At 33.7% G+C, this 144179-nt stretch overlaps 3 non-coding genes and 1 pseudogene across 3 annotated transcripts; 2 read left to right on the forward strand and 2 right to left on the reverse strand.

The window, feature by feature from the left end:
• The first annotated feature begins 18415 nt into the window (after positions 1 to 18415).
• LOC121231240 (small nucleolar RNA R71) lies at positions 18416 to 18521 on the forward strand. The gene has a single exon (XR_005929305.1). It is a non-coding gene; the product is annotated as a small nucleolar RNA R71 (small nucleolar RNA).
• A 15205-nt stretch (positions 18522 to 33726) lies between these two features.
• LOC107963063 (protein argonaute 4A-like) lies at positions 33727 to 34441 on the reverse strand (annotated as a pseudogene).
• Positions 34442 to 42125: 7684 nt separating this feature from the next.
• Positions 42126 to 42232, reverse strand: LOC121231049 (small nucleolar RNA R71). The gene has a single exon (XR_005929118.1). It is a non-coding gene; the product is annotated as a small nucleolar RNA R71 (small nucleolar RNA).
• Positions 42233 to 59182: 16950 nt separating this feature from the next.
• Positions 59183 to 59289, forward strand: LOC121231490 (small nucleolar RNA R71). Its single transcript, XR_005929548.1, has one exon. It is a non-coding gene; the product is annotated as a small nucleolar RNA R71 (small nucleolar RNA).
• Positions 59290 to 144179: the final 84890 nt, after the last annotated feature.

Raw genomic sequence — 144179 nt, forward strand, 5'->3', positions numbered from 1 at the left:
ATGGGTTTTCACCCTCCAATATTATGCTGGCACAAACATCCTTCGGAATCAAGCCCGATTCTTAGTACTGGCTGAAAAGCCCTTCGAGACCAAGCTCGGATTAGACCACTGGCTCGAAGGCCCTTCGGAACTAAGTCCGGTTATGACACTGGCTCTAAAGCCCTTCGAAACTAAGTTCGGTTATTAGCACTGGCTCAAAAGCCCTTCGAGACCAAGCTCGGATTTAGACCCCGATTAGCATTCACACATATATGCATATGTATATATCATATCACATCTGGATATCATTCCTGATACTCGAATACAATTACAGCATGTTTACTAACCATACATCGTTCGATTCATTAATCCTAAACAAATAACATGATCCCGTTTCGTTAATCTACAAGATTTCCATAACTATTTGGCTACAAGTAAATACCTTACTTATTTATTTTATCATGTAATTCAAGTAGAATCGTCAGGTCACAAGTTAATTATTATGCTCATAGACAAATAATTGCCTTATTAAATCATAAGCTAAATTTCATTACTCAAAGACTTACCTCGGATGTTGTCGAATGATTTCAACGGCTATTCGATCACTTTTTCCTTTCCTTTATCAGATTTAGTTCCCCTTTGCTCTTGAGCTTAATTTAACAAATAAAATGATTTAATCATTTTGAACATCAAAGAGAAATTCAAGTTACTTAACCCTTATTTTTAATAATGAAACCAACTATATACCTAATTATATTAGACATTAGAGTCATCACATGGGTACAAAACATAGCCTAAAAATTCTTTAGCATAAATACCTATAATAACATCCAAATCATTAATTATTTTAACACACGCATAACACATAAAGTTAACTAAAGCTACATTCACTTATAAGGTAGTATCCCTAATGGGCTCATACCATGACTATACCTAACTGGATTCAAGTAGGGAATTTAGTACAATCACACATTTTCACTAATGTATAATTCTAGCATGCTTTAATATCTTATATACCTCATTCGGCCCTAACCGCTCAACTTAGCTTATACATACGATTTCCATCTCAAAATTAAAGGTAGCAAACTGCAATTAGGTTACCATAATGCCCATCAATGAACGAATCACTCAATCACATCTATAACCGACTTTCTATCTTGTTCATATTAAGGTCATAATTCATTTTAAAAAAAATAATCTCTAATCTTTCATACTTTCATAGCCAATATCAACTATTAATGCCGAATGCTTAAGCACAACTAAACTAAAAATTTACCCAACATCGTTTTAATTTGCCATTTCCTACTCTTCAAATTATCAAATACAAGGTGATTTACATCTATATATATTAAACCAAACTTGCTAGCACACAAACTTCCTTAACCGAATGTTATAAACCCAAGCCACACATATTGTTCATCAAGGCCCTTCAATGACCACATTCGGCACCTCCTTAAGAACAAACCAATTTCAACCTTCAAGAAAGAAAAAAAATATATGTACTAAGAGCTTCAAACTACTTGGTCGAATATCAAACCTCCAAACAACCAAAACTTAATCCATGGAATGAATAGAACTTGAACTAACCACCTTATTTATACATAAATTTCCAAGAATTTCAAAGTACTTACCTCTTCCTAATCATCATCCAAGCCGAACATGAAGCAAGAGAACTCCTTTTCTTCTTCCTCCCTCAAGTTACGGCAAAATGGAGGGGCAAGGATGAAACAACTTTGGTTTCTCCTCCCACTCCCCTCATATTTTATTATTCTTAATTCATGAACTCATTTTATAATCTAAAAATGTTAATAGAAAAATACATATTATCATTAATAACCCATACCATGGCCGGCCACTATCCATACTTTGGCTAATTTGACATGCAAGTACACTTTTTTTTACATCATGCACTATTAGCTCACTTTTACATTAGTCAACACACTTTACAATTGTCTCACATAAGTCCCTACTAATAAATTTCACATATACTGACCAAATTAAAGTATGAAACTTCCACACATTCATATTCACATATAATAAGCATCGAATATGACTGTTAATTATTTTTTATGAATCGGTTTCGTGGTCCCGAAACCACTTTCCGACTAGGGTCAATTTAGGGCTGTCACAGGTAAGGATGCAAATGATTATGGGTTTAGGCTTGTGATGCATAAAAAAATGTATTTTTACCATGATGGTGGAAATGATTTGTAAATGTGTTATAAACTTAGTATCATCACTTTACACTAAAACAGTTTTAGACAGCAGCAGTAGTCTGACTTTGAAAATCCACCAAAAATTGTGGAAATTGAGTTCGAGGTTGAATAAAATATGAAATTAAATATTTTTTAGTCTAGCTTCACATAGAGGAAACGGTGTAAACAAAAGAATTTCATATTATGAGATATTTGGATTTTTGTGAGACAATGTTAGAGTGATTTCGGGCTCCCCTGTCTTAACTTTGGAAAATCATTAAAAATTGTATGAAAATAATTATCGGTTAGAATTTGTATGAATAAAATTATTAATGAGTCTATTTTCAAGAGAAACATACGCTATTTTCAAGAGAAACATACAGGAACATCATCCAAATAACGTACTAAGAGATAATTAATTTTTAGTAAAGAAAGGTTGAAGCTATCAAACAACAGAATAGGGGTAAATTTGAAGAATAAACTGTATTTATTGGCTAATCCATAAATTATGAAAATTTTATGGTAGAAATATATATGAGTCTAGTTTCAAATGATTTTAACAGATCTTAATTTATAATTTTGTAGCTCAAGATATTAATAATTTAGACATTATGATGCGAGTAAACAGCTTGACATGAACATAAGTAAAAAGTGCAATTATGATTGTTTTACCTTGAGATCATGATGTGAGAATTGGTAGAAGCATGTTAATAAATTGCTTATTATTTTCATACGGACTTAATAAGCTATATAGCTTACCCCCTCATTTTCATTTCTTTAGTGTTGCCAGGTTAGCTCGGGGTTGGAAATCGTCGAAGGCAACATTACACTTTCAAATCATCAATTTTGGGGTATCGATAAACCTTAAGTGTTTTCAAGTGAGTGGCATGTATAGAGACTTAGTCCTTTGTGTTATGTTTTTATTGGTTTGGCCAAATGTATTGGCTTATAATGATTCAAGTGTATATAGCCATGAGATGTGGCTTATATTGGTTATGAGTTTGTAAACCTATTTATCCATGTGCAATGTGGTAACACCTTGAGATCATGTGCTTATATGTACCGAGATCTTGTGTGATGTGGTTATACTTGTTTGCTTTAATTAAGTTGAAGTTTATTAGTATGATGATAACCGTGGAATAAAAGTATAAGTGGTATTATAATAGACAATGCCAAATGAGTATGAGAAACACAAGTATGATGACATGCAAATGTTATGTTTGTAACTTAATTGAGGATGTTTAATCTTTAATTGGGTACCATATTCTATGCCTTTGATATTGTATAAGTGTGTGAGGGATTAAGGTTGACCAAGGCTTGGAAAATAGCCTAAGTGTTGGTCACACGGACAGAGACATAGCCCTGTGGAAGACACGGCCTAGCACACGAGCGTGTGTCTTGGCCGTGTGACCTTAAAATATTGTTGATGTCATAAACAGAGAGTTACATGGGCTGAGGACACGGGCGTGTCCGAGCCACACGGGCATGTGTGACCACACGGCTTACCCACACAAGCATGTGACTCTCCAAAACTAGAAAATTTTCTAAGTGTTGTAAAAAGTTCGTAAGTTCTCAGTTTAGTCCCGAACCACCCCCGATGTATGTTTTGGGCCTCGTAAGCCCGTATAAGGGACATTATGAATATGAATGAATGTTTTTAATTTGAACAAAAATTTTTTTATGGCCTGGTTTTACATAATTGTGTACGTTTAAGTCCGGTAATGCCTTATACCCTGTCTCGGCCTTGGAGTCGAGTAAGGGGTGTTACAAGAATATTGTTTAATACCATTGCTAATTTAACCCATTTTTATACTTAGTAGATTAAACATGCACCAATTAGATATTTTTCCATTAATTACAATTTCAATTCGATTAATAATTAATTCATTTGTTATCTTACAATTATAATGCAAGCATAACATATGCATGATTTTATCTAATTGAACAAATTACCAAGGTCTATAACAACACAAACATGATTTTAACAATTTAAGTGAACAAAATGTAATCAATCTAACACAAACAAGATTGAAGTCATCTTAATTAAACTAGGAGCATCAAAACAATAAAAATTCATGTTTATGATCACAAAATAATATGAAAAGATTAATAGAATGATACTAGAAGACAAATCTTGGTGATTCTCTGAAGCCAGACTAGTGTGCTTCTCTTCCTCTTTGCTTGTTCTGTCAATCAAAGGCCTTCAATATGCTTTATTTCTACTACTTCAAGAGGCTTGCTAGCTCTTTCTCTAGATGGGAAATCAATAAACGAAGGAAAGAAATATGGAAAGGCATAAGAGAGTGAATGAGAGAAGTGAAAAGTGAATAAAGATATGAGTGAGGGATGAGAAATGAAGAGGTGAAAGGGGTATTTATACATGGAGATGACAACTTGAATTGGCTAAAAATAGTAGCCAATCCCACTTCTCATGGTTGACCCTTGATAGTAGGGAGAGAGGTTGAGATGACTTTGGAAAATTTAGCTTAATGCCACAAGTGAGAATACACAAAAAGAGAAGGGTTTGGAACGGGTTTTAGGAGAAAGTTAAGGGCTATTTTGAAAATATTATAATCATATTAATTAGCTGATTTGGGAAGCAATTGGGTCGGCATTGGGCTGCTCTTCCCTTGGTGGATCAATCCCCTTCAATTTAATAAATCTGGCCTCTTTCTCTACATTAGACTAGGATTAAATTCAACACAATTTTTGTTGGATTAAAAATAATTTTTCAATGGGTCCAAGGAGTTTGGGGCATCCATGGCTGAAAAATTATCAGCCTTCCTTATGTGCCAAATGCTTTGAAAGATGCTTTGAAAATTTGATCTTCTCAAGGTGACTATTGAGTTTATTTTTCAACTTTTGTGCAAAATTGTCGAAAATTGGCCAAATTATGCAAATTTAGTATAAAAATAACTAAAATTCAAAATGTTTCATAAATAAAGTTCAATTTAATTATTTTATAATAAAAGTATAAAATTCAACAAAAATTACTTAGAAGCTGCATGAATTAGTGCTCAAAAGGTGCTGAAAAAGTCTATATATTTTAGTGTTTCCACACCCCCAAACTTAATTCATTGCTCGTCCCGAGTAATACAAAAATTACAAAAGAACCTTAAGAAAATCATCTTTGAAAAATTTCTTCAAAAATCATGTCTTCCCACAATTATGCTCAAGAATAAAAATTCTGAAATTATGCAACTTAAGTATACATAATGTTCAAATTATTCTCAATTATTATCATGACATCAAGAATAAACTAAATGCTTTTTTAATAAATATATGCTAAATTCTTACCAATTAACTTTTATTCCCTTATTTAAGATTAAATTGCAATCCCTAAGTTTAATTATGCCTTCAAAAGTTGAGTTCAGCAATCTCTCTCCACTAATGTAGTCGGCACAGATCAATAGGTCTTTTAAATAGGTTGTAACATGGCTTGGCTAAGGGTAGGTAAAACATAGATAATTTTAAGCTAAAAACCCTATACTTAGCTTGCATCGGACCTTCGAAATAAATACCTTCAAATTCACCAATTGTTTTTGAACTTGAGTACACATGCTCCTTGTACATATATATATTTTAGCAAATATGCTCTTTTTTTAGGCTCGAGCATATTACTACATGTACTACAATATTTTTGAGCATTTGATACTTCTTTTCAATGCCCCAAACTTATTTTAAGAGAATATTCTGGATAGACTGAGTCTAGTGTTTGGGACAATTTAGAGATAAATATTAAAGAATGGATGGCTTATGTACGCAAGGTTCCAATAAAATCAAGGCATATAGTCTCGAAGTCAGGTTTCAAGGGATAAATGTTCATTAAGGTTCACTTGAAAGGCTCTAATGGTCCAAACAACGTTTGCCTAAATTATTTCCAAAATTCCATGCTTCCTAGGATTTCACCTCAAGAAATTACTAAATCAATTCTAGAGACTTAAACTTACATGCATGCTTAGCTTTTCTAAGGAATTAAAACTTTCATGGTTTGATTTATATATTTTATTAAGATTAATATTTATGTCATAATTCAACTAACATAACAATTATTGAGATAGTAGAACTTTATTTATACTAAAGTTTAGCATAATCAACAAAAAATAATTTTTTGAGCAAAATATAACTTAATCATAATTTGATAGGAAAAATAAATTCTTGAAAAAAAATCAATTTTTGGCCCCCCTACTCAAGATGAACAATGTCCCCATTGTTAAAAACGATAGACAGAAAGGACAAAAATATAGAAGTGAATAGATATTGTTCACCAGGTAGGATGCCAGGAAAATGAGGTGAGTCAAGTTTGACTGCTTAAATACCAAGCTTTTCTTAGACAAATCCAATACTAGACATGTAAATATTTATTTACACATTTCTTATTTTGCAATTTGTTTAATTTATTAATGATTTTATTATGCGAGAAATAGAAATATCCTAAAAGAAATTAAAACTAAAAACTAAAAAAATCCTAGCAAAATAAAGTAAAGACAAAATCCCCCCATTTTTATTTATTTGTAGACTCCTCAAAATCCAATCTATCTTTTGCTTCATCGTTCTTATTTTTGCTTGAATTGCCTCATTCCTTCCTCGAAATTGGAGTCCATGGTTTGAGCATAAAGTCTGGAAATTTAGGCACGAAAGCAAACGAGCTATGAAATATTTTCTTAAAAGCGTCTCTGAATGAATCATACCATATTTTTTAGTATCTCCAAAAAGCTTATTGTTACAATTGCATGTGCTGTAGAATGTCTGTTATATTTGACTATTCACTTTTTGGATTGGTACTCGATGAAGGAACTTGAAGTTTCGGAGTTTCCTTCTTTGTTTTAGGAATTGTTTTAGTGGGTTCTACCACGTCAAGAATTTCAACTGACTCTGTTGGTTCTGATTCTACAGGAACATAAGCGTTTTCAGCTTCATCAACTTGTTCTGATTGCTGTTGAAAGATAACATCGCCTACTACTCTAGCAAAGTCCCAATCAGTAATTGTCCATTAATTATACCCTACCATCTTTACAGTTGGACAGACACGAGCTTTCATGCATAGTTTCATTATGGTATAAGGAAAATATGCTGAGCCAGAGTGTCTTACAGTACAGTCTCAAATTTCCTTTATGATAATCTTTCCCACATTGATAGTCTTTGCTGTCATAATAGAATATAACAAAACCATTCTTTCCACAGAAATTGTGGTACCTTGTAAGATAGGCATTAGGCTAAAGCTTACGAAATAAAACCATTCCTTTGCTAACAGAGTCAAATTTTCTCTGTGACAAGTATGACTTTGTACCTCAACACAGTCCGTTTAGACCTAGGAAATGTAAGTGTTCGTAGAATTTATTGCAACATCTATTTTTTTGACATTTTTCATTATAAATAAACAATCGTTCTCTTCAAAGTTAGGTAAGTTAAAGAGATCATTAATAGTTTTAGAATTAAAAGTTACCTTAACTCCTCGTACAATTACTTCTGTTGCAGTAAAAGATGCCAGATTTGCATAAAATTCTTGAACTAACTTAGGATATGGAGTCGATTTCTTGTTAGAAAACACTTCCCAATTCAATGCTTTGGCAATTTTTGAATGCTCGCCATGAAGTGAGTGTGGTTACTTTATCTCAAAGTAAAGCCTTTTTTCAGAAGTATTTGTTGTTTCTTGAAGATCCTTTCATATCTCACTTTTGCTCCTTCAAAATGAAACTTTTCTTGTAATTCTTCGATTTAGATAGAGGCTCGAGTTCTTTTACGAGGCATGATTCAACCTGAAATTGACAAAAGATGGAGACAAGTAATAATTTCCCAAAATTTAATTAGAAAAAGAAAATATTATCAATTCATATAATATTGAAAAGTTAAATTTTAATTTTAATTAAAAATTTTGGAACACGAATTGTTACCACCTTTGTTGTTACCGAAAGGAAACAAAAATATCAACTATAAGATGCAGAAAAATTTGAGGTGTCGGGCTTGGGGATTGGGGTGATGACGATTGGTGGTTAAAAGGGATAAGGGCTGGTGATGGTGCGGTGTAGGTTTGAAGGGAGGTAATTGGGGTGGTGGGTTAAGGAGTTGAAGGTTGTGACAGCTTGGGGTGTGAAAAGCAAGAACGTGCGGCTGTTGCTGAAGATGGCTAAGGGCGTGCGGCGCTAGGTGCAGCAGGGTGTTTGGTGTTGTTCGGTTAGAGGAAGGGTGCGACGATGAAGGGTGTTAGGGCCGATGGTGGAGAGGTAACTGTATTCAAAGTGCAAGTAGGAGGGTGTTTAACTCAAACTCTTAAGTAAAATAATATTAAAATATTACTACTGCTAATGCTATACAAAGTTAATAACAATTAATATATAATATATAATATATAATATATTATTTGTCATTATCTTATTTATTAAAAATAAAAACTAAAAAAAATTATTTTAGCTGTTTAAACTATTGACAGAAAACAAAACTAATTATTGAAACAATTCAATTAAATTCTTGTGCTGAAAAATAATTTCAAATGAAAACAAAATATTAACACTTTTATTCAGCAAATTAAAACTTATTTTGTTACTTAGAAAATATTTTCTCAGAAAATTATGTGAAAATCAATTCTCAAGAAAGATTGGAGTGGTTATAAGCAGTCCTGCTTAAATTCCAATCTTCTAGACATAATTTATTTTTAACATAATAATCAAGAAAATATAACCTAAGTCATTTATTTGAAAAGAAGAATGAAAAAAAAAATAAAAATATGATAAAATGAGTGAGGTTTTATTTCGCTCAATTATATCACCCAAGTAATGTGTAAAAAATAAAATAAATAAAGAGCACACAAATTTTACGTGGAAACCCTTGTGGGAAAAAACCACGGGCAGAGGAGAAGAAAATTCACTATGTCGAAAAATTTAAATTTCAATACAAGAGGAATAGACTATGTCTATTTATAGGCTTGTAAAGCCATATTCTAGTAGGATTGAAACACCTTATCCTAATCAATATAAAATAGATGAAGTTAATAAGGTTTAAAAACCTTATTCTAAAATAAAATAAAAGAAGTCTAGCTCTATATAGATTTTACTTTTATTTTATTTTCCATCGTATTTTATTTAAATAAGAATTTGGGTCACTTAATTCTAACAATCTCCACCTTGACACAAATTCTCAATGAACAAGTTCTTCATCGCAAACTTTCAATAAACAAGTTCTCCACCTCTTCCATAAAACCCCTTAAGGGTTTAACTTCAACAATGAACACCAACCAAGTCTAAGCAATGCTCAAACTTGGTTATAGGAAGTGACTTAGTCATCATATCTGCAGGATTTTCATGAGTACTAATTTTGCTCACAACAATATCACCACGAGCAATAATATCACGAACAAAATGATACCGAACATCAATGTGTTTTGTTATCTCATGAAACATTTGATCTTTTGTAAGAAAGATGGCACTCTGACTGTCACAAAATACCGTGCTGATTTGAAAGTCTTCATTGAGTTCACTAAAGAGTCCTTTCAACCAAATAGCTTCTTTACAAGCCTCAGTAATCGCCATATACTCAGCTTTAGTGGTAGACAAAGCGACTGTAGACTGCAAAGTGGCTTTCCAACTGATTGCACAACCTCCGATTGTAAAGACATAACCTGTGAGAGATCTTCTTTTATCAAGGTCTCCAGAAAAATCAGCATCAACATACCCTATGACTCCATCTCTAGTTCTTCCAAACTATAAGCAAACATCAGTAGTACCTCGTAAGTATCTTAGAATCACTGAACTGCTTTCCAGTGTTCTTTACCGGGATTCGCCATGTATCTGCTAACTGCACTGACTGCATATGATAAATCTAGACGTGAACAAACCATAGCATACATGAGAGATCCCACTGCACTAGAGTATGGAACATGTGACATGTATTCAATCTCATCATCTGATTGTGGAGACAAAACTGATGAAAGTCTGAAATGGGCTGCTAAAGGAGTACTAACAGGCTTAGCACTCTGCATATTGAACTTGCAAAGAACTTTCTCAATGTACCATTTCTGACGTAGGTACAATTTACTTGTTTTTCTATTTCTGAGAATCTCCATTCCAAGTATCTTCTTTGCTGGTCCTAAATCTTTCATCTCAAATTCTTTACTTAGTTGGGTTTTGACATTTCTTATCTCTCCTTTATCTTTTGCTGCTATCAACATGTCATCAACATAAAGAAGTAGATACACAAAAGAACCATCACTGTTTTTCTTAAAGTAAACACAACTGTCAAAACTACTTCTTTTGAAATCATGAGAAGTCATAAAGGAATCAAACCTCTTGTACCACTGTCTTGGTGACTGTTTCAAACCGTAAAGGGACTTTTTCAGCAAGCAAACATAGTCCTCTTTTTCTGAGACTATAAAACCCTCTGGTTGTTGCATGTAAATATCCTCCTCAAGTTCTCCATGCAGAAATACAGTTTTTACATCTAACTGCTCAAGCTCCAAATCATGCATGGCCATAATACCAAGCAAAGCTCGAATCGAACTATGCTTAACAACTAGAGAGAACACATCTGTGAAGTCCACTCTTGGAATTTGACTGTAACCCTTTGCAACAAGCCTTACTTTATATCTGGGTTCTTTAACTCCTGGAGTCCTTTCTTTCTTTTTAAACACCCATTTATAACGAACAACCTTTTTACCTTTAGGAAGTTTCGCAAGGTCCCATGTTCTGTTTTTGTGGAGTGATTCCATCTTTTCTTGCATAGTAAACATCCACTTTTCTGAGTCTTCACAGCTAACCGCATCAGAATAATTAGATGGCTATTGATTCGCATCTATATCTACAGCTACATTTAAAGCATAGAAACTAAATCAGCCTCGACATACTTCTTTGGAGGTTTAATTTCTGTTCTAGTTCTATTTTTGGCGATAGAGTATTGTGGTGAAGAAGAAACTCTATTCTCAATTTTTGTTCTGGCTTGAGGAGTTGACTCTGTATTAATCTGATGCTCCACCTGCTTTTGATTTTCTTTATTGGAAAAGTTTTTAAGAGATAAGTTAGGTAGCATAGCAGTTTCATCAAAAACAACATCTCTGCTAATCACAACTTTTCTATTTTCAGGACACCATAACTTATACCCTTTTACACCAGCTTTATAACTAAGAAAAAAACGCTTTTAATGGATCTCGGTTCCAATTTTCCATTATCAACATGAGCATACGCAGGACACCCAAAAATCTTTAAATCAGAATACTTAGCAGGATTACCAGACCATACCTCTTGTGGAGTCTTTTTCTCAATGGCAACAGATGGAGATCGGTTGATTAAAAAACATGCAGTAGAGGCTACTTCTGCCCAAAATGACTTCGATAAGTTGGCATTTGACAACATAAATCGAACCTTCTCCATGATCGTTCTGTTCATTCATTTTGCAACGCCGTTTTGCTGTGGAGTATGACGAACTGTCAAGTGTCTCATGATCCCTTCTGACTTGCACAATCTATTAAACTCATCAGAACAGAACTCTAAGCCATTATCTGTGCGGAGGTATTTTATCTATTTTCTTGTCTGTTTTTCAATCATAATTTTCCAAGACTTAAATGCGGAAAACACATCGCTTTTTTGCTTCAGGAAGAACGCCCAAACTTTTCTGGAAAAATTATCAATAAAGGTTAGCATATAATTAGCTCCACCTCTCGAAGCACTCTGGATGGCCCCCACAGATCAGAATGAATATACTCTAATATTCCTTCGTGTTATGGATTCCTCTAGTGAATCGAACTCTCTTTTGCTTCCCAAAAACACAGTGCTCACAGAAATTTAGTTTGCAAATTCCTTGCCCATCAAGAAGTCCTCTTTTACTCAATTCTACCATGCCATTCTCACTCATATGCCCTAGGCGCATATGCCAAAGTTTAGTAATATCATCATCTGACAAGGAAGAGGAAGCGACAGTTGCATCACCAGTAACAGTAGAACCCTGCAAAACATATAACTTGGAAGTTTTTCTTTGCCCTTTCATCACAACAAGGGAACCTTTGGAAATCTTTAAAATCCCACTTTCAGCTGTATATCTGTACCCTTTTGAATCAAGAGTACTCAACGAAATTAAATTTCTTTTTAATTCTGGAACATGTCGTACCTCACTAAGTGTTCTGAAAACTCCATCAAACATCTTAACTTTAACTGTTCCAACACCTATGATTTTACACGAAGCATTATTTCCCATCAAAACAACACCTTCAGATACTATTTCGTAAGTTGTAAACCAATCCCGATTGGGACTCATATGGAAGGTGCAACCTGAATCAAGTATCCATTCCTCGCTTACTATAGAATCATTGATAGAAGCAACTAGAAGTTCACCATCGCTGTAATCTTCTACAACATCAGCTTCACCGGAATTTTCTGGTTATTTTCCCTTTTGATTCGCAGCCTCCCTTTTAATCTTATTTTGTAGCTTATAGCACTCAGATTTAATGTGCCATTTCTTCTTGCAGAAGTTACAAGTTTTACCTCTGTTTGAAGACTTCGATCTACCTTTAGATTTACCACGAGGATTCCGTTCCTATGTCCTACCACGATCATTATCAGCATTCCGATCTTGTCTCCCACGAACAATGAGACCCTCTCCCTGAGAGTCGGGTTTAACCATAAGATGCTTCATCTTATCATACGCGGTTAAAGAATCATAAACCTCATCAACTGTGAGAGACTCGCAGCTATATAAAATCGTGTCTCTAAAGGTTGAATAAGACGGGGGCAACGAACAAAGTAGAATCAACCCTAGATCTTCCTTATCATACTGAACCTCCATGGCCTCCAAGTTTGAGAGAATTTCTTTAAACACTATTAAGTGTTCGTGTACAGACACACCTTCCTTCAAACGATGAGCATAAAGACGCTGCTTCATATGCAACTTGCTTGTTAGAGTTTTCGACATACATATTTGTTCTAGCCTCTTCCATAATGCAGCGGCAGTCTTCTCTTTCATCACATCCTGCAAAATTTCTTTGGACAAATACAGATGTAATTGTGTTAACGTTTTTTGATCCTTACGCTTCTTCTCTTCATCTGTTAATGTCGAAGGCATCTTATCTATCCCTAGCAGGGCATCATCCAGATCTATCTGTGCAAGAACTGCTTGCATCTTAATTTGCCACAACGCAAATCTGGTGTTGCGATCCAACAGCGAAATTTCATACTTCAAAGACGCCATTACCGTGATCGAGATGAATAACCCAGAAGCTCGGATACCAATTTGTAAAAAATAAAATAAAATAAAATAAATAAAGAGCACACAAATTTTACGTGGAAACCCTTTCGGGAAAAAACCACGGGCAGAGGAGAAGAAAATTCAATATGTCAAAAAAGTTGAATTTCAATACAAGAGGAATAGACTATGTCTATTTATAGGCTTGTAAAGCCATATTCTAGTAGGATTGAAACACCTTATCCTAATCAATATAAAATAGATGAAGTTTAATAAGGTTTAAAAACCTTATTCTAAAATAAAATAAAAGAAGTCTAGTTCTATATGGATTTTACTTTTATTTTATTTTCCATCGTATTTTATTTAAATAAGAATTTGAGTCACTTAATTCTAACATAATGTTTCAAACATTGAACGTTAACTCTAAAATTACCTTTCTTGCGGTGAAGTTCAACAACCCCGTATGTAAAGACTTGATGAATAGTGAATGGACTGAACCAACAAGATTTTAACTTACTTGGAAAGAACTTTAATCTGGAATTGAACAACAAAACTTGCTGACCTGCTTCAAATTCTTGGAATCGTATGTGCTTGTCATACCATCTTTTTAATCTATCTTTGAACAATTTGGCATTTTCATATGAGAACATTCAGAATTCTTCTAACTCATTAAGCTAAAGCATCCTTTTCTCTTTAGCAAGCTTGAGATCTAAATTAAGCTACTTGAGATCCCAGTAATCTTTATGCTTTAACTCCAAAGGTAAATGACAGGCTTTCCTAAAAAACAACCAATAGGGAGACATCCCTAAGGGTATTTTGTATGTTGTCTTGTAGGCCCATAAAGCATCATCTAGTCTTTTGAACCAGTATCATCAGTTTGGACAAACTACCTTCTCGAGTATACCTCTTATTTCATTATTCGCCAATTCAACCGGCCCATTTGTTTTGGGATGGTAAGCTGTGGCAATTTTGTGTTTCACTCCATGTTTATCGAGCAACCATTTCAAACCCCTCATCACTGATGATAGCTTTAAGAGTTCCAAACCTTATGAACACATGTTTTTGTAAAAAACATCATCACTAGTTTGGCGTCGTTCGTTGAATATGCCTCGGCCTTAATCCATTTAGACACATAATCTACTGCTACTAGTATGTACCTGTTACCATAAGAAAGAGGAAAAGGACGAAAAAAGTCAATACCCTAAACATCAAATAATTTTACCTCAATAATGTTTGTTTGTGACATCTTGTTTTTGTTAGATATATTTCCAGCCCTCTGGCATTGATCACAACTCTGTACATAAGCATATGCGTCTTTGAATAAAGTTGGCCAAAAGATCTAGCTTGCAATAATTTGGTCGCAGTACGTGAACCTTCGAAGTGTCCCTCACTTGGATATGAATGAAAATGATATAGAATATCATTTACCTCATTTTCTTCCACGCATCTCCTAATTATTTGATTCGACTATTGTTAAATGGGTACGACTATTCCCAAAAGTAGTACTTTATGTCATGAAGGGACTTCTTTCTTTATTGGTACGACTTATTGAGCAGCATCACACCACAAACTAAATAGTTAGCATAATAAAAAAACCAAGGGGTTTTATGGACGTGATTTACCTTAAGTATGTGCTCATCTGAAAATTTTTCGTTAATGGGAACAAGAAGAGAAGTCTCTCCTTGTTGCTAAAATATGGATAAGTGTATGCTACTTGGTTTTCTACCCCCTTTCAATCTTGAATTTCAAGGTCGAACTCCTAAAGTAGAAGTACCCTCTAGATCAGTCTCGGCTTGGAAACTTTCTTCGCAAGTAAGGATTTGATTTCTGAATGATCCATTAAAACAATAACCTTGGTACCTACAAGATAAGATAGAAACTTGTCAAAATAAAAAACAATGGCAAGTAACTCTTTTACCGTATAATTCAGTTGAGCTCCCATCAAAGTCTGACTTGCATAGTAGATATGATGAAAAACTTTATTCCTTATTTGGCCCATTACAGCTCCTATCGCGAAGTCACTTGCATCACACATCAATTCTAATGGAAATTCATAATATAGTGTGACTATAATTGGTGCGGGAACCAATCGATTCTTCAAATCATCAAAAGCCTTCAAGCATTCTTCATCAAATGAATGTTGTATCCTTCTCCAATAATTTGCGTAAAGGTTTAGCAATTTTGGAGAAGTCTTTAATGAATATTTGGTAGAACTCGACAAGTCCCAAAAATTTCCTAACACCTTTTACAGATGTTGGAAGTGGGAGTTTCTTAATAACATCTATTTTTGCTTTACCTATTTCAATCTCTTGTCTCGTTATTCGGTGTCCCAAAATAATATCTTCTTGTGCCACGGAATGACACATTTCCCAATTGAGCACAAGGTTTGTTTCTTTACACCGCCTTAGTACCTTGGCTAGATTGTCTAAGCAATCATTGTAAGTGTCTTTGAACATTGTAAATTCATCCATAAAAACTTCCAAAAACTTCTCAACCATGTCAACAAAAATTTCCATCATGCATATTTGAAATGTAGCAGGTGCATTACATAAACCAAAGGGCATACATCTAGAAGCAAACGTACCATACGAGCATGTGAATGTTATGTTAAGTTGATCTTTTGGTGCTACCATGATTTGGTTGTATCTTGAGTATTCGTCGAGAAAATAGTAATAGCCTCACCCTACAAGTTTAACTAGTATTTGATCCAAGAACAATAAATGAAAGTGGTCTTTCCGAGTTGCTTTGTTCAATTTCTGATAATCTATATAGATTCTCCAACCCTTGACCATCTTGGTTGGCACCAACTCATTGTTATCATTCTCCATGACCATAATGCCTCTTTTATTTGCACGTACTAGACCAGACTTACGCCTGAACTATTTGAGATGGGGTAAATTATACCTTTATCTAACCACTTAATAATTTTTTTTCACTATATCTTTCATAATAGGGTTTAGTCTTCATTCTCCACCAATTTTTCCTTTTTTTCCATCCTCTAAAATGATCTTGTGCATGCATAAGGATGGACTAATACGTTGGATATCAACTATGGTCCATCCAATAGCCTTTTTAAATTGTCTCAAATTTAGCATGAGTTTCTCTTCCTGCTCTTTAGTTACCTTAGCTGAAATAATCACAGGAAAAATAGAGATGTCACCTAAATAAACAAATTTTAAATGTGAAGGAAGTACCTTAAGTTCTAATTTAGGCGGCTCTTTGATCAATGCTTTTGGTTAAACATAATCCTGGTTCTCTAATTCCAAAGATTCAAAGCAGGATTGAGGAATAAAAACCTTTGGGTTAGCTTCAAGCAAAGCTAAGTGCTCTTCCCTTTCTTCTTCACTTAGAGGATTTGACATTAAGATTTGTTCTAATGGGTTCTTAACAAAATTGAGTTCCCATTCTACGGATAACTCCTCTAACTCTGATACTACAGAACACACATCAATTGTGTCAGGAAATCTCATAGATTTAAAAACATTAAATGTTACCTAGTCGTCCTGAATACGCATGGTAAGCTCACCTTTATGTACATCAATTAAGGTCCTTTCGGTTGCTAGGAAAGGCCTTACTAGAATGATTGGCACCTCCTTGTTTGCTTCAAAATCTAGAACAAAAAAGTCAACTTAAAAAATGAATTTATCTACACGTACCAATACATCATCGATTTTTCCTTTCGGATGTGCTAAGGATTTATCTGCTAACTGAAGAATAATTGTAAGTCTAACTTCACCTATCCCAATTTTTTGAATATGGACATGGGTATCAAGTTGATGTTCACACCCAAATCACACAATACCTTACCACAATAAGATGCTCCAATGTTGCAAGGTATGGTAAAACATCCAGTGTCCTTCATCTTAATGGGTAGTTTATCTTGCAGGAATGCGTTGAACTTTTTCGTGAAAGCTACCATATCAAATTCTCCAAGTATCTTCTTTTTAGGTAGGATATCCTTCATTAACTTGACGTAATTCGACATTTGTTCAAGAGCTTCTACCAACAAGATGTTGATATGAAGTTGCTTGAGTACATCTAAGAACTTTTTGAACTGGACTTCCTACTTTTGTTTCTGAAGCCTTTGAGGGTAAGGTGGTGGAGGATTTTTTTACTTGAACTAGGCAACTCGTTTACTGTGACAGTTTTGCTTTTATCAGAATTGTCTGGTTTAGAAGTTACCTTATCAAAATTTACAGATTCTGGTTCTAGTGAAGATGGATTTTCAATACTTGATTGAACTTCTACTTTATTTCAAGCGTCAGCTGGCACATTTTCAAATTCGACAGTATTGGGCTCTAACGTTTTTCCACTCGTTAAATTTAATGCTTTACAATGTTCCCACCCTAAATTTCTTAGATTTTCCATATCACTAGACAAAGTGCCTTGTGGTCGGTTCCAGTAGTAAGCTGGAACATTTGATTCTCTAGGTTTTTCAACGAGGCTGCTTAGCTTTGGATTAAGGCATAATTTCTTGCCATGTAAGCCTTCAGTAGGTTTTCCAAGCCATTTGAAGGTTTAGCTTGAGTTGGTTTTTGAACTTGTTGGCTAAATCCAGAAGGTTAGGTTGATCTGGGTTGTCTGTAAGTGTTACTGGGTCCAACCCTTTAGTTACTCCAAGAAAAATTCAAGTAGTTTCACCAAGATGGGTTATAAAAATTGGATTGTGGTCCCATCCTACCTCTATTTTGGCTCTAACTACTTATGTAATATACAAATTCTGGGTTTGATGGACAATATACGAACAAATTCCCTTCCCCACAATCTACATAGGTTATATGTTCAAATTGACTTGATAGCTGAGCTGTAACATTGTTAAACCTATTAGTAGAAAATTTTTTAAGCATTGAGGATATCGATTCGATGCCTAAGCTGCAAGTGAAATGAGGGAATCCATTCATATTGAAGCTGCTCGATTGGTTGACCACTGGTAATTATTGTTGACAATTCTCTCCATAATTTCATAAGCCTCATTATAAGACTTAGAAAGGAGAGCATCACTGGCAAAAACGTCTACTACCATTCTCGTGTGAGCATTTAGACCATTATAGAATGTCTCCAACTGAATGCAATGCAAGATTCTATGGTGAGAGTATTTGCATAACATTTCTATAAATCTTTCCCACGCCTCATACAAGGATCGTCATCCATCTGTTGTAAGATAGTGATTTTATTTCGTAATTTAAAATTCTTGCTAGTTTGGAAATATTTCATAAGGAATCGTTTTGCCAACTCTTGCCATGTTTTTATGGAATTTGGTAGCAATGAGTTCAACCAGGCTCGAGCTCTATCCCTTAAAAAATATGGGAACAAATTTAATCTTAGTGCATCTTTGGGTACTCCGGCTAACTTGAAGGAATCACTCATCTCCATAAACACCTTGTGGTGAAGGTGAGGATATTCAATAGGCATTCCACTAAACTAGCCCACACTCTAAAGAATCTGAAACATAACAGGCTTTAGCTCGAATTGTTGTGCCTCGATCTTAGGCCTTCTAATTCCCTGATTAAGCTAATGAAAAATTGGTATGGCATACTGTCTTAAGGCTCTATCCCTATCATCAACAACAATGATGGGATTTTGAGCATGATTTACTCCATTTCCTCCATTCTGGTTTTCAAGGTTCATCTCTTTGGTCCTTCTTTGAACTATTTATCTTCTCCTTTGTCTACAAGTCCTTCCACTTTCAGGATCTATGGGGAGTAATTCAATGATTTGATAAATACTCATAAACATCTAAAATAATCACATAAAATAATTAAATTAAAGTTTTACAAAAAAAATAGACCAAAAATGCAAAATTAACAATTTCACAAGTAATGTCTTTTAAAATAGTCACCGACAACGACGCCAAAAACTTGGAACGATAGAAATGTACAAGTGTAGACTAGTAATAAATTGAAAATAATATCGATTTAGTGTTCCCACAGAGACTGTACAAGCAAGTATTTACGAAATATAATTTTAAGCAAATTGGTAGAGGAAAATAAATTGATTTGAAAGAGGTGATCTAAAAACTAAAAATTAACTAAGTAATGAAATGAAAGAAAAAGTAATATTCTAGTGCACGATTTCTAAAAAAAGTTTTAATTAATATGACATAAGTGTGTTAGACTAATTTCATTCTTTAAATTAGAATTATTAAAACTATATTCATGTTGTTACGAATAATTTCATGGCAACTTGGTTTTTTGTTAACTATTGTACATACATACTTATTAAATTAATCAATCTTTCAAATATACTCCTATGTTGGATTATAAATAAGTATAAGACAGAGTGAAGTAACAATATATTCCTATACTGAAACAATTTAATCACAAAAATCTTACAAGTTATGTAATGCAAGAATATTGTTTAATACTATTGCTAATTTAACCTACTTTTACACTTAGTAGATTAAACATGCACCAATTAGATATTTTTTCCATTAATTACAATTTTAATTCGAATAATAATTAATTCATTTATTACCTTACAATTATAAGGCAAGCATAACATAGGCATGATTTTATCTAATTGAACAAATTACCAAGGCTTATAACAACACAAATATTGTTTTAACAATTTAAGTGAACAAAATGCAATCAATATAAAAAAAATAAGATTTAAGTCTTCTTTATTAAATTAGCAGCATCAAAACAATAAGCATTCATATTTATGATGTAACAGTTCGGTTTTAGCTAAATCAGAACAGTGGTTTCGAAACCACAAATACGAGGTCATAAAATTATTTTAATATTATTTTTTTGTGTTTATAGCATGTGAATATATATGTGTGAAAATTTCGTGAGCTAATTTTATTGTTTAATAGCTCAATTTGAGAAAAAGAACTTAATCGCGTAAAATGCAAAAGTTGCATTCCACTTGTTAAAAGTGCTTAATTGCCATGGCTTATTAAATGACAGGTCCTTATGTTGTAACTAGACCACGGATAGTGGAGATGGACATAAATGGCCTTGAATTATGTGAATTATAATGTTTTAACTAAAGGTTAAAAATTGTAAAATGGTTACTAATGTTAATATTAACTAAAACAAAGTGAAAATAAACCATATTATCATCATTCATAGCTGAAAATCATCAAAAAGAAATAGGGTTTGAGCTTTCATCTATTCAGCTAGCTTGTTCTTTGATTAAGGTATGTATTTTGCTCAGTTTTTGATGATTTCTATGTTTTTGTGATCGTTGCTTTGAGTATTAGCTAGCCCATACCTCAATTTCTGAAATTGTTGATGATTTTGTGAAGTGGAATTGTTGAATTTATGAGCTTTATGATGTTTAATAATAGTTTATGAAGGTTTAATGATAGATATACAAGTTTTGTTAAATGATTTTTGACAAAAATGTCAATTAGGGATTATATTGAGAAAATGTGAAAATATGTGGTTAAATGTGTGAATAAATGATAAATATGGGCTGATATATACACTAGGAGAACTCAGCTAGCATGTATTTGAAAGAACTTGTGTAATATTGTGTAAGAAATGTGAAAGTTTAGGGCTAAAGTGTAAAAATGCCCAAATATGTGTTTGTGGATGAAATTGAATGAATAGGTGATTAAAAAGGTTAATTTTGAATGTATATAGATCAAGAAAAAAAGAAATCGGACTTAGATTGAGGTAAGAACAGAGTACTCGATTAATCGGCTAGTTCCGTTATTCCTACGATCGAGATAAGTTCATATACAAATAAATGTCTTTAAATTGAATTATGTGTATTTACTTGTCATTGAAATGTTATAAATGTGGAACGAGTAAATACGAGCAAGAAACGATGAAGTTTTGATAGCCAAAAGTCCCATACGAACCTTAGGAATAGTATAAGATACGAATGTCATGACATTAGGTTATCGAGTTGTGATTACATGTAAGACCATGCCTGGGACATTGGCATTGTATTGAGATTACATGTAAGACCATGTCAGGGACATTGGCATCGTATTATGATTTCATGTAAGACCCTATCTGGGATAATGGCATCGACATGTGATAACATGTAAGACCATATCTGGGATATGGCATTGTACGAGCTTATGTGATTTTTGAGTATTCTTAACGATTCTAAATGGTTCAATGGGCAAAGTCAAGTTGAGAAATAATATGTGAATGAGCTAAGTGACTCAGGTACATACAAGATTCATACGAGTATTGAGAAGTGAAGTAAATGATGAATTTGATTAAGATATTGGATGTGTGTTCAATGAGAAAAGTTTGTGAATTTGCTTGTGATTAGTTATGTTTAGCATATTTGAATTGATATGCAAAGGTTCATACGATGGCTTTATTTGTATATGGCTTACTGAGCTTTTAAAGCTTACTTGTGTGTTCTTTCCATGTTTTATAGATTATCGAAGCTAGCTCGGACATCTGGGATTATCGGGAACCATCTTCACACTACCGACTACTTGTTGGTATTTTTGGATGCTTGAAAATACGGTATGTGACATGTATAAGCTAGTGAATTGACGATATGTTTTGAGATTTGATATAGCCATGAGACTTGGCTAGCTTTTGTTGAAAATTTTGGTATGTATTTGGTCATTTAAGTTGACTTGAATTATGTGTTTGATAAATGATATATGTGATGTATACAATGTCTTATGTGTTGGCATGTTTGCCATGGTTGTTGATATGTCTAAGTGGTTGCTCATTTGGTTAGTTATTAGTTGATGTACTAATGCTTGAAGAATGGTATATTTTGGTATGATTTGTGGATGATGAATTGGTATGATTTAGAAGCATGATTTGGTTGATAGAAAGGTGAAAAAGTACATTTAGGAGTTATGTAAGTTGTGAAGAATTTGGCATAATGGTTTATTATGTTTTGAATAAGGAATTGAGTAATTGAAATGGTTGATGATCGTTAGCATGATATGTGTGTGAATTGGCATGTTTTGGCTGCCTATATACGTATTGAAATGATACCATTTTGAGGGCTAGGCGTGTAAGAGAAAAGGGTGGCAACTTGGCTTTGCAAATGGCCTATTTTTGTCCACACGGGCAGAGACACGGGCGTGCGTCTCAGCCGTGTGTGACACACGGTCATGTTACACGGCCATGTGTCCCCTAGGGTACCCTTTCGAATTAAGGCAATATACCCTATAGTTTTGACACAGGCTAGACACACAGTCGTGTCTATTAGCCGTGTATGACACACGGGTTGGCACATAGGCGTGTGGCCGACCATGTGACTCAAGTCAGTAACCCCTCCAGTTTTCCTATGGCCATGGCACAAGGGTGTGTCTTCGGCCGTTTGGTGCAAGTTAGTATGTATGCCCTGTTTTCACACGGCCTATGACATAGGCGTGTCTTGTGGTCGTGTGAGGCACACGGCTTGTTCACACGGGCTTATGACCTTGAAATCAAAGAAAATTTTCTAAGTTTCCTAAAGTTTTTAAATGTTATCAGTTTAGTCTCGAACCACTTCTAAGCATGTTTGAAGGTCTTGTAGAGCCTTATAAGGTACATTGTGAATGATTTGAAGGGGTTTTGATTATGAATTTATAAATGTATGTGAATAAGGTGTATAATTTGGTAATGCTTCGTAACCCTATTTTGGCATCAGATACGGGTTAGGGGTGTTACATATGATGAAAAGATTAAGAGAATGAAACTAGAAGACAAATCTCGGTGATTCTCCGAAACCAATATAGTGTGCTTCTCTTCCTCTCTGCTTGTTTTTTCGATCAAAAGCCTTCAAGATGCTTGATTGATACTGCTTCAAAAGGCTTTCTAGCTCTTTCTCAAGAGGGGAAATCAGCAATGGAAAGAAAGAAAAATGGAAAGGCAAATGTGAGTGAAGAGGGGAACTGATTGGTGAATGAAGAGATGAGTGAGGTATGATAAATGAGGAGGTGAAGGGGGTATTTATACTTGGAGATGACAGCTTGAATTGGCTAAAAATGGTAGCCAATCCCCTTTTTCATGTTTAACCCTTGATAGTAGGGAGAGGGGTTGAGTGACTCTGGTAAATTTAGCTTAATGCCACAAGTGAGAATGCACAAAAAAGGAGGGTTAGGAATGGGATTTGGGAGAAAGTTAAGGACTATTTTGAAAATATTATAATGAGCTTAATTAGCTAATTTGTACAGAAATTGGGTCGGCATTGGGCTGTTCCTTCCTTGATGGATCAATCCCCTTCAATTTAATAAATCTGGACCCATTTCTTTACACCAAACTAGGAGTAAATTCAATCCAATTTTTGTTGGATCAAAAATAAATTTTCAATAGGTCCAAGGAGTTGATTTGGGGCTTCCATGACTAAAAAATTATCAGCCTTCCTCATGTACCAAATGCTATGAAATTTTTCGAAAATTCAATCTTCTCAAGGTAACTACCGAGCTGATTTTTCACCTTTTGTGCAAAGTTGTCGAAAATTGGCCAAATTATGCAAATTTAGTATAAAAATAAGTAAAATTTAAAAATTTTCATAAATTAAGTTCAATTTAATTATTTTATAATAAAAGTATAAAATTTGACCAAAAATACTTAGAAACTGCATGAATTAGTGCTTAAAAGGTGCTGAAAAGTCTATATATTTTAGTGGTTCCTGTGAAACAAAAAAAATGTGGTTAAAAAAGTTGTTGTTCATAGGGTAGGGGGTCATGACCAATTGGTCATTTTGGCGACAAGCATCAGGTTAGTTCTTAGCTTACCTGGTACCTTTATATATGATACTGGTCTCCCCTCTCACATGCACACACAATTCAATATTTAAGTGAAGTAGAGTGAAAAAGAAAGTTGGCTATCTCACATACACACAATTTAGTATTGAGTGAAGTAGAGTGATGTAACACCCTTAACCCGTATCTGTCGCCGGACTAGGGTTAAAGGCATTACCGGACAAATCAGATCATTTTACTAAAAATTCAATAACATCATCCACAACATAGTCAAACATCATTATAGAGTCCCTTATATAGGTCAATGAGACCTAAAACATCTTTAGAAAGGGGTTGAGACTAAACCAAGCTCACACAAAATTTTTCAAAAATTAAATATTTTTCAAAGTTACAGAGGTCACACGCCCGTGTGAACAGGCCATGTGCCTCACACGGCTTTAGACACACCCATGTGTCTAGGGTATGTCAAAACAGGGCATACATACTGACTTAATCACACGGCCACAAGACATGCCCATGTGCCTTGGCCATGGTCGAGACTGACTTAAAATCGTAAGGTACCCTAGGGGACACACGGCCGTGCAGCATAACCGTGTGTCGTACATGGCTGAGACACACACCCGTGTCTCTACCCATGTGGAAAAAAATAGGTCATTTGAAAAACCAATTTGCCACCCAATTTGGGTCAAACCTACAAGCATCAAACCAAGCACATTTGCACTAAAATTTCAGCCAATTTCCATACCAAAACATACATCATTGATGCCATATCATTATCAACCAACTTCATGCTTAATATTCATACCAAATTATGCCAAAACATAAAAAAAAATTCATATTTAAACATTTGTTTCATAAACTCATTTTACATCATTCAAACACATGTTATAAACTTATCAATATCTCAAATTTGCACATACCAAAACTTACCAAAATTGACCATTTCATTTGGTCATTCAAAACGCATCATAATGATCATATTGCATCACATATTTCATACCAAGAACTCATTCATATACACAACCATAATCAAGCCAAATCACATGGCTAGATATAAACATCACAAAACATAATCAAAGTACTTCTAGCCAATACATGCCATACTTCAATATATACATTTTCAAAAAGTACCAAAATATATTTCGATAGTGTGGTGATGATCCTCGACGATCCCTGAGCTTCCGATAGCTTTGATATCTATAAAACAGTTGAAAAACACATAGAGTAAGCTTTCAAAAGCTTAGTAAGCCATATACAAATAAACTTAACAATATAAACGTATAAGCATCATAATATATATGTATAATCTTTAACCACATGCTATCACAAAACACATAGCTCAAATACATTTCACATATTCTTCATTCATTTGCTCATAATGCATATTTTCCTATACTTTTGTCACATATACTCAGTTGAACATAAATATACATATACTTACCTTTCAAGATCAAATATGATATACAACTTGTAAACTAAAAAATATATAGGATTTTTCCTATATAAATTATCACATTTTTACTTAAATTTGTTGTTAAAACCAAGTAATTGTTAAATAAATTAATGAAATATGTGAAAATATGAAAACATGACATAGAAATTATTAAAATGTGATTTTATGTTTTATTATATATATTATATAGTTTTCATGCATAAAATGGCTTATTTTATATTAAATTGAGCATATTGTATTTTTATGACACAAAGTGGGCCATGCATGATTAAATTAAATAATAAAATATAAAATTATATTTAATAATTCATTTTAAAATATTTCATTAATAATTTGAGTTTTAATTAATTTAATTAAGTTGGTAAAATTTAATTCTTTTGTCCTCTAACTTATTGATTTATTTTTGGACAGGTCTGAGAGCTTTAATTTGATTACAAAACCGTCCAAATGGAGAGCCAAGTCAACCCAAAATTCGGCTAAATATGGAGGTTCATAAACCATCTTTTGGTTTAATTACATAAGGTCCTTGAAGAGTTGAAGAAATCAGAGATTTGCCCGAAGATTTGCTGGTGACTGAGTCTTAGTCCCGAGTTGTTGTGGCACTCAAATTGACCAAGAATCAAGCAAAATCAGCCACATTTCCTCAATTCATGGCCAGCCATCCTTGGAAGGAGTTTTGACAGATGGACACTCCTATTTTTAGCAAACTAGCTCCCATGCCTCACCTATAAATAAGAGCCCCTTTCTCACTTTTTCAATCATCCCTCATTCATTCATCATTCTCTCCTCTCTCAACTCTCTTAGCCCTCACGCCTATCATCATATTTGCATAAAGATTTCTAGCAAGTTAGCCTCTTAAAGAGCCCTCAGTCGGCCACCTTGGAGAGCCATCAGCAAAGGAGCAAAGTAAAGGAACGAAAGAGCCCTCGTCAGTCAGAGTTTTGGGTGACAGCCACTTTGATTTGGGTTTAATCTTTCTTTTCTTTAACTTAATTCAAGAATGTTTGCTATGTGTTATTTGTTCTTGTTTACAACAATGATAGCTTAATTTTATTTCAGCTAGGATGATTGCTTTGATTTAATAGTAATTATTTGATTCATGCTTATAATATTTGTGCCTTAATCGATCATTTTTTCAATTAAAATCAAGTCTGTATTTCGTTCATACGTGATTAAAATGCACCTGAATTAGCTGAGCAATCCTAACCAGACAACGGCTAATGGACGCATAATTGAAATGTGCGTGCGCAATTTAGATCCTAACCCGACTAAATTACAGGTTGTATAGCATCTCTAACCAGGCTCTGTTATCTGCATAGTTTTTAGATTTGTGTGATGAAACTGTTTCGAACCTAACACGTTCCTGTTACCTCGCATGAATACTAAGAAACCCTTTGTAAATAAGGATCAGTAAAATGCGTATTTACTAAGTGAAGGTTTCCGAAAGGACCTAACATGGTTTCCAAACTCATGAAAGATCGAGTTGCCATGGAATGTTTTTCCGAATATTGATAAGCATGTTGATAATAATTTGAGTTTAATTAAATTAATTGTCCTAGCTTATTTATGTTATAATTGTTGCTTATTGTGTTAATTCTGCTAAAGTCTATCTCATTCATATAGTTTGCATACTTAGGATAAATTGCATTAGGGATCATTGCATTTAGTTTCGTATACTTAATTTTTCATCACTTCTCAATTATATTGTTTTTATTTTTCAAAATTTAATACACTTTTACAAATTAAGTGACTTAGCACAAATACAATCCCTGTGGAGACGATAACTCGATACTTACTTATTACTTGATAACGACTGTGTACACTTGCACAAACCCAAGCATTACACAACTTCAAATGTACCTGAATCGAATACACATGTCATATTATCCTTCATTTCTCGGAATGTCTGTTGAACCATTCGGAATCATGAGGATATGTGGATAACTCGGAAAGCTCGTACAATGCCAACATCCTAGACGTGGTCTTACATGTAATCAAATATCGATGCCAATGTCCCAGATGCGGTCTTACACGTAAATCATGAGTCGATGCCAACATCCCAGACGTGGTCTTACATGATAACACATATCGGATCCTATGTCATAACATATGTATCCTAACTATTCCTAAGGTTCGTATGAGGCTTTTCAGACGTTGAAACTTTGTCGATACTTTCTCAGATGTCTCAAATTCAATGTATAAAGCCATTCATCATTTTTCAATAACATATAAGCATAAATAAACCATTTCAAATACATTTATTTGTATATAGACTTACCTCGTACGGATTCGAATAAATAGGATCGGCTACTCGACGACTTTCAACTTTCCCCGATCTAATTCCATTTTCTTTTGTTCTTGATCTATATAAATTCAAATTTAACTCTTTTATTCACCAAATCATTCAAATCAATCCACAAACACATTTAGGGTATTTTACAAATTAGCCCTCAGATTTTCATATTTTGACAATTTAGTCCCTATTTCACAAAATCACAAAATTACAAAATACACAAAATTTTCATATACCCATGTTAGGTCGAATTCTCATAGAATTCATATAAGCCCATATGTTTCATTTATTTCACATTTTAGTCCCTCAAAATCTCATTTTCACAATTTAATCCATTTTACTCAAATTCATCAAAAATTCAAAGACAAAATATATCAACCCAACATATATCATTAATTTACTAACATCAAATTTCATAAAACTCATCGTTTCATCAATTACATAACTCAAAATCATCAACAAAATCCAAACATTGAGATATGGGCTTGATAGTATACAAAGCAACGATCACAAAAACGTAGAAATTATCGAAAACGGATCAAAACACATACCTTAATCAAGCAAAACCTTAGCCGAACCCTAAACTATTTTTATTATTCTTTTACTTAGTATTTTTGGAACCATATATGAAAATGATAAAAAAATATGACTTTTGTTTTAATTATAATTCATTTTATAATCAAATACCATTTTTAACCTTAATAACTAAACATATAATTCATATTCATTAAGGCCATTTATGACCACTCATGCTTTCAATGGTTTAATTGCATCATAAAGACCTCTCTTTTAATAAGACAAATAAATTAAGCACTTTAACAAATAGGAAATAACTTTTACATTTTATGCAATTAGGTCATTTTATCAAATTGAGCACACAAACGATTAAATTTTTATATGAAACTTTCATACATGCTAATTCACATTTTATAAGCACGAAAATAATATTAAAATATTTTTTGACTCGAATTTATGGTCCCGAAACCACTATTCCGACTAGGGTCTAAACCGGACTGTTACAAGTGAAAAAAAAGTTGGTTGTGTATTTTGGAGTTTTAGGAGGAAAAATTTGTTCGTGTTGGAGTTTTAAGGGAGATATTGTGATAGTTTTAAGGTAGATTTTTATTGTTTGTAATAATAATTTGTATGTTGTATGTTTTAATTTATTATTAATCTTTAGATTTAAAATTTAAGATTATATTTTTGTTTGTAAAAAAATTGTTTGTATTGGAGTTTTAGAGATAGATTATGATAATTTTAAGGTTTTTTTTAGTTTGTATAATAATAATTATATTATATGTTTATATTTCTTTTTAATATTTAGATTTGATGTTTTAGAATATATTTTTGTTTGTAAATTTTTTTTTGTTTGTGTTGGAGTTTTGGAGAGAAAAAAGGTTGACTTGTCTTATTTGTATTGGAGTTTTTTTTTGTTTATTATTATTTATATTTTACTAGATTAGTTATGCTTATTGTCGAGACCATTTTTTTAAATCGAGTTTTGGAAAATGGGAATCGACTTTAATAAAAACGAAAACGGGAGCCGCCACCAATCTTTTTAGGTGTGATTGGATCACCTTATAAAATGTTTTGTTTTAAAACATTAATTTTGGTCTACGAAAGTCGAGAAAACGGATTCGGGAGTCGGTTACGTACGAGGAAGGGCTAGCACCCTCGTAACGCCCAAAAATTGGTACCTAATTGATTATCAAGTGTCTTTAATGTCGGAAATTTGAAAGTTTTAAGATGCAAACTTCTTTTAATTAGAATGTCTCAATTTTGAAAATTAAGGCTCACTTATTTCAAACGAGTCAAAACATCACATCTAGTAAGTTAGGACGCGACATTTTAAAACCTTCGAAACTAAGCTCGTCTTTCGAAAATTTCTATCTCGAAACAACAAAACGCCATATCCAGTAAGTTAGGACACTATGTTTTGAAATCTCGAAATAATTGTTTAAGTTTTCAAAATCACTTAGAAGGGTGCTTGACTATTTGAATTCAACGAGAAAAGTCGCAACCCAGTAAGTTAGGGCACTACCTTTCTCGAAGTTTCCAAACATCAAGCATTGCCTTTTATTTTTTTAAAAAAAAAACCTTGGAATATTATTTTAAATGACATTTTAGGATCACATATTAATGCATCATGAAGTTTTAGGATCACATATTAATGCATCATGAAGCATAGATGTACAAAATATTCTAACATTTCCATACAAACATAAATAATATCATTAAGACAAAACTAAATAACATGAACATACGTTTAATGAAAAAATCATACTAGGGTAAATATAAGATAATAAACAAATAAAAACATGAGTAAACTAAAAGAAAAATATAATACATGCAAAAATTATACAACAATATATATCATAAAATAGCACATAAAAGAAAAAATTAAACATAGCATATAAAAAAATGAAACTATACACAAATAAGATAAATGACATACACTAAAAAATGAATAAATAGAAAATTTACAAATTATAAAAATATAATGCAATAGTTCAAAATACATGAAATGATAATATAATATATATACATGCATAGAAAATATATATTTGAAAACTATATAAAAAGGTTAAATATTATAATATATAAAATACATAATCAAATGTATAAAAGATAGGAATAAATATACATATTTGAAAAATGAAGAAATTAAAATAAAAAAAGGGTTGAAAAACTAAGATAGACGAAGAATAAAATAAGAACAAACCACAGAGAGTAAGAACGCAAGAGGGAGAGAAATTTGAGTGAATGCTCTCAAGAATTCTTATTGCTTCCCAAAACTCAAGTGATTTACAATGAAGGGAGAGGCCTCTATTTATAGTTGAGCCTCCCCAAATCCAACGGTACAAATCAATTACATCAACGGTTAAGATTAAAGGATATCTACAAATTAAATCTCTAAGATTACAAAATCATATCTTCTAAGATTGCATATCATATCTAAGATTGCAATCATATCTAAGATTGTATCATATCTAAGATTGCATATCACATCTAAGATTGTATATCATTGAAGATTATATTTCCATATGAGTCAAGCTTGTAGATGGACCTTAAATCTTTTCAAGTAATGGGCCATTCGGATCGGGCCAAATTATATTTGTAATTATAGACTGAACTTGGACTTTTTTTTTGGGTTTATTATTTTTGTTTTTGGACTTATTTCTGGGCCCGGGCAAAATTGAGTGTCTACAGCTGCCCCTCTTTGGTCATTGCTGTGTAACAGGAATAGAGCAAAGACTATAAAAGGACCAATTTTGCCCAGGCTCACCGATTATTGAGTTCTTGATCCTTGATCTTCTTTAAATGGCCTTTTGATGGCTTCGATCTGCTTCACTACAACTCAGGAAGGCGATATCTGCTATCTTTGATCTGCTCCCCGTCTAATACAGAGACGCCAAATCTGTTATCTTCGATCTGCTCCCCATCTAATACAGAGACGCCAAATTTGCTTCTTCAATCTGCTCCCCGTCTAATACAGAGATGCCAAATCTGTTATCTCTGATTTGCTCCCCGTCTAATACAAAGATGCCAAACCTGTCATCTTGGATCTGCTTCGATGTAAACACATGACGGTCAGATCTGCTATGTCTTCGATCTGCTACCCGTCTAATACAGAGATGCCAAATCATCTTGAATCTGCTTCAGCGTAAACACGTGAAAGCCAAATCTACTGTGTCTTCGATTTGCTCCTTGTGAACACAAGGATGCCAAATCATCTTGGATCTGCTTCAGTAAAATCATCTAAAGGTTAGATCTGCTATGTATCTGCTCTCCGTCGAAATGAAGATGCCAGATCTGTTATTTTCGATCTGCTCTCTGACAATACAGAGACGCCAAATCATTTTAGATTTGCTTCAACGTAAACACGTGAAAGCCAAATCAGCTATGTCTTCGATCTGCTCCCTGCCAATATAGAGACGCCAAATCATCTTAGATTTGCTTCAACGTAAACACATGAAAACCAAATCAGCTATGTCCTTGATCTGCTCCCTGCCAATACAAAGACGCCAAATCATCTTAGATTTTCTTCAACGTAAACACGTGAAAGCCAAATCAGCTATGTCTTCGATCTGCTCCTTGCCAATATAGAGACGTCAAATCATCTTAGATTTGCTTCAACGTAAAAACGTGAAAGCCAAATTAGCTATGTCTTTGATTTGCTCCCTGCCAATATAGAGATGCCAAATCATCTTAGATTTGCTTCAACGTAAACACATGAAAGCCAAATCAGCTAAGTCCTCGATCTGCTCCCTGCCAATACAGAGATGCCAAATCTACTGTCTTCGATCTGCTCTCTGCCACTACAGAGATGCCAAATCTATTATCTTCGATCTGCTCTCTGCCAATACAGAGATGCCAAATCTGTTATCTTCGATCTGCTCTCTGACAATACAGAGACGCCAAATCATCTTGGATTTGCTTCAGTGTAAATACCTAAAGGTCAGATCTGCTATGCTTTAGCTATTACCCTACTGCTTAGGGGGTTAAGGCGCACCAATCTTCATTGTCCCTTGAAGCACACAACCTGTATAATGTGTATGAATTCATGCCTATTGATTAGGATGCTTATGATTAAAATGGGTCAAATGCTCCTAATTAAACCTGTTATAATGCAAAATGTTTATGAATACGACCCCTATTCAGACATCACTACTCATTCTTTCATCCAAGCTCATCCTTATTTCTCTCGAAATATCATTCTTTACTCAGCCCATGGGTTTGTACCATTCTTCAAATGCTATGACCCATCAAAGATATTTGTAAGATAATCCTCTCTTAGGATCGAATCGTTTGATTTGTCCAATCATCATTTTGGACCAAAGAAAGAATTCATTCGAGTTCTTTCGAATCTCACCTACGTGAATTCCTTGAACAATTTTTCTATTTTAGTTTCTTGTATTTTCTAGAAACTTACAGAGTAATGATTAAAACTTCATTTGTGAAAATTGTTTAGTTCATCTATCATTGTTGTAATGCAACATACTTTAAGAATATTGGAAGATGAATTTAATCTTGAGAATAATTAGATTTGAATAAATTTGTCAAAAATACAAAGGAAATTAATTTGAAAGCCTATCTTTGAGAAGAAAAAGAATCTAAAGGTAGCAAACAGGACAAAAGTTAGATGCCCTAGATATCGTCGCTTGAGCGTTTATATGCCAGCTACATGAAGACTTTCTTGAATTCAACATGTGTTTAAAAGATCCAAAGTACTTTGTTGATGCCCCGATATGCAACGTGCTTCACTCTTTGTTAAATCAGTATAGCAAGATTACCGTGTGCTCTTCAAAATTTGAGCTGCCCTTTCGGGTTTTCAGCTCAAAACCCCTTTGGTCACAAGGCGCCCTTTGCGGGTTTTCACCTTGGCCTCTCCATTTTTTCTTTTTTTTTCTCTTTTTCTTTTCTTTTTTCCTTTTTTTTTGAAATAGAAGTCCCAAAGTGCCCTTTTCGTGTTTTCACCTTGGCTTCTCTTTCTCCTTCAGATAAAGTACTCATTGACCAAGTCCGAATTGACTGGATCAGATAAATTCTTCCTATCCATTTCTTGTCAAAATCAGTGCACCTCTAGAGAAAGCTCTCTTCACAACATATGGCCTTTCCCAATTCGGCATCCTTTTGCATGGGAAGGATCTCTTTTAGCACAAGGTTTCTTTTATGAAATTCTTTTGGATGAACCTTCTTTGTCATAAGTCTGTGTCATCCATTCTTGGTACATTTGATTAGGATGAATACTTTCAAGTTAAGTTTACTAGAGGTATTCAATTCTTGACTCCATCAAAGCTTAGAGGAAAAATCTTGATTCATAAACCCATGAGAAAGGGATTGCCCTAGCAGCAGTCCTGGCTATTGTTTGTCAAACCCTACAAAAAGATGGTTCAATGATTCTCATCAGACAAGAATGAAGTTGCTGACTTTATCCTTCAACCTGAAAAGCTGAGGTACAGAGATTACTCCTAGAGTATACATCCCACCATGACTCGATGATGTTTCTGAAGCATCCCTAATTTTCATAAATTGCCCCCAACTGTGAAGCTTCCAAATGAGCGTAGTAAATAGGAGCCACAACAAATATGGCTGTGGTGCTCCTTTGATACATATAGTGTAGAGAATGAACAAACTCTTGCAGATCATCAGCCAAAAACCTAGCCTGGTCTAAGAGAACATGATAGTGGGTCTGCCTCGTGATTCCAATCATTCCAGCATGGGTGCCAAGGTAAAAATCATTGTTCTTTGGATGGCATACTTTGTTGTCAATGACAGTACCATGTAGCACATTGTCAGGAGATCCCTGCTGAAAAAAAAAACTTGGTATGATGGTTTTTCGTACAACAATAACCACAATCTTTAGGGTTCCACTTCTCGTCAAGGAACTTGCAAGCCTCAATAACTTGATCAAAACTTGATTAAATTGAGACTCACTAACCCCATCCCTGAAAATAATGATTTGATCAGGTTTCCTCTTCCCTGAACTTGTATAGAAGTCTAAGAGAGCTTCCTTCATGATACCGTCATCCACTTTGTCAGAAACTGGTTTTGAAGAAAGAATCTATCATTTTAAGCTTCTGAGACTGTGTACGGCCTGATGCCCCATAGCTGAAAATCAATGGCCACCGCCTGGAGCTAACCATTACAGCTATTGATAGCACATCAGACTGCTCAGGAAAGCCAAACAATGCATCCATTCCAAGGATGATGGTTGGAACCTTTGAAACAACTGGAATTGAAGGTGTTTTCCCCAGCGTAAGCATAGAGAGTAGGCGGTAGTTTCTTATGCCAATTTTTACCAGCCTCGGTCATCTTCTGTAATTTGTTTTTTCTTCTTTTTCTTTTCTTTTGGCAACCTTTGTTGTACTGTGGTATGGCGCATTATATTTTAAAAGACTGCAAACTTTTAGCATTGTGCAGTTATATATAATCTTTTTTTTTGAAATGGATGACTTTTGACTTTGTAATATTGTCATATGAAGCTATCTCCCCCTCTTAATGGAGTGGTTGAGGTCCACAAAGATGAGTCATTGTCAGCTTGAAACTTTTGACGAGCTCGGGCCCATAACATACATGCCCCATAAGTCTTGACTCCTTTAAATTTGGCATTCATTGTACAATTGATGCGATCCCTTTCCATGGTGGACCAACAGTGCCCCAAAACCTCATGTTTATCCTGGCAATTGCAAATCCTCCTGCATGCGTCTTTGGACCACATTTTTGAATTCCCATAATAGTCTCAACAAGGTCTTGTTTTGTCTCCTCAGCTAATTCCAATTTTGCAATCTTTCCTTCCTCTAAGGCTATATTTCCTACCACCACTTCATGGGGTAAAAACCATTTTGAACAAATTCAGAAACAAGTTACAATTTCTGTCACCTTCAAAGTACTGATATTCCTCTAAACACATATCGCACTCAAAAGGAACTCTGAATCTATAGTATCATTGCCCGTGTCATTGATATCTAGGGATCTATGATAGGCACACAAAAGAATATACAAGGAATAAATGAATTCAAGTGTATTCAAGAATGACTATTTACATGAAATGAAAATTTATAAATAATGTCAAAGGTCAAAAGAATCAGAATGAAAGAATATTTACTCGGATAAATAATAAAATTATGTTTTATTGAAAATAAAAATGTCTGAACATGAGCCCACTTCTCAAAAGAAATCTCATTACTCTTAGGCTTTAGAGCAACAAGAGTGTTCTGAATATTATCTGTAAAATTCCTAAAGATTACAAGAAGTTCTTCTGCAGTCCAATTGTTTAAAGAACTTCCCCGTTCGTAAGGGCGAATGCCCTCAAGGTTTCTTTGTTCAGTCCTTTCCTCATGTATGACATTGATGGGATGATTTTCATTTCCAAACACCCCCTTCTTCGGGTAAGCTATCCCTCCTGACACAAAAGTCGGGGATATGTAAAGGAACATCGTTAATTTCCATTCAACTTCTTTTTCACTCAGCTATGACCCTTTTCTCTCTCTCTCTCTCTTTTTCTTTCTCTTTTTGATAACTTTAACTAATTAGGGTCTTTTTATAATTTTGAATGCAAATGATGCAATGAAATGCTATAAGATGCAAATGAAAGTAAAAGGTATCGATCTCGATTCAATCTCATTTAGAAAACTTTATTTAAAAAAAGAATATCTTTACATATAAATGGATTACAAATACGCTTTCGCCTTAATGCCCAAAGTTTTAACTCTATCTAATAAAAGGGCTAACTCTCAACCTACATCTGACGATGACTCATGCATCATACTCAATACGTCAACTCGTACTGCCAAGTCTCGAACGTGTTCAGTTACCTCTCGGATCTGAATTAGGGCTTCTCCAATAAGGTAATCTCTATCTCTGACTTGTTCTTTAGACTGGCGCAGTTCTCCCCTTAAATGATCCTCTCGTGCCTCAAGCTGCTCGATAAAAAGCTTACTATCTTGCAATGCTGATTCCAACTCCTTAACTTTGCCTTTTAGCTTCTTTACCTCTACTGTGGAATCACGAGTTCGTTGCAGATGAAGGGATCGCCCAAGCTCAGTCACCCTAATTTTTAACCCTTGATTTTCTTTCTCTAAGGTCAAATTCCATAATTGCACCTCTTGGAACTTCTTCTCCCAATATTCGGCTTTGGACTTTTCCCCTCGGACCTCTTTCTGCAACTGATCTGTAGACCCTCCTATTACCGCTTTCTTCAAGGATACTTGTGCCCTTTTGTAGTGCTCCTTTAAATCATCTCGATCTTCCTCTATCTTTCTCTTTTCCTTTTTTACCTTCTCGACCTCCATCTTTTGCACATCGACGTCTAGGCTCATGTATATCTTTTCTTCCTCGAGCTTTGCTATCCTCTTCTCGAGCTCCAAGTTCTTTCTCTCAAACTCTTGCTTCATAATTTTTAACTCTGAGGGCGTCACTTGCAAATATTCCTCTATCGGTCGAGCTCCTTCCACGCTTGGCTTAGGGATGTTATCATTAATCCTTCTACCTCTCCACTCGACGTACTCCGAAGTCGTAGCAGAGCTAATAACTACTTCCTTTAATCGACAAGTCTTATTCTGAGCACTAGAGATCTCACTGACCTTCCTCTTGTAGTCAGCTCCTCTATACATGAACTCACTCTGAACTAAACCGTAAGTTACCGGTATGAACTGTCTCAATCCATGTTGCCTCAGCATAAGCAAAGGGGCATAACCAATGGCACCCCAAATTCCCAACAGAGGGACCCAATCAAAACTACTGTATCAGTAAAGAATCTCACCAGGAATCATCCATGGAGCCCTCCACTCTACGTCCTTTGACTGCAGATTCTGAAGTAGCGCTATCCAAATTTTTTCAAGAACATCAACTTTCTTTGTTGAAGCTGCTATGTCTTTTAACGGGGAGTAATCCTCGAAGAAGACCCGACAAACCACCCTATCTATCAAACGGAAGTGACTGTAGAACAAAGCTAAAAGTAACTGAGCACAACCAACAAACCTGCCCGCACTGGCCCTCCTACATGCATTCAAGGACCTGAATGTCTCTGCCAAAATCGCAGGAACAGGAGTGACCCACTTGCTAAGTTGATGGAAGAGATCCGTGGTCGCCTCATCCACATATCCTAAGGCCTTGGGGAAAACCATCAATCCGTATAAGCTTAAGGCAAAAATGTCTACCCTTTTCGCCTCATCTGGATGTGTCTGGATCAGATCTTTCAAAGCTCCCCACGGAATGCACTTACTCTCACCCTTTTCCTTAATTCTAGCCATGATCCACTACTCGCTCATCCCCGTAATGGTCATCAACTTCTTACCAAAGGTTGGGACACAAGCAGCTCGAGAATAAATCCTATCACACTGAAATATAGGACACTGAAGTAAGGCTGTGTATTCCTCCACAGTAGGCACTAAATCTACCTCCCCAAAGGTAAAACAACTGTATGCTGGGTTCCAAAACTGAGCGAGAGCTTGAAACAAGTTCTCATCAACCTGAATATCAAACAAATAGGGCAAATCTCCGTACTTACCGTAGAATGATTGCTTGGTCTCATTGCCCCATTGATCCCAAATCGCCTTAAGCTCCTACAGATTATTCTGTGTGACACTGATGCGAGTGTAGTCTGATAACTCTGACATATATCCCACAGTTATGCTATCCCCTTTTCCTAGCTGAGTTTGCTCAGACCATCTATGGACGTTAGCGTTGCCCTCCACTCTATCAAGAAGTCCGTTCTCCATAATAAAACTTTCTAACTTAGAAACTGACCATGAATCAATACCTTTTAAGTGCAAAATGACATGCAATGAAAAAAAGAAACAATCAGTATCACATAATATTAATAAACTCAAGAATGATATGTGAAGGTAATATCTAAAGTATAATTCTAACTAAGTTGAGCTCTTACGGTTTTTCTATATGAGGTTTTAGTTCTAAAGTTGAGGTACCTGAACCAGCAGATTCCTCGATTCTCACCCATTATAGGCTCATTTGAATCGAGTTCAGTTTAGGGGAATACATTTCCCTATGGCTACACGGAGATGAAAATCTCACGAAAACATAGGTACGGATGTATCCCGAAAGTGATCCACTATCCTGCACGGAGGCGAAAACCTCACGAAGGTGTAGTTTCTCACTCCCACTTAAGGGTGTGACCACAACGGTCATACAAATGCAATGCATATCAGAATATATAACATATGCAATAATACAAACACGTGTAATACAAAGAGGATTGAATTTTAAAATTTTTCAAATTTTCAACATTAAGAAAAAAGGTAATCAATTATACGGCTTAACTCTCTTATTAGTCCCCAGTGGAGTCGCCAAGCTGTCGAGACCATTTTTTTAAATCGAGTTTTGGAAAATGGGAATTGACTTTAATAAAAATGAAAACGGGAGTCGCCACCAATCTTTTTAGGTGTGATTGGATCACCTTATAAAATGTTTTGTTTTAAAACATTAATTTTGGTCTACGAAAGTCGAGAAAACGGATTCGGGAGTCGGTTACGTATGAGGAAGGGTTAACACCCTCGTAACGCCCAAAAATTGGTACCTAATTGATTATCAAGTGTATTTAATGTCGGAAATTGAAAGTATTAAGATGCAAACCTCTTTTAATTAGAATGTCTCAATTTTGAAAATTAAGGCTCACTTATTTCAAACGAGTCAAAACATCACATCTAGTAAGTTAGGATGCAACATTTTAAAACCTTCGAAACTAAGCTCGTTTTTCGAAAATTTCTATCTCAAAACAACAAAACACCATATCCAGTAAGTTAGGACACTATGTTTTGAAATCTCAAAATAATTGTTTAAGTTTTGAAAACTCAAAATCACTTAGAAGGGTGCTTGACTATTTGAATTCAACGAGAAAAGACGCAACCCAGTAAGTTAGGGCACTACCTTTCTCGAAGTTTCCAAACATCAAGCATTGCCTTTTATTTTTTTTAAAAAAAAAACCTTGGAATATTATTTTAAATGACATTTTAGGATCACATATTAATGCATCATGAAGTTTTAGGATCACATATTAATGCATCATGAAGCATAGATGTACAAAATATTCTAACATTTCCATACAAACATAAATAATATCATTAAGACAAAACTAAATAACATGAACATACGTTTAATGAAAAAAATCATACTAGGGTAAATATAAGATAATAAACAAATAAAAACATGAGTAAACTAAAAGAAAAACATAATACATACAAAAATTATACAATAATATATATCATAAAATAGCACATAAAAGAAAAAATTAAACATAGCATATAAAAAAAATGAAAATATGCACAAATAAGATAAATGACATACACTAAAAAATGAATAAATAGAAAATTTACAAATTATAAAAATATAATGCAATAGTTCAAAATACATGAAATGATAATATAATATATATACATGCATAGAAAATATATATTTGAAAACTATATAAAAAGGTTAAATATTATAATATATAAAATACATAATCAAATGTATAAAAGATAGGAATAAATATACATATTTGAAAAATGAAGAAATTAAAATAAAAAAAGGGTTGAAAAACTAAGATAGACGAAGAATAAAATAAGAACAAACCACAGAGAGTAAGAACGCAAGAGGGGGAGAAATTTGAGTGAATGCTCTCAAGAATTCTTATTGCTTCCCAAAACTCAAGTGATTTACAATGAAGGGAGAGGCCTCTATTTATAGTTGAGCCTCCCCAAATCCAACGGTACAGATCAATTACATCAACGGTTAAGATTAAAGGATATCTACAAATTAAATCTCTAAGATTACAAAATCATATCTTCTAAGATTGCATATCATATCTAAGATTGCAATCATATCTAAGATTGTATCATATCTAAGATTGCATATCACATCTAAGATTGCATATCATTGAACATTATATTTCCATATGAGTCAAGCTTGTAGATGGACCTTAAATCTTTTCAAGTAATGGGCCATTTCGATCGGGGCAAATTACATTTGTAATTATAGACTGAACTTGGACTTTGTTTTTTTTTGGGTTTATTATTTTTGTTTTTGGACTTATTTCTGGGCCCGGGCAAAATTGAGTGTCTACACTTATATCTATATATTTAATAAGATACTTAAATTTCAACTGCAAACATATGGGTTAAGGTAATTTATTTTAATAATTTTTTGTTTAGTTTGTCGTTAATATTATTATGTGGATATTTTATTTAAATAAAAAAAAATTATTTACAAATATGAGTTATGGTAAATATTATTATGTGGAAGCATTTATGTTTTAAAATGGTATGTTTATTTAATTTTGTTTGTGCAGATATCGAAATGGGTTCATTAATTAGAGCAAGTGATCACACTGCCATGATGATTAATGTTTCAGTAAAAAAATTGGTACTTCCTATTCACGGGTATTTTATAAATTTGCACGTCATTAATTTTTTAATTAACATATTTAACTAATATGGTAATTTGTTATGGATAGGGTGAGTATCACATCTTAAGAGCACATGTTCACAGTATGAGCTACCGACCAGATGAACGTATTTTCCCCTATTTGGATGTCGGGGGATTTGGAATGACGACATTAATTAGAATGTTTGAGCTTAGGGCTGACTTGATATCCACATTGGTTGAGCGGTGGCACCTGGAGACCTACATATTTCATTTGCCATGTGGGGAGTGGACCATCATCTTAGAAGATGTTCATTGTAACTCGAGCTTTCAACTGGTGATGTTGCGGTCATGGGTTCAAGTAAAGTGATCAAACTTGTGTTACTTTGGTATTAGTTGCTTGGATGAACGTTGGGTGGTGGTGTTGCTAAGTTTACCAATTTGAAATTTTCCTGGTTAAAACAAAAATTTGAAACTTTACCTAGTGCCTTTGAGTGGGAGAAGATGTGTGCTACTTAGACGTATTTACTGGAGCTGATAAGGGGGTACTAATGTTGGATAGATGTAATAATAAAGTCCACCTGATGTAGTTGCCTCTATTGACTGATTTTCAAGCTGCCTGTTCATATAGTTAGGGTTCAATAGTATTGTATAATGAGTTGTTTGTTTTTTTTTCTATTATTTAATTTAGTGAAGCTTATTTTATGAATTTTATCTCTTTCATTAGTTGTCGTAATATAGAATTTAATTATTGCTATTTAGACTTATTATTGTGGAAGTAGATTTTGGGTTTAATTTGTCCTCCCTTGGGTACGATCCTGAGAATACTTCCCCGTGTTCTATTGTAACACTTACTATATTATAATTTGACTCGTATACTTGTGGACATTGCTTACTTAATTTTATATATTTTGGTGTGGTATTTTCTAGTGAAATGTTCGCATGTTTAGCAGCGGTCAAGTTATTGGCACCGGTGCCGGGGAGGTTTTGGCATTAAATCGAAATTTTATTTTATACAATTAACAAGATAAATAGGAAAGTTAAAATTTATATATACAAATTATTTTCTATTTTAATTGCTAGCTTTGATTTTTCTTAGGGTTTAGTGCATGACTCGAAGTGGAAGCATCCAAATCGAGCCGTACCTTGGTCAAGAGCAACTCCTAAGGCGTAACCATCAAGTAAGGAAATACAATCCAGCAGCGACAATTGATTTACCTTGAGAGAATCTATTGTTTAATGATCCACCTGAACAACAAGATCAACAATCAACACCAATAATTTTGAGATAAAGATGGCTACAATTTAGAACACATTGCAGTTCAAGGGAAATATGATTGATGATCCAAATCAACATTTGTAGTGGTTCCTTTAACAATGTGACACCTTCAAGTATAACGAAGTAATTGATGATGTTGTTCGTCTTTGGTTATTTCCATCCCTATTATTCGATAATGCGGCTGAATGGTTAGATCCATTGGAACTTGGCTCAATAACAACATGGGATGAACTAGCAAAAAAATTTCTTCATAACTTTTTCCTAAAAGCCGAACCATTCAACTCAGATGCGATATCACCAATTTTAAACAATTCAAAGGTGAATCATTGTACGAAGCATAAGAATGATTCAAATAAATGATACAAAAGTGCCTTTACCATGGATTGCAAGATTTTCTCCAGATTCAAGTTTTTTACAACGGTGTGGGCAGTAACATAAAGGCCAACATCAATGGAGCGGCTGAAGGATCTCTTATGCCCACACATATGAGAGAGCATATCAGATCATAAATGATATGGTAATGAACTCGTACATGTGGTCAAATAAGAGATTCTAGTACAAACCAAAACCTCTAACTGTGAAAACAATCAATGAAGAAGATAAATATTAACAAATTTTGGAGAAGCTGAACCGGTTGGATACAACTATCAAATTTACAAGAATAGATCCATACATGGAGAACCAATAGGAGGATGTTAGCTATATCAGTAATATGGGTAGAAATTCCTATTCAAATACATATAATCCCAGTTGGAAGGATCATCCGAATCTCAAGTGGAGAGGTAATCAAGGAAGAGAAAATCATGTGTAGAATAGACTGAACCCTCCATACTAACCACCAAATGTGCAAAGAACTCAAGAAAGATCCATGGGACATGACCATACTGCATATGGTCAACGATTTGATTGAATCGAAGGGGAGATGCAAGCCATGTGTGTAGATATGAACGACATGAAGGAAAAAATACTCCAAATGATGACTTTATTACAAAATCAAATCGGCCAAGGCACCCCAAGTAATGCGAAGAACAACCATTGGAGAGATGGGAAAGAACATGTGAATGCAACCGCCCTGCGATCAGGTAAGAAACCTGACAACCCAAGTGCACCCATACATGAAGAGGAGAAATTACTTGAAGCTATTGATAAGCTTTTGAAAGAAATTGAGAATGAAAAACCGATAAAAGAAATAGTGGAAATGGTAGCTGAACCAGTAATATCAAAATCAAGCATGAAAAATGTACCATTCCTATTTAGGTTAGACGACAAAAAAGAAGAAGGGATGAAGTTGATTTTGGAGGTTTTCTTAATTTGTTTAAATCCATCAACCTTAGTTTGCCACTCTTGGAACTCATAGATAAAATTCCTAAATATGCCAAGTACTCATGATAAGACATAAAAAATTAAAAAAGGGTGAAGAAATTGATATTGATGCCTCATGTAGTGCCATTATTGTTAAAAACATACCCCCTAAATTAAAAAAACCAGAGAGTTTTACAATCCTAGTAGAGATAAGGGATAAGCATTTGAGCAAAGCAATTTGTGACTTAGGTGGTAGCATTAACTTGATGCCTCTATCGATCTACCAAAAACTCAAATTAGGTTAGTTAAAAAATACTTCGATAACACTACAGTTAGCCGATAGATCTCTAGTATGCACAAAACAAGACAAATGGAAAGATCCCAATTGGAATGAACTCTATTGGATGGATGAAGATGATTGACAAAGGTTGTATAGGTCGATGGTAAAACTTGACAAATTACCAGACGACTCTGGTAACAATACATAATTAAAACATCAAAAATTAAATTACAATTATACATTTTGTAAATTATTTTTCATTTTTAGGATTTTTTTAATCGTTTGATTTAGTAGGCACAAGTTTTAGGAAACAAGATACGAAGCACGAAGTTGTCCAAGGTAACTACCGACAACTAGAGGACTCCAAAATGAATTGAAAGAAGAAATTTAGCTGGTTCAAGGTCATGTTGCAACACATGCACTCCTATTTTGTGATACACAACTTCGAAATAGGGAAATTAGAGATATTAGAGTCGTGTTGCTACGCACAACCCATGTGTTGTGATACAAAAAATTGAACTAGCCAGATTGGGGTAATACAACATTGTGTTGCGACACACCTTCCCTGTGTCACGACACACCAACTAAATTAGACAACTTTCATTTTTTTTTTCAGACTAAACAAAATCTTTCAAGATTTTACAAAGATCACATGGCAAAGTTTCCCTAAAAACCCTTATAAATTCCCCTTGATTAGCAGCTAATGTCCCAAGCCATCCTGAAACACCAATGTAACGCCCCTCGCCCGTTCCGATCATCAGAACCAAGCAATAGAATGTTACTAACAAAATATTACCTAATACAAACAATTTATAATTTATAATTTAATTCAAATTAATATTAATAAATAAATAATAAGTTTATACATAATTCACTAATTTACATATCATACAAACATAACAATTAGGAAACAATAGCCTAGGCATGAAATGGGTTTAAAAAGTAAAATCTCAAAGTTTTAAGTTGGTATCAATGATTCATAGTTGGTATCGATACTGTATTGGTACCTTATGAAAAGTAGATTCCAAATTTTGATTCTATTTATTACCACAAAACATAAGTATTGATATTTATTAGGTGGTATCAATATTTTATGAAAAAGTATTGATACTCAAGTAAAAAATAGATTCCATTTTATCATTCTGTTTATTTTAAAATTGTTCATACGGGAAGGTATCAATACTAGATGCTAAAATATTGATACATAATTTCAAAGTGGTAAAATTTCAACATTAAAAGGGTCATTTCATGCCAAATTTACCTATCCAACAAAAGACAATAATATCACCTATTTAAACACTTAATGTCTAACCAATGTGTCTTCATTGACACCATAATTCAATATTCAAATCAATTTCACATTTCACACCAACAAATGGCATTCAAATTCATATATTCATACATAATACATATAACAAACTTACCAAATTTCAAATGCCATAATGAGACTATCAAATGGCTAAAGACAAGTTCATATAGACATGTATATCCCAAAACTATAAACACATATACAAGTACTTATCTATCACATGAAATCATTATTCAAATTATACACATAACATACCTGTTAAGTTCATACTAACATATATAAACACACAACTTATATATGTTTCCAACCAAAACACAAAATGTCCATTAAAATACAAAATGAGTTTTATAGCTTAAAATACTTCTTAAGTGCATGCCAAGAACCAAAATAAAAACATCACCAAGAAGTTGAGTCTGAAATTATCTTTAGATGCTGAGTCAACGTACCAATTCGAAAATTACCTAACCTGTACATGAATTTAAAAGGTATACTGAGTATTACTCAATTGAATTTTTATAATTCTAACACTACTAGAAAAATATTATGCCTTCAAATATTCAATGTAAGACAAAAAGATACTATGTAATTATCAACTCAAATGTTCAACTTCATAAGATACTTTTTTTTATATGTATTTTACTAATGTTAATACATAGCAAATTCTATTCATACACATCCATTTCATAAGTGAATTTCCAATACACATTTCATTTCATATTACTTGCCATTTCAAATCGATACTCAATTTTATCATTTACTTCACCTATTAACACGACTCGGACTAGAATGAATACGTGGATCCAACCAACACACCAGTTTGGCACCCAGTGCCTCATCGGATGAATCCAAAGAAAATAATGGTACCCAGTGCTATAAATAAAATTGACACCCAGTGTTTCATTGGTTAAACCAAAGAAAACTGACACCTAGTGCCACATCGACTCGTGGTCGAGGTAACCCTAAACTCTTCCTATCCTATGGCATGCCAATTATACCCGACCCTGCCCGAACAATTAATAGGGTAATAATGTTTCCAATTCAATTTTTGATCTCATTTCATATCAAATCCAATATTACATTCATTATATAAAATTCTTACAACTATGCAATTTAACACCTTGTAGTTCTTAACCATTCAATCAACTCATTCCAATTCAATTTCACATCTCAATAATAACATTTCAAAGGACCAACTTACCTTATAAATGTATGCTTACCAATTAAAGCAATGTATAAAAGCAACATTTTAAATAGTTTGGATTATAGAAACACAAACTGTAAACTCTGAGTTATTCGTCGACAACCTTGTCTTTTCTCTTCTTTTATGAGGAATCCGGGTCGACGTTAGCTACGAAATAAAACAAACAACACATTCCATCAATACACAACCAATTCCAAATTCAATTGTCAAATTATGCAACTTTTGTATTTTATTCAATTTAATTCTAAAATTTGGACTAGCTTAACTTTCACATTTAACCCCCAATTTATATACCAATGTTACTCTAGGCCAAATTTATATCTCTATTTGTCAATTCTACCCTTAAATTTTGAAATGTTCAGAATTTAGTCCCTAATGCTCAAAATCAACAATTAACTTTATAATTTAATCCTTATCCACTTCTAACTTAAAAATCTATCAAAATAACATCACATTAATTATTCACTAATGATAAGACTTACAATCTCTAGGCATACTAAAAATTATAACATGGGTCGGATATTTCTAAGTACCGGATTCCGAAACATAAAAATTACAAGAAAAGAGACTAAATTTACTAACCAATTGAAACTTGAATGCTTAAAACCCCTCAAGGTCATTTGTTGTTTCTTTTCTTCTCCCCCCATGCATGAACAAAAATGGGAAAAGAATGTGTTTTCATTCTTTTAATCCCACTAACTTGTCACTATCATGACTATATATATTTATTTATTTAGTCTTACATATTCAACTCTAATTATAATTTCTTTAATAATTAAAGTTTTGATCCTTTTATAAATTAATCCTTGAGCTCTACTTAAACATTATTTCGTCGAAATTACTTAACCAAAATTCAATTCACTTCATAAGTAATTCCGTAAATATTTAATAAAAATATTTACGAGTCCGATTTTTTAAAATGAGGTCTCAAAACTACATTTTCAAATACCACTGACTTTTGGGTCGTTACAACCAAAATAACTCCTTAGTCAATTTTTTCGTACAATTGTTTGTGTGTTTTCATTCTTGAAAACATGCAAAACCACTTTCTCGATGGTAAATCCTTTTCTAACAAATTCGTTCAAATCAAAGAAAAAGAAGGAGATTTTGAGAGTTATCTCTAGGAGATCAAAAGAAAAACACCTCTTTAAGAAAAAGGTTTTGAATCCTTATTCGCGCTAAACGACGATACTCGAGAAAGAGTTCGTTACCATAGATGGGAAAATATTTGTAAACTCCCAATCGAATATGCTAGCATCCTAATTGTTCAAGAGTTCTATGTGATATGTTGTGAACTAACTAAAAATTTGACTAAGGCAAGTGCACCTATGAATTAATAGTATAGCTACGGTGAGTAAAAATATCGTTCTAACGAAGACTAAAAGTACTAGTAATTAGCGTATTTTTATTATTTAACCGATAAATTTGAGTGATCAATTAAAAACTAAAATTAACGAGACTAACTAACTACGAATGTGACAAAGAACAAATCAGGAAAATAATTGAGTAATAACCAAGAAGCAGAACAATACCCAAGAAAGAATTCACCTAGATTTCATCTGCCACTATCAATCTAAATTATGCAAATTCTTTATTTAGTATCTTAATCCATAGAAATCCCTAAATTATGCTAATAACTTCTTCAAGAGTGTGAGCAACTGACTATAAGTTGATTAATTGAAATTTGTTTCTAATTAAAACCCCCCATTATCACATTAACTCAATATATAGATTCCCATGTTAGATTTGATTCTAATCCAGTAGATTTATGTCATCCTATTTCGAGGATTGCATGTAACTCTTTTCAATTACGCAAGATCTACTCTTAAATAGGGTCTATTCCTTCTCTGATTTAAGCACATCAAACATGGATCAATAATATAGAAATATCAAACCAAGAATTAAGAACACGTAATTGAGAACAAGATCTAAGTATTTATTGAGTAAAATAAAAATCAAACGACAAAATCCATCATAGGGTTCATCTCCTCAAGTATTTAGAAAATTAGTTCATGCTTGAAAATAAAAGCATCCAAAACACAGTGTAACTGAAAGAAAAAAAACACTCATGATAATCTCCTAGGAAATCAACTGTGAATCTTCAATCTTGAGAAAATCTGCTTCAAAATCGGCTTCAATGATGTTTTTCGAGTTGTTTTCTGCAATAGTCTATGACGATCCACTCCTATCTTCTTATTTTTTTTCATATATACGTCTTAGAATGCTGAAAAGCCTAAAAACATGATTTCCTACAGTTTAGGGTGCAAATTTGTGAAATCGAGTCGACTTATCACATGGCCGTGTAGCAGGCTATTTGGCTCATATGGTAGTGTAGCTAGGCCATGTGGCTCTTGTAATTTTTGGTTTTCAGTCATTTTTTCGCTCTTTTTTCTCCCAAATGCTTTCCTAATTATAAAAAAAAAAGAATTTAAAAGATTAGGATTATAAAATGCATTAAGAATGAGATTAAAACATGTTACTTTTATCACTTATCAAATATCCCCACACTTAAGTGTTTTCTTGTCCTTAAGCAAAATCCTCAACCCATATTCTAGTTAACTTCCCTTAATTTATTTTTCTTACCGATAATGTTTTAGGATAATTTATAGATTGAATAATCACCCTATCACTAACATTGAATAATCACCCTATCACTAACATTGAATAATCACCCAAAAATGCACTAAGAGTGAGATTAAAACATGTTACTTTTATCACTTATCAAGTATCCCCACACTTAAGCATTTTCTTATCCTCAAGCAAAATTCTCAACCCATATTCAAGTTAACTTCCCTTAATTTATTTTTCTCACCGATAATGTCTTAGGATAATTTATAGATAATCATGAGTTAAAAATTCAACTAAAATGACACTAAAGAATACAAGCATTCAAGTAGAAATTTTCAAGACATAAGAACAAAGGCATCTCCCCTATCTAAAAAATTACCTAAAATTCAAACTCAACAATAATAAACACCCTCACAAGGATCACTCAAAGCACTTAAATTATTTAATGCTCAAGTAATATGCACTCAACAGTTGAACAAGAAATGTTATTACTAAATGCTTGATGGAAAATCAAATCTGCACCACTATAGAATAAGATGACATAACAATCAAGAGGTCTTTACAAGGTTGTAATGAGGCTTAGGTTAAGGGTATGATAAATGTCAGAAAAGTTTGTTACAATTGAGAGTCGAGTTGATAAGTTACCAAACTAGAAGAAAATCAATTACTAAATTAAAAGAATTTACATCAATAAGAAATAAACAATGAAACCGAGCTTTCAACAGAATATGAATCTAGCGATTCAAGCTCAATCAATTTTTTTTTCAGTTTTTTGAGATTAAAGTAAAATTTAGCAATGAAGATAATGAAACATAGTCAGGCAACTAACCAAATCAAATCTCGACAAAAAGGGAGTCAACATAGATGTGGGTTATAGGTTAATATTAACGAGTTACAAAATGAGTTAGGAAAAAAAATTTACTAAGGGTTAATTTAACATGTAAGTTGTTTAAAGATTAAGTGGGTTAAACCCTAAGTGCCTCTATCATCTCAGTATATCAAATCACTAATGTGGTCTCGACATGTATAACTGAAACAAGTTCTAAAATAAATAAAAAAATCAAGTTGACATACTCACAACCAAAAATAAAAATGAGCATGAAATAATAAATATGCTTTATAGGTTCAAATGCTCACAAAAAAAATATGGTTTTGATGTCAAACTTGCAAATTTAAAATTTCAAAATAATTTTTTAGTTCAGGGTGACAATCTAAAATAATAATTTTTGAAAAACAACTTATCATGCTTGACTCTCTCATATCTTAAAGTATAAATCGAACAATACACAAAAACCCACAAATTATTCCAAAACAGAATCAATAAAAACTCTAAATTGAAAAAGTTAGCTTCAATGATAGGTGTGAGAAAATTTCTTAAACACAAACAATAATTCAAAGACTTCATCGCATAAGCGTATAAACATCCTCCCCACACTTAAGATGTACATTGCCTTTAATATACAAACAAAATAAGTAAAATATCATAAGGGAATGAGAAAACTGAAACTGCCTTGAATTTGGATGAATTCGTTGAAATAGTGAAATCTAGAATTGTAAGTGATTCAAAATGAAGTACATGTTTCCAAGCAAACTAATAAGAAAATAGACAAAAATAAATAAGTTAAAGAGATAAAAAATTAGAAAAAACAACAGAAAAAATAAAAAAATAACAATGCATAGTAAAATAGAATAAAACATATTAAGTCTAAAAGATAAAATAAAAACAACTAACAAATAAAATAAAAGTACAATTGAAAATAAAAATTAAAAAAAACCAGAAAATTGAAGAAAATCAGTAATCGGGATCACAAGGTGCATGATCAGGTGGGTAAATACGGAAATGCTGGTAAATTTGTTGTAGATATGCCCCAACGCTTTCGATCCGTGTTGACTGCTGCTGTTGAAGGCGGTAGATATCGTTGAGTGTGAATGACTGTGCAGTAGTAGAGCGACTCGGCAGTGGAGAGGGTCAAGCCAGGTTCACAGAGTGAGGGGATCATCATCCGGGATCTCCTCGTGCTCATCATAAGGATCGAGATGGAAAAGTGTAAACCGGTGGGGACCCTTTCGGTGTTAGTGCTGGATTATCCTCATATGACTCATAATAGATAATCTCTGCAGGACCATTTGCCCGACTAAAGTGAATGAAGATATTCACTCTAGGATGTCGAAGAGTTCAAAGTACTTCACCAGTCGAGTCATGTAAGGACCTATACAAAGAGGGCCCTTCCTACTCCGATCAGACTGGTGGAGACAATAAAGAGCCACGAAGTAAAGAACATCAATAGGGTGGCGTGCCTCTATACTCTAAAAGAAATAAGCGTTAGACATACCAAAAATGCCTGTGCTCTCCCTCTGACCGATCAATGTGTGCATCAAAATTGCATGAATATATCGCAGGGTGTGAGGTAGATAAGTCACCTTAAACTGGCTTGGGTTGTACAGTGCTACAGTCTCGACGATCTAGGACCAACAGAGTGGAGCTGGTTTATAGACATGCTTGGGTTAGGTCGGGAACTCTTGGGTACTCATAAACTCCTCGGAATAAAGTCCAAGGGCAGCTTCGAAGCCCAAGACGCTCAAATAACATGTTGTACCCCAGAGTCTAAAAGAGACAGTGCATGGCTCATCCCATCGTGACATAGCCTACTGCAGAAAGAATGTCGAATAGAGCTTTAGTGTGAGTTCTGTATATGTAGGCTCCACGATAGTGAAAAACCGATCCCACGGAGCTGTATCGACTAGAGCCCGAACTCTGCTAGCTAAATGGACCAACTGCAATGCTTTCCAGTCGATGCAATGGCTTAAACCCAAGGGTCACTCCTTTAAATGCTGATGCTGGTCCTCATGTGGACCCGGAGTTGATGTCCACAAAACCAACTAAAAATTTGACAAATACAAGTGCACCAATCAATTAATAGTATAGCTATGATAAGCAAAGATATACCATTCCCCAAAGGACTAAAAGTACTAGTAATTACCATCTTTCTATGATTTAACCGGCAAATTAGAGAGATTGAGTAAAACTATGATTAACTAAAATTATTAACTAAAGAACACAACAAAGAACAAATTAGGAAAATAAACGATTAACAACGAAGAAGCAAGACAATACCCAAGAAAGAATCTACCTAGACTTCATCTGTCATTGTCAATCTATATTACGCAATTTCTTCACTTAGTACCTCGATCCGTAGAAATCCCTAAATTATGCTAATATCTCTTTCAAAAGTAAGAGCAACTAACTCTAGATTGATTAATTGAAATTTCTTTCTAATTAAAACCTCTATTATCGTATTAACTCAATTTGTGGACCCCTATTAGATTTAACTCTAATATGGTAGATTTATGTCGTCCTAGTTCTAGGATTTCATGCAACTCCACTCAATTATACTAGATCTACTCTTAAACATGGACTTTTCCTCCTTTGATTTAAGCACATCAAACATGGATAAATAATCTGGAAATATTAAATCAAGAATTAAACACACAAAATTGAGAAAAAGATCCAAGTATTTATTGCGTAAAAATAGAAATAAAAAGATATAATTCATCATAGGGTTCATCTCCCCTGAGTATTTAGACAATATATCCACAAGAAACAAAGAAATTTATAATAAACTTCAAAGAAATCAAAAGAGAATCTTCAATCTTGGTGGAATCTGCTTTAGAGTCGTCTTCAATAGTATTTTTCGAGTTGTTTTCTTGAATATTCTCTAGCAACTTTCTTCTCTCTTCTTATCTTTGTCATATATAGGTCTTAGAATGCCCAAAAAACCTAAAAATTGCATTTTTTTTGTGTGTTTGGAGTGCAAATCGCGAAATCCATATGGTTTGGCACACGGTCGTATGGTAGCTTGTGTGACTCATATGGTCGTGTGTCCAGCTGGTGTGGAATGGCCCAGCCTGTGTGGCTCTTGAAACTTACTTCGATTTTTCGATTTTCACTCAATTTTCACTTCTTTTGCTCCCAAATTCTCTCCTAAGTATAGAAACATGAATTGATCGAATTAGGAATCAAATTCACCATTTTACCTCAAATAATCATCCAAAAAACGCATTAAGAATGGAATTAAAACATGTTAATTTTGGCATTTATCGGATATCTCCACACTTAAACATTTACTAGTCCTCAAGCAAAATCCTCAACCCACAATCAAATTAACTTTTCTCAATTTTTCATTTTCATCAATAATGTCTCAAGATAATTCGCAAACAATCATGCATTGGAAATTCAACTAGAGAGAACACTAAAGATTCAAGCAATCCAAGCTTTAATTTTTAAAGCACAAAAATGTAGGTGTCTCCCATTATCTAAATAATTACCTTAAATTCAAAATCAAAAAGAATTGACATCCTCACAAAGATTCACTCAAGCACTCAAAGTGTTTAAGGTTCATGAAATATACACTCAAAAGTCAAACGAGAACTATCATTACCATATGCTTGCTTGAAAATCAAATCTCCACCACTATAACATGAAATGATTCACCAATCAAGAGGTCTTTAAAATGTTGTAATGGAGTATAGGTTAAGGGTATGGAAAATGGCAGTAAAGTTGGTTACAATCAAGAATCGAGTTGATAAATTGCCAAACTAGAAAAAAATCAAATGTTGAATTAAAATAATTAACATCAACAAGAAATAATAAATAAAAATGAGCTTTTTAACACAATATGAAACATACTATTCAAGCTTAATCAAATTTTTTTCCTCTTTTTTTTCAATTTTTTTCTTTCTTCATTTCTCTTTTTTTTATTTTGTTTTGGAAACAGAAATTAAAATTCAGCAATTAAAAAACATGAAAGATAGTTAGGCAACTAACCAAATCAAATCTCGACAAAAAGAGAGTCAATAAAAAGGATAATTTTACAACATACATATGGGGTATGGGTTAAATTAACAGGTTAGAAAAATGTGTTAGGATCAATGGGGTTTACTAACGGTTAAGTCAGTAGGTAAGCTTTTTACAGGTTAAGTGGGTTAAATCCTAAGTGCCTCGATGATCTTAGTATATCAAATTAATAATCTGGTCTCGACATGCATAATCGAAGCAAGTTCTAGAATATCAAATCAAGTTGACATACTCTCAACCAAAAATAAAATGAGCACGAATAAATATATGCTTTATAGGCTCAAAAGCTCACAAAAATAATTGTTTCGATGTCAAACTTGCAAATTTAAAATATGAAGATAATACTTCAATTCAGGGAGACAACCTAGAACATTTATTTATGAAAAACAACTTATCATGCTTGACTCTCTTGTGACTTAAAGTATAAATCAATCAATGTACAAATATCCACAAATAAATCCAAAACAACATCAATAAAAATTCCAAATAGAAAAAAATTCACTCTAATGGAAGGTATGAGAATATTATTTAAACACAACAAATAATTTAGGGATTTTATCACAAATAAATAAACAACCTCCCCACACATAAGATGTACATTGTCCTCAATGTACAAACATATATAAACAAAATAAGCACAATATCAAAAAAGAGAGAGAACTAAAACTACCCTAAATGTGGATGAAATTTTCGAAATAGTGAAAACCGGAACTGTGGGAATATTTAAATGTAGTGCATATTTCTGAGCAAACTAATAAGAAAAATAAATAAGAATATAAAGATATTACAAACTTGAATAGAAACAATCATCAAAATAAAAAATAACAACTTAGTTCAAAAATAAAATAAAATAAAGCAGTCATACTAATAAAAATAAAACAACTAACAAAACACAAAAACAAAACAAAAATAAAATAAAAATAAAAGTACAATTGGAAATAAAAATAAATAAAGTAGAAAAACAAAGTAGATTAGTGATCGTTGTTGTGAGAGGCATCGAGATTGTGCGGTGTATAATCAAAATGAGAGATATGGAGGTGCTAGCGAATCTGATGCAAAGCCATGTCGATGCTATCGAAACGCTTAAAGTATCATTTCTTAAATCGGTAGAATCGCTCGAAGAGGTCCTCGAGTGTAACAGCAGGAGCAATGGTAATGCGACTCGGAGGCGGAGAACGAGGTAAGTCTGCATGGTGAGGAGGATCATCGTCAGGAAACTCCTTATTCTCATCCTGAGGGTTGAAATGAGATAATATGTATCGACGTGGACCCATTCCACATTGTCGCTCGCTCATCCTCATGTGACTCATAATCGATAATCCTTGCAGGATCATCTGTCCAACTAGTGTAAAGGAGGACGTCTGCTCTGAAGTTTCAAGGAGGCCAAAATACCTCACTACGTGAGTCATATAACGGCCCAAATAGATAGTAGCTTTCCTATTGTGGTCAGACTGGTGGCGAACAGATAGGGCAATGAAGTAGGCAAGATGGAAGGGTCGTTGCATTACCATGCTCTAAAGAAAGTAAGCATCATATGTACCTATGACACTGGTGCTCTCCCTCGACTGATCAAAGTGTGCGCCAAGATGGCATGGATGTAGCTCAGTGTCGGAGGTAGAGAAGTAACCTTCGATTGACTTGGGTTGTATTGTGTCGCAGTCATAGCAATGTCAGTCCAACAGAGAGAAGGTAACTGATGGATGTGTCGGTATAATGTGGGGAACCCTTCGGCACTCATGAACTCCTCAAAATATAAGCCAACTGTGGCTCTAAAACCCGGGACACTCAGATAACGCGTAGTATAGATGAGTCTGAAGGAAACAGTGCGTGACTCATCCCACTGCAACATAACTTGTTGTAGAGAAAATGTCTAACAAAAATCCATTGTGAGTTCAAAATAAGTTGGCTTGATAATGGTGAAAAATTGGTCCCATGGAGCTGTATCAATCAGTGCTCACACTCTATCAACTAAGTGGATCACCTTTAATGCCTTCCAGTCTATGCAACGACCTAAACCCAAGGATCACTTCCTAAGGTGCTGATATTGGTCCTCATGTGGACTCGAAAATGATTGGAGAGATGGGTGTCTCGCAATTAGATGAGGTGTAAAAGACAAAGTCACCCCCGGTGTCTTCCGCTTTTTCAAAGCGGGGATGACAACCTTAGTCTTACCTCTGGTATTAGTCTTAATGTACCTGAAAGAACATATAAAAACCGCATAATGCAACATCAGTACAAATGAAATAACATATAGACAAATCAACATGAAAAAAATAGAACACAACAACAACCAATCCAACCAATGACGAAAGCTAAATCACATTACCAAAATTAAAGTCTATTATTAATATCAACTAGAACTAATACTAATTAGAATCAAATGGAGATAAGATAACTAACAACTTAAAACTAACAATTATAATACTAAGTAATATAATGTAAGAACAAACATCGTACTAATAGTAAAAAATAATAAAATAAATAAATAAAATAAAAAACTAACTAAAAGACTATAATATAATATATATATATAAACTACTTCTACTCATAGTACTGATAACAATAAATAAATAAAAAACTAAAAGTAATAATAATAACAATAATTGAACAATAATAATAATAAACAAAAAGGAAAAGGAAGGGCCAAATGGTGGGGGTTTGTGGAGGTTTATGGTGGTGGCGTACGTTGCGGAGGTATTGGTCGACAGAAGAAAATAGTAGACAATGGTGTAAAAAAAAGAGGAAGGGGAAGGAGGGTGGAGGTGCGGCGAATAGTGGATGAACGAGGGAAAATTTAGGGAAAGGGACGAGGGAGGTTTGGCGAGATTAGATCTAGAAAGCAGACAATGATGGTAGGCTACGCGAGCAAGGGAGATAGGGAGGAGTACGTGCAAGAGTGGGTGTTGAACAGCGGTGCAAATGATGGAACAATGAAGGAAATGATGGAGGGATGGGTCGACGAAAGGAAAGAGGAGAGGAGATGGAGGGGTACGGTTTCGAAGGTGGACCGGAGTTTAAAAGTGGGTGGCTAGTGATCGAGGGAGAGGCACTATTGGTTGATGCAGGCTTAGGCAATGCAAGGAACAGAGGGAGAAAAGAGAGAAAGGGGATCAAAGAAAGGTAGAGGGTTGTTGGCATGGGTGGATTGATGGAGAAAACAGCGGTGTACGGTGGAGTTGCATAGTAGACGAATCAGCGAGGAGAGTTACTGTTGTTGTGTGGGGAGGGCTGTAGTTGCATGGTCATCTGACTGATGAGGCGAGTTGCAGAACGAGGTTTAGGGTTTTAGGAAGGGAACGAATGATGTGTAAGGACAAAAGTAAAAAAAATGTAAAAGAATGAAATTCTAAAATTTAATAAAGGGCATGTTCGTGTGTTGGCCTGTGTTGGGCCACACAGCCGTGCCACACACCTATGTGGGCACTCTCAGGTTGTGTGAAACTTCAAAATTTAAGAAAATGTAGCCCCAGGGCTGACACAGCTTGAGACACACTCATGTGCGAGGCCGTGTGGGGAACGTGGTCTCAACACGCTCGTGTGATAGGCCGTGTGTCTCACATGGTTGTGTCTATAGCCCGTGTTACTCACTGTTTTAAAATAAAATAAAATAAAAAAACTCATTCCAGTATACACACAGCCTGAGACATGCCTGTGTGTCTAGGCTGTGTGACCTCCTTTTTATTTTCAATTTTTTTTTAATTTTTTTGAATTTTTTTCATTTAAAAAAAATGAAAGTAAAATAAATAAATAAATAAAAAACACTTGGGTTGCCTCCCAAGAAGCACTTATTTAGAGTCTAAGCTCGACTTCCCTTTATAAGCTCACAGTTAAGGCAGATTTTAAAGCCGAAGCTCCTATCTCTCGTTATCAGTATTACCACCAAAATAAAGTTTGAGGCAATGACTATTTATCTTGAATATGTCATTGTCAAGGTGTGTTACCTCAATGCTTCCGTATGTAAATATGTTTTTTACAACACATGGGTCGAATCCTCTTAACTTAAACTCTGAAGGAAAATTTTATGGATCCAATTTGTCTAATAGCACTTTGTCACCAACTTTGAATTGGTTCATTATCTTTACATGCACATCATGGCATTGCTTTGTTACTTCATTTTTCTTTCTTGATTTCTCATCAACCTTCATTCACCATCCGTCTAGGTTGTCGAGCTGCACCATTCGCTATTCACTTGTCCCTCGAGTTTTATCACTTCGAATAATATGGTTCCAACAAATTTTCATAAGGGATTTCCTGGAAAGAATGTTGAGCCACATAATTACCAACATTAATAGAACAATTAGTATCATCTCGCTCACGAGAGACTCTCATAAAATTACGTGTTTGAAGAGTAATCTTCTCATCACCTACATGAAGCACAAGTTCACCATTAGCCACATCGATAATAGTTCTAATATTGGCTAAAAAGGGTCGACCTAAAATCATAGGGACCTAAATATCCTTATTCATGTCCAATACAACAAAATCAACAAGGAATATAAATTTATCTACTTTTACAAGTACGTTCTCAATAATACCCTATGATATATGATTGATCTATTAGCTAACTGAGTACTCATCCTAGTAGGTTTTGGTTCCCCAAGATCAAGTTGTTTGAACATTTTATAAGGCATAACATTTATGCTAGCCCCTAAATCAGCCAAAGCTTTTTCAAAATTTAAACTACCAATGAGAAAGGAATAGTAAAACTTCCTAGATCTCTAAGTTTTTTAAGTAGTTTATTTTGGAGAATAGTCGAATAAACTGCATTGAGCTCCACAATTGACAAGTCGTCTAACTTGTTATTTGTTAATAGCTCCTTTAAAAATTTGACATACTTTGACATCTTTGGAAGGGCTTCAACAAAAGGTAAGTTAATATGCAATTTTTTTAGAAGTTCAAGAAATTTACCAACTTGTTCTTTTTTGCAGTCTCTCTTCAATGTTGTTGGATATGAAATTCGATGTTTGTATTCTCTAATTACCGACTTATGCTCTTTCTTACCTTCTTCAGCCTCATCACTTTTCAAAATAACTTCTAGATTCGGCTTCTGTTCATGCTCAACTAACCCTTCCACACTTTGAACAATGATTACGTGGACTTGCTCCTTTGGGTTAGTTTTAGTGTTGCTAGGTAAGCTACCTTGTGGTATTTCTAAAACAAGTTTGGCAAACTATCCAATTTGATTTTTAAGCCCATGACCGATGCTTGCTGATTTTTCATTATTGTTTCGGTGTTTTGAAATTAAGTTTTTGACATCAAAATAAATTTAGCCAACATCTCCTCAAGGTTCAGTTTCTTCTCTTGTAGATAAGGTTACTGAAAACTCGAAGGGGCTTGTGACCTTAATTTTCTTGACCACCTCAAGAGAAATTTGGATGGTTCCTCCAACCTATATTATAGTTTTTAGTATAGGGGTTATATTGAGGTTTAGAATTTTTACCTATAAAATTGACTTGCTCATGCTCCATGATAGAATTGAAAGGTAAACATTCTAAATTGATCATCCCCGCTCCATTCGTATCATATTGCATTACTAGGTTCACCTACATAGAAAAATTGAAACCATCAATTTTCTTATTTAGTGCTTCCACTTGACTTGACAACATAGCAACTGCATCTAGATTAAAAATCCCGGCTGCTTTCATTATTTTTGTTCTCATGACTTGCCACTAATAGTTATCCAGTGCTATTTTCTAAATAAAATCTTGAGCTGCCTCGGGTGTTTTATTATTCAGTGTTCCACCAGCTACTGCATCAATTAATGACCTAGTTGAGGGATTCAAACCGTTGAAGAAGGTTTGAACTTGTAACCACAAAGGTAACCCATGATGAGGGCACATTCTCAAAAGATATTTAAATCTCTCACATGCATCATATAATGTCTCCAAATTAATTTGAGCAAAATAAGAGATATCATTCATCAATTTAGCTATTTTAGTCAATGGGAAGTACTTTAAAAGAAACTTCTCAGTCATTTGATCTGAAGTAGTGATAGAACCTCGTGGCAATGAATTTAACCACTGTTTTACCTTACTCCTCAAAGAGAATGGGAACAACCGTAAACGTATGGTGTCATTAGCAGCGCCATTAATCTTAATTGTGTCACAAATCTCTAGAAAGTTAGCTAAATGAGTATTTAGATCTTCATCTTGCAAACCATCAAACTGAACATATTGTTGTACCATTTGAATTGTATTTGGCTTCAGCACAAAATTATTTGCAGTAATGGTAGGTCTCACAATACTAGATTCAGCCCCAATCAGAGTGGGCTTAGCATAGTAAAACACAGTACATGAGCAAGAGGAGTAGGAAGCTACTAATTATTTAGATTATCACCCATCTCCACAGTAATATTATTTTCCTCTTTATCGTCTACTATATTCTGTTGATTTTTCCTTGCTTCTCTAGCCTCTCTATGATTTCTAGAAGTAGCCTTGACAATCTCACTATCAAAAAGTAATAGATCCAGCGGGCTTCCTCTAGTTATAGAAGAACCTGCCATAAGCAAACAAATGAAAAATTAGAATGTAAAAACTAAATGAAAAACAAAAAATATTAAAATAAAAAAATGGCTAAATTAATAGAAATAAAATTTTCCTAATATTTTAGTCCCCGGCAAAGGCGCCAAAAACTTGATGTCCATGAAACCACCTAAAAAATTGACAAAGGCAAGTGCACTTATCAATTAATAGTATAGCTATAGTGAGTAAAGATATCATTCCCAGGAGGACTAAAAGTACTAGTAATTACCGTCTTTCTATTATTTAACCGACAAATTAGAGAGATTGAGTAAAACTAAAATTAACTAAACTTATTAACTAAAGAACATGACAAAGAACAAATCAAGAAAATAAATGATTAACAACGAAGAAGCAAGACAATACCCAGGAAAGAATCCACCTAGACTTCATTTGTCATTATCAACCTATATTACACAATTTCTTCACTTAGTATCTCGATCCGTAGAAATCCCTAAATTATGCTAATATCTCTTTCAAGAGTAAGAGCAACTGACTCTAAGTTGATTAATTAAATTTTTTTTAATTAAAACACCTATTATCACATTAACTCGATCGATGGATCCCCCTATTAGATTTGACTCTAATATGGTAGATTTAAATCGTCTAATTTCTAGGATTGCATACAACTCCACTTAATTATGCTAGATTTACTCTTAAACAGGGACTTTTCCTCCACTGATTTAAGCATATTAAACATGGATAAATAATCTAGAAATATTAAACCAAGAATTAAACAAAAAAAATTGAGAACAAGATCCAAGTATTTATTGCGTAAAAATAGAAATCAAAAGATAAAATTCATCAAAGGGTTCATCTTCACTAGGTATTTAGAAAATTAGTTCTTAATCATAAATAAAAAAATCTCAAAGATAGTATATTCACAAGAAATAAATAAATTCATAATAAACTTTAAAGAAATCAAAAGAAGATCTTCAATCTTTGTGGAAATCTACATCAGAGTAGGCTTCAATGGTGTTTTTCAAGTTGTTTTCTTGAATATTTCATGAAGACTTTCTCCTTTCTTCTTATCTTTGTCATATATAGGTCTTAGAATGCCTGAAAACCCTAAAAATTGCATTTTTTATGCGTGTTTAGAGTGCAAATCATGAAATCCACACATTTTGGCACATGGTTGTATGGCAGCTCGTGTGGTTATACAGCCGTGTGTCCAAACCGTGTGGAATGGCTCAGCCCGTGTGGCTCTTGAAACTTACTTCAGTTTTTCAATTTTCACTCCTTTTGCTTTCAAATGCTCTCGTAAGTATAAAAACATGAATTTAACAGACTAGGAGTATCAAATTCACCATTTTACATCAAATAATCATCTGAAAATGCATTAAGAATGGAATTAAAACAAGTTACTTTTGGCATTTATCAAGAGGAAATTGGAGACATGAATGTCTTGCGATTGTAGTTGGGGCTGAGGACGAGGTGGCACCTGGTGTCTTTCGCCTTTTATAGGGGGGGACGACGACCTTAGTTTTACCTCTAGTGTTTTTCATTATGTACATGAAAGAACAGACAAAAATCAAATAACTCAACAACTTTACAAATTAAATAACAAATAATCAAATTGATATAAGGACCTAAATGCTTCAATTCACTTCCCAATGAACACCAATTCACTAAATATGCTAAAACTAGTATAGAAAAAATCTAATCCTAAAACTAAGAGTAAGACTAAAACTAATGAGCCAAAAACATCTCAACTAAACTAATAGTAGAATAATAAGAAACTAATATTAATAATAAACAAAATAATAATAATAAAATCATTATAATAATATAATAAAAATTAATAAAAAATAAAATAAAAAGTAAATAAGGTGGGCAAATAGTGGGGGTTGGTAGACGACGGTGACGGAGCGACGAAGGGACGGTCGGTGGTGTCGAGGCAAAATACTAAAACAACTGACGAGAAACAGTGGCTACGATAAGGACGAACAAGTGAGGAAGGAATGGGAGTGGGTGTTCTTCAATGAAAAAAAAGGAGAGAAAAAGGAAGGGGAAAAAATAGGGTTGGTGGTGGCGTGTAGGTTGGGGATAGGTCGATGGAGGAGAAGATCTAAGGGAACGGTGACTGAAAAGGGGAGGTTGAATGGGGGAAAGAAGAAAGTTGATGGGCGCAGTTGTTTGTGATCATCATGGTTGGTGTAACTAAGAGTGGTGGTGTGTGGTGGCGACGAGGGAAAAGGGAAGCAAACAGGGATGAGGGGAGGAAAGAATGATGACAAGAAGTGGAGAACGATGGTGAAGGGTTGGATGAAGCTTAAGGATGTGAAAGACGGCCAGGAAAAGACAAAAGTGAGACATAAATTTTGAAACCCTAGATTTGAATAGAAGGCACGATTGTGTATATGGCTCGTGTTAGGCCACACGACCGTGTCTGGACACCATGTAAAGCCCCTTAGCCTATGTGTAATTCGAAACATAAAAAAATAAGCTTCAGTATCCACACGGCCTTGGATATGCCCATGTGTCCAGGCCATATGGTCTCTTTTAAACTATGTGATCCTTTCGTTCACTTCTCCCATGGCCGTGTACATGGGCGTGTGAGTCACAAGGCCGTGTAACTCTCTGTGACCATGTGAGTTAAAATAAAATTGGAAAAAATTGGCTTCAGTATTCACACAATCTAGGAAACGTCTGTGTGTCTCACATGGTCGTGTTGTCAGGTTGTGTAGTGCTTCCAAGACCGTGTGGACCCTTTTATTATTATTTGATTTTTTTAATAACATACTTGGCATGCCTCAAAATTAAAAAAAATAAAAATCAACACACGAGTTGCCTCCTGAGAAGCTCTTATTTAGAGTCTAAGCACGACTTTCCTTTTCACGCATATGGTTAACTCGAATATTAGAGTCGTAGCTCCTCTCTTTCATTATTAATATCACCACCAAGATAAGATTTGAGTCAATGAAGATTTACCTTGAATGTGTCGTATTCAGGTTGTGTTACTTCTATTGTACCGTATGGGAAAACGTTCTATACCGCAAATGGGTTCGACCTTTTTGACTTAAGCTTTACAGGGAACATTCGTGGATCTAACTTGTCTAGCAGCACTTTGTCTCTAACTTTGAATTGATTTTTCCTTTTTACTTACACACCATGGCTTTGCTTTGTTGTTCCTTCAAACATTCTCAGTTTCTCATAAGCCTTTGGTCACCATTCATCTAATTCATCAAGTTGAACCATTAGTTCTCCACTCATCTATTGATTTTTATCACATTGAAAAGTATGCGGTTTTAACATATATTCGTGAGTGATTTCCTACAAATAATGTTCAGTCATACGATTACTAACATTATTAGAATAACGAGTATCATCTCACTTGTTAGAAACTCTCACAAATTCACTTGCTTGAAAAGTAACCTCTTCATCACCTACCCTCAACACATGTTCACCATTACGTACATCAATAACAATTCTAGCAGTGGCTAAAAAGGGTCAACGTAAGATCATAGGTACCCAATATCCTCATCCATGTCTAATATAAATAAATCAACATGGAATATTAAATTATCTACTTTAACAAGTACATCATCAATAATACTCTTAGGATATTTAATTGATATATCAGCTAATTGAATACTCATCCTAGTGGGTTTTGGTTCCCCGAGACCAAGTTGTTTGAACATTTTATAAGGCTTAAGATTTATACTAGCACCCAAATCAGCCAAAACTTTTTCTACATTTAAGCTACCAATAAAATAAGGAATAGTAAAACTTACTGGATCTTTAAGCTTGGTGGGTAGTTTATTTTTAAGAATGACAGAACAATCCTTATTGAGCTCTACAATTGACAAGTCATCTAACTTCCTTTTATTTGTTAACAGTTCCTTTAAAAATTTTGTATATTTTGGCATTTGCGAAAGGGTTTCAACAAAGGGTAAGTTAATATGAAATTTTTTCAAAAGTTCAAGAAATTTACCATATTGTTCATTCATGTGATCTTGCTTTACTTTTGCCGGATATGGAATTTGTGGTTTGTATTATCTGGCGACTGACTTATGCTCTTTCTTTCTTTCCTCAATCCCATCATTTTTCTCAACAACTTCCAGATTCATCTTCTTTTCAAGCTTGACTAACCTTTCCACGCTTTGAACAATGATTGCATGGACTTGTTCCTTTGTGTTGGTTTCAGTGTTACTAGGTAAGCTACCATTCTCTCTAAAACCAACTTATCAAGTTGTCCAATTTGATTTTTAAGCCCTTTAATCGGTGCTTGTTGATTTTTTTAGAGCTATATCAGTGTTCTGAAATCTAGTTTCAAACATTGAAATAAATTTAGTTAACATCTCCTCCAGGTTTGGTTTCTTTTCTTGCTGATAAGGTTGTTGAAAACCCGGAAGAGGTTGTGTATTTTGATTACCTTGATGACCTAAGAGAAATTTGGATGATTCCAACATCCTAGATTATAATTATTGCTATAGGGGTTGTTTTGAGGTTTGAAATTGTTACCCATAGAGTTGACTTGCTCATGCTCTATGCTAGAACCGAAGGGTAAACATCCTGGATTGATTATCCCCACTCTAGCCGCAACACATTGCATTAATGGATTCATCTATTTATTTCAACTCAAACCATCAATCTTTTTACTTAGCACTTCCACCTAACTTGCCAACATAGCAACTGCGTCCACATTAAAAACACCAACTACCTTGATCAGTTTTGTTTCATGACTTGCCACTGATAGTTTTTCAATATCATCTCCTCAATAAATTCTTAGGCTTCGTCAGGTGACTTATTATTTAATATTCCACCAGCTGCTGCATCAATTATCTTCCTAGCCGAGAGATTCAAACCATTGTAAAAAGTTTAAACTTTTAACCACAAAGGAAACTCATGATTAGGGCACCTTTTTAAAATATCCAAATCTCTCTCATGCATCATCTAATGTCTCAAGCTCCATTTAGGCAAAAGAAGAGATGTCATTCTTCACCTTTTCTATTTTGGATGGTGGAAAATATTTCAATAGGAAGTTCTTAGTCATCTAAGCCTAAGTCATGATAAAGCCCCAGGGAAGTGAATTCAACCACTGTTTTGTCTTACTCCTCAAAGAAAATGGGAACAACTGTTAGTGTATGGCATCATCAATAACGCAATTAATCTTAAATGTGTCACAAATCACTGGAAAGTTAGCCTAATAAGCATTCAAATCTTTATCTTGCAACCCATAAAACTGAACATATTGCTATACCATATAAATTGTGTTCGATTTAATCTCAGAATTGTTTACAGCAATAGTCAGTTTGACGATACTTGATTCAGCCCCAATCAGAATGGCCTTCCCATAATCATACATAGTACGAAGAGCAGGAGGTGCAAGATGCTACTAATTATTTTGATTATCATCCATCGCTGTAGTAATATCATTTTCTTCTTAATCATTTATTAAAACCTATTGACCTTCCATTGTTTCTCTAACCGCTTTACGATTTCTACAAGTAGTTCTTTATATCTCACTGTCAAAAAATATTGGTTCGAACAACTTGCCTCTAGTCATAAACTAAAAGAACATGTAAGAATCAAACAAAAAAATTAAATATAAAAGTTAAATTAAAAAAATTAAAATTAAAATAACTAAATTAATAGAAATAAAGTTTTCCTAATATTTTGGTCCCCCGAAAAAGGCGCCAAAAACTTGATGCGTAGTGAACTAATTAAGAATTTGACTAAGGTAGCGCACCTATCAATTAATAGTATAGCTATGGTGAGAAAAAATATCACTCCCATGAGAACTAAAAGTACTAGTAATTACTGTCTTTCTATTATTTAACTAATAAATCCGAGTGATCAATTAAAAACTAACATTAACTAAATTAATTAAATATGAAAGTGACAAATAACAAATCAAGAAAATAATTGAGTAATAATCAAGAAGTGAAACAATACCAAGGAAATAATTCACCTAGATTTCATTTTTCACTATCAATCTAAATTACGAAAATTCTTTACTTATTATCTTGATCTGTAGAAATCCATAAATTATGCTAATATCTCTTTCGAGAGTAAAAGCAATTGACTCTAGGTTAATTAATTGAAATTTATTTCTAATTAAAACCCTTATTATCACATTAACTCAATCTATGGATTCTCTTATTAGATTTGAATCTAATTCAGTAGATTTATTTTGTCCTATTTCTAGGATTGCATGCAAGTCCACTCAATTACGCAAGATCTACTCAGGGTCTATTCCTCCTATGATTTAAGTACATCAAACCAAGAATTAAGCACACATAATTTAGAGCAAGATCTAAGTATATATTGCATAAAATAAAAATCAAACGACAGAATCCATCATTGAGTTCATCTCCCTAAGTATTTAGAAAATTAGTTCATGCTTGAAAATAAAACCATCCAAAACAAGCTGTGTGAACCCAAAATTTACCTAAAATAAAGCTATTTCAAAACCATTTCATGCATGACTTTTCAAACCATTTAAGCACACATTAAAGGGTTCAAACACCATTCAAACTTGCATAGACATACCATTTCAAGCATCCTAAATCACTTAACCTATATGCCATTTAAAGGCACCATAATGTGCATACAAACCTAGTCCATATAGGTACTAAATATACCACATAAAAATATTTCCTAGCCATTCAAAACATACCATAAGAGCCTTATTCACAAGCCTTAACAAGTGACCAAAATGACATAACTTAACAAGCATTACAAATCCATCAACCAAACATAATCTTCAAAGCAATACATACCAAATCACCATTACATAACATCCTATACATGCCACTATAAACTTTGGAGAAAATTCTCAAAAACTACCGAATTGATTGTTCGATAGTATGATAGATCTTGAAAAGTTTCCAAACCGATTATGCTTTCGAAAATCTATAAAATAAGGAAAGAAACTACATAAGAAATGAGCGCTTAGTAAGCTTCATATAAACTTAAACACAACTTACCATTTCATGTGCATAAAGTATATAACATAAGTGTAATATCAACTAAAACCATAAGCTTGGCATAAGCCTATACAACATCATCAAATTCACCAGTTAGAATTCTTGTACATGGTTCAAATGAATTCATCCATAACAAGTAAATTTATACATGTAATCACATCATTTAGTTCATAAATCATTTTCATAAGTTCATGATATACTCCATTTGAACACTTTCCATTTTGTTCCTTTTCATACCCATTGAGCCATCTAGAATTACATCGGATACTCGGGAAAGCTCACACGAAGTGTGCATTTACATATAATTGTAACATTTCCTTTACATCATTGCTCATACATGCTATGAGATGGGTCTGCTCACACGAGCTGTGGGCTAGAATGTAAGCTACACGGTGCTGCTCACGTGAGCTGTGGAGAATCTAAAACAAATGCAGGACCTCAGCCATCAGTAGGACATTCAAGACAAGCACTCGAAACATGAAAACCCTACTGACATGTTATTTGTATCCTAAGAATTCTTAAGGTTCAACCGGGACTAGATATTCGTCAATTCATCATAGTATTGTTACATTGATATATTGATTGATTTACATTAAAACAACACAATAAGCATTCAATTTAAACAACATTAAATCAAATATAGTTTATATGAACTTACCTCAATAACTAAGGGTGTAGAAGTTAGATCCAATTAATCTGAAGTTTTAGCTTTTCTTCGATCTATGTCCAAACGTGGTTTTTCTTGATCTAAATAGGTAATTTCAATCAATTAAGTACTTTTAGAATTCAATTTAATCCATATTTCATATTTATGCAAATTTACCAATTTGCCCCTAACATTTTAATATTTCACAATTTAGTCCTTAACCTTATAACTTCAAATCTAACCATTTTAATCTAAATCCATGTTAATGAAATATGCAAGGACCTTGAAAAAACCTATATTTATCATCATTTCACAATAAAACCCTAGAATTTATACTTTTAACAAATAAATCCCTATTTGCAATTTCATCAAAAATCACTTAACAAAACATTTTTTTTCAACAAAGATTCATAATCTATCAACTAACATCAAAATCTATTCAAAAACATCCATGGCATAACCCTAAAAAATTAACAGTTTTACAAATTAACCCTCGGGCTAGCTAGATTAAGCTAAAACAATCTCAAAAACATAAAAATCATTCAAAACGGGACTCGGAATCACTCACATGCAAGAAACAAGCTTGACTGAACCTTTAAAGTGTAAAAATGGCTTCTTCTTTCCTTAATTTCAACGGAGAAAACCCTTAAGGAAGATGATACCAAATTTTACCTTATTTTATTTTACATTAATTTATTAAATTACTATTTTAACCTTAGTTATTGACTTCAAAATCAACCAAATCGTGTCCATAATTGTCCAATAAATTTAAGGATGATATAATTACCATTTAAGTCCATTAGATTTCCTTTCCATAGTCTTTTATTCCTTTTAACTAATAGAACTAAACTTTTACACCTTTTATGATTTAGTCCTTTTTATTTAATTAACTATGTAAACTTTAAATTTTCTTAAAAAAATTTTAATACGACCCCAATATAATCCCATAAACATTAAATAATAATAAAATACTAACTTACTTGTCAGAATTGTGGTCCTGTAACTATTATTTTCGACACCACTGAAAACGGGTTGTTACGCACATGTGTGATTTTAGGTAAAGTTTATTCCTATAAATTGTATGTAATTGATTGTAATCTGTGTTAAATTGATTTGAATCATGGAAATACCACTGAGTTTTATCGCTCAGTGTATGGTTTGTTTCTGTGCGTAGGTTTAGATATATCTCGAGGTCCTTAGTAGTGACTCCAACATCCAGCCAGAGACCCCTAACTCAGTAATGCTTGTATAGCCTCTTTTTGTTCGTTATATGACATGTATCTAGGTTGAATCAGTTCTTAATATAATAGGTGATCATGTGAATTTTATGGTCGGAATTAAAAATATTGAATTGATCGTATGATTATCTATATGAAATTGATAATGTTACAAGATTTGGTTATGTATAACTTATGGTAATGTATCTAATTACCTATATATATATATGCCAATTAGTTCTATGAAGAGGATTGATGAAATGATTGTGAATTTGAATGGATTGGTTGAAATGGATAAAGACTTATATGTATAAATGGTACTTTAGCTATAATGGAATTCATTTTATATGTAGGTTTTTTTGAAATTATATTTTGCAAATGAATTTGAGGTGCTATAGGTGATTGCCAACAAGTACCAAAACTTGACCATTTGAAAAATAGTATGTCACATCGCGACTAAACCAAATTGCCATGCCACAATGGGACGCCGAGTATTGATCGTTGTGACGAGGCTAACTCAGTATGTTGCGTTGCGATGAGGAACCCCCTAACGTCACAGCATCATCCTAGTGTTTTGATTTTTTTACAATTTGGTCATAATTCAACCTTGGCTTAGCTTTAGAGCTTTCGTAAGATCATTTAATGTTAGAGTATACTCAAAGACCAATCATGAGATGATTGTAATTACAAACTCGTGTTACCTTGTTATTAATATAAGACATTACCATTATTATTTCAATTTCTTTTTCTATGTGTATAAAAATCGATTAATAATAAAGTCTAGAGAATAATATGATTATTCTTAAAAATTTCTTAGTTAAGTATTATTGTGGGTTTGGACAGTGAAAATGCATTGAGACTAATGTGTAGTTGATTGATGAAAAAGTGTTGTCATTGACATAGGGATGTCAAAATCAACACACGAGTATGAGTTAGAGAACAACATATTGGACTGATCTGCTGTGAGTGTGTTTATTGGATTATTATGTATAGTCACAACATTGGGCATTACAAGAACCTATAAGGTCACACCCTATGGTTAAAACGAACAGACTTTACAAAAATACATTGGGTATATGCCCTCCTACATACATCTTTGGTGAACTGTATTGCCTGATGGATAGTATTATTTGGCGGACTGCATCGTCTGATGGATAGTATCGTCTGACGGATTGCCTAGCAGACAGTATCACCTAGCGAATATGATTCACAACTACTTTTCAGAGTTAATATTTATGGAAGTCTATATTCTTTTGGAAAGAATATAAAGTTTTAATACCTTCCATGATTTCTCTAAAAGTAAAAAGGGAGTTATTTTGTTTTATTATAGGTGATTAATAAAAGGAAAAAGATTCCAACAAATATGTGTGGGGGAAGTAAGAAAACTCAAGAGGTCTAGCAGCTAATTTTGAATTCTCTGAAAAAAAAAGTTCAAAGAGTTTTGTTGTTCGTTATTAATTGTATGAACTATGTAGAGGTCGAAACGATTCTATTGCAGCTTGGAATCGACACCTCGAAGTAAATCAGATATTGATGGCGTAGCTAGGAGGCTGGCAGGAGCCCCAGCCCCCCTAATATGGAAAAAGTTTCATTTAGGCCCTTTAAATTTTTTAAAATTTTAAATTAGTAAAGGTAAAATTGCACTTTGCCCCCCTAAAAATGATAAAATTTTGATTTATTACTTTAAAAATTATAAAGATATAGGCTATTCAAATGGTGGAAATGCATTTTTACTATTGTAAAAATTAAATTTTAATTTCAGCCCCCTAAAAAAATTTTCTGCCTTCACCCTTGTCAGATATCTAAAGGTATATCTTACAATTCTGTTTCAACTCGATTGGTTCCTCTTACATGGACCTTTAGTTGGTGATCGCCAGAATAATTTTTTCACTACGTCATGGGGTGCACTGACGATCCAACAAATCCTAGATACATTCATAGATTAATTCACTTGGAATATTCATAGTGTGACTTACTTAAATTCTACCTAAATGAATAACTGTGTGTAACATATATACTTTGATGAGTTGAAAACCTATGTGTCTCAAAGTAATAAGCTAAAAATTGATACCTTTAGCATATGACTTATGCATGGTATAACTTCATTTACAATAATAGAATTATAGTTCTATAAGGGTAAATGGAATTGTATATCATGGATCATTTATCTTTGACAAATGATTAATTGTTACTGGTATAATCATTTTTGTTATAATAAATATAATGATGACTATTAGTTAAATGTGATCAAATTTTAAAGTATTACAAATATCTTATAAAAATAAAAAAATATGACTAAATCGATGAACTAAATTCATGTACTTTCTCATGATTTGTCTAGCAATCCAATTTGTTTTTAGAAAAGCATATAGTTGGTCTGTTATAATTATTTCTTGTCTTCATGCTTCCGCAAGTAATGGTACCTAAATGCCAATTATACACGTTTTCTGAATGTAAGTTTTAGCGGTAGCATTTATTATAATTTGGCGAAAGAAGTTAGGCTATTTCTAGACTGCTGTCGATAGCAGCCATGTTTTAATTAGTCAAACCCAAGACTTAAAAGCATAAATATCCAGACGATCGAGAATAAGATTATGGTAGCAAGTTTCCAGTTTAGCTTCTCTTTCCAATCAGTTTGCTCAACTTATTGGCCACTTGCCACTAGACACGGCAGCGACCGACCACTTGCTTACCAGTCCAAGAAATAGAACCGTTGAATTTGACTCGAAACAGACCAAATAAATCCCCCCCCCCGGGCTAAATAACACAATAAATTAAACTTCCACTTCCATATCATATTCAGCAAGATGCTCCCAATAATCTTGGTTTTCATGGCTTTCCTCGTTGTCATCAGTTGCCGCCGTGTTTACGTCAAATGGTTTGGAAATAGATGTGACTTTGATTGCGTGGTCTGTCTAAGCAAGGTCTCCAAGGGAGAAAAACGCTGGTCATTACCGATATGTCACCATAATTTTCATGTTCACTGCATTGATGCCTGGCTCAAAGTTCGTCCAAATTGTCCACTTTGCAGGATTAACGTAGCCCCTCGACAAGACTTTTTCATTTCTTCTAGCTTGCTTTCTGATTTTGCTAAAACACTCGGAAAATGGATTGAAAACCCACTTTCTTTTGAGCTTACATCTGCAGTTTGTGAGAGTTTAGTCTATATTTAATGACAAAGCTGGGTTAGCCTAGCCTGCAAATCATGATTGTTCTTTTATGCATATTTAGGTTCTTCTTAAAGAGGAGGGCAATACCCCCAATTGTATTATATTGTTTTCCTCATCATTTGCTTTTGTTTGAAACATGGTAGCCTGAGATATGATTCAATTGATGAGAAAGTAAAACAATCCAATATATTGTTGACTTCGTTTTGTTGCTTCGAAAAATCTATCATGTTTGATTACTTGCAAACAGGAATCCTCTGCCCCAAGCGCTTCCCCCCTGCCCCCTCGTGTATATATATATATATTGGTTTAAATATGTCAAAAGTCTCTGTACTCTTTTCAAATTTAAAATTCAGTCTTTATAGTTAAATTTTGATACATAGAGCCCTTGTACTTTTTTGGTTAAAAATCTTGTTCCCTCCATTTAATTTTACTGTTAAAGTTAACAATGCCAAAATTAAAATAACTTTTTTAGCCCTCAAAATTTATTGCTTTTGTCAATTTTTATGTACTTTTAAAGTATAATGACCAAATTGACAAAAGCTATAAATGATAAGGGATAAAAAAGTTACTTTACCTTTGACACCGTTAACTTTAATGGAAAAATTATACGGTGGGACCAACATTTTTAAATAAAAAAAGAACAAGAACTTAATGTCTCAAAAATAAAGTATAGGGACTAATAAATTTCTAAAGAATATAGAGATTTTTGGCATATTTAAACCATTTTTCATTTTATATCTTATAAACTTTAATTAAAATTAAAATTTATCTTCTCAATTTTATATTAATTATAAAAGAACTAAAATTTATAAGAAATAAAAATAACAAAATGTGTTAATAAATGAGAAATAAATAAAAATTAAACCAACTCTTCATGTATATATATACACAAATTTATAGGAAAAATATATTTTAATGTGATTTTGTGGGTACTACTCTTTTGGAACTCGTGTCTATTATTAATAATGATTGTGCTAATAAGAAGATAGGATGCTAGGACCAAGTGTATGGAATAAGCCTGATGGCTCAGGTTTTAGTGACCCTCTCCTTATTTGCTTTTTTTGTTTTTTTTTTATAATTATTGTATGTTGTGTTTTCCTTTTAAAAAAAAAGTCTACAACATTAAACTAAATATTAAGTCTTTTATTAATAAAAAAAACTCATATCAATGGAAAAGATTGCTTTTTGGGATATAATGAATTTATTAACATTGAAATAAAAATATTTATAATTTAAAAAAACATCAATATAATCAAAATCAAACTAATTTAAGTTCACTTAATCTGAACCGATTCAAATACAAGAAAATTCATAATTTAAAAAATTGAGTTCAAGAAAAACATGAGTTCAAGAAAGCATGAACATGAGAATATTCAAGTTCGAGCTGATCCAAGCTTAAAATAATCCAAATTCAAAGACAACCAAATCCAAACCTACAATAAATATTTTTTTTATTACTCTTGACACTAAAATAGAGCATATAACCCTTTTCAACAAAAGCTTGCCTCAATATTAACTATTTTAACTTTTTAAATATTTCATAGTATTTTTCCTCAACTTATGTAACACCTCATTACCTAACTTGATCTCCAAGTCTGAATTACAAGGTACCATATTTATTGCCGAAGCAACTACAATTAATAATATTAAATCTAACATTATTATACATTTACATATAAACAAATCATGTGTATTAAATAGTACATAATCATTTTTGGGTCTTATACGAGCTTACAAAAGCTCCTTTGCTAACCTGAGGTCGAAATGGATCAAATTGTAAAGATTAAAAAATTTCAAGTTGATGTCGCGAATTTAGGGTTTTCTCTTCGCGGCGTGACTCTCTGAGTTAGGTTCGTCGTGACCTTGAGGCTATGTCGTCGCAACATGAACCTTGAGCTATTTCTTGCTGCAACACCAAGGGTACATCGTTGCGACATGACAAACTATTACCTCAAAATTTAGTTTGTTACAAGTTTGTATGACTTGCAATTACACATACATACTCCCATACAACTAAATCATTAACATACCAAATGGAATCAAGTCAAAATATACCAAATTTTTAATTCACGATAACATCAATTACCAACTCTAACTTCAACCATCTACAATCCAAAAACCAACCAAAAATCCTAGGTACATGCCAAATTCAATTCAAAAGGTACATTACAAACTTTGTGGAGCTAGAGAATCAATTTTTGGATGTTGGGCACGGAGAAAACAAACTGTACGTTGAGCAATAGTGCTCAATGATACATTTACAATTTAATATATATATGACATAAACATTAGCATTAACTTCAAGCTAAAAGATGCAATTTGCACATAACATATTGTATCAATACCAAAATAACATATCCAATTTACCATAAATATAATCAATTCCAACTTACCTATCAATATTCAACCATATTTCAATTATCAAACTTTTCATCATCAATCCAAGTACATAAGTATACATATAATGGATACTAAATCATCCTACTCCAATTACATATATAAACACTTCAATTAACTTACAAATAGCCAACTATTCACAAGTAATATCAATTCAATGTTATTCAACATCAAGCATACAATTATAAGTCTTTTCCACATACCACTTACAACATGCCATTAAGTTTCACGACATATAATTTATTATTGATATTACATTTTCAACTCATTTTTGGATTCTACTGACTTATTTTGTATTTGTTTTGGCCCCCAAGGCTCAATTTCATCAAGTTTACATACTCAGTCGTATGTTTTCAACATTACATTTACATTTGAACATAATTGTTTCCAATGGTATCAAAATTAGAACCTGACTGGGACTCTAAAGGATACTTAGATCGTTCAACCAACACACCAAACTGGCACTGAACTGCATCATTGGATAAAGAGGTAAGGTAACTGGCATGTAAAGTGCATACTAGTGTACAAAATGTATCCTGGCGCACAAAGCGCATACTAGCACAGAAAGTGCATATTGATGCATAGAGGACATATTTGGCACACGAGGTGCATCCTGGCTCATAATCTCATACAGAACTCAATCATATGACATGTCAACTATATCTGACACAGTCAAACAACTAATAAGGTACCATAATCAACTCATTTACAATTAAGTACAATTTTCATTTATCAATTATACTCACAATCACAATCCAATCAATTAACGTATCACATAAGCTTCATGTAATTTGATACATTTTCATCAAATCTTATAGCACACATCATATTTCTTGCAATTCATACTATTTTACAACTTATTTAATTTAGTCCCTCATTTCGGCAAATCTATAATCAAGCTCAATTCAATAGCTTTTATTATCACAAATTACTCACCTAATATTTATAAATTTAGTTATCATGAAGATGCAACCAATTAAAACAACCTTAAATCGCAAATGTACAAACCGTGGTCTCACGTCACTTGTCAACAACTCTCTCTTTTCCTTTCCCTTTCGAATGTTCCGCGTCAACGTTAGCTACGTATAGTCACAAAGCATATCACATTATCAAATTTCAGCCAAATTAGAATCAAATACCAAATTAAACATATTTGTCAATTTATCAATTTATTCCTTAAAATCGAGACAAGCATAACTTTCAATTTAAGGATTCATATTAACATTTGGTTTCACCAAAATTCATTAAGGACCTTCTATTTTCTATTCCAATCAATATTTCATAATATTTTTTTAATTTTATTCAATTTCGTCCTTAATTAACGAAACTAACAACTAAGCTTTACAATTAAGTTATTTTCTTAAATTAACTTAATTTCTAATAATTTCACACCAATTTCATTCAATTCTCAATAATTAAAACTTCAAAAAAATTTAACAGTTTTACAAATAGTACATGAACTAGCTAAATCAAGCTCCCATGATTCAAGTTTCATAAAAATCAAAGAAAAATAACTAAGTACTTACTTGAAATCAAAGCTGAAAGTTTAAAACCCTTAGCAATGGCATTTTCTTCTTCCTTTTTCTCTTATGGCCAGTTGAAGAAGATAAACTATCATCTCTCCTTCAACTAGCTTCTTATATATATATATAGGTAATTAAGTTTTAATTAATCCAAATTAGCTTTTAATTAATCATTTCTTATAATTATAACTTTAATTAATTACTTTAATCACCAATTATTATTAATTCTTCTGCCTCATATTTATAGAGTTTATCAACAGGAGGCTTACCAGTTCTAATAAATTTCGTACTTTGAGGCATATCAGGAACCGATTGAGAAACAGGAGGGGGTGGAGGTTGTTGTATAGCCAGATTTGTTCTTACATATTATGTAAACCATTCATTCAGCATTTTGAAGAAGGCTTCTTTTGCCTCTCCTCCCCGTCCCTCAGATACGGGCCTTCTACTACTCAAGGTTGCTCTTTGTACTAAAGCTTGAGCATTACTTTCAGCTTTTTCTGAATCAACTCGATTGGATGACATTACTATATAAAAAAACATGTTTTAAAATGTTCAGGAGATATCACACTATCACAGGTTATATAATGGTATGAATAGCTAGGTTGTACATACTACGTTAGTTCGAGAATCGACTAAATTGTGGCTCTGATACCAATAAATGTAACACCCGTAACCCATATCTATCACTGAAATAGGGTTTTAGAGTATTACCAAAATTTACAGATTAAAATACAGACAATTCATATAATTTATACAATCATATCAAGAATTAATCATAAAGTCCCTTATAAGAGCTCTCGAGGCCCAAAACATTCATTAGAAACAAGTCGGGACTAAACTGGGTAATTAGAGAATTTTTTAGAAATCTTAAAATTTTTTTAAAGTGCAAGGTACACATGCCCTTGTGGCCAGGCCATATGGCTCACACGGTCGTGTCCCAGCCTGTGTCCCATACCCGTGTAACTCTCTGACTTAGGTCACACGACCAAGTCACACGCCCGTGTGCTAGGCCGTGTGAACATAATAACTTGCATTAAATAGGTGCGGAGGTCACACGGCCAAGCCACATGCCCGTGTGCCAGGCTGTGTGATCAATTGTGAGCATTCTGTTTTGACATTTTCAAGATGCAGGGGACACAAGGCCAAAACACACACCCATGTGCTAGGACGTGTGTCACACACAGCTGAGACATATGCCCGTGTCTCTGCCCGTGTGGACGAAATAAGGTTATTTCTAAGCCAAATTTCTCACCCAATTTTGGCATCCACCTATCACAATAAATTTCACATTTACAAACCATATCAAAGTACTCAAAATATGCCAAAATCATGTATTAAACATGACATATTACCACATTCAACCAATGTGCCTTTACGCACCTCAATTGACAATTTATTTTCATGTCTACCTAATACTCGTATGCATATTCAATCTCCATTTCGCTTTCATTCATTCATCCACACACAAACCCAATTTATGATACCACTTACATATATATATACACATCAAAATGTATCTAACACTAGCCATTCAAATGGCTAATCTCAATAAAACATTTACTTTCCAACATTGGCCAATTAACCTATACATGCCATTATAACCAAAATTAGTTTTATATTTGTACCAAAATGGGCCGATGGATAGTGTGATGTGTCTCAGACCAGCTTCCAACCTTAACGAGCTTTCGAGTACTATAAAACAGAAGAAAATAATTAGAATAAGCTTTAGAGCTTAATAAGTTCGTATAACAAAAAATTATCTTACCATTCATTTACAAATAAGGTAAGTACACAAAATACATCCAAAGCAATTTGGCCAATAATCTAAACACATATCCTCATCAAACAAGTTAGTCATGTATTTCATATGAATTTCAAGAAACATGAATGAGCTTATTAAATATCAAATCCCCATGCTCATAAATTTCCCACATCTTGTATTCACATATATCAATTCCACGTATCTCAAGGTTATACGAGAAATGATTCATTTAGTACTTATATTTTTCTCATGTCTGGATTTTTCCCTTTGAATCATTGAAAATATCAATGGATACACAGGAAGTACACACAAAGTGTAAAAAACTATAATCCGTCAATTCATATACATGAATGCCCATGCAAACATGTAAACGGGAAGCTCTTTCAAGCCATAAAATGGGAAACTCATGTGAGCCATGTAATGGGAAGCTCCATAGAGCCATTAACGGAAAGCTCATAATAGCCAATAACGGGAAGGTTCAAGCGAGCCAATATTAGGAAGCTCCAAAGAGCAATTAATCGGGAAGCCCAGAAGAGCCATATAACTGGACGCTCATAAAAGCTGCGATGTGTCCACAACATATGTAGGATCACAACCAATCGGGATGCTCCAAAGAGCTATTAACGGGAAGCTTGTAAGAACCATATAATGGGAAGCTTATGAGAGCTAATTATGGGATGCTCTTTTGAGCTGTTGTATGTCTGCAACACATGTAGGACCATAACTAATTCGGGAAACTTGTATCCATCGAATTTCATTTATTCAAACGGAACTTAATATTTGTCGGGCATTGTCGGATATGTGATCAATTTCATATATATGGCATTTACAAAATTCACATATACAACATTCAATTCAAATATATAATTATACAAAATTTATTTACACAAACTTACCTCGACAAATGTTCGTGTATTTGTAATCTACTAATCTGATACCTTCTCTTTTCCTCGTTCTAACTCCGTATTTGGTCTATTCGGATCTATATAAATGAATTTAACATCAATTCATATTCAATTCATTTCAATTCACATCTTTGGCAAAATTACCATTTTTCCTTATACTTTTATTTAATTACTATTTCATCCCTGGGCTCTAAAAATGAAATTCACGCAATTTAATCCTTATTCCAAGCCTAGCCAATTTTCACATATGACTATATTAGCCCATTTATTTAATAAAATTCAAAATTTTTCCATGAATTTTACATCTTTTCAATTGTGTCCCTAAACCACAATTTCATCAAAATTCACTTTACAAAAGTTTTTTATTTATCAACCTTCCATTTTCTACCATAAAACTTCATAATTCTTGCATATTTATCCATGGTAAAACCCTAGTACTTTGATAACTTTACAATTAATCCCCGAGATAGGTAAATTAAACTATTACGATCTCGAAAATATAAAAATGACTAAAAACGAGACAATGATACATACCTATTTGAGTCAAATAAGTTTTCTAGAGCTCAAATTCTCATGGCTTGGGTTTCCATGTTTTTAATTTGGGAAAGATGACGATAAATGATGATATATTAGATTTTTATTATTTATCATCTTTAATTATTTCGTCTTTCCAATTTCATTCTTTTCTTTATTTAATTTTTCATGAATGAATCATCATACTTATCTACTATCTCCTATTAATAGTCTATTTGCCATATAATGATCTCCAATGTTGAATTCCATAGTTATTGGATCCTTTTAGCTGCTAAAATTCAACTTTTGCATGTTATGCAATTTGGTCTTTTTATCAATTAGACATGTAATAGGTAAAATTTTCTTAACAAAATTTTTATACAATATTTCAATCATAATGCAGAACATGAAATAATATTAAAATAATTTTCTTTCCGGACTTAGATTTGTGGTCCTGAAACCACTGATTCGATTTCACTAAAAATGGGTTGTTACAGCTTGATTCATTTACGTAGATTAATTAAATTGGAGCACATTACTTCATTTCACATTAATTATAAACATAAATGTGAAACTTGTGTTGAGATAAAATTAACAAAGTCTTCATTTCAAACTGTTGAAAGAAGCATAGAACCACTTAATCTAATACATAATGATGTTTGTGACTTAAAGTTTGTGCAAACAAGATGAGGGCATAAATATTTTATTACCTTCAATGATGGTAGTACAAAATATTGCTACGTCTATTTGCTAAAGAGCAAAGATGAAGCTATAGAAAAATTTATTCTTTATAAGCAGAATGTTGAAAACCAACTTAATAAAAAGATTAAGATGGTGAGAAGTGATCATGGTGGCAAATATGTTGAACCATTCGGTGAATACTGTGCATAACATGGTATTATTCATGAAGAAACACCACCATACTCTCCTCAATCAAATGGAGTAGTCGAGTGGAAAAATCAGACTTCAAAGGAAATGATGAACGCATTGCTAAGAAGCTCTGGGTTAACACAAAACATGTGGGGGGAAGCTATTCTATCTGCTAATTACCTTTTAATAAGGTTCCCCATCAAGAAAAGGGACAAAACACTATATGAGTTATGGAAAGGTAGAAAACCTTCCTACAACCACTTGAAAGTGTGGGGGTGTCTTGCAAAGGTAATGGTTCCATTACAAAGCAAATGAAAATAAGTCCTAAAGCGATGGATTGTATTTTTATTGGCTATGTAGATCATGGCAATGCATATAAGGTTCTTGTTTATGAATCGAAAAATCCTAACATTCATAAGAATACCATATTGGAATCAAAAAATGTTTCGTTCTTTGAAAATATCTTCCCTTGTAAAGCTAGAAAAGTTTATTCAAGTTCAACAAAATGAACTTCAGAGACTATAGATGAAAATAGTCTTAATAAGGCTGAAACTGAGATAGAGCCAATGAGGAGTAAACGAGCAAGGGTAGAAAAGCCTCTTGAATCATATTTTCTAACCTTCATGCTAGAGGCTGAACCTCAAATATATAATGATGCTATACGATCATTCGAAAGCATCTCATGAAAACTATTAAAAGTGAAATTGATTCCATCATGTAAAATCATATATGAGAATTAGTGGATCTTCCTCTGGGAATTAAACTACTAAATTCTAAATAGATTTTCAAATAGAAAATGAAAGTAGATGGAACAATTGATAAGTACAAGGTTAGATTGGTTATCAAAGGTTATAGACAAAAGGAAGGCCTTGACTACTTTGATACTTTTTCTCTAGTATCTAAAATAACTTCCATAAGGATGATACTTGCAATTGTCGCTTTGAAGGATCTAGAAGTACATCAAATGGATGTTAAAACAACTTTCCTAAATGGAGATCTTGATGAAGAAATTTACATGAAACAACTTGCAACCTGAGGGTTATATAGTTCTAGGACAAGAAAGGAAAATTTGTAAATTGATGAAGTCTTTATATGGACTTAAACAAGCACCAAAACAATGGCATAAAAAGTTTGATAATGTCATGATGACAAATGGCTTGAAGATTAATTGGTGTGACAAATATGTGTATGTCAAAACTACCGATGCTGGATATTTAATCCTATGCTTATATGTTGATAACATACTCATTGTTGGAAGTAACAATGAAATGGTAAAAAGTACCAAAGGCATGTTAAATTCAAGATTTGACATGTAATACATGGGACTGGCTTATGTAATTTTGGGTATCCAAATTAAAAGGTCATCTAAAGGTCTCATATTGGCTCAGTCACACTATGTGGACAAGATTCTTGGGGAATTTAGTAAGGATGATTCTGGTATAGCCATAACTTCAATAGATATAAGCCAACATCTGTCCAAAAATAGAGGTGAAAGCATTAACCAAGTGGAATATGCCAGGGTTATAGGCAGTCTAATATACCTTATGAGTTACACTAGACCAGATATAGCTTTCACCGTGAGTAGTTTAAGCAGATTCACAAGCAATCTAGGGGAAAACCATTAGAAAGCAATTGTGAGAATACTGAGATATCTCAGATATACTTGGGATTATGAATTACATTATTCCAGTGATCTTGCTATTTTAGAAGGATTCTCCGATGCCAGTTGGATATCTGATATTCAAGATACCAAAGGCACAAGTGGATATGTCTTTACATTGGGAGGATGAACTGTGTTATGTAATTCCTCAAGACAAACGATTATAACCAGATTCACAATGGAATCTAAGTTTGTAGCTCTAGAAAAATCTAGAGAAGAGGCAGAATGACTTCAAAATTTCTTGGAGGATATTCTTAACTGGCCAAAACCTGTGCCCACAATAGGCATATATTGTGATAACCAATCAACAATTGGTAGAGTACATAATATAATGTATAATGGTAAGTCGAGACGTAAGCGTCGTTTACACAATATTATTAGAAAACTAATATCAAATGGAGTTATTTCTATTGATTTTGTAAAATCAAAAGATAACATTGTGGATCCACTACCTAAAGGCTTGAATCGAGATGTAACATCCCAAAATATTAAAGATTTTAATTGCGAGATTCTACAGTAATTAGAATTAGGTATCTGTAATTCAGTTTTCTGCAATTGAGTTTGAAGTCTGGAGTTCGAGTCGCATCATTAAAATTTTGTTGTTTTTGAGATCAACCCATAAGCACACGTTTTCCACTTAAGTTCGATTCAGTGTGAAAGTTTGACAAGAATGAGCCTGATGGTTTACTGGTTAAGCATCAGTCTGTATTTTGTCTAGTTTTGAATTCGAATCCCATCGTATGCGTTAGCCATACATTTTTGTCAAGTGTTGGGAGTTTGTTTGGAAGTTAGAAATTAATTGATGATAGTTTCCTTCTTTCTTTTATTTCTTTTCTCTTTTTTTCCTTATTATTTTTGGCTTTCCTGTTTCGATAGTTTTCTTTTTTTCAGTTGATTGTGTGTTAATTAGAAGGGGTGAGAGAATATAGATTAACAGGAATTCTATTGTTAGTCACTATTTTGGAGGTCGGCGGTAAGTATCTGCAAGCAAATTCGTGATTGTTACTATTTCTTCTCCTTATTCATTGTTAGGATGGAATACTGTTGTGAGTTTAGAATTTCTATTTAATGGTTGTGTTTCACCTAACAGGCGAAGCTTTTAACACCAAAGAGTAGCAACAAGACAATCTCTATGATTTTTACTGAAGTTTTGGTAAGTTTGGAATGTTTAAAGGTTTTATGTCTAAATTTTTGACGTGGGAATTAAGCGAGTAATCGGGAAGTCCTGTTGGTTAATTGGATAAATTTTGTTATTGAATACTTGTTTTAGGTTTTGAGGATTCCTAGAATCGTTTTTTCTTTAAAATTAGTTAGGTGTGTGTCAGAAACTCTACTTTTCAAGTTTCAGATCTCCAAAAATGGTGACTGTCGACGCCACACGGGCGTAACTCATTGTTTACTGAATTAAGGCTACACGTGCATGTGATTAGGCTGTGTGTGACAATTTTAGTGCAGGGTTCACATGGCCAGGGATACGGACGTGTGCCCAGGTCGTGTAACTCACTGTTTGAGGTGTAAAAACCACACGGCCAGGGACACGGGTGTGTGCCTAGGCCATGAAACTCACTATTCATCATATAAAATCATACGGCCAGGGACACGGGCGTGTGCCCAAGTCATGTAACTCATTGTTTATAGTATAAAACCACACAGCTAAGGACACGGGCGTGTGACCAGGCCGTGTGACTCACTATTTGTGCTTAAAATCCAGACGGCCAAGGCACATGGGTGTGTGCCCAGGCTGTGTGGCACTATGATTGGGTCTCAGAACTATTTTTGGGGCTGAGATGGTTACTTAATTTTGTTATTGGTTTCTTCGATATACGAATGACTGAATTTGCTTACATGACACTGATCTGTGGATCACAAATTTGAATGTGCACTGTGATACTACTCTGTTATCGAACTACTTTATTAATTATGTAACGCCCTAATTTTCGGGAATTCTGTGAATGTTGGAATAGGTTTAATTATGTTAGTGGGCCTCTAGAAGGCCCAAGCTTAAGATAGAACCTGGCAATTTTAGTTAATTTTTGTTCCATAAGAAAAAAGGGGTGAAATTATGAAATAGGACCTATGTGAAAATGTTTGAAAATGCTATAGGCTAAATTGAAGTGGCCAAATAAATAGGAGTGCAAAATAGGAGGATTTGCATGACAAACCTCCCATTTTACATGAAGTGGCCGGCCATCATATTGTTGAAGACAATATGTGCACTTGATATCCATAATTTATGGTACAAATTGATAAAAAAATTGATAATGGGTTAGATAAATGTTCCATGATGGGCATGATAAGCATTATGAGCATTTTTTTTATTGACATTATGGCATAGGTATGGCACAAATAATATAGGTTATTTTGTGTCATAAAATGTTGGGTAATAAAATAACAAAAGGATGAAAAGAACAAAGTTTTGTCCATCTTTGTTCATCATAGCCGAAAGTTAGAGAAGAGAAAGGAGAGGAGAAAGCTCTTGAGTATTCAGTCACTAGGAGGAGGAAAATTGAAGGTAAGTTCTTGGTACCTTGCTTCTATTTTGAGGTTCATGAGTTCTTCTTGATTCTACCTTAACTCTTGAAGCATATTTTGGTTTTTAGTTGTGTTGTGAGCATTTAGTCATGAATTAAAATCAAGGAAATGGTTGTTGTTTCATGTTCTTTTGATGAAAAATGAAAGATAGGTGAAGTTGAGCCAAACAAATGAGCATGCATGTGCCTTAGATACTAAAGGGAAAAATCGGCTAACATGTTGTGCTTTAAAATGATGAAATGGAGATTATACTTAAGTAAAATCATAGATATGTGATGATTGATTGGTGATATACATGTTTAAATAACATGCATGCAAGTTATGTGTGAAAGAGTGATTTGGTAATAAATCTGCTTGGGACAGCAGTAGTAACCTGACTTTGGAAAATCACCATAAATTGTGAGAGATGAGTTAGAAGGTGAATAAATTATGTAATTAAAGCTTAATGAGTCTAGTTTCAAATGAAATAAACGATAACATATTTTGAATTCTGTACAATGAGAAATTTGACTCGTAATGAAGAGTGGTCAGATTAGTCAAACAGTGAAACATGGGAAACTTTAAGAAAAATCTGGTATTGATTGGCCAAACAAAAAATTCTGAAAATTTTATGGATAGAAGATATATGAGTCTATTTTCAGGTAAAATTAACAGCACTTGATTTGGAGTTTTTTAACTCCAGTTATAAATGATTTAGTGACTGTTGCTTAGGAAGGCAGCTTGCAGTGAAATTATGATTATGTGGTAAACATTGACAAAAATTTGTTAATGAGTTGCTTATTGATTTCTTATAAGCTTACTATGACCTGTAGGTGTGGTTGGCCGAATATTGTAAGGGGTTAATATGTAGTTCGTATTTGAATAGTTAGATTAACGTGTTAGTAATCCAATTGTAGGCAGTTCGTGTGTGGATCTCGTCAGCATATCGTCGCAAACAGGTGTGTAACTAACACCCTCTTATAGACTAGATCGGAAAAATCTGAAAAGCCAGTATTTTGAGATCTTGCGAGTGTGCTAATGCTCATGAGATTAATTGTTTGATGTATATGGTAAATTAAAGTGATAAGACTGCAGAGTGCGCGATTCCATGCATTTCAATGTTTTTGGGCTTAATGGGCCAAAAACGGGATAATGGGCCAACAGGCCCAAGTTGGTAAGAAAACGCGGTAAGTGTTTCTGATCATACGTAAATGGCTATGTTATGTATGGAAACCTTAAGAATAGTGAAATTACTTGAACACCCCTATGTATGTAAAATTATCGTTTTACCCTTAGGGTTATTTTTTTCTGAAAAGCATGATGTTCTGTTTCTGTATACGTATGCCATGACATATTATTTCTGTTACATGGGGACATGGGTTATATTATGGAGGAAACGTCCTGGTGGCTATGCCACAAATATCTGATCTGGTGGCTCTGCCACATATATCTGTTCTGGTGGCTCTGCCACCATTATCTGTATCTGGTGACTCTGTCACATTATCTGTTCTGACAGCCATGCTGCAAATTCTGTGGTGTATAGTGGTTGGGTGGGTCGAGTTGTCTCCCCACACGGTGTAAGGTTGGTACGGGGGTGTATACGGTTGGATATGGTTGGGTTTCTGCATAAACATGTAATATATGTTCTGTTCTGTTATGGGCCTATGGGCTTTATTCTGAATTCTGTTATGGGCTAAGGCCAACTTATTCTATTTCTGTGGTTTGAGCTGATATAGGCTATGGTTGGGTTAATTTACACACTGAGTTTCCCCAAACTCACCCCTTTTATTTTCATCCACGCAGGTAATCCCCAACCATAGTGGGCTTGAAGCTGTGAGGGAATTCGGAGTGGCCACCCGTTCTAAAAGTTTGATTTTCTTCTGGTGAACTGGACATCCTTTTATTTACGTTTGAAGTTTTGGGTTTTTAAATGTAATAAGGCCGCTTAATTATTTTTTATGGTTTTAATATGTATTACTAAGATAGGTATTACTTATTTTAACTGTTGAAATTGGATAGCTTTAGGGCGCATTTTCAAAAACAACAATTGATTTTAAAATAACACGACAACAAGCAAAGCTTCCGCAATGAAAGTATTTTCCAAAATTAATCACTTTTCCTAAAAATGACTTAATCAAATCGTTTTCCTAGAAATATCCATGACGTTAAGGTGTGGCAATGGCGGTATGCATGTCTAGGATTGGATCCGAAGGGAGCTTGGTACTTAAGCAGTCCGATGGACTCACAACCTCTTTTCCGGTTTCCTACCTAGTGCACAGCTTCCATTCACTTTAACCTATAATGAAATTATCTTTTAAAAGACTAAGTAAGTTTTTCTGGATCAACAATATAAAATGTTTTGAACGCTTCGATGTGGCATGTCGGATCCGGTCATAACGTCTGGGCCGGGTTTGGGGTGTTATAAATTATGTAATGTATTGGTATGACTGAACATGTTATATAGAATATCGTATTCTGCATTAACATGTGGTGGGAGGTTTTGAAGAAGATGAGAGTCTATACTAAAATCATGGCTATGCCACAATAAATATCATTCTGATTCTGGCACTTGGCGCTTGTCGCTTATTGAACTAGTAGCTAAACTGCGTTTCTGTGAAAGTGTCATTGAACAGTATAAAGGTGTGCAGGGATGGATGGGAAATAAATGTCCATAGTGGGATGGCTGAAGTTAATGTGTAGCGGATGGAATAGGGACATTGCATTCGAATCTGATCTGAACTATTTCTAAACTGGAATAATATATATAAAAAAATCTCTACTCTAAACTTAGTATGAACACATCTCCATGTTAAACTAAATCTCTAAACTGGAAATTCTCTATAAGTTATCAATGTTGCATTACATTCTTTTTGATGCACTGAGTTCATAACTCACTCTATTATTGTTTAAATTTCAGGTGGTAATCAGAATCTACTGTTAAACGATGTTCTTAGTATAACTACTACTAGTAAGAGTATTTGTCTTATGATGTTATGAATTTAGGAGAACAATGTGTTTAAATTACCGTTTTGTTGAATACTACTTGACTATCGGTATACTTCGGTTGCTTTATGGTTTTTTGATCTATGAAATGCATGATGTAACCCACAAACTTGGTCTGGACATCTAGGTCGGGTTTAGAATGTTACATTTAGTGGTATTAGAGCCAAGTTTAACAATATTCGGACTGTGTTTGGGCTCTTAATGTGTGAGAAACGTAGTTAGTAATAACTAGCATCCAAACTATTATGAAAACACTGAAACTTTCATGAGTGACCGAGCCTCCGGCACCGACCCAATAAGTATTTCTATTCTGTTGTAAAGATTACAATACCTAACTATTATTGGTAAACTATTTTTTGTAAATTGGTAAAATCATCTTGTTGTATGTGTGAACTGATTTGTATACTTTGAAATTCGTTCAGCTAGATCATTATGAGTTCGTGTGGTAGTCGTGGACGTAGTATGTGAGGGCGTCGAGGACGCCGAGGAGGAGCTCGAGTAGAGTCATCTTCTATGGGTAGCATGCCTAATTTGGAGACCAGCGAGACAGTTGGTACTCTTACTACAAAGACAAAGTCTTAGACTTCTACGGCTGGAGATGATGCACTGTCCCGAGCAATGATACGGGCACTTGAGAGGGTTACTAGGACTCATTCGGGATCAGGAGGTCGATGGTCGATTATTGAACGACTCTGGTCAAATGTATCTAAACTGTTTAGGGGCGTCATAGGAGCCGTTCCTATTGTTACTGAGTATTGGCTCGAGGCTACCAAGCATATCATGGCAGGCCTTGACTACGCTCCTACGTAAAAATTAAGGGGTGTTGTATCTCTACTCCAAGATGAAGCTTACCAATGGTGGCTAACCATCGAGCCAGGTGCTCAGCCGGGACAAATAGACTGGGATTATTTTAAGAATGCCTTTTGGGGTAAGTATGTGGGGGCGAGCTATGTTGAGGCTCGTTGATGTGATTTTATGATCCTAGTTCAGAGCGACTGATCTGTGGCTAAATTTGAAGCTAAGTTTTTACGACTGAGTAGATATGCACGAACTTTAGTAGTGTCTGGTGATGAAAAGTATGTACAATTTGAGGAGGGTTTGAGATATGATTTGCGAGTTTTGATAGCTCCTCAGAGGAAGCAGGTTTTTATGATTTTAGTCGATAAAGCGAAAATAGTAGAGGAAGTGAAGCGCATTGAGCGCGAGCGTAATGACCATGAGAAGGACCAGCATAAGGTTAAGAGGGATTCAGGTCCCTCCGATTCTATTCAGCGCCTTAAAAACGGGTGAGGTTTGATGCCTCCGAGGTTGAGACATCAGTGATAGTGACTGATATTCAACAGTGTAGTGACTGCGAGAAGCACCATCCAGGCAAGTGCTAAAGGAAACTTGGAGCGTGCCTCCATTGTGGTTCGATGGAGCACCGAGTTAGGGATTTCCCCTGTCGATCTGATTCAATGTTAGTTGTGGTACAGACTCCAGTTCTGAATTCTGTTCGGCCTCCGTGAAAGGCACAACACCCATTCTGTAGTCGTGGTACTGGTAGGGTGGTAACGGATCTAGGAGAGGTCAGAGAGCACCGACTAGAGGTGCGGGTTAGGCTAAGGCTCGTCAGCCGGTACTGGTTTATGCAGCGAGACGCCGTGAAGAGAGTGATGATGCTAATGTCATTACAGGTACCTTCTTTATTCATTCTGCCCTATATTATGCTCTCATTGATATAGGCTCTACACATTTATACATTGCTAGTGTTGTTTCTGCAAATCTGGGTTTAACTGCTGAGAATACTACTAGAGTGTTTTTCGTAATTAGTCCATTAGGTCAGTCAATTCGGTTTGATAGAGTATACAGGCGAGTACCTCTAGAACTTTAGGGTTAGGTATTTTTGAATGATCTAATAGAATTACCCTTTAATAAGTTTGACTTAATTTTGGGAATGGATTGGCTCGTTGAGTATTGGGTCATCCTAAACTATGCAGCCAAGAAGGTTACCCTGAAATCAATTAAGAATGATGAAGTGGTAATGATTAGGGAGTGTCGAGATTATCTCTCTAACGCGATCTCCACTTTGGTAGCAAATGAATCCTTAGTACAGCAATTGCAACATGTTGGCTCAGACGAGAATTCTAATTTTAGTTTGAATAGTGATAATTTAATATACTCCAAAGGTCAGATTTGTGTACCCAATGATAAATAATTAAGGCACTTGATTCTGTAGGTGGCACACAATAGCCCCTATGCTATGCATTCTAGTGGGAACAAGATGTATCGGGATCTCCAAGAACTTTACTGGTGGCCCGAACTGAAACAAGAGGTAGCCACTTTTGTGTCCCACTGTTTGATGTGTCAAAAGGTTAAGGCTAAACATTAGTTTCCCTCTGGACTGCTTCAGCCGGTTAAGATTCCATAGTGGAAATGGGAGCGGGTAACAATGGATTTCATTATAGGGTTGCCTTTAACTCTTCTAAAAAAGATTCAGTTTGGGTCATAGTTGATCAATTGACCAAATCAGCTCATTTCATTCCGATCTGAATGGATTATTCCTTGCAGAAGTTAGCTAAACTGTACATCGCCGAGATTGTGAGGCTACACGGAATTCCTCTCTCGATCATTTCCGATAGAGATCTGCAATTTACGTCTCGATTCTGGAAGAAAATTCATGAGGTTTTAGGTATTTGACTTAATTTTAGTACTGTGTATCACCCTCAGACCGAAGGACAATCGGAATGGGTTATTCAGATCCTAGAGGATATGCTTTAGGTTTATGTGATAGACTTCAGGGGTAGTTGGGAGGAGTATCTACCATTAGAGAAGTTTGCTTACAACAATAGCTTTCAGTCTAGTATTCGGATGGCACCTTACGAAGCTTTATATGGTCATAAGTGCCGTACTCCATTATGTTGGACGGAGTTGAGCGAACATTGTATACTGGGTCTTGAGTTGGTTTCTAAAACCGAGAGCACTATGAAAGTAATTCAAGAACGATTGAAAGCCGCATCTGATCAAAAAAAAGTAGTATGCAGATTTAAAAAGGAAGGATATTGAGTTTTCGGTAGGTGATCAAGTGTTTCTAAAGGTATTACCTTGGAAAAGGGTCCTCGAATTTGGATGCAAGGGCAAGTTAAGCCCGAGATTTATAGGGCCTTACCGTATCTTAAGGCAAGTTGGACCCGTTGCATACTAGTTAGAGTTATCGTCGGAGCTGGATCGGATTCATGATGTATTTCATGTCTCTATGTTGAGACGGTACTGATTGGATCTGTCACATATATTTACTATTGACGAGGTTGAGTTACAACCGGACTTGACATTCGAGGAAAGCTTGTTCAAATCTTGGAACGTGATATTAAGAAACTATGGAAGAAAATTATTCCTCTTGTGAAAATTCTATAGCAGAATCAAAGTACTAAGGAAGCCACGTAGGAACCGGAGGAATCAATACGACGACTATATCTACATCTGTTTGACTCAGGTAATTTTGAGCCTAAAATTTCTTCTAGGGGGCGAGAGTTGTAACGCCCCAAAATTTTCAAGACTTTAATTGCGAGATTCTACAGTAAGTAGAATTATTTCTTGTTCTATGTTCTGCAATTGAGTTTAAGGTCTAGAGTTCGAGTCGCATTATTAAAATTTTGTTGTTTTTGAGATCAACCCATAAGCACACATTTCCCACTTAAGTTTGATTCAGTGTGAAAGTTTGACAAAAATGAACCTGCTGGTTCACTGGTTAAGCATTTGTCTGTATTCTGTCTAGTTCTGAGTTCAAATCTCATCGTATTCATTAGGAATACATTATTGTCAAGTGTTGGGAATCCGTTTGGAAGTTAGGAATTAATTGACGATAGTTTCCTTGTTTCTTTTATTTTTTTCCGCTCTCTTTTTCCTTATTCTTTTTGGCTTTGCTATTTTGATAGTTTTATTTTTTTCGGTTGATTGTGTGTTAATCGGAATGGGTGAGAGAGTACAGATTAACTAGACTTCTATTGTTAGTCACTGTTTTGAGGGTCGTCGGTAAGTATCTGTGAGCAAATTCATGATTGTTACTTTTTTTTTTGCCTTATTCATTGTTAGGATGGAATATCATTGAGAGTTTGGAATTTCTACTTAATGGTTGTGTTTTATCTAACAGGTGAAGCTTTTAACACCAAAAAGTAGCAACAAAGCAGTCTTTGTGATTGTTACAGAAGTTTCAGTAACTTTGGAATGTTTGAAGGTTTTATGTCGAAACTTTCAACGTAGGAATTAAGCAAGTAATCGAGAAGTCCTGTTGGTTAATTAGCTAAATTGTGTTATTGAATACTTGTTTTAGGGATCGCCAAAAATGGTGACTTCGACGCCACACGGACGTGGGACAGGCCGTGCAAACGGCTATGTAACTTACTGTTTACTGAATTAAGGTGACACGGGCGTGTGATTAGGCCGTGTGTGGCCATTTTAGCGTAGGTTTTACACGGCCAGGGACACGGGCATGTGCCTAGGCTGTGTAACTCACTGTTTGAGGTGTAAAAAGCACACGGCCAGGGATAGGGGTATGTGCCCAGGCTGTGTAACTCACTATTTATCTTATAAAATCACACGGCCAGGGACATGGGTGTGTGCCCAAGCTATGTAACTCACTGTTCATAGTATAAAACCACACGGCCAGGGACACGAGCATGTGCCCAGGCGATGTGATTCACTGTTTGTGCTTAAAATCCACACGGCCAAGGCACATGGGCGTGTGCCCAGGTCGTGTGGCACTATGATTGGGTCTGAGAACTGTTTTTGAGGTTGAGATGGTTACTTAAATTTGGTGTTGGTTCTTCGATATACATATGACTGAATTTTCTTATATGACACTGATCTATGGATTTCATATTTGAATGTGCGCTGTGATACTACTCTGTTATCGAACTACTTTATTAATGATATAATGTATTGGCATGACTAAACATGTTATATGGGCTACCATATTCTGCATTAACACGTGGTGGGAGGTTGTGAAGAAGATGGGAGTATATATTGAAATCATGGCTATGCCATAATAAATTTTATTTTGATTCTAGCACTTGTTCTTTATTGAAATAGAAGCTAAGCTATGTTTCTGTGAAAGTGTCACTGAACATTATAAAGGTGTGCAGGGATGGATGGGCATTAAATGTCCATAGTGGTGTGTTGGGATGGCTGAAATTGGTGTGTAGCAGATGGAATAAGGACATTGCATTCGAATCTGATCTGAACTATTTCTGAACTGGAACAATACAAATATATATATATGAAAAATCTCTGCTCTGAACTTAGAATGAACTCATCTCCATGTTCAACTGAATCTCTGAATTGGAAATTCTCTATAAGTTACCAATGTTGCATTACATTCTTTTTGATGCTCTGAGTTCATAACTCGCTCTGTTTCTATTTGAATTTCAAGTGGTAATCAGACTTGATCGGGTCGGTTTTGTGGAAGCTCGATCCACTGTTAAACGATGTTATTAGTATAACTACTACTAGTAAGAGTATTTGTCTTATGATGTTATGAATTTAGGAGTATTGTGTGTTTAAATTACCGTTGTGTTGAATACTACTTGACTATTGATTTACTTTGGTTGCTTTATGGTTGTTGATCTATGAAATGCATGATGTAACCCACGAACTTGGCCTGGACGTCTAGGTCAAGTTTAGGGTGTTAGACAAGATCAGGTTGATAAAACATCAAAAGGAAAGAGACTAAAGCCCATGAAAAATTAAATACGCTATGTGAAGGAAAACCCTATCTAGTTGACTGGAGATCCCAAGATCTAGGTTCAAAGGGACAACCTAATTGCATAGAACTTGTGAGGTCACTATGGGGTTACCTATCCCAAGTCCGTTCCTATGATGTAAATAGGGACTAAAAATGGGATAGGTTAAACAATGCTTTTAATGACCATTGTGTGTTTCAGTGAGCCGAACAACATAAGTAACCTATGTAAGAGTAAAGTGGAGCTACTTCAAGGAGACAATTAGGGCTTAGTTCTCTCAAAATCTTGTACAACTAGGAGATGTTCACGACTATATGAACATACCTATTGGAACTAAAACATTGTCAGGGAGGTAGTTGTGCGAGGTATATCATCATTTACCCAAAAGGCATAACAGTCAAGGACATCACGTCCACTGGTCAGCTGGTAAAGTAAATATGCTTTCACAAGGGAATATTCAAGGTTGGATACCTACCTATCCTATGAAACTATCGATCGTAGATTTTATCACCACATCGAGTCAATGTTTTTCGATGAAACTATCAATTTTCATTCATGTGGGAATTGTTGGAAAAATTACATTTTATGAGAACTTTGAGGCATATTCTTAATAGGTAAAGGTGGAGAGTTGAATCATATAATTATGGTTTCATATTCTACTCCATGAGACCTTTACAACGGTATATCATATACTCAAAATGGTTGAGTGATGAATGAGAAATTGATGCGCAAAGTAAGCTACTTGGAAATATTGTTGAGGAAAAGTAAATGCTTAGATCCCACATTGGTTAAATACCAAGTGTGAGATGTGTTTATATATGTAAACTCTCTTGGAGGGTAATTGAATGACTAAGCTTGTAACCTTGTCTCGCGTAGGGGGCAGGTGCAAGTCTAAACTCGATGGGGTTGGGGCACACCCGCACGACGTGGGCGACGTGAAATGTCCAGACCGATCGGGCCCAAATGGGCCTGCAAATATTTTAGCCTAACATGAATTTATTTTTCCTTTGGCTCCTTAATGGCAGATTTTGTGGTTATTTCCAAATTTTTCACCATCCTACATGCCTATAAAAGGTTGTGTTTTCTGTAGGATTAAACCTACATTCCATAATTTCTTCTATCGAAATTCTGTTTATTTCAAAATTCTTCTTTTGTCTCTCCGTATTTTTAAAACATTCTGGTGATAGAAAAATGCAAAGTTCATTCGTTGATCGTTGTAGATGTGCTACTACATTGATCACTATTGTTGTTGTATCCTGGGAGACATTTGACTAACGTTTCTCCAAGTACCGTAGGAGCGGCCGAATCTGTCTTAAAGAAACTGTGTATCACAGGCCTCAACGTTTCGTAAAATTCTTATTCTTCCTTCTGATTTAAACTTTTATTCTGTTTTAATTTTGATTGTTTCTTATATTTGATAAATTAAATATAAATTATTCTATTTTATTTTATATTTTTTATTTATATTTAATTTAATTTGTTCGCTAACGTATTTTATTTAACACATATTCTTGAACTTAGGCTTTCAACGGCTTAGATTTTTCTTGAAATCAAAATTTACTTGAATTTCTCATATTTAAATTGGTTTAGGGCACACAAGCTTAGTTAGATTCAAATGATTTTGATGATTTATAAACTATAAGTATTTTTATTTCAAACTTAATAAACTCGTTATATCCTCAAAAGCAATCTTTTCCACTAATATGAGTTTTTGTATTAATAAAAAAAATTATTTTATTGCTGTAGATTTATGTATTTGGTTATCTATATTTTTTCTATAAATTAATATATATCCATGATGGATTGATTTAAATTTTTATTTACTTTTACAATTTACTTTTTTTTATTTCTTATCAATTTTAATTATTTTATAATTAATATAGCATTGAAAAGATAAATTTTAATTTATTTAAAGTTTATAAAATATAAAATTAAAAAAAAAGTACATGAGGGGGCACGAAGGTAGGGGTGAGTATTTGATCGAGTCGAGTCGAATCGAGTCAGAAAATTTCGAGTTAGTCGAGTTGACAAATCCTATTTTAGCAACTGAACTCAATTTGAATTCTTTTCGAATCGGATCGAATCAAGTCAAAAAATTTCGATTCGAGTCAAGTCGAGTTAACGAACCCTATTATTTATATTTAATGTTGTGTTTACATGAACCGATTATTTAACTAGTAAACGAAGTACAAATTTATTTAACTATATAGAAAATATAATAGTTTTTACTTTTAACTTAATGACTAAACATTTATTAAAACAATGTAGTTTTGCCTTTTAACTTAATGGTTTTGACTTTTAACTTTAAAAAAGGTAAACGTTTATCAAAACAGCACAATTTTGCCTTTTCTTATTCGGATTTTTGGATAAATCGAATTGTGTAATTCATATTCGAGTTAAACCGAAAAACTTAATTTTTTTATTCAAGTTGATCCAAATAACTTGATTAACTCAAATAACTCGAACTATTTAATTCAAAATTTGAAAAATTTATCGAATTTTTCGAATCAAATCGAATTTTGCTTACCCCTCCACGAAGGTGCAAGAGCTTTGGGTTAGGGATTTGCGTTCGACTTAAATAGGGTTTATTTTACGAGATTTGAATAAGAGATCAACAATTTTGTGTTGGGATAAAACTATACAATTTTGAATGATAATTTAAATTATTAATTTTTAAGAAAGGTTAAGAATGTAATTTCCCATCAATAAAAGATTAAAAGGGCTAAAATTAAATTATCATATTATATATAATGTAGTTTATTGAAGTAGTGTTATAAATTTAATATCAAATTCGTTAGTAAATTTATTTAAAAATTATTTTATTAATTTTTAATAAAATAAAGAATACTAATATAATATTTTTTTTTCTTTTCTATTATCATTATATAAAATATTTAAATAAAACAACTAAAAACTAATGCTCTATTTGTTTTCAAAAATATAAGATGTTTTTGTTTTCATTTTGATAGAAAATAAAAAAAAACACTAAAGAAAACTTGTTAGATTAAAAAAAATTAAAAGTATAAATGAAAGTACATGAAAAATTATAAAACAATAAAACCTTTCAAGGAAAAAAGTTGGTTTTATTGTTTTGACTAAAATTTTTTTGTAAAATTGAAAAAAAAATGGAAAACAACGATTTTTAACTTTGATAATTTGACACTTGGTTCAGATTTATAAAATGGCAATTTTTTCCCAAAGTTAATTGCATCATACATTCTCAAATTATAATCCTCATTTAAATTGGTTGTTGTTAAATATGACTCCTATTTTTAGTCAAATTTGAAAAATAATCTTTCAGTTAAACTATGTTTACTTGTTTCAATCAAACACTGATTAGTTTAGATTATTTTATTATTTGACCTATGAATTTAGCCTATAAATAGGCTCTTTTACAACCTTAGAAAAAAACACCCATTAGAGATTAGAACTCATAACACATTTAGAGAATTTTATGTTTACGTTTTGAGGGTTCTTTGTTTTCGGGTTTTCAGGGTTTAGTCTTTATCTCTATCTTTTGTACTCTTCGTTCTTTTGCCACTATAGTAAAATTATCTTTGCCCGTGGTTTTTTATCCTCTTTGGAGGGTTTTTCCACGTTAAATTTGTGTGCTCAATTTCTCAATTTATTCCGCTATTTTTCTTGTTCGTTGTTTAATCAGAGCTAATTCAATTTTCATAAATCAGCTCACTCAGAGATGGCAACAACAAGGTTTGAAATTGAGAAGTTCGATGGTGAGGCAAATTTCAATTTGTGGCAAGTTCGGATGATGGCAATTCTAGTTCAATCTGGTTTGAAAAAGGTTGTTACCGGGGAAAAACCTGAGAATCTAAATAAAACAGAATGGGAAGAACTTGATGAAAAGGCTTTGTCTGCAATCCAGTTGTGCCTCGCGAATACGGTATTGCAGGAGGTATTGATGGAGAAGACCTCATCTGCCCTGTGGAAAAGGTTAGAAACTCTTTATGCGACTAAGTTTCTGGCTAACTGTTTAGTGTTGAAACAACGTCTATTTACGTTTCGCATGAACAAAGGTGAGCTTCTTAGAGATCACATCAGTCAATTCATTACTCTTTTAAATGATTTAAAGAACGTTGAGGTTCATATTGATGATAAAGATCAAGCTATGCTATTATTTTGCTCTTTACCTCCTTCATACAAGTCTTTCAGGGAGACCTTGATTTATGGCAGAGACAATCTTTCGTTTGAAGATGTGAAGGGTCATTTGTTGAGTAGAGACAAACTCGACAATGAGCTTCATTTGGATAGCAAGATAGATATGCAAGCTTCCGTTTTGGTAACATCAAAGAAACGAGACAACAGGTGTCGCTATTGTAAAAAGTTAGGTCACGTCAAAGCAGATTGTTATAAACTGCGAAATAAAAGAGCTACTGAGAGTAACGAGAAAGATGTAGTTGGTACTAATTTGGCCGATGAAAATGGTGATGATTTCTTGTTAGTGTCAACAAATGATAACTCCTAGCTCACGTCCGAGTGGATCCTAGATTCAGGATGTTCTTTCCACATGTGTCCCAATAGAGAATGGTTCTCCACATACAATTCGGTTGAAGGTGGAGTTGTGCGCATGAGAAACGATTCATCTAGTAAGGTAATTGGTATTGGTACTGTTAAAATTAGGATACACGATGGGACGATTAGGACACTCTCAGATGTCAGGCATGTACCTGATTTACGAAAGAATCTCATTTCCTTGAGTATTTTAGACTTGAAAGGATGCAGAATCAACATCGAGTCGAGCGGCATTAAAGTATCTTGTGGAGCTCTCGTTTTGTTAAAAGGTAAAAGAACCGACAGTCTTTATATTCTGGAAGGTTCTACAGTGATCGGTGAAATTGGACGTCCCTTGTCCGTTACGGAGTTGAAGTCAACTCATTTGGAGCGAAGGCAACTTGGTCATAGGAGGGAAAAATGTATGATCGTTTCGTTGAAGAGAGGTTCTCTTTTTGATGCAGGTTTTGAAAAGTTAGGGCACTGTGTTTGTGAAAATCAGACCCGGGTTAGTTTTGATTTGACAGTGTATAAGTCAAAGGCTAGAAGTCTTCCAGTTTCTAAACACAAATTCGACTCAGTTAATTCCCTGCATAGTTCAAGATAGGCTTGTGGCGGGCTTTGGCAAAGATGGTGTTATGGAAATATGAGTCAATGTGGAAATTTGTTAAATATGACTCTTATTTTCAGTCAAATTTGAAAAATAATCTTTCAGTTAAACTCTGTTTACTTGTTTCAATCAAACACTGATTAGTTTAGATTATTTTATTATTTGACCTATGAATTTAGCCTATAAATAGGCTCTTTTACAACCTTAGAAAAAAACACCCATTAGATATTAGAACTCATAACACATTTAGAGAATTTTGTGTTTACGTTTTGAGGGTTCTTTGTTTTCGGGTTTTCGGGGTTTAGTCTTTATCTCTATCTTTTGTACTCTTCGTTCTTTTGCCATTATAGTAAAATTATCTTTGCCTGTGGTTTTTTATCCTCTTTGGAGGGTTTTTCCACGTTGAATTTGTGTGTTCAATTTCTCAATTTATTCCGCTATTTTTCTTGTTTGTTGTTTCATCGGGTCGATCCTAACAGTTGTCAAACTTGAAAACATTCTAGCTATATCTTCAAACTATCGATGTTATATAAGTAAGGTCATTTTGTTACTAAAATCATTGATTTACCGATTAATTGAGACATCAGATCTTATGTGACATAATTTAGAAAAAAAAACAAGTGTTGTGAAAAAAAATCTTGTTTTTGAGGTTTCTGAAGCTTTTACAAAAACTATCATTTACATTTTTTTTTGTTTTACTTTATTTTTTGTTTTTAATTTAAAAGTCACTACATGAAAATAGAGTTTTAGCGGCGTTTTATCAAAAAATGCTGCAAAAATTGTAAAACACAGAGAAATAGCAGCGTTTTACCAAAAACGCCGCTAAAAACAGAGCAATAGCGGCGCTTTTGGTAAAACACCTCTAAAAGACGGAACAATAGCGGCGCTTTTGGTAAAACGCCGCTAAAAACCGGAGCATCAGCGGCGCTTTTTGTAAAACGCCACTAAAAGTCGGAGCATTAGCGGCGTTTTTTGTAAAACGCCACTAAAAACCGGAGCATTAGCGGCACCTTTTTTGAAATGCCGTTAAAAACCGGAGCATTAGCGGCGCTTTTTGTGAAATGCCGCTAAAAACCAGAGCATTAGCGGCGCTTTTTGTAAAATGCCGCTAAAAATTGGAGCATTAGCGGCACTTTTTGTAAAATGCCGCTAAAAGTCATATAACCCCTAAGATCATAAACCTCAAAAAAATCATAAACACTAATCTATAACCCCTAAAATAGTAAACCTTAAACACTAAACTACAACCCCTAAAACCCTAAACTGGTTTATGTTCATAATAAATTATGGTAGCAATACTTAATATTGATTAAATTTATTTTTGGGTTTAGGGTTTAATGTTTAAGGTTTAAAGTCTGTGGTCTATGTTAATCTCAAGTGAATCATATTCAATAATTAAATCCTAAACCCTATAATTAATATATATTTAGGGGCATAAGTAGGGGGTTGAAAGGGGATCTGCTCCTCTAAAAATGAAAAATTTTCCATTTCGATTTTTTGAAAATTTTAAAAATTTTAAAGGTAAAATTGCACTTCATCCCTTTGAATATTGGAAAATTTTTTATTTAATCATTTCAAAATTATAAAAATATATGCTAAACTTTAATCATTTAAAGTTTAGATGATAGGGGGTACAGGTTAAAGATTAAGGGGTAGAAGTTCAGGGTTTATGTTTTATGGCTTAAGGTTTAAGGGTTAAAAGTTATGGGTTTACGGGTTATGGGGTTTAGGGTTTAGGATATAGATGTTAGGGGTTTAGGATTTAGGGTAATTAGTGTGAAAAATATATGTTAAAAATTTAAAATACTATTATTTAAAATAATTTTAAAGTTTTTTTTGGGTATATTACTGATTATTTTTTAATCTATATATTAAATAATTTCAAATTTTAAAGAATTAAAATTTTAAAAAAATTTCAAGATTTCAAATTTTATGTAATTCTTTTAAATATTAGTTAAATTTTTAAAAATTATTTATTTAAATAAAAAAAATTAAAATACTACTGTTTAAAATAATTTTAATTTTTTGGGTATATAAGTGATGTTTTTAATTTATTATAGCCATTTAATTATTTATTTTGTTATTAAAATATACGATATTTATTTTGAGAGTACTTGGTTTTTTTTATAAAAATCTAATTTATAAAAATAGTAATAATAAATATTTTATAAAATTATGTAACTAATAATTTTTAGCAGACAAAATAAAAAAATTTTAACAAAATAAAAATCTAATTTTTGCGGCGTTGCATATAGCGACGTTTTTTGCGGCGCTTGAGAAAGTGCCGCTACAAGTATTAGCGGCGCTTAAAAACGCCGCTAAAGGAAAAAACGCCGCTAAAAATCTGTTTTCCTGTAGTGAGTTATACGACAACAGTTTACTTTACTTAAAAATTTTCATTTTAAATTATGTCACATAAGATTTTATGTATCATTTAATGGTTAAATTAACAATTTTAAAGATGTAATTAGAATATTTTAAAGATCAATTTAAAATTAGGGTCATAATTTAGAGATGTATGCTATAATCAACTTTTTTTTTCCAAACAATTTTCATTTTTAAACTCTTTTTCCAACAATTTTCAAATATCAAACTTTTTTCACTTGTTAAATCCATATTAATGTAGAATTGCTATTCTATTATGAGAAAAAAAATTACAAACATATTTTTATTTATAAAATGCAATTTTTATTAAAAAATAAAAAAAAATGAATTTTTTTGTCTAAAAGTAAAAATGGAAAATATTTTCAAAAGTCAAACAAAACTTAAATGCTTAAAGATTGAACCCAAAGATAATGAACATTTATTCATAAATACTTTATCAATCTATCTATAATTAATTCTCTTATAAATAGAATTTTAATATTCAATTTTTATTCCACCTAGATTCCAAGTGTGATAAAATCTAGTTAATTATAAAGAAAATACTTAAAAACAATATTAAAAGATAATATTTTTCATTTAAAAAAATAATTTAATATATCATATTTGAATTTGGACACATTTTAATAATTTGTACCGTGATTATGTTAATAATATTGATAAAATAAAAACCCTAATTGATAAAGCTTGAGTTCTCTCAACCGCTTGTTTATCTTTCGCATCTAGAAGTTGTTGTTTCTCTTTATTGTTAGAACAAAGTAGAGCTTGCCTAACTTGTTTTATATTAGCCGATGGCTAGTATTTGGTAGAACGAATGGACTCAACATGTTGGACATTCTTTAACATCTTATGAGCGGTAAAATAATATATCATGTGATGAATTATTATCAAGATTTGTCAAACTTGTTTCTTTCAATTGTCTCTATGACATGGTTGAAGTAGAGCCATATCCATTTTATCAACTTAAACTAAGATTATTTTTGTTTTTCTAATGAAATTTATTTCTTTAGTATAAAGATTGTGATAGTCTTTGAATTTGTTCTCTGTGAAACCTTTCCTCATTGGATTCCTGCTATGTAGAACAAATGTTATGTTTGATTTTTGTAGGTAATTTTTTACAACATTCTGAACAGAAAAAGTCCATGATCATCTATGCCTAATTAGATGTCCTATAAGGCTCGAGATCTAACAACAAGTTTTTTTTTTTTAAGTCTTGGGATATGATTTTATTTGTATTTTATTTCTTGTAAGATAGTATTTTCATAATGATTATTGTTGGTGTGTATTAAAGTTTATGCAGAGATTACAAAGTTGCATCTCTGGTGAATAGAGTTTTATCCCTTCATCCTCAACAATTAGTTTGGACTTGTCCCCCTTTGGGGAGTATAGCTAGAGTGCTTTACCTACGGTTATATGTCATTTGCATTCATTAATAATGAAAGTGCTTTTCTATGATTTCTGGTAAAGTGCTGCTTGACATGCATCCAAAATTTCCTGAGTAATGTAATTTGAAACTGTTCGAAATTTGGATTTCTTACAGTAGTTGTTTTAATTCTAGATATTGCAAAAAATTATTAGTGGGAATTGTTCAAAGTACTCTACAATCCCACAGGACACTTCCTTATAACGTGGATTTCTTTTTTGGATTTTTACATTAAAAGACAGGGGCCAGGTCAGAACAATTTTTTAGGAGGTCGGATGAAATTTTAATTTTTTATACTTTCTATCTTTATAATTTGTAAAGGATTAAATTAAATTTTTATAATTTTAAGAGAGCCAAAGTGGAATTTTACCTTTACCAATTTAAAATTTTTAAAAAATTTAAAAACCTAAATAATAATTTTTCATTTTAGAGGGTCCGGGGACATACCAGCCCCCTAGCTTCCCCCTGTTAAAAGATATATTACTCATTTAAGCACTTTAATACATTTGGTTTTTTACGTTTTTACCAAAAAAAAATTTAATTAAATGATATATTCATCATTTCACCATTTTTTTTCTTATGCTGTCCCTTAAGCCAAATACATGAATATTGTTAAAATGTTTATTTCATTATATCCCACCAAACCAGTATTTTATACATTCTATTTCATTTTCATAAAATTATTTTATTACAACTCTATTTTATTCTAGCAAACTAATCGTACCCATACTTTACCTTTTAAAATTATTTCAAATATAAATATTCATTAAAATCTAATAGAATATGGATTTAAATAAAAAAATTGAATATCTTTATTTTTCGTTGTTATGCCAAAAGTCAATATTCCATCTCATGTATCAAAAAGAAAGAGAGTCAATATTCCATCTCATGTATCAAAAAGAAAGAGTCAATATTCCATCTAATAACGAAGGAAAAAAAAAAACACAATGAATAGTTTCATTACGACATTTTATTATCTTAATACCCAACAATTAAAGCTTCATGGGGAACGTGGTTCTAGGAACTAAACTATCGTATTTGGGAGTCGTTTTATAGTTACATCTTTATTAATTGAGAATGTACCCTTAAGTCGTGAAAAATAATGGTTGATTAAATTATATAAAAGAGCAGAAGAATATATAAATTCAATGGCCAAGAAAGAAGGTTGGTTGCAACATTTGCTTAAAATGGAGATGGAGTGTTAGACATGAAAAGTGCAATTAAGTTGAAGTAATATGGTAGCAAGCAAGTTTAAAGATCAGTATCACTACAACATTTCGCCCTCACCCTCATCCTCTACCCAATACCTAACAAAATGATAGGTGGATTTCATTAAATTAAATTAGTTCAATCAACGTTATCGATCACTCTCATCCACTTGTTATTTAAATAAAAATTATGATATCATCCATAAGAGATTACAAATTATGATAGTTTATATTATGATCAAATTAAGTTTAAAATTAAGTAACCCTAATTAAGTTATTTATTTTTGTTGGGAAAAAATATACAATCCATAAAATTTTTATTTAACACTTTAAAAATTTTTGGTATGTCATCCAACACTGTTCTAAGATCAAATACCATGAAATTTTGAGGATATTGAAAAGTGAGTCCAATAAAAAAATTCATGAAAGGAAAATTGCTATTTGAGATGGAAATCATGAAATTATTGCGAATGTGGAAATGTGATAGAAAAGAGCAAATTTTAAATTCTAAAAAGTTTAAAGAATAAAGTGCAAACTTGACCAAGAAGAAAAATATGAATTATTATTGATTATTTGACATGAGAATGAATTGGTATATGTATTGGTGTTATAAAAATCACTTTTAGGATCAGAAAGATCTATAAGCATAGAGACTAAACTGTAAATTTTTAAGTTTTATCGAGAAAAGGGAAATCTGTAATTTTCACCACCCATAGACTTGTATTAAATAAAAAATATGAATTATGAGCTTGGAAGGGGTTAAGTGTCTAATTTTATGAAGAAAATATGTTCTAAGGCAAAAAGGTAAGTTAGTCATATAATAGCATTTTGGACATTTATTAAAAATTATAGGGTAAACCACAAAAAGTCACTTTTGTTTGCTTTAGATTATATTTTAGTCACTTCTATTTAAAATATTACATTTAGTCACTTACGTTATCGTTTTGTTACAAAATGGTCACTCTATCGTTAAGCTTCGTTTCCTCCCTAATGGCGGTCCTGCGTGGCAGTCCAAATTAAATTTATTTAATTAAAAACCTATTTTAATCCTAGTAATTGGACATCCAAGTTGACATTTAAAACCCATTTGGACTGCCACATAGGACTGTCATTAGAGAGGTAACGGAGTTTAATGGTAGAGTGACCACTTCGTAATAAAATGAGAACATAAGTGACTCAAATATAATATTTTAAACACAAGTGACTAAAATGTAGTCTGGGACAAAAAAATAAAAGAAGACTATTTTTGTAGTTTACCCAAAATTATATAGTGAAAATATTATTTTCATGATATGTATGATGCATGAAATAATTTTGGACCATTGGATCTTGAATTAAGAAGGTGGGCTACAATTATTAAACTATGGATTTGGACCTTTAGCCCACTTGAGTGATTTTAAACATGGAAGAAAATAGGAAAACCAACCCTCTTCTCCCCTATTCAATCGACCACCCTCTTTCCATAGGTGCTTTCTTCGTTTTCATCATCTTTCTTACTTTTCTTCGAATCTCACCAAAAAATATCAGCACCTACCTTGAATTTTTGTTAAAATTACTTGAAAAATCACCTCCAAAACTCATTTTCACCATCAATCTCTCAAATTTCAACCTAAGGTGTGGATAAGTTTAGTGAGAGAAGTTAAAGCTTGAGAGGCAAAGCTTCAATAAGATTAGTAATGGTGTTTTCCACCTCCCTTATCTTGAGATTTGTGTTTGGTTGTTATGAAAAATATTGGAAACCTTATATGTTAATTATTTTCTTTTATTTTTATGTATAGGAAAATGAGGAAATGATGAGAATGAAATTTAAAGCTTGTAGAAAGATTAATTCAAGTGTTGGAAGCTTGATTATGAGTATTTCTGCATGCAAGAGGTAAGTACCCTTGGATATTCCTACTTTTCCATGTTAACATGTTTAGGAAACTTTATAAATTTGTGTAATAAATATGAAAATGATTGTGTAATGAATGTGTCTAAGTTTCATGACTCAATGTGTTGAAAACAAGTGGTTTGTAAAATTATGGCTTGATAAGCCTTGGTCATAAAGTGAAGTATTAATCTTTAATGTGCTATTGAAACTTGGTTGCTATGGAATAGTTATAAATGTGACTTAGTACATAGGGTTAAGCATGAAATGAGTTGTCAATGAGAAATTAGTTTAAATAGTGTAATAAAGTGTAAAATAACCTTGTATGGTTCAAATATGATTAGTAGTATATATACAAGAAAAATGATAACTTAGTAAGTTGTGATAGTTGGGCGTAACTTGGTGGAATCCATAAACATGGCATAATGTGGTAAAATGTGAATCAATGTTAAAATCAGCTAAAAATGCAATCTCCTAACAAGAGGGAATGAAAAAATAATGAAATGTGTAATGTTTCTATTTATGCATAGGAAAAACATTTTTGAAAGCACTAAGTTCTTGAACATCCTATTAAGTAAATATGCAATCTTCAATTGAAATTGCCCAATGAGTACTTAAAAATGGTATGTGATATGATGTGAAAATTGAAGATGTAAGATATTGCATGGAAGTTCATAAGCTCCAGTTACATGAACATGATATGTGTTGTATATCATGAAAACATTGTATACATGGTTATATGTGCTTACGTGAATACTTGAATGCTTAAAGTGCCTTAATAAGTAAAATGCCCTAGTAACCTTAGTAGAATAGTTAGGATACAATGGGCATGCCAATAGGGACTAGATTGCATGCCCTGGAACGATCATATGAAATGATGCCTTTTTGGCACAACACTTAGGTGCATTCCTGAGCCTTCTACATGTATACATATGGTGTTAATGTTGGATACACATTTAGTGCAATATGTGAGAAGCTTGGGTGGGAGTCTGAGTATCCAAGTCATGTTTTACTAGAGTTTATTAAGGTTGAAATGGATTAAAATCTTGATAATAAAACTTGCCTATAATTATAAATGTTATATGTGAACTAAAGTGATACGAGATAAGGGCTTTGTAACACTATAAATATCCCTGATTAATCATACAATTGATTTCAGGTATATTAGCCACACTTTGGACACAAAATATTGATTCAAATATTTTTAGAGCCATAAGTTCATATTAAGACCCATTTTTAAATTTTTGGTCATGATCAAGCAAGATGTCTATATAAGGGGCAAAATGGTAATTTTGCCTTAGAAGGGTATTTTAGACATTTTTTACAGAATATGTTAGAATACTTGAATCTATAAGTATAAGAGGTGATGGGATGAATTTTGGACTGTTAGATCATCTTTTTTCATAGATTGTAAAAGTCTCTATTGTTGACTTTTCTTTGTGGTATTTTAAAATGCCATAATAAATGAAAAGGGGAAGAACCCCCATTCATTTTACACATTGGTCGACCAACACTAGAAAATATAGGAAAGTCTCCATTTTCTTCTCCTTGTAATTTTTCACCCTTTTTAAACAAAAAGCGAACCATTAGAGTCTATTCGCTAGTCTTTGTAGCACCCCACATCCAACCTAATCATCAGATTTGAGTTTGACGCCAAAGCAAATCAAGCTAGCTTCTAATTAAAATTCAACACAATAACCAAGCACCTATCTTGATTATAGTCATTTTCAAGTTATTTAAAAGACTTTACAAATCTTTTTAAACAAGTTATAGGTGTTCGAGGGTGATCAGAGCCAAGTTCAAGTCTCCGGGAGTCAAAATAACTCAAAACAAGGGAGGGACCCTTATCAAACATAGTTGTATCCACATAATTACCCACTTGTGTCGATACATCTACCTAGTATTTTTCTTTTTTGGCTATTGACTTACTTGTTCCAATACTCCACTTGTACCAAAACAAGTTTGTTAGGACCCAAAACTCACCTAGTTTGATCCAAAATAACACCAATTCATTTCCAAACATTACAGGACATCAAGAGCAAGTTCTAAACATCATACATTTCTAATTTATCATATTCGAGCACATAATTACAATCATAATCACAAAATTTCCAATTTCAAGCATCAATTTCACTTACTTGGCATGCAAGTAACACATAAACATAGCATAAATATATCATTAGGTTTATGCATACCTTTTCTAAAAAAAAAGTTTCATGCATACCAACATATCCATAGAGTAACATATATATATAAACACCATTATACATATATGATCACACTCTAATTACAAGTCTCTAGCATAGTAAATACCAAAACATCAAAATGGACTCTAAAACTAAATTAGGACATTAGGTGCATGTCAACTTGTTACAAAATGCACAAAAACTATACAAAATCTATTGAGCCAAGAAATTGAGTCCTAGATGTTGTCAATCCTCTCAAATCCTTGAGACCTGAATGTCACCTACGCATGGAAACATAAAAATCCACACATTAAACAATAGAGCTCAATGGTGCCAACATGATTTGAAAGTAAAACAAAATAAAGCATAATTAAGTTAAGCAAATAAACTAGTTATGTAATTAATATATACATATTATTCAACGTCAATAATCCTTGTCCCATGCTTTTTAGTATCATACTTTCATGACTTATGTTCAAATGTCATTTATTAACATTTGAATTCAAATTTCATACCATTATAATGTCAACTTAAATTACATGATACATAAATGATTTCATATTTGTATTCATAACACTTTTCCCTAATTGAATATATTGATTCGTTTCATAACGTCATTGGCCCTCAAGACTAGTAATACTTAATCTGCATGATCTTTCACATTCTATCATTTATCATGTTTACATTTACATTCACTTAATTGAATCAACATGATTTACTTCATTAGCCAATGTTAATTATCATATCCAATCACATATTGTACAATATATAACCCCTATTAACTAGACACAAGCTCAATATGGATACACGGATCAACTAACCATCACACCAATATACATTGCACCTAGTACATCATCGAAGTAATATGCATTCTGTGCCTCATCAGTTTAAACTGAAGTAATCCCTGTATAACTAATCTTATAGCATGCCAACTATACCCGATTTTATACGAGACCATTTAATAGGGTATACATTATTTCAATGCAAACATGTTTCACATATTAAATAATGGAAAATACATATTGTTCACATATCATTTATATATCATTACTATGCTTTCACTTATCATTTACACAGTGGATCACACTTTCACTTATCATTCATTACATTCATCCATACCCATTATTTTGCATCAAAACATAATATAAAAACAATCACATAAACTTTCATCACATTACAACAATTCAACATAGCACCAAAAACTAACCATTAATAAGACAAGTATCATTTGTTACCTTAATCAACTTAGTACTTAGTAAGCTATGTATTGAACTCAAAGCCATGAAAGCACAAACTTGAATAAAGCGACTCATCTATGGCCTTTGTCTTTCCCTTATCAAGCGACATCTTGACATGTCTTTAGCTACGTATGAAAAATTCAATTATAGAAATGATATCATTTTCATACAAAACTCATAGAAATACGTTAATGATTCATGAAATTCGATTTATTCATTTTAGTCCCTCCAAACCTTAATATTTGAAAACTTTGTATCTTTCGATTTTATCAATCGAGTCTAATCCAACTTTGTATCTAATCACTAGGGACTTCAAGCTTCCAATTCATGACATAATTTTTCGATAACTTACATTTTATTCTATTTGGCCCATAATGTCATAAATTTAACTAACAAACTTAGCTTAAATTCTAACTTAATCCCACACTTTCCTACTATTTTCTAACATGGTCCTAACATAATCAAAGCTTACCATTCAACAATTCTCAACATTCAAGGTTAATCTCTTAAAGAATTAATTAATGGCAACCTAAGATAAACTTGATAATTTGAAAATTTGACAAATAGGTTGACTTAATCAAACTCATATAATCATAAATTATTTCTAAGTATAAATTCTATTTTTGGTACGAATTTTGTTTTGGTTCTGTGTTTGATTCAAAATTGTCCATACTCGGAGCAATTCCTGGTATGAGAATAGTTGAGAGGGTCATTCGGTTGAAAATTGAGAACGTCAAGGATCCGTTTCGCTAAAAGCACATGTAATTTTCAGGAAAATTTTATTGCTATAAATATCACAAAACAATTCGGTTTTTAAAATTTTATTTTTCTGTTGTGCAAGAACACCATTTTAGAATCAAATTTTTTCCAACAATTGGTGTTAGAGCCAGGTTGTGCTATGTTTATGGTACAAAATGATAACGTATTTTTCTCTCTTTTTCATGTTTGGTTAATTTTTTGAAAATATGTGACATTTTTATAATTATTTACATATTTTGTGTTATGTATGTGAATGAATTTTTATTATTTTATTATTTATATGATAAAGTAAATTTGCCAAAGTTGTGATTTTTAGAAATTAAAATGGTTGTAATTATTATTTTAATATTTTTTGGGATATATAATTAGATCATGAACTATCATCTCCAAGTAGGAAGTATTTTATTTTATTTATTTTTAGAAAAATTAATGTGAGCTGAAAATGAACATAATATTATGTAACCAAATTTTTTGACAAATTCGGAGAACCAAGACGCATCTAAAACTGATTTAGATGACGAAAACTAGACCCAACCAACCAGAAAAAAGACCGATGGTGGTCCAACATTGAATGTTGTCGATGGTCCAACGAAGGTGGTCAACAGTGGTCTAGTGGTGGCATGACATTGGCTGACAACAGTGGAAGGCGACTACTCGGTGATGTTGATGTCAACTAACGTGACAACGAAAGTTCATGGTAGCCATAACAGCTACAAGAAATCCCTTCAATGTTTTTCAAGGCATATCAGTTTTTAGGGAAATCCCCCAAAAATTAGGATATTTGGCTTTCAACCAGAATACCCAAAGTATAATTTGGGGTAACCATTTTAATTGTAATCTTTTAATATTTTCTAGGATGGAATCATGTAAACTTTGACTGGTTAGAGTCATTTAATTTTATGCTTTTTTTGTGATAGCATGATGATATTTAAATTGACTGCAAAGTATGTTCATGTATATGTATGATAAGCATGCCATATAGTTTAGAAAAAGAATGTCACATGTACTTGTCATTTATTAATCATTCATGATTGAAACCAAACATAAGAACCTTATTTGTTTTTAAAAGATTGAGCGGGAGAAGATTCCTAAACAAGACTTATGGCCTCCATTGATGTTCTCTTTTGATGGCATGAAATGGACCTGCCCTAAGGTAGACGTTATGTGAATTTCACTGAGGAGATTTCCTAAAGAAAGAAGAATTATCTTGTAATCGTATGATAGTTGGTCAACCACATTGTAGGTATTATAATGCGATATAACAAGAAGTTTTTATTTAAATAGGACAATTAGTCATAGCATGTCACTCGGTGAGATTGTCCCAAGCTGACTCATTTTTCGTACATGATGTGATAGGTGTTGAGTTGATGGTTAAACACTCAAGATTATTCTAGTTAAGTAATCTCCCAAGAAAATATGCTTAAGATAAAATGGTGGCCAAACTCGAAATGATTATTAGTACATGTGAATGCCTAAAGAATTAGGTTTAGGTATTAATTAGATGGAATTCCATGTTATTACTAGTTGGTTAAGATTGCCCCAAGGTGACTTAACTTCAAGGGGTGTAGGAATTATCGCTTGTAACAACCAACTTTTCAGTGGTACCGAAAAAGGTAATTTTGAAACCCTATTTTCGTAAACCGAGTCCGTAAATATTAAGTATGAAAATTTACAAGGTTAATATAAAAGTATATTGATGTTTGGTCCATCAATTTTCTTAATCAAATAGTTAATTTAGTGTAGGGACTAAATTGTAAAAGTCTAATCACTATATTTTTTAATTGGACAAAGACTTACGGACTTAAATTGCAATTAGCCAAAGATCTAAAGTGGTAATTAAACCATTTTATAATATGAATTAGTGAATGATGATAAAATATTCTATTAATGTAACACCCAATACTCAGCCTAATCGTCGGGTCCGAACTATAAGATGCTACATTCCAATAAAACTTAACTTAGACTTTCAATATTATTATTCACAACTAAAAGAATGAAGATAAAGGATATATCTAATACTACTACTAAAAAATTTTAAATTTTACAAGCATCTATATCGATGCTAAAACCATGATTCAATATACAATAGTGTCACCAAGTAAACTTTAACGTGTTAAAATAATCAATTAGTATTAAAACAACTGGTATTCTGGTCGTTTAATTTCGTAAACAAAAAACCTTGAGATTCCACCTTTAGGTCACCCCACTGTATGCATATTACAACTAAGTAATACAATTTTTCCGATGCACTACAACCTCAGGTCTGGTCCCTTCTCAAACTCTTCGAATCCCCTATTTATCTGCAATGCATAATAAAACTAGTAAGTTCTAAAGAACTTAATGAGTCTTTATACCCTACTAACACAATGCTAATACAATTGAACTTTTTGGCTTGGATTTCACGATTATCTTTCCCATATTAGGACAACACGCCACCTTCTTTGTCACAGTGGATGATTCTTTGGTGATTTTCCCTTACTAATCCCATTTTTGTTTATTGTCGTCATGGCCCTTATGCATCTATCTCCTTGAGAGGGAATCCTTGAAGATTCTTACTTGCATACAATAAAAGATACTCCTTAAATAATTCCCAAGACACACCTTGCACTAATGACTACAAAAATTCATAAAAGACCATTCTTGGTGAATAGTCTTTATTGTGGGATATTGATAGTGTTTTTCTTATTGAAATCAGACTCATATTATGATCCTCTTAGATTCATAAGGGAAACACCCTTGTGGTTTAGTATAGAAAGTCTTCTCGTCCCTATCAAATGGATAGATCAGGCGATACATCATCCCATCCCATTTGCACAATCAAGTAGTCCACTCCTGGTGGTTATCTCTTTGAAATAGATAACTTGTAGGCGGATTCTTAATAGTGAATCCTCTATTTATGGAATCATACATATGAGACAGTCATGTGGACTACCGCATATTTCACATATAGTTTCTTCATTTTGAAAGTATAGGAGAATATTGTATTGTCCCCAAAAGAAATTGGCAAACTGTCATCTATATATGATATGACTCCCTTACAATTTGTCTGTACAGTAAGCTCAAGCTTAAGATGTGCTATTAGCACGCGGACTTATTCTTTACAGGATTTTGAAGTTAAATTTGAATCCTCATATTCTCCTACAACTTTTACCAAAGCTAATTCCATAGCTAATGTGGGTGCAAATCTACAAGAATAAGCTTGTGGATCGTCATAGCTTATATCCACCTCACTTTATGTTCTAGCACAAGTACCATGGCCTTCTCATAATAATAGATCACCCATTTTTTGGACTAATACTAGTAGACATATTGTTGAATCATATTCACAAGATAGTTCTAGCAAGCTTTCCTCACAATAATAGTCCTGACGGACTTTCCCCGTATTAGATAGTCCTCATGGACATCCGCAAAAGATAATCCTTATGAACCTCCCACATTAGATAGTCATGACGGACTTTCCACATAAGATAGTCCTGACAGACTTTCAACATCAGATAGTCTTGATGGGCTTCTCACATATACGGTAATGTCATGGCCATGGACTTCCATTAGTCCCACTAAGGGCTCTTATACATCCCACACAAGTGGCTCTCAATCATCCCATAAAAGGTTCTCATACTGGTGTGAATCGTTCTTCGTATCATTTCAAATCTCCTTTACTAGCTTAGTCCAACTGAACCTTCCTCAAAGCCACATACGTAAAATGCATAAGTAACCTACGCATGACCATCCAAACCTCGAAAAATCCATATAAATAGAATGCATATCTTATACAGATTCTGCCAATAAAGGTTACGAATCATACGACATATAACATGCCAATTCAATTGACTTATCATAATCATACTTACTATATGCCAATCATATCAATTTAATATGCAATAACACATTACACCAAATAAATGTTTACTCAACATAGTTACTTACAACCATTTGTATATTTTCATGCCACATTGCTTACAATCACCATGCATATATCTTCGTCATAGCATAATCATAGTTCAACCATTGAATAATTCATCATTTACATAACTAACTTGACATCAAATGTAGTAGTTATTTTGGTATATTTTCACACTTTAGGAGCTTGTTTTCAAGGCATTTTAATATTAATTATTTCATTTTCAATAGTTAGTACCTAAGTCATAAAAGTTAATAAAATAAGTATTTTTGACACATTTTTTAGTGTTGATGACCTATTAGGCCGACACTGGCCTTAGGTAGGTTTAATTTGTGTACTTAAGCATGCAGGAGGCTTAATTTTAGGCCCAATTGACGTAAAAAAACTTGGGACGAGTATTGCACAAGCTTCTCGAGTCATGAAAGCATGACAAAAACCTCCAAAGCCATAAAATGACTATTGTGGCATGACATAGAAAATCTATGGCGCAACATGCACCTTATGTTGAGCCATAGCAGCCCTTGTCTTGAGTCTTAGCATCCTATGTTAAGCCATTAGCCCAAAGGTAGGTCAAAAGCCATGATGACATCAACAATCGTACTTTGGCAGATTCTCATAAATTTTATTTATTACTTGCACCCAAAGTATCGGGGGCATATTGGGCATAAAATGCATATATTTAACTTATAAATAAAAGGCTTCTGTACACAAATTAAGGCATCCATCCATCAAACATAATTTTTCTCATTCAGATTTCTTTGTATTTTCTTTTTATGTTCGTTTAGTTAGAACTTTTTTATTGCAATGTGAAGATACTTAGGAGCGGAGATTGCTTTAGATTCGCGATTCAATATATTTATTCATGAGCATTATCTTATCTTATCTCTTCTATTATTTTATTTATATTTCGTTGATTTGGCCAATTAATCATTGTATGCATATTAGGATAGATTATTGTTCTTTACTCATATCTCTCATGATTCGAGTATTAAACTAATTTATCTTTTAAGTGATTATTTATCTGAAATTGGTTATTTATTCAAGAGTAATTAGTATATTGAAGTGACGCCCTTGATAGAATATCTAGAGAAGTTAAACTGAAAGGTATCCTATCATGTATAACATGTTCCAAGTGGGGAGACCGAAAGGGTATCCATATGCCTAGGAAGAGACTAGAAGGGTGACTTAGTACGTAATCTTTTGTGAAGATGAGACCAGAAGGGTGACTTAGTTAAGGGTAATAAATAACTCAATTAAGGATAAGTAATTATTTAATTAGATATTTAGGGAATTAATCAATCTTAGGCTAAAGGCTTACATTGTCAACACTAGGAATAGAAAATTCCATTAGGTTAATTTAAGTTTATTTAATTTAATTAGTTTAATAATACGTTAATTCGGATTAACACTAATAATTCGTGGCTCAATCAGATTAGTAATTATATTTTGTAATTAATTTAATAATAGTTTCTCCAATCTACAATCCCTTGGGTAAGACCCTCGAAATACTTATCGATGTTTCGTTGTAAACTTTACTATATTACAATTTGACTTTCATGCTTGTAGATACTGCACCTAAATATTCATATTTTTTATTTGCATGATTTTAAATATAAATGATAACATGTTTATAGGTGGTCAATAACAACTTAAGAAAATAAATTATACTCATGAAAATGTACAAAAACATCCATTTACTAGTTGTGTTTTGGAACTTACTTGTAAATTTAGGCCAACCCATTTGATAATTCTTTTTCCCTTGCAATATGAGCCTCCTTAGTCAAGACAAAATACTAACCATTTCAGAATCTCCAAACATCATGAGATTCATACTTTACTTACATGTAGAAACCATTTAAGCAAATATTCATAACTTCAACCCAGAACAAAACAAATTTGGTAGTTAACTAACATTTTTACTTTCTTTCTTTTCCTTGAATCCAGGCATGCAGACAGATTAGGAAACTTACCATCTTGATAATTCATCCATTATTCGTGCACAATCTTTAGCTTCTTTGCACCATGCAGACCTTTCCTTAATATTCCTTTCTTGTAACTCCCTTCGTAAGGATGATGAAGAAATAATAGAGAAAAAAAGAATCATCCTGGAGGTTAACATATCTCCCTTAAATGGTACTCCTCTTCTTTCACCAATCTCAATTCTATTAACCAAGTCTACAAATCCATAATCATCTTGTCTCCCACTATCATCTTTCTAATTCATAACCAACCAGACTATGGTTGAAATCCTAACCTGCTACTTGTTCTTATTTGCAAAAAGAACCCACCAGATTAGAGAACCTTTCAATTTATTACGCCAAACTCTTTTGTTACTTAGGATATTACAAATCCGAGTCTGACAACTCTCCCCTTAAAGAAAATTTTGCACCCGAAATTTCTTATAATTGAGGAAAAAACTTGCAGTAGGGCAACATGTATTAACTTCGTACAAGGTACTTAAGAAAATCTTTGTACCTCGATATCTGGTGGATTAATCATATTACAATGCAACTAGAGAACCATAACCCTTGTGTAGAACGCTCTACTGAATAATCACATGAGCAATTGCATTACAATTATATTTACATGAATGGTCACTTTGGCAGATAATCTCACTAAAGAATCATAAGATAAAATTTTGTGGAGCACAAGAACAGATATCCTTAACGAATAATGGCTCTTCAACATCCATTCTTGACGGATACATAATGGGCAAAGCTTACTTGGTGAATACTTATCTTCATGGAAAGAATTAGTGAATATTCCCACTTTTTGAATACCAAAGTTTTAAGAAAAACCTTCGTGAATAACCAACAACTATTAAGCATATATTTGGGAATGTGAAAATTTTATTACCATTTTGAACTTGAAACTTCCAAGAGACGAGTGCTTTATATAATTAATTGCAAAGAAAGTAAATCATTACTTAATCAAATTGTTTTTCCCCAAATTTTTTTGTCCCTTGAATTCTTTCTAAGCCCTAATTTCTCTTCTTCTTCTTTCTCTTTCCTTCATTTGTTCACATCAGAGCATTTCTCCTTTTTTTTACTATAGCACAACCCATCCTAAAGTTAATAGGTAATCCTCCATTCTTCGACTAGAGTTAGGATAGGTACGGTGGATAGAGTCAATAGTCATAGTGGCTAAAATATGAGAGGCCGGGGTAGAAGGAATGAGGTGGAAATAAGCCACAAAATTATAGAACTGATACGCTAGTTGAATATCCATTTCATAGGTGTACAACCACCTAAGAGGAGACTGTTAAACACCTGGAAGCCAGGGGAATCAGCTTTCGCAACTTTGCCTACAATTTTGATATTGTTGAAGGGGAATGCCATTTGAATGATTCAAATGATAGGTTTATCCTCCCAAAATAATTGTTAGAGGTATACTTGTTAGAGGCAAGCTTCCAAATTCCTCTACATCATTTATTTTGTACGATGTTGAACAACTACGGAATTGTGCCAGAATAGCTTGCTGTCCTTTCTTTGTGGACACTGGTGGCGTTCTTCATTGACTACAACCAGCATTGTGAGTCACACTTCATTGGCATATTTTAACATATTTACCAATTAAAGCCTATCACCCAAGGTGTCTTAGTTGGAATGGTCCATTTCTGTACACACAAGGGCCACGAGCCCATTATTCAAAATTGGATTTAAAATATTCACTTGAACCGTCAAATATTCATACAGGTAAGGAGGAAAATTTATGGTAGACTTCGCTTTCCTACTAGGTGGTCCACCCTCATGAACTACTTGTCTCTAGCAGCAAGTATTTGATTTCGACATCTCTATGGCATAATACGATCAATTAAAGTTGAGCCACACATTAAAACTGGAGAAACTACTGGTAGTTAAAAACATATTCCGATACTATTTAGAAAGACAATGCCCCAATGGTTTTAAAGCAGCATAATTGATGGTGGAGGTAGATCCCCAAAGAGTAAAATATACCAGCGAAGCGTGGCTTTATAGAGCCATTGATGAATTAGCGTTATCGATGATGAGGAGAAGAAGGGAACCTACTAACTTTTTTTTTCTACCTACAATATACATTCCTGCCATTGGTCTACTTTGTTTAAGGGTGATAAAGGTGAGTCTTCTAGTAGAGCTCTAGTTCTTAATAGGGCTAGCACTGTTGTTACTACTATTGTAGGCCCTACTTCTTCTAATCCGTAAAACTCTGTGCAACACGATATGGGTGTTGAAGAATTAATGGACTATTCACGAAAGGAAGAATTTGTTTTCCCAAGACTAAGGGTCAACAATAGTGGCAACAAGAGGCCACGTGAGGAGGAACGATCTCTAAGTGTCGAATGTAGCAATGATGAACAATTAGCTTGTTGCAGACCTAGGAAGGCTCCAATGATAAATGAGGGAAGGGCTACTTCTATTCAAGTTCTTGAGTCTCCATCTAAGTTAGCCATTCACATGGATCCTCCCGTTCCTATAATTACACCATCTCCTGTGGAGTTTACCTTTGGTACCACTCGGTCATTCCTGCAGAGGTGCCCTTTCAGCTTCTTGCAAATCACTAACTCATTTAGTGAGGTACAAACCTTCTTCCATTGGAGAGACCACTTCCAAGCAGGTCAATATCTTTTCTCCCCTAACGAAGTCAAATGAAAATGGGAGAGCGACCTGTATCCAAAGTTAAGAGAAAACATTTACCCTTCTTCTTTTATCCAGAAACCTACATTGAAAGAGTTAGTGGGCTCTTTCCAGTTAGTGGTGGTGAAATGCAGACTTCTTGGCTGTTGTCACACCTGGTTCACCTAAGGGCTCTAACTTAAAGAAAATTTAAGGAGCCAAATGTATAGGAACAAAAAGTTATGGACTCGAATGAGATATTTAGAGACATGAGTAGTTAGTTAGGAATGATTGGATTCCAATCCTAGCTTAGTTAGATTGTAATTGGCTAGCTCCTTAGTGGGGAAAAAATGCTTATTATTTAGTGGCGGTAATGGCTTGTGAAGATTGTGTCGATGGAGTATATATATGTGTGGCTGGAAATAGAATTCCTCTTAATTCTACTTCCTTAAATCTTTCTCTTTAAGCATCATCTTTAATTACTCTGAAGAAGAAGATGATGCAGCTAAAGGAAGCTCTGTATGTTACAATAATCGTATGATTTGGAGTCTAGAAGTAGAAAGATTGAGAACTGTTGCCAGAAAAAAGGAGGCTCTAGAGTTTGGGCAAGCCAAGTTAATAAGGATAAGGAAGTAATGTGAGTTTCTATACTCGTTCTCTAGAATGTTGTGTGTTTAGCATGAGTATGTGTTAATTTCAAAATGAATTCCATGATAAAGCATGACCTCTGTTGCATGAGAATGCTTGTCTGCTTAAGGTTGAGTAAGTTATGAGTATCCTCCAGCATGTTGTTATGAAATGATGTTATAAATTTCTTATACTGTTTTTTTTACGGTGGAACACAGAAAGAGATTATTGAAGGGTTTAGAAGAAGTTAGGGTTTGGAAAGGGAAATCCTATTAGATACCACCAAACAGTGTTGTTGTGTGCACTCATGATGTGTGAAACTTTGGGCCTTGCGAAGGGGACACTATGGTGTTCGAGCATCAATGTATAGGATGGTGAATGGAAGAATGGGAGGAGGAATAGGGAAAAAGGAAATTGGAATTCTATTAAGATTCCACCATTCGGGATTTTTGGGAGCAAACCATGATTTGCGAAGCTTCGAGCCTTACTGAAGGGACACTTCAGTGTTTGATGTGTCATAAACTAACTAAAAATTTGATTAAGGCAAGTGCACTTATCAATTAATAGTATAGCTACGGTCAACAAAGATATTGTTCCCATGAAGACTAAAAGTATGAGTAATTATCGTCTTTCTATTATTTAACCGATAAATTTGAATGATTGATTGAAAACTAAAATTAACTAAATTAATTAGCTAATGAACACAACAAAGAACAAATCAAGAAAATAAACGATTAACAACCATGAAGCGAAACAATACCCAAGAAAGAATTCAACTAGATTTCATCTGTCATTATCAATCTAAATTATGCAATTTCTTTACTTAGTAACTTGATCCGTAGAAATCCTTAAATTATTTTAATGTCTCTTTCAAGAGTAAGAATAACTGACTCTAGGTTTTTTAATAGAATATTTTTCTAATTAAAAACTCTATTATCGCATTAACTTGATCTATAGATTCCCTATTAAATTCGACTCTATTCCAGTAGATTTATGTCGTCTATTTCTAGGATTGCATGCAACTCCACTCAATTATGCAATATCTACTCTTAAACAAGGTCTATTCCTCCTCTAATTTAAGCACATCAAACATGGATCAATAATATAGAAATATCAAACCAAGAACAAGGCACACATAATTAAGAAAAAAAACTAAGAATTTACAGTGTAAAATAAAAAAATAAAACACAGAATTCATGATAGGGTTCGTTTCCCCTAGATATTTAGAAAATTAGTTCATACTTAACAATAAAAACAACCAAGATACAGTATACCCACATGAAACAAACAAATTCATGATGGCTTCCTAAGAAATCAAATGCAAATCTTCAATTTTGATGGAAATCTGCTTCAGAATCGACTTCAATGGTGTTTTTCAAGTTGTTTTCTTAAATATTTTATAACGGCTGACTCTTATCTTCTTATTTTTTACATATACACATTTTAAAATGCCCAAAAAAACCTAAAAAAATGATTCCCCGCAGTTTATGGTGCAAATTCACGAAATTGAAACGACCTACCATATAGCTGTGTGACAGGCCCTGTGGAATGGGTCAACCCATGTGGCTCCAATATCTAGCTTTGATTTTCTTGTTTTCCCTTGTTTTTCACTCATTTTGCTCCCAAATGCTCTATTAAGCATAAAAACGTAAATTTAAAGGATTAGGAGCATGAAATTGACAATTAACATCAACTAATCACCCAAAAACGCAGTAAGAATAAGATGAAAACTTGTTACCTTTAGCACTTATTAGTGTTTGAGATTCAAGGTGAAATGTGAATATGGTTATTCGGGATGACATCGTGACAACAATATTTAGGTTCCATAGAGCACCATCACTACGGCAGTCAGCAGGCTCTATTGGGTAACATCACAACAACGATAAGGTCCTTCGGGGCGACACCTCAAAAAGGTCTAAAGTGTAGGACATTAGTTCACTATGGCAACTAGGGTAGTCCGCCAAGACAAAAAATACAAGGTAGTCCATTGAGACAGTAAACACTGGGAATGTTCACTAGGACAAAAGATAGGGGAACGTCTTCCAGGACATTTAATATGGGGAAAAAGAGTGAAAGAGCATAGCTTGATTATGGAATCATAAATAGTTAGCCAATAAGGTGAACATAAGAATCATAAGGCGTAAGATCTTAGCTAAGTGATGGATTTGTAAATATCGCAAAATGGGGATGAACTCTAAGGCTGACAGAACAAGGTAAACCTCCTTACGAGGTTTTACCATTTAAATTATGAAGTACACATGAACACGAGATTGCAAATCTTAGACAAGTAATCCTGTAACAAATGATGTGCTAAATGAAAGAGTACAATTTAAGGGTCCGTAGATAAAGGGAAACTAAAGGGTACTAAGTCCACCGAGGTCATACTGATGTTGATTTACTTAACTAACTAAAATCACGACAAAGGCAAGCGTACTTATCGAGTAGTAGTATAGTTATGGTGAGTCGAGGATATCGTATCCACGAGGACTAAAAGCTCTAGTAATTACCTTTTTTCTATTATTTAGCCTATAAATTGAAGGGTTTGTAACGCCCTTATGCCCGAAACCGTCACCAGAGTCGAGCTTGAGGTGTTACTAAACTTAATTCATTAATTAAACAGCTCAAACAATTTATTTTTAAAAATTTCTAGACAAGCTGGCTAACTGCATCATAGTCTCTTAAAAATTCATATCTTGAGTTACAAAACTTGAAATTAAGATCTGTAAATTTTTCCTGAAACTAGATTCATATATCTATCTACTATTTTTTTTCTATAATTTTTGGTCGAGCTAATTAGTACAGTTTATTGATTAAAGTCTCCCCTGTTTCAGGGTTCGACTACTCTGACCCCTGTGTATTACGAATCAGATATCTCCTTGTAAAGAGTTTCAATGATAATGCCGTTTATTTCTCATAAAACTAGACTCAATAAGGAATCGGTAAATATAAATTACAACTTCTAATTAGTTTTGTACAATTTCTGGTGAATTTTTAAATTCAGAACATGGGATTCAGAGACCACTATGACCTTGTTCCACCAAAACTTAAATATCTCATAAAATATAACTCATTTACCTGTTTTGTTCCATCCATATGAAAATATACTCATCAAGATTCAATTTCATAACTTATTCATCATTTAATTCCATTTCTACTATATTTAGTGATTTTTCAAATTCACATCACTGCTGTTGTATGACTCTGTTTTATGGCCAATTTTACCATTCCAAGGATTTTCATGGTTTAGTTAAGACATAAATAAAGCATACCTGTTATCATATATAAACTTGATTATCCATTCCAATAGCTAATCATTTACAAACCCTTTTCTTACCAAACCATAACCATATCATATGATCATTTATACAAAGTGAGCATATTGCTATACATGCCACACTCAAAATATACAAGCCATTTTACCAATTTAGGTCTTGGGATAGTGTGAACAAGCCTTCGACCTATCTCGATTCTCAAGCCGACTTGTCAAAACTACAATGAAGGAAAAGGAGGGAGTAAGCATAAATGCTTAGTAAGTTCACATGTAAATAATAAGTAACATGATTATGCAATCCAACATAAACATCATTAAATCACTCATAACATAAAAATACTTACTATCTTACCACAATTTTGTCTCACCAAGTTCTCAACCAAGAATTAAACTCATACCTGTCCATTTTCACTTCTTCAACACATTCATCATCGAATCACTTTCGTTTTAAGCATCCTCAATATTCTCTTAGGATTCTCCCGTTGAACACGTAGGAATATAATTTCAGATACGCGGATAGTGTGCACGTAAGTGCTATACTCATAACTGAATAAGCTCAATAGCTTTTGAATCTATGTAGCCAAGCTACCATGTAACTCGCCCATAAACGAACTCGGACTCAACTCAACGAGCTCGGGCGTTCGCATCCATAAGTGAACTCGGACTCAACTCAACGAGTTCGGAACTCAATCATCCTAGTGAGATGTCACTTGTACCCTAATCTATTCCCAAGGTTCAAACAGGATTATTTTCAATTACACATTTCAATCGCCTTTTTCGGAATATAGAAATCGATACTTGCTAACATCTCATACTTATCAAGTTGTTCACATAATTTGCATATCACCAAATAATAATTTACAAAACATCATATTTCATGATAATAAGTATCATGTCACATAAATAACATTAAATCACTTAAAATAAAAATTATGTTACCTTATTTACACATGAACTTACCTCGATACAAAATATTAGCAATCGAGCCTATTCCTCATAAACTTTGTTTTTCCCTCGATCGTGACTTAAATCTCGTTTCTCTTGATCTATAATGCCAAATTAATTTTATTTAATACATACATTCATCAAAACAGCCCTTAGTACGAACTTTGGAAAAATTACCATTTTGCCCCTAAACTTTCACATATTTGTACTTTTTCCCAAGGCTCGTAAATTAAACCTCATCCTATTTTCTTATGTTTTATGACATGCTGATCATTTTTCCCTTCTATGGCAACATCAAATTCACACTCTAACATGTGCTTATGACTATTAGATATTTTTACCGATTAAGCCATTTTACTCGTTTTCACTTAAAACCGAGTAGCACAAGTTGTCTAACATAATTTAAAACCTCATATTCTATCATAAAACACCAAAATACACACATTTTACCTATGGGTATTTTTCCAAATATGAACCCTAGGTTGACTTATTGTTAGCATAAGCTAAATCGAGCCGGGATTCCAAAAACGTAAAGAACAGTAAAAACGGGGCTTGGAATCACTTACTATGGAGCTTGGAAGCTTGAAACAAACCCTAGATATGGATAACCCTTGAAATTTCGGCCTAATGAAGAAGATGGACAAAAATTGGCTTTTAATTTTGTTTTTAATTCATTTTAATAACTAAATGACCAAAATGCCCTTAATTAAAAACTATGGTGTTTTATCTTCCTTTAGGTATTTTTGTCCAAACTAGTATAATTGTCTAATTACTATCCAAGGACCTCCACTTTAAAAACCCATTACTCACATGTACTTAATAACTTTGTGAACTAGAACACACATTTTACAACTTTTGCAAGTTAGTCCTAAATATCAAATTGGACCCTCTATCGATAAAATTTCTAAACGAAATTTTCACACTATCATGCCATCATGCCATAGACCTTAAAATGATAATAAAATAAATTTTTCTACCTCGTATTTGTGGTCACGAAACCACTATTCTGATTAGGCCCTAATTCGGGATATTATAGGGTTGTTGTTAACCTAAAATTAAACTAATTACTAAGGACACGACAGAGAATGAATTGTGAAATTTGTAACACCCCTTACCCGTATCTGATGCCGGGATAGGGTTCGAAGCGTTGCCGGACTTAAACATTCACAAACATACAAAACCGGGTCACAAAATTATTCCAAAAATTAAAAATTTTCAAATACATGTATATTGTCCCTTATACAGGCCTTCGAGGCCTAAAACATGCATCAGGGTAGTTCGGGACTAAACCGAGAACTTTCGATAAACTTTGGACAACTTAACAAATTTTCTTGCTTTGGAGAGTCACACGCTCGCCTATGTGGTCACGCACGCCTATGTGGCTTGGGACACGCTCGTGTCCTCAGCCCATGTAACTCTCTGTTTGTAACGTCAGCAAAACAATTTGAACCACACGGCTAGGCCACACGCCCGTGTGCTAGGCCGTGTCCTCCACACGGCTGGGACACATGGTCGTGTCTCTGCCCATGTGACTAACACTTAGGCTATTTTCCAAGCCTTTTTTTTGGTTTAATCCTTCACATGCTTAAACACTTCATAGACACATACTATAACTTCAATTTGATGGTTTTTATCCATTATTAAAACTCAAAGTAATATTCGTATAACTATATACATGTGAATCACATACTCGTATAATATCTAGTCTAAACACACCCATTCATATTCTTTGGCTTTACCATTTCAATCACTCTCTATACTCTTACACCATGTTCAATAACATACCATTTACTCTCAACAAAAACAACAAGCATACATATCATGATATCATCTAATCATAGCAATCAAGCCAAATCATATAACCACTTCATAGGGTAATATTACATAACTTGGATAATTAGGCTTACAAGCCATAACCATCATAAGCCACATCTCATGTCTATATACAATGTACTAATATAAGCCAACATCTTGGCCAAAACATAAGAGCACATATCAATAATTAAGTCCCCATACATGCCACACACTTGAAGACATTAAGATCCATCAATACTCCAAAGGTGGTAGCTTGATAGTGTGAGGTTGCCTCCGACGATCTCCAATCCCGAGCTACCCTGTCAATACTAAAGAAATGGAAGGGAGAGAATAATCTTAAAGCTTAGTAAGTCCATATGAAAATAATAAGCAAATTATCAACATGATTCCATGGAAATATAATCATAATTACACTTTACTTATTTTCTGGTCATGCTGTTTTCTCGAGTCATAGTTACTAATTTATTTATATCTGGAGCTATAGAACTCCAAATTAAGATCAGTAAATTTTTCTTGAAACTAGACTAATATATCTTCTTACCATAAAATTTCCAAATTTTTTTTATCTACCCAATAAGTACAGTTTTTCTTTGAAGTTACCCTTGTTCTACTATTTGATAGCTTTGACCTTTCTTTACTAAAAATCAATTATCTCTTAGTACGGGTTCCAATTAATGTTTCCATATATTTCTCTTGAAAATATACTCATTAAGGATATTTTCATATAAATCCTAGCCCATAATAACTTTTTTACAATTTTTATTTTTTTCCAAATTCGAGACAGGGGATCTCGAAATCACTCTAACTCTATCTCACAAAAGTTCAAATATCTCAAAATATGAAACTCTTTTGCTTACATTGTTTCTTCTATATGAAACTAGATTCAATAAGATTTAATATCATATCTTATTCAGTCTCTAATTTAATTTCCAATATTTTTGGTGGATCTTCAAAGTCACACAGCTGCTAATGTCCAACACTATCTTAGTACAATATAATGTTAGCTATTATAAGTTCATTTTCAACTAATCATGAACTTACCATTTCATGGATTTTATGTTCAATTTCACAAAGACATTATAACATAACCATAAATATTATTCATCATTCATACCCTTTTGTCTTACTTATCATATACACATATATACTTGCTCATCATAAATCGATATTTACCAAGGCATTATTCATCAGTTTAGCATACGTAATTGTGCTCATCCTAGTGTATCATATAACCATACCTCTTTAACATGCCTTCCACTGGACTTTTATCACATTCAATACATTACCCGTTAAACACTAGGTATACTATTGGATACGCGAAAACTAACATACGTAGCCAAAGCTACGTCATAACATGTATACATCAATAATGAACTCGGACCTCTCAACGAGCTCGGATGCTCGCATCCATAATGAACTCAGACCTCTCAACGAGCTCGGATGCCACATATATCACGAACTTGGACCACTCAACAAGTTTGGATTCTCACATATATTGTTAGAATTAAGTGACCCAAATTCTTATTTAAATAAAATACGATGGAAAATAAAATAAAGGTAAAATCCATATAGAACTAAACTTCTTTTATTTTATTTTAGAATAAAGTTTTTAAACATTATTAAACTCCATCTATTTTATATTGATTAGGATAAGGTGTTTCAATCCTACTAGACTATGGCTTTGCAAGCCTATAAATAGACATAGTCTATTCCTTTTATATTAGATTCAAATTTTTTGACATAGTAAATTTTCTTCTCCTCAGCCCGTGGTTTTTTTCCCGAAAGGGTTTCCACGTAAAATTTGTGTGTTCTTTATTATATTTATTTTATTTTATTTTAGTTTTCACAAATTGGTATCAGAGCTTCCGGGTTATTGATCTCGATCACGGTAATGGCGTCTTTGAAGTATGAAATTTCGCTGTTGGATCGCAACACCTGATTTGCGTTGTGGCAAATTAAGATGCAAGCAGTTCTTGCACAGATGGATCTGGAGGATGCCCTGCTAGGGATAGATAAGATGCCTTCGACATTAACAGATGAAGAGAAGAAGCGTAAGGATCGAAAGGCATTAACACAATTACATCTGCATTTGACCAACGAAATTTTGCAGGATGTGATGAAAGAGAAAACTGCCGCTACATTATAGAAGAGGCTAGAACAAATATGTATGTCGAAAACTCTAACAAGCAAGTTGCATATGAAGCAACGTCTTTATGCTCATCGTTTGGAGGAAGGTGCGTCTGTACACGAACACTTAACAGTGTTTAAAGAAATTCTCTCAAACTTGGAGGCCATGGAGGTTCAGTATGATAAGGAAGATCTAGGGTTAATTCTACTTTGTTCGTTGCCCCCATCTTATTCAACCTTTAGAGACACGATTTTATATAGCCGCGAGTCTCTCACAGTTGATGAGGTTTATAATTCTTTAACCTCGCATGATAAGATGAAGCATCTTGTGGTTAAACCTGACTCTCAGGGAGAGGGTCTCATTGTTTGTGGGAGACAAGATCGGAATGCTGATGATGATCGTGGTAGGACACAGGAACGGAATCCTCGTGGTAAATCTAAGGGTAGATCGAAGTCTTCAAAAAGAGGTAAAACTTGCAACTTCTACAAGAAGAAAGGGCACATTAAATCTGAGTGCTATAAGCTACAAAATAAGATTAAAAGGGAGGCTGCGAATCAAAAGGGAAAACAACCATAAAATTCCGGTGAAGATGATGTTGTAGAAACTACAGCGATGGTGAACTGCTAGTCGCTTCTGTCAATGATTCTAAAGTAAGCGAGGAGTGGATACTTGATTCAGGCTGCACCTTCCACATGAGTCCCAATCGGGATTGGTTTACAACTTACGAAATAGTATCTGAAGGTGTTGTTTTGATAAGAAATAATGCTTCATGTAAAATCGCAGGTGTTCGAACAATTAAAGTTAAGATGTTTGATGGAGTTGTCAGAACACTTAGTGACGTGCGGCATGTTCCAGAATTGAAAAGAAATTTAATTTCGTTGAGTACTCTTGATTCAAAAGGGTACAGATACACGGCTAAAAGTGGGGTTTTAAAGATTTCCAAAGGGTCCCTTGTTGTGATGAAAGGGTAGAGAAAGATTGCCAAGTTATATGTTTTACAGGGTTCTACTGTTACTGGTGATGCAGCTGTCGCTTCCTCTTCCTTGTCAGATGATGATATTACTAAACTTTGGCATATGCGCCTAGGGCATATGAGTGAGAATGGCATGGCAGAATTAAGCAAAAGAGGACTTCTTAATGGGCAAGGAATTTGCAAACTGAATTTCTGTGAGCACTGTGTTTTTGGGAAGCAAAAGAGAGTTTGATTCACTAGAGGAATCAATAACACGAAGGGAATGTTGGAGTATATTCATTCTGATCTGTGGGGGCCATCTAGAGTGCCTTCGAGAGGTGGAGCTAATTATATGCTAACCTTTATTGATGATTTTTCCAGAAAAGTTTGGGCGTTTTTCCTAAAGCAGAAAAGCGATGTGTTTTCTGCATTTAAGTCTTGGAAAATTATGATTGAAAAACAGAAGGGAAAACAGATAAAATACCTCCGAACAAACAATGGCTTAGAGTTTTGTTCTAATGAGTTTAATAGATTGTGCAAGTCAGAAGGGATCATGAGACACTTGACATTTCGTCATACTCCACAGCAAAACGACGTTGCAGAATGAATGAACAGAACGATCATGGAGAAGGTTCGATGTATGTTGTCAAATGCCAACTTACCGAAGGCATTTTGGCCAGAAGCTGCCTCTACTGCATGTTTTTTGATCAACCGATCTCAATCCATTGCCATTGAGAAAAAGACTCCACAAGAGGTATAGTCTGGTAATCCTGCTAATTATTCTGATTTAAAGATTCTTGGGTGTCCTGCGTATGCTCATGTTGATAATGAAAAATTGGAACCGAGATCTATTAAATGCATTTTTCTTGGTTATAAAGCTGGTGTAAAAGGGTATAAGTTATGGTGTCCTGAAAATAGAAAAGTTGTGATTAGCAGAGATGTTGTTTTTGATGAAACTGCTATGCTACCTAACTTATCTCTTAAAGACTCTTCCAATAAAGAAAATCAAAAGCAGGTGGAGCATCAGATTAATACAAAGTCAACTCCTCAAGCCAGAACAAAAATTGAGAATAGAGTTGCTTCTTCACCACAATACTCTATTGCCAAAAACAGAACTAGAAAAGAAATTAAACCTCCAAAGAAGTATGCCGAGGTTGATCTAGTTGCTTATGCTTTAAATGTGGCTGAAGATATAGATGCGAATCAAGAGCCATCTAATTATTCTGAGGCGGTTAGCTGTGAAAACTCAGAAAATTGGATGTTTGCTATGCAAGAAGAGATGGAATCACTTCACAAAAACAGAACATGGGACCTTGTGAAACTTCCTAAAGGTAAAAAGGTTGTTCGTTGTAAATGGGTGTTTAAAAAGAAAGAAGGGACTCTAGGAGTTGAAGAACCCAGATATAAAGCAAGGCTTGTTGCAAAGGGTTACAGTCAAATTCCAGGAGTGGACTTCACAGATGTGTTCTCTCCAGTTGTTAAGCATAGTTTGATTCGAGCTTTGCTTGGTATTGTGGCCATGCATGATTTGGAGCTTGAGCAGTTAGATGTAAAAGCTGCATTTCTACATGGAGAACTTGAGGAAGATATTTACATGCAACAACCAGAGGGTTTTATAGTCTCAGAAAAAGAGGACTATGTTTGCTTGCTGAGAAAGTCCCTTTACGGTTTGAAACAGTCACCAAGACAGTGGTACAAGAGTTTTGATTCCTTTATGACCTCTCATGATTTCAAAAGAAGTAGTTTAGACAGTTGTGTTTACTTTAAGGAAAACAGTGATGGTTCTTTTGTGTATCTACTTCTTTATGTTGATGACATGTTGATAGCAGCAAAAGATAAAGAGAGATAAGAAAGGTTAAAGCCCAACTAAGTGAAGAATTTGAGATGAAAGATTTAGGACCAACAAAGAAGATACTTGGTATGGAGATTCTCAGAGATAGAAAAGCAAATAAATTGTACCTAAGTCAGAAGGGGTACATTGAGAAAGTTCTTTGCAGGTTCAATATGCAGAGTGCTAAGCCTGTTAGTACTCCTTTAGCAGCCCATTTCAGACTTTCATCGGCCTTGTCTCCTCAATCAGATGATGAGATTGAGTACATGTCACATGTTCCATACTCTAGTGCAGTGGGATCTCTCATGTATGCTATGGTTTGTTCACGTCCAGATTTATCATATGCAGTCAGTGCAGTTAGCAAATATATGGCAAATCCCGGTAAAGAACATTGGAAAGCAGTTCAGTGGATTTTAAGATACTTACGAGGCACTACTGATGTTTGCTTACAGTTTGGAAGAACTAAAGATGGAGTTATAGGATATGTTGATGCTGATTTTGCTGGAGACCTTAATAGAAGAAGATCCCTCACAGGTTACGTCTTTACAATCAGAGGTTGTGCAATTAGTTGGAAAGCCACTTTGCAAACTACAGTCACTATGTCTACCACTGAAGCTGAGTACATGGCCATTACTGAGGCTTGTAAAGAAGCTATTTGGTTGAAGGGACTATTTAGTGAACTCAATGAAGACCTTCAAATCAGCACAGTATTTTGTGACAGTCAGAGTGCCATCTTTCTTACAAAAGATCAAATGTTTCATGAGAGAACAAAACACATTGATATTCGGTATCATTTTGTTCGTGATATTATTGCTCGTGGTGATATTGTTGTGAGCAAAATTAGTACTCATAAAAATCCTGCAGATATGATGACTAAGTCACATCTTATAACCAAGTTTGAGCATTGCTTAGACTTGGTTGGTGTTTATTGTTAAAGTTACACCCTTAAGGGGTTTTATGGAAGAGGTGGAGAACTTGTTTATTGAAAGTTCGCGATGAAGAACTTATTCATTGAGAATTTGTGTCAAGGTGGAGATTGTTAGAATTAAGTGACCCAAATTCTTATTTAAATAAAATACGATGGAAAATAAAATAAAAGTAAAATCCATATAGAACTAAACTTCTTTTATTTTATTTTAGAATAAGGTTTTTAAACCTTATTAAACTCCATCTATTTTATATTGATTAGGATAAGGTATTTCAATCCTACTAGAATATGGCTTTGCAAGCCTATAAATAGACATAGTCTATTCCTCTTGTATTAGATTCAAATTTTTCGACATAGTTAATTTTCTTCTCCTCTGCCTGTGGTTTTTTCCCGAAAGGGTTTCCACGTAAAATTTGTGTGTTCTTTATTTTATTTATTTTATTTTATTTTTCACATATATCACGAACTCGGACCGCTCAACGAGCTCGGATTTCTAAATTCCTATTGACATGTCACTTGTATCCTAAACTATTCCTAAGGTTCAAACAGGGTTTTTCTCATTGCACATAGCATCTCCATCGTACTTCTCGTAATGTCGTGGATAAGGACCATAATATCATTCATGCTTACAAATCCACCATTCTCATATTCATGAAATAAACATGGCATTGCTCATAATTACATTTAGGCATTTGTCACATAATACAATCATCATATCAACTATATAAATATTCACCACATAATGATCAGACATCAATTTAATTTCGAACATAAACAATGATATTATTGCATTATTATTGGCATATGAACTTACCTCGAATGCTAGCACGGCTATATATTCTGATTTAGTCATAATCTCATCCATTTCCAATCTAAGCCCGAACCTCATTTTCCTTGATCTATAATATCACATTTAGCTCACTAATTAGTCACATTATTCATATGGGTCCAAAAATTATATTTTTATAAATTTGCATTTTGACCCCTAAACTTTAACATATTTGCACTTTTGCTCCAAGGCTCGTAAAATGATTTTTATTCAATTTCCTTGCATTTTATGTCTAGCTGAATCATTTTCATAACTATAGCAGCACCTAATTTCCACTCAATCACACTTTTATGACAAATTTTCTAGCTTTTACAAAACGGTCCTTTTTTACAATTTCACCGAAAATCACTTAGTAAAAGTCGTTTATTACACACCGAGCATTCATATTCTAAAATTAAAGATCAAAACACATGCATGTCATCCATGGGTATATTTTTAAACACAAACCCTAGCTTAAAATAATGGTAGAAATAGATAGATCTTGTTATGAGGATTTCAAAAATGTAAAAATTATTTAAAACGGGGCTAGAACGGGCTTACAATCGAGCTTGGAAGCTTGAAAAACCCTAGCTATGCCTTCTCCATGCAATTTTCGGCCATGGGGTAGAATATGGACAAAAATTGGCTTTTAATTTTGTTTTTAATTCATTTTAATTACTAAACAACCAAAATGCCCCTAACTTAAAAATATTCTATTTCACCTATTTCATGTCCATTTTTGTTTAACATATTAGCCAATGGTCTAATTGCCATTTAACGACTTCCAATTTGAAATTTCAAATCAATTTGACACCTTTAACATGTAGAACTCAACTTTTGTACTTTTTACAATTTAGTCCTTTTGACCAAATTGAGTGCCCAAACGTCAAAATTTTCGAACGAAATTTTCGCAAAATCGTTCCGTGAAATGTTAGAGAATAAAAATATAATAAAAATAAGTTTTCTTACGTCAGATTTGTGGTCCCAAAACCACTGTTCTGACTAGGCCCTAATTCGGGATGTTACAACTCTCCCCCCTTTAGGGATTTTCGTCCCCGAAAATCTTACCAGAAGAGTGGTTTAGCTTACACATAAACTCCACTATCACATAATCATTGCTAAAGAATTTTAACTCAAGCTATGCTTAATACTTAGCTCTTGAATTTCTCATACTAAAGTCGTGAACAATTCTGTGTTATACAACGCATCAATCGAATCTTGACTTCTATCGGAGCTTTCATGTATATAAGGGTTGAACCCGTACCATCATAGAATATATATACACATCATACTTGAATCCTCTTGGATTCAAATGGCGTAGCCATCCCGATCATCATGGCCTCAAGTTCTATATCATTAAAATTTAGAGCCTCATTTAGCTTCTTCTTTTTTCAATAATTCACGATATAATCCCGGATCTCAATCGATTAACAAAAACTAGCATTTTAAGAAATTCAACAATCTCAAAGATACTTAATCCCATAAGTCTGATGAGAAGAAATTCAGTACTTACTGACATGATTTGTAGATTCATCAATTACTTAACAACAAGTCACATGGCATCCTTCTCTTTCAAAGATAGGAATAATTCTGATATGAAATCTATAGTAATCTTATTCTCATTTCCATTCAATTACCACTACTGGCAAAAATCGTTCTGACATGACCTGATATTAAAGTTTAACCCTAATAACATTTCATGTATCAAACACAAAGATCAGAAATGTCGAGTTCCAAACTTGAACACCAACACATTACTCCTATGAGCTTGCTTGCAACTCTTTGTATAAGCTCTGGACTTTTTACCCAAGCACTTGTAACCACATTTTCCATTTCTCAAAGATCATACAATAATAATTTCAGATCATCTACACTATCTCAAACTCAAATATTTCTATAATAGCAGATACATTAAGCTATCACATTGCCTTTTTGTCCCAAAACGTATCACAATCCGTTTAATGACACATCATAGAAAATCAAGAATTTCTTGCCTGATGTAGGCCAAACCGAGTCTAACGTTCTGATTAATAATGTTCTCGTCTGTTCTAAGATTTACTAACATGAATGGACCATTCAACTTTCACAAGACGATAACTTTATCATTCATAGCAACTTTAAACCATATCAAAATATTCTAAGATATATACACTTTTCATTCAGACTATCTGTCTTTTACCCGGAGAGATAAAATCTTATTCTCAGACTGGGGAAAAATTTCAGACATAAATATCCCATTAAATCTTTCAAACAATAACCCATACAAACTGAACAATCAAGTCGGTTTTAATTATTACTTGATAAAGTTTCAGGAAATCCTTCATTTCAATTGACAAAACGATTTAACATGTAATCATGCAAAATTAACTCATCATACTAATCAAAATCCATTTCAATTGCATTGGCTCAAGGTAGTATAAATGTTCCCAATCGAAGGCATTAACTTGATTAACTTTCTTGAGAAAAGACATCCATCATACAAGCTGATACTAGCAATTTCACCATTTATGCCTTTACCGATGTCAAATCCTTCATGAAGATTTAGAGAAATCCAGATACTAGAATTACCACATTACTGTGATCAAACCAGAAGCATAGTCACACTTGACATGATTATCACAACTAAAGAACACAATGTAGATATGAGCCGTGATTGATAAATTTCGAAATATAGATAGCAAGAAAACCAGGATTAAGAAGTCCAAGATAGAGAAATCCAAGATAAAGAGATCCAAGATACAATATCATAATGAAAGACCTAGAACAATGCTCATAAGAAAATATGGAAGATTTCAATAATTTCCTAGGGAAAAAGAAGTCCAGAAGAATACATCATTTAAGCCCACTGGAATTAAATGAAACAAGGATAATGTACCTTCCCATATATATATCAAACAGAGCATCCATTAGAAGAAATAGTATCATAACATCAGGTACATTATCTCATAAAATCCCAACAGATGAAATGTAATAGAATGCCAGAGGGAAAATAGAGCAATACAGATTATATACCAGTCAAACTATCAATACTTTCGTCTTATTCCAAAATTAGAAAACATTCTCGCACGATAACAATTTATCTGAAAATAGATAGCCCCAGTAATACTTCAAAAAGTAAATGAACTCATAGAGTACCTCAAGAGAGACAGTCATAATCTGCTTACTATAATTACCATATTCCGATATCTTAAATGTCAAGGTTTATTCCTCCAACTATTTTTGTTATTACAAATCCCACATTATGATTTTCATTGAAGAAGATCGATTTTGAAGAAATTCCAGTTAGTACATTTCTCGACATCGCACTTTACTAGCTCTATCTTTACTTATCAATTGATTAATCTCTGATCATAGTTATAATCATTCTACAGCTGAACTCTTTGGTCTCATACTTGTGAGTTTATTCAACACTGATCTTATAAAATCCTTTACAAATCACCACTCTGATAAGGGGGTAGGGTCGTAAGGTCCCTGACTCGTCTCTCATACACATATACATACAACACTATTTCATCATCATAGTAACATTTTCACAAGCATATCATCCACTCCAGGAAAACTATTATTCACGTTCGTTTGACACAAACTTTTCAGTTATCTTATTTAAACAAGTGTATTTATGCATGCATTCTATAGATTCTGTATAACTTTACTTATCCCATTCATTCAATCAAACAAGTCATGCACATAACATCTTATGAGGGCCAAACAAACATGGATATGTATGTCACAATCAAAACTTTTATTTTGCACATCATCCTATACATATCATTACCATCATATAACTCAATTCAATCAATTTTAGCACATTTACTTAAACTATATTAGTTTTCCCATTATAATTATCCAAACAAGTATGCATAAACATTCGTTCCATCAATAAGGTTGGTGAGTTACCCAAATACATACACTCACTAGAGCAAATCGATCATATGTATCATAGAACTATCAACTAAACATAGATAAGCTTATCATAATGTATTCCTTTATCTCATTTAAAGATATCATTGCAATCCATCAACATTCAATTTTCAATCCAGACAATGACATTTTATTTGTATCATGTTATTATGAACCTTTTATTCATACCTTCATGAATTTCTATTTTTCACATTCACTTAATCAAGTAAATCAAGTACACAACATCATAGGAATATCAAACAAGCATAGATACTCATCACAACATGAACTTTTATCTCACATGTTTTCACGTACATATCATGAAGTTTTATTCGTACTTTTCTGAGTTTAGACTCATCATAACTGTACTTTACCCGAATGCCTTCGCTTCACATCGAAAATGGTCGGTATAGCTAGGTTGGAGAGCACCTTTGTCCAAAAAGGATGGTTCTCATTCGCGTCGGGAGACATCACACTATCAAGGATTTTGTGGCATGTATAGCTAGACTCTCATACATGCTAGGTTAGTCTGAGAATCGACTAAGTCATAGCTCTGATACCACTAAATATAACATCCCTTACCCTTATCCGACACCGGGAGAGGCTTCAAAGCGTTACCGGACTTAAACATTCACAAACATGCAAAACCAGTCACAAAATTTTGCCCAAAATTAAAAATTTTCCAATACATTTATATCGTCCCTTATACGGGCCTTCGAAGCCTAAAACATGCATCGGGGTGGTTCGGGACTAAACCGAGAACTTACGATAAACTTTGGACAACTTAACAAATTTTCTTGCTTTGGAGAGTCACACGCCCGTGTGGGTTACGCCCTGTGGTCACACACGCCCGTGTGGCTTGGGACATGCCCGTGTCCTCAGCCCGTGTAACTCTCTGTTTTTGATGTCAACAAAACAATTTGAACCACACGGCCAGGCCACACGCCCGTGTGCTAGGCCTTGTCCTCTATACGGCTGGGACACATGGTCGTGTCTTTGCCCGTGTGACTAACACTTAGGCTATTTTCCAAGCCTTTTTGTTGGTTTAATCCTTCACATGCTTAAACACTTCATAAACATATACTATAACTTCAATTTGATGGTTTCTTATCCCTTATTAAAACTCAAAGTAATATTCGTATAATTACATACATGTGAATCACATACTCGTATAATATCTAGTCTAAACGCACCCATTCATATTCATATTCTTTGGCTTTACCATTTCAATCACTCTCTATACTCTTACACCATGTTCAATAACATACCATTTACTCTCAACAAAAACAACAAGCATACATATCATGATATCATTTAATCATAGCAATCAAGTCAAATCATATAACCACTTCACAGGGTAATATTACATAACTTGGATAATTAGGCTTACAAGCCATAACCATCATAAGTCACATCTCATGGCTATATACAATATACAAATATAAGCCAACATCTTGGCCAAGACATAAGAGCACATATCAATAATTAAGTCCCTATACATGCCACTCACTTTAAGACATTAAGATTCATCAATACTCCGAAAGTGGTGGCTTGATAGTGTGAGGTTGCCTCTAACGATCTCCAATCCCGAGATAACCTGTTAATACTAAAGAAATGGAAAGGAGAGAGTAAGCTTAAAGCTTAGTAAGTCCATATGAAAATAATAAGCAAATTATCAACATGATTCCATGGAAATACAATCATAATTACACTTTACTTATTTTTTGGTCATGTTGTTTTCTCGAGTCATAGTTACTAATTTATTTATATCTGGAGCTACAGAACTCCAAATTAAGATCCGTACATTTTTCCTAAAATTAGACTCATATATATTCTTACCATAAAATTTCTAGAATTTTTTATCTAGCCAATAATTACAGTGTTTTCTTTAAAGTTACCCCTGTTCTAGTGTTTGACAGCTTCGACCTTTCTTTACTAAAAATCAATTATCTCTCAGTATAAGTTTTGATTAATGTTCTTGTCTATTTCTATTGAAAATAGACTCATTAAGGATTTTTTTTCATATAAATCCTATCCCATAATCATTTTTGTACAATTTTTAGTTATTTTCCAAATTCGAGATAGGGGAGCCCGAAATCACTTTGACTCTGTCTCACAAAAGTTCAAATATCTCATAATATGAAACTCTTTTGCTTACACCGTTTCTTCTATATGAAACTAGATTCAATTAGATTTAATCTCGTATCTTATTCAGTCTCTAATTCAAGTTCCATAAGTTTTGGTGGATTTTCAAAGTCACACAATTGCTAATGTCCAACACTATATTAGTACAATATAATGGTAGCTATCATAAGTTCATTTTCAACGAATCATGAACTTACCATTTCATGGATTTCATGTTCAATTTCACAAAGACATTATAACATAACTATAAATATTATTCATCATTCATACCCTTTTGGCTTACTTATCATATACACATATATACTTGCTCATCATAAATCGATATTTACCAAGGCATTATTCATAAGTTTAACATACGTAACTGTACTCATCTTAGTGTATCATATAACCATACCTCTTTAACATGCCCTGCACGAGACTTTTATCACATTCAATGCATTACCCATTGAACACTAGGAATACTATTGGATATCCAGAAACTTGTACCTAAGTGCCACATATACATACGTAGCCAAAGCTACGTCATAACATGTATACATCCATAATGAACTCGGACCTCTCAATGAGTTCAGATGCCACATATATCACGAACTTGGACCACTCAACAAGTTCGGATTCTCACATATATCATGAACTTGGACCGCTCAACGAGCTCGGATTTCTAAATTCCTATTGACATGTCACTTGTATCCTAAACTATTCCTAAGGTTCAAACAGGGTTTTTCTCATTGCACATAGCATCTCCATCATACTTGCTCGTAATGTCGTGGATAAGGACCATAATATCATTCATGCTTACAAATTCACCATTCTCATATTCATGAAATAAACATGGCATTGCTCATAATTACATTTAGGCATTTGTCACATAATACAATCATCATATCAACTCTATAAATATTCACCACATAATGTTCAGACATCAATTTAATTTCGAACATAAACAATGTTATTATTGCATCATTATTGACATACAAACTTACCTCAAATGCGAGCATGGCTATATATTCCGATTTAGTTCATAATCTCATTCATTTCCAATCTATGCCCGAATCTCATTTTCCTTGATCTATAATATCACATTTAGCTCACTAATTAGTCACATTACTCATATGGGTCCAAAAATCACATTTTTACAAATTTGCATTTTAACCCTTAAACTTTAACATATTTTCACTTTTGCCCCAAGGCTCGTAAAATGATTTTTATTCAATTTCCTTTCATTTTAAGTCTATCCGAATCATTTTTAATAACTATAGAAACCCCTAATTTCCACTCAATCACACTTTTATGACAAATTTTCTAACTTTTACAAAACGTTCCTTTTTGACAATTTCACTGAAAATCACTTAGTAAAAGTCATTTATTACACATCGAGCATTCATATTCTACCATTGAACATCAAAAAACATGCATGTCATCCATGGGTATATTTTTAAACACAAACCCTAGCTTAAAATAATGGTAGAAATAGATAGATCTTGTTACGAGGATTTCAAAATTGTAAAAATCATTAAAAACGGGGCTAGAACGAACTTATAATCGAGCTTGGAAGCCTGAAAAACCCTAGCTATGTATTCTCCATACAAGTTTTGGCCATGGGGTAGAAGATGGACAAAAATTGGCTTTTAATTTTATTTTTAATTCATTTTAATTACTAAATGACCAAAATGCCCCTAACTTAAAAATATTCTATTTCACCTATTTCATATCCATTTTTGTCCAACAAATTAACCAATGGTCTTATTACCATTTACGGACTTCCTATTTAAAATTTCAAATCAATTGACACCTCTAACATGTAGAATTCAACTTTTTGTACTTTTTACAATTTAGTCCTTTTGACCAAATTGAGTGCCCAAACGTCAAACTTTTAGAACGAAATTTTCAAAAAATCATCCCGTGAAATTGTAGACCATAAAAACGTAATTAAAATAAGTTTTCTTACGTCAGATTTGTGGTCTCGAAACCACTATTCCGACTAGGCCCTAATTCGGGATGTTACAAAAATATTCGAAGAAAACCAATGATAAAGACAATACCTAGGAAAGAATCCACCTAGACTTCAGTTATTATTCTGAATCTGATTTAAAATATTTATTCACTTGGCTTGATCCATAGAAATCGCTAAATTATATTAATATCTCTTTTGAGAGTAAAAATAATTGACTCTAGGTTGATTAATTTAAATCTCTTTCTAATTAAAACCCCTATTGTCACATTAACTCAATCTATGGATTCTCCTATTAGATTTTAATCTAATCAGGTAGATTTATGTCATTCTATTTCTAGGATTGCATGCAACTCCACTCAATTATGCCAGATCTACTCTTAAACACGGACTTTTGCTCCACTAAAATAAGCACATCAATCATGAATTAATATCCTAAAAACATTAACACATGAAGTAAGTACACATAATTGAGATCAAGAACAAATATTTATCACGTAACGCAGAAAAATCAAATAATAATATTCATCATAGGTTTCATCTTCCCTAGGTATCTAGGGAATTTAGTTCAGAATTTGGGGAGAAAACATCTCAAAATTAGGAAAACAACAAGACATAAAGAACCCAAAAACTTCTAAAGAAATTGAATGAAGATCTTCAATCTTGAAGGAGATCCTGCTTCTGAGTTGATTCCGACGGCGTTCTTCGAGTAATTTCTTCCTTCTACTCAGCATGCTCCCTTAGGTCCTCTTCTAGTGTGTATTTATAAACTTTAGAATGCTCAGAATACATAAAAATTGGTTTTTTTCGCGTGTTTGGGAAACAGGGAGCGAAATCGGCATGGGCTGGCACATGGGCATGTGGCTAGCCCGTGTGTCTCACACGGGCATGTGCTCAGCCCGTATGGGAATGGCCAGGCCGTGTGGATCCTGAAAGTAGCTTGTTTTGTCTGATTTTGGCTCGTTTTCTGCTCTTTTTTCTCCCCTATGCTCTCCTACGTATAAAAACATGAAATTAAGGGATTAGGAACATCAAATTCACTAAATTATATGATAAATTGTCCAAAAAACATGCCAAGCATGGGATTAAAATATGTTTCTTTTATGGTTTATCAAATATCCTCACACTTAAGCATTTGCTTGTCCTCAAGCAAAATCCTCCACTCACAATTAAAATAAACTTTCTCAATTCATAATTCTCATCAATAATGTTTGTCATAATTCACAAGCAATCACACATTGATAATTCAACTAAAAGAGCACTTAAGAATTGACATCCTCACTAAAGATTCACTCAAATCACTCAAAGTGTTGAAGGTTCAAAAAAAAATAAGTTGAAAATCAAAATCTCCACCACTATAAAATGAGATGATACACAAATCAAAAAGTCTTTAAAGGGTTGTAATGGGGCTTGGTTTAAAGGTGTGGATAAAGGTTGAAAAAGAGGGTTAGAATCGAGATTAAATTAATAAATTACCTAACTAGAAAAATAAACTAATGTTGAATAATTACATCAATCGAAATTATCAAATAATAACACGAACTTCTTCTAAAAATCTAAAATTAACCATTTAAGCTCATAGAACTAGTAATAATCAAAATTAATATGTATTTATTTTTTTTCTATTTTTTCTCTTTTTTTTTAGATCGATTGATAATAAGAGAACATTTAGCAACTGAAACAAAAGAACATAGTTAGGCAACTAACGAAATCAAATCTCGACAAAAAGGGAGTCAATAAAATAGGAACAATTCTCAACGAATCAAAATTGAGTTATGGGTTAATATTAATGGGTAAATCAAGAACTGGTTTGTTAGGCTCAAAGAGGTTCACTAAGGGTTAATTATGAAGGTAGGCTTTTTGGGATAAGTGGGTTAAAACCTAGGTGCCTTTATCATCTCAGTATATCAAATCAAAGGTGTGGTCTCGACATGCATAATCGAAGCAAGTTCTAGAATAACCAATCAGTATTGACACACTCATAACCAATATTAAAGTGAGCAAGAAAAGTGTATGCTCTAAAGGCTCAAAATCTCACAAAAATTATGGTTTTTGATACCAATCTTGCAAATCTCAAACTTTAAGGTAATACCTCAATTTAGGGAAACAACCTAGCAATTTTTTTTATTCTGAAAATAGACTTATCATGCTTGATTCTCTAATGTCTTAAAGTTTAAACAATCAATGCACAATTACCTATGAATTTAATCTAAAACATATCAATAAAAATCACAAATAGGTAAGAATTCATTCTAATAGTAAAATGAGAAATTTCTTGAACACAAGACATAATTCAAGGATTTTCTAATAATCATATAAATAACCTCCCCACGTTTAAGATGTACATTGTCCTCAATGTACAAAAATAGATAATCACAATAGAAACAAACTATCATAAGAGAGGGAAAGAATTGAAACAGCCTTGAATATTGGACGAAATGCCCAGAATAGTGTAAAGCGGAATTGTAGATAAATGTAGATGTAGGGAATTATTCTAAGCAGCTGATAAGAAAATAAACACAACGCTGAAGAAGATTAAAGGGCTACTCGATTAGAAACAACCAATAAATAAAATATAGTTCAAAATATAAAAACGAAAAATTCTAGGAAAATACAAATAAAAATAAAAATAAAAATAAAAACTAATAAGAAAAATAAAAGAAAATAAAAATAAATGGACTCAAAAGTACTCATCATCAGACGCATCAGCATCATGAGTCGTCAGCACTAGAGGAGAAATATAGAAATGCTGACAAATCTGCTGCAATGCCGCATCAATACTATCGAACCTCTAAACACAGTATGACGAAAACCAATGAACTCCTCAGAAGATACTTCTTGGAAGCTAGCAGTAGAAGGAACAGGTCGGTGACTCGAAGGTGGAGGCTGTGGTGGGTCCTTGTGATAGGGAGGAACATCATCAGTGAAGTCCTCGGATTCATTCTGAGCGTCAGAATGAAATAATCTGTACTGAGGAGGATCTACTCCACATCGACGCTTGATTATCCTCATGTATATCATGCTCGAGATGCCCTGAGGGGACATCTGGTCAACTACTGCTCCAGTGTGTCGAGGAGGCTGAAGTGTCGAGCAAGATGAGTCACGTAATGGCCTAGACAGATGGGGCTCTTCCTGTGGCAGTCAGTCTGATGGCGGAAAGATAGAGCGATGAAGTACGCCAAATCAGATATATGTTCTTGTGCCATGCTCCATAGAAAGTAAGCATCGTGAGTGCTAACGACTCCGATGCTCTCTCCCTGACCTTTCAAGGTGTGAGCTAAAATAGCGTGAATATATCGTAAGACCGGAGAGAGAGAAGTCACCTTCGAGTGACTCGGATCATATGGTGTAAGGTCGGTCCAACAACATGATGGCAAGTGGTGGATATGCCGATGAAGTCTAAGGAAGTCGACGGCGCTCATGAATTTCTCCGTATAGAGTCTCATGGCAGCATCAAACTCTGGGACACTCATCTATCGCACTAAACCACTAAGGAAAAAAGTGACGGTGCCTGGCTCGTCATGAACTATCATGACTCGCTGTACCAGAAACGTCGAGAAAAACTCCAACGTCAGCTCCATGTAGGTGGGCTCGATGATGGCAAAGAATCTATCCCACAGAGCTGTGGCGATAATAATACGAACGTCATCAGCGAGTCAGGCCTGCTTCAACACGGCCTAATCAATGTAGCGGCCTGCACCAAGTGGTCGTACTTGAAGGAGCTGATATAAATTCTCTTGGAGGCCCCCCGAGAATCGAAGATAGGGGTGACGTGCCTCGACAGAAGCGCTCGATGAGGAGGTCCCACTAGAACCTTTTTGCTTTTTCGAAGCGGGGACAGTCACATTAGATTTGCCACGAGTGTTTGTCATGGTGTGCTTAAAAAATAAAAATAAAATAATTTATCAATAAATAAATAAATCAAGCATCACCAAAGGTTAAGAATGTCAAATCTAAATAGTCCTAAATAGCAAATTTCTCTTAAATAAATAATCAAAATATTCTAAAAGCAAGAGTAATGAAAAGTAGAAATAAATAAATAATCCTAATACTAGGAACAGAGAATACACCACTCAGTCTAAGAAAGTTAGAAACAGTGAGAAAGGACATTGAAATAAGAAACTAAGAATGCATCAAGAAAATGCCTAAAAACATAAAGTAAAGCAGCAGTAGTAATACAAATAAATGATTTACTAAAGAGAAAGTAAAATAAGTAGCAACTATATTCATAAAAGAAAAAGTAAATAACTGCTAATAATAAAAATAATAATAAACAATATAGAAAAAATAATATAGTAATAATAATACATAAGAAATCAATAATTAATCAAATAAAGAACATAGAAGGGAAAAAGGGGAAAACCGACTGAGAAGAAGGTGTTGATCGGAGCTAGGCACGCGACGGTGGGGTGGTTCGTGTGTGTGGGCTGATGAGAGTGTGAGAAAGGGAAATGAGGAGGATGGAAAGGGGAGTTGAAGGAGGAGAGGGGCGGTCGGGGTTAGTGCACGAGCGGCTGGGTCTGGCTCGACGAGGGTGTGAGGGGAATGTTCGGTTAGGGTGGATTTGTAGTGGTGGTTGCTGTGCGATGGGGTGAGGAAGAAAGAAAGTAAGGGGGCGCGAAAGGGGGAAAGACGGAGGTGTAGTGGTCGTGCAGCTTGGGTAATAAGGGGAAAAAAGGGGAAAAGAGGAAAGAAAGAAAGGTAAGTGAGGTTAAGGATGGGCGTTGGAGCGAAGGTAAAAGGGAAGAAGTAGAAGAGGGAAGTTTAGCGTGGTGGCTGGTCAGGGAATAGTGCCGGAGTAGAGGAAGGTTGGGGTTGACGGCGGCTAGGGTTCTTGGGGATTTAGGAGGAAAAAGACACAATAAAGAAATAAAATAAAAGAAGTTAAGGTTTTATGGGGTGACAAGTCATGTTTAGGCCCGTGTTGGGCTACACAGCTATGTCACACACCCGTGTGGTCTCCTGTTCAGCCCGTGTGTGATTAATGAAATAGCCCAGTTTTCACACAGCCTTCGCCGCGCCTATGTGTCCAAGCCTATGGTTCACACAGTCATGTAGCGCGGCTGTGTGCACTATCCTGCGCTTCTCCTTCACCTGTGTAACCTCCCAAATGCCCGTGAGGCACAACCGTGTCTCGCACATGGTCGTATGCCTTGCCCATGTAACTCTCTGACTTGTTTTAAATTTGAAAAATTAAGCTCCAGGTTTCACACGGCCTAGGACACGTCTGTGTGTCTATGTTGTGTGGTCCACACACCCGTGTGGACTGTTTTAGCCTGTGTCTTTGTTGACTTTTGGAAAAATTAAGTCCCAAGCTCCACACGGCCAAGGAAACACCCGTCTGTCCAGGCCGTGTGGGTCATACGGCCATGTCGCTTGGTAGTGTAACTCATTGTCGATTTTTTTCAAAATTTAAAACTAAGTCAAAAAGATCCACACGGCCTAGGACATGCCCTTGTATCCAGGCCATGTGGGTTTTAAAAACCTTTTTTTATTA

Source organism: Gossypium hirsutum, chromosome A06 (assembly GCF_007990345.1).
Source record: "Gossypium hirsutum isolate 1008001.06 chromosome A06, Gossypium_hirsutum_v2.1, whole genome shotgun sequence".
Classification (NCBI taxonomy): Eukaryota; Viridiplantae; Streptophyta; class Magnoliopsida; order Malvales; family Malvaceae; genus Gossypium; species Gossypium hirsutum.